The 144,179-nt window shown below is 46.3% G+C and overlaps 1 protein-coding gene across 1 annotated transcript; it reads left to right on the forward strand.

Annotated features, from left to right (window-relative positions):
* The first annotated feature begins 27,520 nt into the window (after positions 1-27,520).
* Positions 27,521-31,363, forward strand: LOC144148998 (uncharacterized). Its single transcript, XM_077680522.1, has one exon. The coding sequence runs from the start codon at positions 27,567-27,569 to the stop codon at positions 30,270-30,272; it is 2,706 nt and encodes a 901-aa protein (XP_077536648.1). The 5' UTR covers positions 27,521-27,566; the 3' UTR covers positions 30,273-31,363.
* The last annotated feature ends 112,816 nt before the right edge of the window (positions 31,364-144,179 follow it).

Raw genomic sequence — 144,179 nt, forward strand, 5'->3', positions numbered from 1 at the left:
AGTTAAGCAATTTTCATCAAGATGTTATACACAGTTTTAGATTCAGCTTCGTATCTGAGTAAGCAAAGAACGCCGAATGTACTCAAAGAAAACGAAATTCGCAGTACAAGGAATTCCTCCAAGCAAATATTCCCTTTTTATCTAAAAATAAGAAAAACGCTGTTCGCTAAACTTTTTTTAGTCGCATTCGTTGCCGTTTTCTCGACAATACTCCAGGCACTATATTAAAAAATTAGTTGGATCAGGCCTTCAGCGACTCCACAAACTTGTACCTGGCGAACTTATTTTGTCTCTCAGTTTAATCTAGTTGGTTGCTGCATGCTTTACATAAACAGAGTGTGGCTATCGCATTCTGTGTCTTGTCGAATGTTCAGCCATGCTAAAATGGACGCAGCAAAAGAGTCTGCAAGATTCATCCTAAGCGGCGAAACAAAAGTATGTGAACACAACGCCTTCATAGAGCTCTGGTAAACGCTCTGTAGGCGTAACAGCGAAAAGGTGTGTCATTCACCGTCTCCCCTGGTTCGCCATCAGCGTCTTCATCGCTTCCAGTTCAGGCGTGATTCCGGGCCCAACGTCGACCACGGTCGCTCCTTCCATCAGGTTGGGCAGAGCGCAGAGCTCGTTTGTCACTGTCAGACCCGCCGAACACCGGTGATTTTCCGGGCTTAACGCTGCGGAGATGGGCGCCGAAGTGAAATGCGTACACAATGCTGCTCCCTCACGTGCGCTCATCAAGCGAGCCTTGTTACCGTTTTACATCGCATTTTTCCTGACTCTGCACATTTGTGTGGCCGTTTCTGACGTTTTCTTTCCTTGCTGGCTTCGTCGATATTCTGTTACGAGAACATGGCAGATAGTCATCAGCTACGAGCCAGGAAGTTCCCCCCGTTGTTCTACTAGTTGAAACCGATCAATCTTCCATTCTGAAACTCTTGGCGACGCCCTAAAAAGTGCGCTGGCTCCGTTCACTTTACCTTTTTAAAGATACAAAAGATTGCGTAATACTTTTCGCATAGCTGACAGCAAACGTAAAAATGGTTACTTTCTTCTACTTGATTTTGTTAGGCCTGAGGTTTGGAAGACTTGAATTAGAGGCGGATGTAGACTGAACTATTGTACCGGCAAAATGGGGAGAGGGGCGAATACCTTGGAGCAAGCACTGCTGGAGGGGTGGGGGCAGTTTTGAGTGCCTTGTAGGTTTGGTAATCACTCTTTTCCAGACGCTCTAAAAGGCGGGTGGCAAGTGAGATCCAAACGCAGCCACCCACTCTTCATTTCCATGACCACTTTAAGGACGTCGAAATATCATGTGCAGGACCAGAGCAGGTCGCCTTGTTGCTTTTGTCGACAATGCATCGACCCGGCACTTGCTGCACTATGACACACTTGGCTAGGGGAATTTTTCCAGTCCGGACACTTCAGTCCGGCTTTTCCAGGGCAAAGTTCCCTTTGAAAGACCTTGTGCCGATGTATCCCTTTTCTCTGCGCTTTGCCATAAGGTTGTAGTGAAATCGGTTTTTGCTGTGGCTTTTCAAATGAAGTTTTGGAGATATTTGTTTCGCACTGAGAGTAGGCAACAATTGTGACAACGCTGCCGATAACATGAATGTTTGAGAGCGTATCAAAGAGAAGTAATTAGCTGAAAAGCTAGAATTGCTATCAAAGACGTCCCAAATTTGGTTTACTTGCACTAGGGGCAATAGTCTAAATAGTGTTGCATCATGGCGGCCATGAAAGCAGTCATAGTTGATTTCACCCAACCTGAAAACCGATTCTGTTCACTGACTAGCCACAATCACTATTAATTACTGATAGTGACTCTGGCTAGTCAGTAAGCGGAAGCGGTTTGGCCCGATTGGGTAAAAATCATGACCGACTGCTGCAATCGAGTACGGCAATCCTCGCTTGTGTCGTTCCACATGTGCAAGTGATCAGACTGTCTTGTTTTTTATCCAACCGGCGAAACCGCTTTCGCTCGCTAGTCACTATCAATAATTAACAGTGACTCTGGCTAGTCAGTTAACGAAAGCGGTTTTCCGGTTGGATGAAATCAACCATGACTGGTCCCTTGACGCAACAACATTTATACCATTGTGGGCAGTAGTTTCAGATGAATCAGTGTTATTGTTATCGACATTTCACTTTTTAAAACTTCCCGCCTGTGAAAACTTTGAAAAATGTTACTTACATTAAAACTTCCACGTTTGGTAAACATTTTCCCACGCTCTGATTTTCATTCTTACTTTTCATAGTTCGGGTTAAAATGAGCTAAATCTAAGACAAGATATGCTTATTACACGGCGACATTTTAAATTATTTTGGTTTTTAACGTCGCAATCGCGTCAAGGGTCGGAAGAAGTTCGCACTAAATCATGTATATCGTGGTAGCATCCTTTCCATCATACATTTCAGGAAAAGTGCGTACGCAGTTTCTTTCCTTATTAAGCTGGCCAGCAGTATTGGTATTTTACACAAATCTGACCTTGATTAAATTAAACACTGACAGCAAGGTCCACGAACAGTAATACGTGCAGCGTTCGCAATTTCATTTTTCGGCAATAGCAACGTTGATCCTTAACATAAACTGATATGTCAAACAACGCATTGTAGCAGAAGTTGGCACTGTTTTAAAAAATATCGGCGGCCATGGTAATTTTTTCCCCTTCTAAAGATATATCAGGAGTAAAAGGCGTTGCAACCCGGCCATGCGTACTCTCGAGAATTGAAGGATTGGATCTTGCACGAATTATGGACAGTGAAAATTGGACCACCAGTACAGCCCGTTGCGACGGCTGATGAGACAGCAGAGCTGTTTGCGCTCCTTTCGCCTACCTATATCTACCTCTAGTGTCACTAGTTAAGGTGGCATACTACCGCCACTGAGGCATGTAAGTCAGCAACGGCAGACATTTGGCTGTTTATCAATGTTGCGAGATTGCCACATCAATGGCCTCGCCGCTAACTTCGACCGCGTCGTTGGTTAACAACACTGCCGAACATACAGCAAAACGACATCTTCGGACACACATTTGCTGCTAAAATGCTACTACGCCCGTTTCTTCGATTGGCATTCGGATCGACGCGCAGCAGCAGAGCAGGAAGCACAAGCTCCCCGGCCTCCGTACAATCACGCTTGAACATAGTAGTCAGAAGTATACATTCGCCCTTTTTGGCTACTTCAATCCTAGTCACATTACCACAATTAGAGTGAAACAGTTAAATTTCCGAACTGAATGGTGTTGAAACTATCTTCTGGGCAGTCATTTGCCCGTTACTTGCAATGACGATACCAGCGGAATTTATATCTTGTAACCTTCCCAGTTTGGAATAAAAATTCTGGTATTTCGAGAATACCCACCATGAGTCAACACATTATTGGTTGTTTTCTACCCACCCCTGTTGCGACACTGAGACGAGGACCACAAGCGCATTCGTGTTTTTGAAGAGGGAATTTGTAAGGAAGACCTACGCACAGGCAGGTTTGTTGAGGCTTGCATGCATCGCGTTCAATAACAAAGCTCTTTTAAACTTAAGTATGTAAGCACAGAACGCATTTGGGTTGTTTTGTTTTCGTTGCAGAGCAAAGATGTTATCATCACTACAGCAAGTTATCTTAAGTGATGTACATATCTAAGATTGAAACGCGACACAAAGATTTATGTTGCAGAAAGCTTGAATGCTTTGCACTGACCCTCTATAATCAAACTGTCGACAGAGGGCGCATTTTTTCCGCGCGAGTGCAAAACATTTCTTGTGGCACTGTAAACTTCTCCAATATGCACTGAAAAAAACGGCTGTAGCTCGTTTTATTGAAGTTTTTCCTAAAACAATTATGTTACGTTTACCGAGTAGACGACTGTATCGTTTAGTAAATTTTATTCATTTTACATAACTATTTCGCACTAAAGTTTCAAATTATCGTCTACTGTCAGTACATATCTACAGCCGACATGGTTAAGAAAAACAGTTGCATTGGTTGTTTTATCAAAATTATGCATCAAAGAAGTATGCGAAAATTAGCTGCCACGGCGACTCTTTTATTACGGTGAGTTTCATTTTCTTCTCATAATAGTTAATTCACAGTAAAGAGTTTCGCAGGTCTTGCACCTTGACAAAGTGTAATGGCTTTTAATTTCTTTCCTAATTCCTTTTTCAGTCTTGCTTTCTACGACACAACTAGTTTCTACCACCTCGTGGCTTATAATGGTAGGTTTCCGCCCTCTTTTTTGCTGATGACCCGAACAAACACGTCTAGCGTGGTTCTTTCTGCCCAACTAAGTGTGCAGGCCAAATCCACCTTATCTCAATATATCATACAAGAGGGGAAAAAGCTTAGAAACAGTCGTCTTAGTGAACTATTCTGAGTTCGAAGTGTGCACAATTCACAGGAAGTTTTCCTGCACAGGTGCCTGGTAACACCGTTTATGTTACAACATAGTCGTCGTGTTTCCTCTAAACGTAAGTTTCGCAAACTATCCCTTTTAATAAGTTATAAGCCTGCATATGAAGTCTCGCAGCCCCTTTGCGTTGCTAGTGCGTAGGGGGATCTTTCGGGAGGGAAATTACGAAAGAGTACAGAACAAAACTGCATCAAAAAAAAATGAGCAAAGAATATCACAAAGCTGATATATTTTGATAAACTGCCGTAAGTTCTGCTGTGAAGAACGAGTGTAATGCATCTACCCTTCTTTGACTTCCCGTAGTTTATATCTTATTAGGCAGGGCATAAGTTTTCCACTTCGGCAACAAAACACAGTACTGCAACAGAATTAAGATTAAGTGGCGCCGAAAACCTTACTCTAAGAAAGTTAGGGCAGACAATGTTGTTAGCTACAAGGCTTCAGGTTCATTTGCATGCAACATGCCCGGTTAGAAAAAAAAAAGGATCGCGGAAACTCGCGTCTGTGATGGTTGCGTAAGGGTGTTCTCAGTAACTACATTAACCGCGTTGTAGTTTGGGTGCACCGTGCTACAAAATTTACTGGGCTTTAGCCGGAACGAAGACAAGATTAAAGACAGGAGCTTCCTACTATTTCAGCGACAGCGCCAACCGAAAGACATCTTTCGAGACTCACCTTTTTGGTATTTCACAACAGAAAAAGTATGTTAAAACTACAAAACAGAGGACATTTTGTATGCATGCGTGGAACGGAGTCTTCGTTTACGGCTGATTATATATTAAAATTAGGAATGTTAAGATTCGAGGTTGTGACTACTCGGTTTCAATGCAGGAATATTACACTTTGCACCACTGGCTTGTTCTTATGCACGGCGCAAAAGAGGTCCGTATCTTCCGCGTTGGTCGGAAAATGGAGTCCTGCGGGGTTTAACATTCAGCCGAATTCGCCAGAAACGAGTACGGTGGCACCATAGTTCACCACGTTGGCAAGCCACATAGTCGTGCCAGACAGGCCTTGCGCCGCCACAATGCTCCACCATGTTACATATCCTGGTCCGCGCGGCGCACTATTCCCAAACCTTTTCTTGTTAACCCCACTAGTGTGGAGTGGTGCTAGTTGCCGCTAAAGAGTGGTGCGAAGGGCCCCCGCGTAGCTGTTCGCCCCACACTAACCGCTCAATCATTAACGAAGACACAGGCACACTTAGAAAAAGTCAGAGTGTATCGGTGACTACCGGTATCGGTAGTTACCGATACCGGTACCAGTGAAATTATCAAGGACTACCAACAATGCTGCAGCGAAATGTCGGGGAAAAAATGTTCTAAAGCAGCCACACGGCGGCGACACAGATAAATGCTGGACAAATGCAAGCGCGTTGTGGCGAAGGTGATATCGAATGAAGTCTACACTTGGGCGAGAACCGAGCAGGAGACCCAAGGGAGGAGCATCGAACCTCACCAGAAATACGCACTCGCATGCGCACGCGCACACGCAAACGCGTCTGCACACACTAATTCAAACGTATTAGCCAATACTGCCGGGCTACGTGAGTCGTTGATCCTTGCCTTCGGCCATTTCTTTATGCGAAAACAACGTTATCGCGTGACATGCAGGATATCCGAGCTTGAAAAACATGAGAGAGAGAGAGAGAGAGAGAGAGAGAGAGAGAGAGAGAGAGAGAGAGAGAGAGAGAGAGAGAGAGAGCAACTATTGTTAATGGAAGACTTTACGTGAAATGGGCGAAATGGCCGTGGAACGTAGATGACTTGAAACACGAATGGGATCAGACGCACATATACCAGACTGCACGAAACGATGAAAGTTTTGCCCTCTAACTTCATGTGAACCTTACCTTTATTGTGTCTGTGTTTTACGTACACAATAAATGAAAACCAAGAGAAAAGGACGTTGACCAACCCCCTAGAACAGTTTGTGAAATAACCGCAACCTATACACTTTTATGTCTACCTAATCTATCTTTAGTTTTGAGAAGCTATACGTTGTTCTTTTGTTTAGTTTTTTTTTTTTGGCAGTTTACTTTTTGCTGTGGTTAGAGAAACTTGTATTCAAGCAACGTCGCTCTAATGAAACACTATGCATACCTCTTGCTCGGCTCCTATTTTCTCTGCTCACCTCCTTTTCCGGACTTCGAAAGCGAGAAGTTGCTTCCAGCTTTGAACATAGTTTGCAAACTATTGCGTCATTTTGGTCGGATTTATTCGCACACACGCTCGCCAGAACGTTAAGCCGACAATGATGAACGAACATCGCATTGTTCTAACTCCCTGCGGTTCCTTCTTTTCTTTATACGAACACACGAAAAGTAATGCATGTCGAGAGTTGCCTTAACTAAGTCTGATGATATCAAAAAGCAATCAATATTACGCAAGGTCTTTGCTAGGCAGCTCCACGAATAGAACTTTGAAACTTCAGAGAACATTTTTGGCCCTACGTAATTGTCGTTCCGCCCGTGCCTGTGATGGATGGGCCAAGAGTCTTAGCACGGTGCTTCTTGTATCGGTGATTGCTCGTGTACGCAAAATATATTTCGTTGTTTCCGGTACCTGTGCGCTTGATAAGCTGTTCGGTAAGCATGTGTTTCATTTTCGTAACCTCCTGCGTTGCCACGACGTATACACTCGTGCTCTTCGGGACGGAAGAATGGCTACAGTTTCCTAGCAACAAAAAAAAAGGATCGTAACGACAGAAAGTCGGTGCCTTACTGCTTCTTCCTGCCACACTATTTCAGCCCACGGGGAACTTGTATAATTACCTGAACGCTGATGCAAGAAAGAGTGATCGCTCATGCTCTCTTGGCAAGTTTAAAGAAAAAGAAACCTTTCCCAAAGGTTGCTTGGCTGTGTAAGGCAGAGAAATGGGGTGTTTGTCGAAGAACTTTTTGGCATAGTTTGAATAACAGCGAGCAATAACAAGGTATGAAGAACATGGCAGTACAAGACGCCATTAGCTTCACCCAGTCACAGCTGTCACTTTTGTATGGGGAACTACGGTGCAACACGTGCATGGCTCGTAACAGGGACCTAGGAGTTTGTTGCCGCAATAACGGCCGCAGTAGCAAGGGCTTTTAATTCAGTTCTCTCTCGAAACGCCGAAATCTTACTCATTCACGCCAAGAAGCTCGTAGCTTCATATTATACCCTTTGATAAGCCGTTTATGATTGCAAAAGCCAGCTTTTGGCGTAAGCTCCTTGTTTGCATTAAGGCGACACTTTAGTTATCTCGGCCTAAATGAAGGACTGCAAAAAATTGCTGGTGAAATGTCTTTAACTTCGAATACCGATAACCTTTTCTTTTCATTGTTTTCATTGTGGATACTAGCTTTTTGAATGAAATAATTTCAGTTATTGAATTCATTGAGGCGTGCCCCCCCAATCTTCTTATTTGCGTGCGTACATGTATGCCCACTTTTAGCCCAAGCATGTAAAATAAGGTCTTGTTGAATGTTTTCAAATTCTACAACTCTATGCCACACCCAGTTGCATCAAGAAGGGAAATCATAATCACAGTAATCCTTATATTCGTTTCATTGCATAAAAATCGAGACATAATCAGAAAAACACATTGTGCTCATGCAGACTTTTGTTTACAAGTTCCGTATACTCTTGTATAAGGCTCAGAAGTCGGAAGAAAGTTCGCTATTGGTTAGAGATTTTACTGATACCGCAATCAAGTACAGCCATAACTACAACAGCGACGACGACAACAACAACAACAACACCAACAACAAGAAATGCACTGTTGCACCCAGCCACATGCGCGTAGGTCTACACTGGACGTACGTATTTGGGCGGCCACTTTTCTGATCGAGGCGAACAGCAAAAACGCCCGTGTTTACGAGATTTCAGCGCACGTTAAAGATTCCCAGGTGGTCAAATATAATCCGGAACCCTCCACTACGGTGCGCCTCATTGCCTACGTTGCGTCGGCGCGTTAAACCCAACAATCAATCGACATACGTATTGGCGTCATTGGGGTGTCTGCTTGTAGGGGTAAATGGCATTAAAGGACGAGAAAATGAAACCGAAGAAACAAGTGCAAACGCAATGGATCATTCGAGAAGTATTTGATTGTCGGTGGTTTCGCCTTGAAATCACGCAGCAGACTGAAGTGCCCGAGGATTTTTTTTCAGTTGACATTTTTTTGCGGAGTGTGAGTTCCATCGCTACCGTGCGAAATGACACAAAACATTAACAGAATAATCTTTCAGCGGCGTGGAAGACTTTCTTAATGAGGCGAGATTGACTTCTCAACCTACGGTTCTTTTGGTACTTGGCTAGCTAATCTTGATTATGTTCATTTCATCTTCATGAGCACCTATATGGCATAGGTGGGTGCATGAAAACGGCGCTTTAAATCTAATATGATTCAAGCGTAACTCATTTCTTTACTTGGAAGATTAGCACGTTGGGCAAAATGACCTCCGCTTCAGGCAAAGTACTGAATGCACTTTAATTTAATGCTCTTACCTCACACTTCGTTTATCACGTTAAAGCAAACAATCTACGAGTTACTTTATCCGCACTCCCCACCCTCTGGATACAGATTGCAAAATATCTAAAATTCACCTAACAGAAACGTCAACCTCTTTACAAGTGCAAAATCACCCGCAGGAGGAAATTTTCATGTAAATTGTAGGCGCCCTGAGACACCCAAAACTATAGCCCTTAGAATAGTAAATTCTGTAAGAGTTCACCAACGAAAGAACAATTTTAGAGTGCTATTATTTTGCGTCGCAGTGCTTTCGAGAAACAAATCGTTCATTTTTTTCGGTCATTCGTCAGTGCATTATGCTTTTGTTTTTGTTTTATAACTGAAGTTTCTAGGTCAATGCAAGCTGGATAAATTGAAGGTATAATTATTGTCACGTAAGCGGGAACGTCACTACGTTTTACGTACTTCGATCAAGTGTATTTGATGAAAGTTGCACTCCGCCACCAGCTATATGGTACAAAACACGTCCAAGGATCAGACAAACGGGGATACGTACTAAGCCTACAGTCGGTGAATCTGATGCACCAGGGTTTGGTCTGACTGTATTTATCGTGAACAGCAGTCTTTTTCAGAAGCATTTAATCAAATTGTAGAGAACATTGCCGGTCAAGCCACAACGATCAAGGTGATTAAATGGTCGGTACGCTCTACGAATATGAAACAAAATAGCCGCGCGTTGCTTTAAGTAAAAAGCGAAATGCCGGCGATCGCTTTCAGTTCACGACGAGATATCGATATTCGCGTGCAGCTGGCGCTGTAAAAAAAAACACAAAGAAACACAGGGTGTTTTAGGACAGTATTGCGTATTGAATGTATCCTGCAACCCTTCCGATAAACCTGCATACCAAGGACGGCTATAAATCAGCTGGACATGTAGCATGCAGCTTCCTGTGTATTGTATCAGATCGGGATATCGCGCATGTGCGCCGATAGCCATTTTCACTTCATTTCCCAACTTTCCCTTCCCCTCGCTGCCCACGCAGCTATATAACCGACTGAATAAACGACCGGTTGGTCATCCCTTCCTCAGCCACTGGTAGCCTCGGACGTTAGTACGAACACTATACACATATGAGCACCCTTAAGCGTACCTCCACTACCGCTGTAGATGGAGAAAGGGAGACCCCATCAGTTTTCTAATGCGCATCCACGCGAACACAAGGAGCTTTTGTTGTGTCACTCACTTTCGCCTTACGCTTTGACGGTTAAGTGTGGGCGTCGCTCGGATAGCGAGCATTTTGTCTTGAACATAGAATAGCACCGTCAGTGCTCGCTCGGACTTGAGGAAACTTCCGCTCGCTCCGTCCATCTTCTTTCATGGGCACTGAAACAAAGTAGGCTGAAATATAAGAAATATAAGTGCCATATTTTATTTGAATTCGCTTCAATTAGCCCCCTTTTGATTGTCGAGTAATGAAAGTAGCCTTGACGATCGAACGAAAGCTCTGCGTTTCCCGAACGTTGTATCTTGCGCAGAAGGTCCCTTACAAGGTTTCTTGTTGTCCAGTACGTAACTAAGTGGCGTCACACCCTGTTATAAAGCAAGCTTAAACGGTACCTTGCACAATCACAGGCCACACAACCACCAGAAGTATGCTGCGTGCCGTGAGCCATGTTAAAGCTTACTAGAAATTGTGGCTGAGTGTAAGTTAAAGGACAGCTGTAACGTGGCGCATGCGCAATACAGATATGTACTTTTCTGCGCTCCCTAAACCGAAATCTTTCTTTGCTAGAAGCTGTTAATCAATCGTTACGCTATCAATTTTGGATGTAACTCAAGAAGCACACCGTAATTTTAGAACAAACAGAGGTGTTATCAACGCATCAAAAATCTTAGGGTAAAGCTGTCACCATCCCATTTGTTCTATTTTATTGTACGTAATTTCTTGCGAGAAACGTTAGTGTAACGTGCACAGTGCGGATGCGTCGCCTCAAACGTCGATAAATTGGTGTGAAATGCTTTCCGTAATTCATTATCCGCCTGTTTTTGGTATTCTGTAAGCTTTCCAGCCCGTTGCGTGTTTATTTTTTCTGAAACATATCATGGGATGAAAAGCCAATACGACAAAATAAATGTCACAAGAGGAGCATGGTAGCCTGAAAGTTGTTGCGTTTTTATAGAAAGAACAGGGTAATGGAATTGACAATTGAGGTGCTTGCTTCCCAAGGCCTTTTCACTTGCACACGCAAAGTAGCATACAGAAATAGCAAGCCAGAGGCTGTAAACCCTCAAGTGTAAGCTAGATAGAATTGGTTCTGCTGAAATAGTGGACCCCGCCCTCTTTGTCCCAGCACGTTTTTTTTTCTTAATTTGTCATGGCTGTCTAAAACACCAAACTATCAATTCGTCCCGCTGCACCCGACTCCCTTTATTCTGCCTGTAAAGCGTGCACCGCCTTGCTAGCCCCAATCGTGTGGAGAAGCCGAACGCCCGCATTCTGACAGACGCCAATCTGTAGCCACCGCTCTAAAAAAACATAAAAGTGGACGGATGATATTGCTAAAGTTTACGTTTTTTCTATAAAATAAGAAGGCATGGAATCACCACAAGAGTTGAAGGGGGACATTTCAGTTCCCTCCAAGTCGGAGAATTTTCTTTATTTATTTAAGAAGAATCCAGCCCAAGATTTTATTTAGGCTGAAAGCGAATAAGGGTTGCTAAGGTGCACATAAATATCTGCGTATTTAAGTGCACCTTATCCACTCAATCACCATTCAATCAACCAGTCTTCGGTGACTGTGAGGTCCTCACATGGTATACCCACGTAAGGAAGCGTGAAGTTTATGAAGCTTTTGCAATCAACAAAAAGGGAAAAGTGTGCGTTAGTGAGCTGTCACTACCACTTCTTAAAATGCAGACTGTGTTATTGTCCTTTTGGTCGACAACTTATTTACATGGGGTTAATGACAATGCTATCCCAAATGTTTAAGAAAAACTCAGCTCATCAAATGTCGTCATAATCAAACAAGCGCTGTCACAGCGCTTGAAAAGTACAAATATGTCGAAATGTCGCAGCAACCGGCACATATATCGTCTATAATAATGTTCACAGATTCGAAAGGATCACCTTTCACCTTCCTCTATCAGGTGAGGTAAAAGATGAAATTATGTGTTACAGAAAAAGTGCATTTGCTGCTGTAAAAATTCGGTATTATTATAAACTGAGAAACAAACACCCTACCTATATGTATCGAATCGAATGTTTTGTCGTGACATCCCGTAAATAAGAAATACCTTTTAAGTAGGAAATCTGGGTTGTCCGTAGAGGAACAAAAGTGGCTAGCAGAGCATCGTATACGGATAAAAAGAACTGCTTCCTGTACGACAACTAAAGAGCATAGTGATTTGGGGCTGAGGTAACTGACATCTATGTTCACAGAGGATGGTAAACGAAGGAGGCCCGCATAAGTGATTGACAAGGCGCGTCCTAGCCTTCAGACAGGGGGAGTTCAGCTTGTTTTGTCCTGCATTAAAAATGTCAGCAGATTATCTTCGGAAAGATGAACCTGTACTGAGAATTTGTTCATAACTAGCAGCTGTGCGATGAATTCGGATATTTTCGTTCATGAAAAAATAAAATCTTCATGACTACGTAGATAACCACACTGCTGAGGAGTAACTCGAGAAGCTTTCCTTCAACGGGTGTCCCTCGTTTTAGCAACAGACTTGGGCGACAGGCGCTGACGCGATAAACCCAGCCAAACTAACTCTATGGCGGCTGCAAACCATTAACTGGGCATCAGGACCACTCCAGTTGAAACAGAGAAGAAAAACCGTCTAGGCCAGCCCCCAAAGCTTTGGAGCCACAGAAACGATGCTTTTCTTTCTCTGTGAAACGAACATGTGTGCGGGACCGTGTAGACGCCGCTAGCAGCCATTCCTCCTTCTCTGCTCCCTATGCGTCGTATGTCTCGACCTCAATCTCGTCGTTACAATTTGTTTTCCCTTCCTACCCGAAGGCTGGGACCTCGTGAAGAAACGAAGTATATACTTTGTTTCTTGTAGCAGTCCCCGCTTGCAATAAGGAGTAAATGGGGAAAAGCTTAGCCGACTGATTTATGAAAGTAGTTAGCGTAAAATAAACACAGAGCCTCACATAGCCTCTAGTGAGAGCACAGACGTGGAGTCCAGAAGACTCGGACTTTGCATTCGCTGAACAGAAGAGTATGCCGTATAAACGGAAATTTTACCCGCATGCACATTCAAACAATTGATGAGAGAATAAACATTATTTCGCGACCCTTGTCGGAGCTATATGCTTAGGACTCACTGCGAGGGGTGTCTTAAGTTTTCACTGTATTTATATTTTTTATTTATTTGTTCATTCAAATACCTACATTTCCCGCAGAGGGCGTTAGAGTAGGGGGGTAAAAACACATTCGAGCAAACTTGACTGATGCTTTCGCATTAATTGTCCAAAAACCGACACCTGATTGCATCTCTCCCATCGTTTACCGTATCTCCCCCAAGCGCTCCATTTATCGCTGCCCCGACTGTCAAAGCCCTGCCACCGCTCCAATGAGGACTCCCTACGTCCTCAACGCACGGATACTTTCCCTTCATCCGCCACTGAGGAGAAAGGACTGACAAGTAAGGATTGCGCACTGACCAACGGGAGCAGAGAAACGTAACCCAGCGGGCCACCCAAGAAGCGGCAGAACGGGGCCTTTTGTACTGAGAACGCGTCTTAACTTCTATTTCGCTTGATGTCTTTATTTTCGGTTCAATAAACATTTTACTTACCGACCTAACGGGATTTAGGGGTTCCACGCTCCATTCACCTATCTCATTTTCGTCCATCGGCATTCTAATCTACTGTTAGGCGCCTACACAGCGTTCTAGTTTACTTCGTGAGTGCTAAGGTTAAACGTTTGGGCTTCGGGAAGGCGAACTGAAGCTTTCGCGTGGACTTGTGTGGATCAGTGTTGCGGAGTTACCATTCCGGAATTGGAATGACTCCGGATTCATTCCACCTTTTCGAGATGCCGGAATGGAATGGGAATGGAATGAGGACAACGCTTGGAGGAATGGAATGGGAATGGAATTAGGCTCCTTTTTCCCGGAATGGAATGGGAATGGAATGGTGATTTTCAGACGACGGTGTTACCATCGGTGGAGCCTTCTGGCTACTTAAGTAGTCTGTGGCGACGACTAGCTGTGTTGGTATATCTCAAAGGGAGCAGCGGCGACGAAAACGAGAACGCATACCAGGCATCTAATGAAACTGAATCCGCGCAGCCTGCCTCAGCGCGTTTGAAAATGAACTTGTGAGTCGCGCAAGTATAGTGCCTAGAAGTATATTTTAGGCACTATAGCGCAAGCGCGCATGGCCGGTGGCTCCGCTAGGTCTGCTCTTCGTGCTTCGGAAGGCTTTTTGAGGCATAGCTTTCTCTTTACAACACTCCGTGGCGCCAATGGCAGACCAGCGTCTCAATGGCAGGCGCACTGTGGCCAGGCCAGTGCGCCTGGCCACTGTGGCCAGGGAGAGGGAGATCTTCGAGGCCTTCCAAATCAAGAGGAAAGGGAGCGACTGTATCAGCGAACCATCCGTGGCACTGTTGGATAAGGAAATCGCGTACCTACGTGACTAGTTGTCTTCAAATTGTCACGCGGCGAAAGATAGTCGTTGTCATACTTACTAATCAGTAGCTATCACCTTTTTCTGTCAAAATTTTATTTCGTATTTTTTTCCTTCTCTTCCCCTAGTTTTTCATGTATATATTTTCTTGCGAATTAAATCGCTCAGTTGTTCGTCAGCGCTTGTGTCGTCTATTACTTGCTCCGTCCCGTCTTCCGCGCTGTTTTCAAACGTTATGGTGTAAATATTGCCCGTCAATGTTCATTGTGTGCCGACAGTAACAGTAAAATTACACGCATTCGCAATTTTCTGAACGTTCTCACAAACCTGTGCTTTTCCATGTGTGTCAATATATACGGCATCTTAAAACATCATGGGCGGAGATTTACCATAGGTTGTATTCACTGGCGAAGCACGCATGCAGGCAACCATGTTAGTGAGCCGTGACTGGTTACGTGCTGCTCCGCGGGATGGCGGTAATTGTCCGTGCTAAGCACATGATATGTGTTGGATGTTCCAAAATCTACCCCACCGAATGCAATCTAATGCCCCGACTCCAATGTCAGTGCGATTGATAACATCTCTGTTGGCCTCACCGCTGAGAATCTGGTTGAAACGGAGCAGACCACCCGCGCCTGCATTTTTTTTCTGCGGGGTGCAGGTGAAGCGGGAGTAGCTGCGCCATGCTCGTTGCCATTTCCAGTGTTGCCAAGCGCAGACATTGGCAGCTAAACTTTTCAGTAAATACCATCTATAACCAATAGAATAACTTCAGGCTTCGCGTTACGGAGAGCTTCCGGTGGTTGCGGCAATTTCGTTTTTTGAAACGTTTATTTTAAAAGCAGTTCTCGTCTTACGCCATTCGGTGAAAACTGTTCAGGGGGAGGCGAGGATAAGAGAACACGTTGGGGGTAGAGCGGGGTCCACGGACAACAGGGTTCGGTCCGTCAGGACAGAGAGCGAAGGCGACGAATGCGCGCAGTGTCTGTCCCGCCTCGCGACGCGTGCGATCAGTGAGGTGAAACCAGTCACGGTAGGATTGAGACCTGGGAGGCCTCACAGTTTGAGAGCTAAGCGATTCTCCACCAAGGAAATTCAAACAGTGGACCTAGATGTTATGTATGCTTTCCCAGGCGATAGAGAAGTTCGAGGTTTAATATTTATTCGAGAGTAGTAAAAAACACATAAAGACAACGAAGTGAGCATTAACTTTCGCCTTCATTCAAGGTAGGACTGTGTCACTTGCATCTTTTCTAGGCGGATGCAACGGTGTTATTCAGGTTAGTAAGCTTGACAGAAACGTTCTCAATACTGTTGCTAAGACGAAATCGAACTCTGGAGGCGACGTTTGGTACTTCATATGCATTAAGTGGCGAGGCATATACAATGCGAGAAATAAAAATCATCAACATCTGAATAACATCTGCTGGCTCATTTAAGACCACAGGATTTTTTAATACCTATGATTTTTTTTTCTGTGCAGTATAGTCGCCTCAGAATTTTACGAGCTTCCTTCCTTTTTAGAGTATTTCGCAGCCTGAAGATCTACTTTTTATAGCCTGTCTGCGTTTACACCCCTTGTGGCATGCGCAGGTTCAGTCTCGCATAGAGTTATATGTGCTTGCACGGTTCTTTTTTGTCGCGACTGTATCATGTCCGTGTGCTGACGCGCCAAATATGAACACCGCTCGCTCCGCAGCAACGCTTTACTTTACTCTTTCGAGATTGCAAGAAAACCAGCTGCGTACTGCTGTACGAGTCGTTGCTGCCTATCTAAGCTTCATATTTTGGAGTGACAAGTTTATGACCGAAAACTCCGTGGTCACGCAATAAATTATTTTTTTGTTTGTAATCCTCTCATCGTGGACCTCGTTTTTCTCTTACCTAGGGGCACGGGGTGCGCAGAGGCAATCTTTATTGCGTGGCTGTGTACGAGATACGCATATTTTCTGAAAGCGCGCGCAAAATAGTTTACATGGTGAATACAACTTTTTGACCAAGCCCGGGAGAAATGCCTCGGTTCTGGTGCAGAAGTCTTTACGACTGGCGCTACTCTATCTCGAGGCCATGAACGAAATTTACGACCACCCCTTGCATGTGCATCACACAATTCATGGCTTGCTGTATCGCGCTTCACCCCGAATGAGGAGTTTAAGAAGCGAAGTTTTCTCGGAGAATTCACGCCTTTGGAAGACGCCTTGAAGTATATCAAACGGCCCGTTCAACTTTCCTGGGTTGCGGGCATGGTTAGCCAAGCGCGGTAGTTGAAATTCAAATATTATTTTGGTCAGGTCACCGGAAAATGCTCGGTGTAGATAAGAGCGATACTTCACCGTTGCTTATCACTGGTGTATTCAATGTATGGAAAGGCAAGCAGCAAGAACTATACACCACCAGGGAAATCAGGCAAAATGGAATGCTAAAGCTGGAAAGCAAAACAGCATTTTAACTGAGCACAGTCTGCTACCGACATTGTTAAATTTCCTTCGGACTCACGCCACGCCACCAGTGAATTTGAACGGCGAAGCTGGTACAGGCTGCGTTATGGATGTCGTCGCCAGCCTTTATTAGTTTTAAAGAAACCCAACCATTGCCATTTTTGGTGCCGTCTTCTTCGAGCGTGATAAGACCCAAGAAGCTCAAAGGTCGTCTTACCACAGGTCGCCACGTGGCCCCATAATAAGAGGCACGTACAGTAATAAGGTGGCGGTTTTAGGTTTTCGTCTACGCTGACCACCATGCACGTACAGTAAGCATTCGCTATAAAGAAGTCGCTTTATTTAAAATATTGCTTTATTCGAAGTTCATCCGCTGCAGTGTTTCGAGAGCACGTCAGATCCGTTTTCAAGGGAGTATCACTTATGACGAAGTCACTTTCCTGTCTCAAAGACTTTGTTATAACGAGGGTTGACTGCATAAATAGGTCATGTTAAGGACACTATGAGGAGACGCAAGGCCTCTTGCTCTCTTAGAGGCCACCGGGCAACAAAAATCTGCAATGGCAAACGTGTCGCCGTAGCAAGAATCTACGGCACAACCACACAAGTGACGGCACGTGCACTACGACACGGGGGCGGTCACTTCATTTGTGACGTCAAGACCTATTCAGATGACGCTGCACCAATGCATGCTGTGGAGTCGAAGCCCGCAACGGCCGATTTGAAAATGGTGATCTCGACGGAGACTTACCGAAAAGAGCAGTGTTGAAAAACTTGCTCAGCACTGGTAATGCGTAGAGCGTTGCTCCCCGAGTGAACGGGTTTCCTGTAACCTGAGCAGCGGCAAGAATTCAAAACGGATGCGAAGTAATCTTTTTCTGCATTTTGGTAGCCTCAGGAATACTTTTTGGCCTGCAACACCAAGCGGTATTAAACTTAGCATAAAAATTGTATTTTCTGTTAAGATGTTGCAGTAAGACGACAGACACCAGCCAACAACATGTTACTGCGACTTGTGTGATATGCATCAGACTTGTTTTTGTCAAACTTTCGAGTGTACTAAAGCGAAAGCTTTCGTAGTTGGATCGAGGGCGTTCTGTCAAAAAACTAATGCATTTCTCTATAGACCGGTTGGTGGACCGGAAAGCTCTGATAAGATCTTTGGCCACACGGCGCGTGCGTGAAACCAGGCTTCCTTTGCGTCAAAAAGTTTAACTTGAAAATCCCGAAGAAGGAACAGTTCTAGGTAAGATAATACTAGAAACGATCATGAAGGAGTACAGAAGTATTCCTTTATTTCATAAACCACGTATCTGTATACATTTACGTAGTTCGTATGTATGTCTACATAACTGCGCGAAAAATCGTGGCATGGGTTCGTTGTTCGTTTGCGATTTGGGTCTTTGATAGTTTAACGTTCGATTGGACGCACTTCCAGCGAAGGCTGGACACACTTTCAGCTTACGCGCTTCTGTCAACTTTCTTTAAAAAAGATTGATAAGTTACTTTGTGCTAAGTACAATTTTATCATCACCGCTGTCAGTTACAAAGGAGGAGGCGGTGCTCTGGATACGTTAGCCTCCAAACACAAATGCGATTTCGCCAAATGTGCGGCCCATACCATGCACCAATTGGGTGTCGACAATGAACACAGACGCCCACGAGGCAACGCACGCACACTGGTCGTCCGCAATCGTCGGTGCATAAAAGCTCTGCAGGAGTGAACAGGCATTGGAATGTAAGCGGGTAAAGAGTGGAGAGAGGTCCTAAACGGTTTCAGGGACAGAGTCTTCTCAGTGGGCAATACGGGGAGAAGTGAGGCGAACAGAACCGCGGCCACGGTCTCCGAGATTAATTGAACGTTCAGGCAAGGCAGCTCGGAGTTTCCAGCTAGAATGAACTAAGTGCTGCTCTCCCTTAGAGAGAAAGCGGAAGACCAAGGGAGAAGCGAACACTGCATCAAGGACCGCTTCAACTCCTCCGACCTCTTTCACAAGTCGCGCGTGGTCGAGAAGCGTACGGGACGCTCCACTTTCCGCCTCTTAGCGCCCCTCCCGCTCCAAACCACTTGCTTCCCGCAAAGTTCTGACCAGCCGCAACCGTTGCAGCAATTAATTATCAATGGCCCAACTAACTTCGTGAATCCGGTGAGTGTCTTGCCGCTCTCATTTCCAGCAGTGCATTGAACAAACCCCTCCCCATCTTCCAGCGAGCTACCATCCTCTACCTCCTTCCTGTTTCTGTGCACACTGTGCCACACACCTTCCCGTTATCTGGATTCCGCTGCGGTAGTCAGTTCGATTTTCTTGCTGTTTTCCGACATTCTTGCAACTTCGGCGAAGCTGACCATACTCTCATTTAGACTTGTGTTTACGTCTGTTCCTTGGGCAGGCAGATTCTCAAACACTGCTTGCGTGAGTACAGAATGAATTCGTTTAGCTTTTCTGCTTCATCTCTGTCTTTGAACATCCGTTATAACTACGGTTGCGGGATTTCGGAGTTGGTTTTTTTAGGAAATTCAGAGGGTATTTTTAGGAGTTTATTTCTTGGCAGGGACTCGGCATTGTTGTAGTTTATCTCTCGTACATCTCCAATGCCCCGAAATCCGGTGTTAATTATCCTGTGGTCTCCATACTTTAAATTTTTGCAATAAACTGTACCTGTACACGAACACACCCAAGCACATGAGTATATTGTAGTTAAATAGAAGGTTTGAATACCCCCCAGTGTATAGACAAACATCATGACTCGAATTCAAAACATACGTTTGTACGTATTGCAGCTTTGTACACCATTTTCTGCCATACCATGTACGTTTATGGAAATAAGCAAAACAATCTTACAACATGTCATGACAGACGCGCAGTTGTAATCACTGCCCTTTGGATCGATGATTCTCAGCATTGAAACTTCTTGCTCCACTTTTGCTACGACTGTAGAAACAGGGATAGCGAAAAGCGTCAGTGGGTGGAAACTTAACGGTGGAAACTCCCCGAGATGTCAAGAGGTGAAGAATGCTAGTGATTCATAGCTCTGATATTTTGCAGTATCACTCGTCAGTGTGTTCATGTCATCAGTTTCAAGATACGATAACTTGAAAAAATAGCGCATAGGTCTCGAAACGATCAAGGTTCCCATTTAAATTCACAATATTAACACTGTTTCAAGACAGGACGGATGAGGAAATCCTTCTTTTATCAGCAGTCTTGACCGCTTGCCGCTATTATCTATGGGAGATAAATGCAAGCGGTCAGCGGACAGCATAATGCTGTCGGGCAGTCTAAAAGTACAAACTTCGACCACCAATTTTTAAACCGTGCCCTCTAAGTTCAGTACATATCAGATAACCTCGAATTGTCGAACGTATTACCGAGGTGTATTTTTCCGATTTATCTGAAAACAAGGAGCTCTGGCAATGCATTCTCGTAACCAACAGTTGTTTATTAATTGGTTTACTTTGTAGGAGCTTGCTCCGGCCATAGGTTCCAATTTGCATGGATTCTTTTCGATTTGCTCGAAGCTCTTCCGCCTTCCACAAGTCTGAACAAGTCGCTATTCGGTATTTAATGATCAGGGAAGTGTGGTGACCTGATATAGGATATCTCGCAATTTTATGCTAAGCATAACATCCCAAGCCGCCGTTGTGCAAGTCATTCCAAGGGACCGTGCAATGCTTCCAAGAAATGCTTTCACTCTTTCCTTCGCGTCTGGAAGCATTGTCAAAGCTATAGTTATCAGCAACACGGCATGGCACTGCGTGATTTGCTCGCCTCAGCAGAAGCATCAGCCTTTCGTTTCGACTTTCCTTAATGACTTCTTTTCTAAAGTGGCTATCCACTACGTCTATTGCTGCAATCGGAAGGAAGCAGCCAATAGCCACTACATGGCTGTATTGACGTAATTCGAGCTCCGAAAGAACGTCAAGACTCGGCAAAGAGAGAAAAAGCTTTTGATCAGGTTTCCATAATATCTGATGGGTATAGAGCACTAGTTTTTGGCTGAGGTACTTCATGACCCCCCTATTCGAAGTACAGGATATGTTTGTTCACTGCATTCTGAAAGCATTTATGATGGAGAAACAAATCGAAAAAAGTGGTGCATGGTTCCTTTAACAACGTTTTACTCCGTGTCACCGGCCAGTTTAGTGAAGAACGCGGCTGAAAGGACCCACTCCATCTGATTACGAACGTGCATACTGTAAGTGCATACTACAGTATACCACTCAACGCATGAATTTCCTAAGCTTACGAACGCGGTAATTGCAATAATAATTAACTGCTCTTAGAAGCACTGTGATAACCCGGACAACTATGACAACTTTATTCGAAAAATGACTGACACAGGATTATTTTCCGCGCCATAATGCGGGTTTCTTTGATGGGTTGTCGTCTCACTGTGTGTCCAAGTCGGTGCGCCGAGATGCCGTTGAAACGTAGTGCGGATATGCAAGAATTCATCACGCAGAAGTCACGTGGTACCACTTGACTGCAATTTACGGAAAGCTGCATTCCTAGTGTGCATGAAAATTATCTGCGGTGACACGTCCAATATGAGTCATCCGAACAGCCAATGAAAGGAAGGTGATACACTAAAGACTTCAAGGTGTAATGGGGTATTCACTGGCGCAGACTGTACTGCCGCAAAATTTGGAAGGGAAATGCAGGGTTAATGGCAAAAATAAGCCAAATACGTGTATTATTTGGTGCAGCGATATTTCATAGAAGAGTGTCGGTTTTGAAGGGTCTCGTTTTAAAGGTAAAAATGTCCATACCATACCTCCTCCTCCAACAACCTTACCGACAGACCTTCTCATGGGTGACCACCCTCCTCAAATAAACTCCACCACGGTAAAGCGGTTAAACGGGTGCCAACAGACCAAATTGGCTAAAAGATCCGCTAGACCAAACGGTAAGATAGATACCACGAGAACAGAAACGAGTTAAAGAGCGAGAAAATATTACTATCATTGAAAACCTGCGCCCTTCCCCGCAAGCTTACAAGCCCCACTTCGATGCCAGGAACTCGTCGCTTGACTCTGTATCTAGCACCTGGACATCCGCAAAGCGCGGCCTACCTTGGAGCATGCGCCCTTTTATTGCGACTGGTTGTATACATGTGGGCCTTAACATTGCTTGTGCGTGCGTGCGTGTGTGCGCGCTGAAGGGATTGTGCGGGCGGGCAAGCCTGTGGGAGCCTGGAAGGCGCCGACAAAAATGAGGACATGCGTGCTTATAAAGCTGCCCCGGGGTTAATCTTCCGCAACGGAAATGTTGGTGCGACGGAGGATGGTGTCATAAAAAATTAAACTTCAGCGTTCCGTGTGGGCTCTACAAAGCTTATCTTGCTTGCTCCACTCCATTAGGGGGTGGAGCTGGACGGAAGGTGAAAATGAAAGAATGCTGGGCGTTGGCTGAACGACAGTTCAAACAAGAACACTAAGCAGCGGTTTCAGCGATAAGAGCCTTCACGGAAGTGACTGTCGGCGAACGTGAGCTCCATAATGTCTTTATAAAACCGTTTACCCTCGAGCACCGCCATTAGGAAACTTCAAAACAGGTAAGAAAGTTTTTTCTGTTTGATATCAGGTAAGTGAAGGTGTGACAGGCTGCTTCTTGCGTGTCAGCCCTTCTTCTGCGACACTTCAATTAGTTTTCTTTTTAGGAAAGGCGTGTGATATATGAATTCATTCGGGCAAAGCACTGCAAGGTATTTATAGTAACTCCGTGCCGATGAGTGGAAAGGCAGCATAAAAAGTTTTGCCTGCTAAAAACCATTGCCGGAAATCTACGCTACGGACGTGGTTGGACTGCGAAGAAAAACTATTTCGTGACGCAAAGCGATGGACCTCGGCGCTACAGGAGCAAGGTAAGGAACAAAACAACAGTGTAATTTTCGACACAGTTGTTTGTAACTGCGTTGGTAGTTGTTGTAACAGACTGACTTTAACTACAGCTTGAATATACGCATTTGAAATAAAGGTGCAGAAGGTATAAATGGACCAAAATAAACGAAATAATCGTCAGTTTACCTTTCTAAAAGGTTAGGAAGGAAAATTGTCTGGGCATTGAGGCATGTTGGCGTGATTTGAATGCGAAAGCAATCGATCATAAAATACTTCCCTCTGCTGCATTGTGTTGGTGTCTTTTTGATTTATTTCCCTTTGTCTTTTGGTGCGAAATAATTCCGCAGGCAGACTGTACGCTGTTCCCGCGACAACGTCTACTGATTACAGTTATCCTCGGCTGGAACAATAGGATTGTAGGGTTTAACGCGCCGACGCAACGCTGGCGATGAGGCGCGCCGTAGTGGAGGGCTCCGGATTAATTTTGACCACCTGGGGATCTTTAACGGGCGCCGAAATCTCGAACACACGGGCGTTTTTGCTTTTCGCCTCCATCAGAAAAGCGGCCGCCGCGGCCGGGAATCGAACCCGCGACCTCGTGCTCAGCAGCGCAACGCCTTAGCCACTGAGCCACCGCGGCGGGTTCGGCTGGAACAAACCTGTTCTACGAAAATGCCGCCACATGCACCGGACCCGGTCACGGGCACGCATCAGACTTATTCGTGTTCCTTTTGGCACGACACGACACCGATGGTGACTATGGTCCCTTTTCGCGCTTGACGGGACAGCTGAGACTTTTGCCTTAAAAGGACACAGCAATACTTTTTGAAAATGTTATTGAAATCTTGAATTATTGCAGAACGTTGTCACCCAACACACCCTGATTATAGGATCGCAAGGCACTTTAGCCGAAACTTACTGCTCTAGGCCAATCAGATAACTTGTAAACTCGGCCAAAAGATTTTTCTGTCTTTCCTGTCTCGTGACATTTTTTGACGGCTCGAATTACGTCACTAAGGCCATGTAGCGACTGTTGGCCGGCTTTCCTTCAGTTGCAGCAAGGAACGCTTTTTGATAGCAAGTAAAAAAAAGCCAAAAGAACAAAGCAAAATGGAAGGCGTGTCTGGTGCGACGAGCAAATCGCGCAGCGCCGCTCAGTGCTGGCGATAACTATAGATTTCGCAGTGGTTCCAGGCGCCAAGGAAAGAGTGAAAGCGCTTATCGAAAGTGTTGCAGGATCCCTTTAACATATATGATTCAAGGTAGTAGGCGAATTGGTCCCTCATGCTCGCACGCCAGCGCCAACACACGTGGCGCACATACACAGATACGACGGTAATTTTTCGTTCGCGTTTCTTGCTTTCGAGCTTTTGTTGAGTTTTCCCGCCGACGAAAACAAATCACGTGCACGTCTGTCTATACGTTTATTGGTCGATACGGGCGTTTTCATGCGGGAATAAAGTGGGTGGGAGAAAGGGACACGGGGGCCCAAAGGCCGAAGTTGCCCGATTTCATTCCCCCACCCTGGTGTCACCAGTGTTCTTTATTGCTCTAGGCACGGCTTGAGTTGGAAAGGCACACCACTCGTGACCATGCCCGGCACTTTGTCTTGAGAGGAGGAAGAAGAAACACTACAGAAAGGACAATGGAGAAAGGCGAAGTGCAGCGAAAGGGGGAAAACGCTTTGGCTGCTTCGCGACTTGGGGGTATGTCGTGGAAAAATATTATTCTCGGCTGAAGCGGAAACGTATTTGTGCGTGTGCGTATACATCGACAAGTTGAGACCGGGTGTGAAACTGCGTAAAATTGAAACTGCGTGAAACCGGGATTTCATTTTGTTAAATCGGTTGCTTGAAAATCGCTAAAAATGGAAATCGCTAAAGTGCATGCATCGATCAGGAATGAGTACACTAGTATACCTTTATCTGATAAACCACGTATCGGTATATTTTTAGATCGTTCGTAGATGCGTTTGCTTAGTGCGCGAAAAATCGTCGCATGGGTTTGTTCTTCGTTTTGCATTTGGGCGTTTGAAGGTTTGGCGATCGATTGGATGGACTTTCCAGCGAAGGTTGCACGAAGGTGGCATTTTGCCCTCCGCTGTCCTGAGAAGAGAATGCGGCAAATAGAAGAAATAACACGGCGAAAACACCAAGATAGGTGTTCAAGAAAGCAGGCTGCATGTGGGGAGGCGTATTTCGATGTTCGGAAAATGGAAGAAGTTGCGCGGCGGGCGTTCGCAGCTTTACGTTTGCAATTGCATGCCCGCTGTTTGCTGACAGGATCGGGGGAAGCTGATTTAGTGAGGTCCCTGAATAAAAAATACCCCATCCGTACGTGGGACTACCGAAATTGACGGAGCCCAAGGGAAACAAGAAATAAAAGCTGGAAAGAGAAATAACTTTAAATTTGTGTCGGGTAAGAGAAGCAAAAAAGAGAAAAGCGTGGGGAAAACAAGTGTGGAATGTATGGTGTCGACGCTGGCTCCGCTATCAAACGACAACGTCCAAAGTCGTTCTCATCCTACTACCCCGGTTTTTGTGACGCCGGTCGCCTTTTGCTTCCCCCGACCCCAGCTGTCTTCGTCACACCACGCCAGGGTTCTCGAAAGCAAGAGAATGGGGGACACCGTCGAGACGAAAAGGTTGCTTCGCATGAATCACCGCTGGAATCGCGAAGGAAACATGCGTTTCTTTTCTCTAAAGTTTTGTTACAAAGTTATGCTTGGAGCTTTCACTTGAAGATCGTTCCAAATAACCCCTCGTCTTCCTCCTCTCCCCTGTCCGAGCATCCTCTGATTTCATTTTTTCTCTAAACTGTTAAACTTTTAGTCTTTTTTGTTGCCTTTTGGTCTTTTGTTCTTCTTTATTCGGTCATTTTGCTTAAATAAGGAAACACGACCCATTTTTTCATACTGATTACTTCCAACTTACTATACTCTCGATCAGCGTATAACTTTGTTACGACCGACTGGAAGGGGAGAGGAGAAGGGTGGGTCGATTTCACGAGTGGAAACATTTTGCTGCAAGAATTCCCAGGAGGACTTATTACAAGAGTCGACGGTGAGCTAATTGGCTCGAACTTGCGTTCCCGTGCGATGGAGCGAACGACGTAGGCCGAGAGCGAGGGGAAAATGTTATTCAAACAAAAAGAGACGCTGATTTTGTGGTATGAGTGAATAGCTTTAATGGTGTCGCATTCGCGAAGATACAGCTCAGCTACTTCAAGCTAAATATTTGTAGCTGGGACCGGAGCTGGTGGACATTTTGGTGAGGAGATGATTTTTTAATCAAAGCACTGTTGGAAGGTAGTGTTCGATTTGCGGTCACACGTGCCATGTTCCTTGCTTGAGGGTATCAGAAGTAACAAGAAAGCATGTCTGATCGTACACCAGACACGTGCGGTGTTTAGGGCTCTCCATTATATACGAATACACCTGATTCGATGATATTTCGGCTGGCTCTGCGTCAACAGGCAACCGATAATGTCAACCAATATGCCCAGGGGTAGGTACTTTCCTGTGCACTGAAAAAGCCAAACCTCTTACCAGTCACAAGGAAAGGCATACAGCCAATGGCATCAAGACATTGAAATTAATCTGGACGGCCACACGTTCTTGACATGCAAGCACATCGAAACCCTTCGGCTGACAACCTATTTGTATGCCAAGAATACCACCCTCGCGAACCACGTGAAGCGCTGAGAGGAAAAAGTTCCGGATATGATTCACCGCATCAGCAATAAAGAAGGCGCCTTCGACAAGCAGGATACAATCTAACTCGTGCAGACGTTTGTCCTCTCCCTGATAACATACAGAACCAATTTCACAGTACTTTCAGAGGCTGAAGTGGAAATAGTAGACGTTATCCTGCGAAAAGCCGACAAGCAGGTACTGGGATTACCCATTGTTACGAATGGGCCAGCACCGCAGTACTTCCCCGCATCACTCCTCGGTTGTGCGGCGAAGCCACTCGTGCGCCTTCGAAAACAGGCGCAATCATGTCGCCAACAAGTTGCGACAAAGCCTCGTCAGACGCTTCGCTCTCTGCGCATTCGGCGGCTGCCTACGGCGGCTGAACTTCGGCGGCTGCCTGCATGGCTGTCTCCACGCTCTTCAAGGACAGAGGCCCCGGTGATCGCAACGGAGTCCTCCTCTCTCCCCTCTCTCGGACTCAACGTGCCCGAGGCTATGAACAGCTTACGAACTCTGGAAAGAGTGTAGTGCGTGTTCCAGCGTGTTGGCGTTTGACCGTTACCGCTTTTGGGTATAAATAGAGCTCCCAAGCGTTGTAAACCATTCCTGTTAGAGCAGCGAATCGATGTTGTCGCTCTGCTCGAGTCCTGTATTGTAACCTCGCCCGTCGGGGCATTGTTCTTTGGCTTCGGCTCACCTCTCGCTATGAAGTAAACAGTTTACGTTAGCCTACGGCTTCTGGACTTCTTCACAGCTGCAACAGCGGCTGGCCGCTCGCATCATACACGCTACCACTCGTATGTCGGAGGCCACGGAGCTCGGATCGGGTGCCCCCGCCCGGTCGCAACAACTGGTTGGCAGCGGTCGGATAGCAACTTCGTAACACCTGAAGCCAGCGGTGCGAGACCATACACAACGGACGTCAAGGCGGCTTCGGACTTCGCAGAATTCACGGCGGTCAAGGGTGAGTGCGGGACTTTTCTTCACTGAGTTTTACCAGGCTTCTGAGGATAGCTGGTAGGGCGTGTGTTTTTGTCGCGTGGGTTATTCGCGCAAAACATTTTTGGAGCAGTGGTAAAGCAGTACTCTAGACCGGCCATGAATTTGAAGGCGTTGAAAAAACCGCAGTTGTTGGATCTTGCAACAGAGTTGCGCTTGGATGTTACGGACGCGCTGAGAAAGCCAGAGCTGATACAGGCTATACTCGCTGTCGGGGCTGACGATGAGGAGCTGTCGGAATGCATTGAGCTGATCAATGGCAGGGAGACCGCGAAACGTCAGGCCACCGAGGCAGAGGCTAACCGTCAGGCCACCGAGGCAGAGGCTAAACGTCAGGCTGCAGAGGCTGAGCGCCAGCGTGAGGAAAGCCAGGAGAAAAAGCGAGAACATGAGAAATTCCTACGGGAACACGAGGAAAGAATGCGAGAGCAGAAACTCAAACACGAGGAAAGAGAGCGAGTAGAGGAGCTCGAGAGGCAGAAACGACAGCAGGAACGCGAGGAAAAAGAACGACAGCACCAGGAAAAGATGCGATGGTACGACCTCGAGCTCGAGCGCCTTGAACAGGAAAGAAGGGAGCTCGAGGGAGAGAGACTGCAACGAGAGAACAAGCACCTAGGGCATGAAATTCAACTCGATCAGGATGAAGTGAAGCCCGAGTTAGAATTGTTGCTGGAGAAAGACCTCGTTGTCGAGGAAAGCACCGTGCCAGCGCTGCCAGTAGCAGACGCTCGGGAGCGCGAGTCGGAGGTGACGGTTGCAGCCGAGCAGAGCGGCAGGGTTGCTGAGAGAGATAACGACGGCGCATTAGCTCAGACTGTCGGCAGAGGCGGCAGAGGGCAGTGCGTGTCCACTGAGTGCGATAATGTGTCGGCGTTTGTTTTGGAGATCTCGGCGGAGTGTTCGGACGGTTCAAATTCGCGGGAGGCCTTAGGAACGGCTACCGGTCTGAACATGAACATTTCGCGAGATAGTGAGGTTTCGCTGGAGTGCGTAAGCCATGAGGCTACCGAAAGGCAACACGAGTCCGCTGAAACGGAAGTTGTTCCTTCGGACGGTAGTGCGGAAACGAGCGACGTGGTGGGAAAGCCTGCAGTCGAGGCAGAAAACGGTTTGCACGGTTCAGCTGGGAGTCATGACGATCTCGCCACTGAGCAAGCCGATTCCGTCCTGCCACCAGCTCAGGTAGCTGATCTCGAGCAACGGCCAGCCGAGCTCGTAGAGATTCAGGCGTCTGGGGCGGCTGGGCCGTCCTTTGAGACAGGGCAGCTTGGATCTAGTGTAGCCTTGACAGCCGCAACACAGAACGAAAACACCCTTCGGTGTTTGCTTGCTGAGGCTGTCGCCGAAAGCGCTAGGGACGACGAGGTAGTCACTGTTCGGAACTACCAGGTGTCTAATGAGCACGTCGTGCCCTTGCCACTCCCAGCTGATGCTCCCGAAGATAGGCCAGCATCGGCGGAGTTAGTTGAGGTTCCGGTGTCGCCTGTGGCTGAGCCGAAGTCGGGAACCGATCAGCCTAGAGGAGAGAACGTAAACACGTTTCGATGTTCGCTTGCCGAACGCGTTGGTAAAAAGGCGAGCAAGAAGGATAGTGGGAAAATTTCCGCACGTACTTGTGGCGCGTGTTTCAGTGCGGGCACGCCCAGAGGCAAGGCCATGAGCTCGCATCGCGCCAAGGGAACGCCGCCTCCTAGAAGGAGTGCGCGCCTTACGTTCGAACGCTGGAACATCTCGCTCGCTCCTCCGCGCGCTCGGCCTTTGTCGAAAACAACGGCCGGTGTCATTTCACGCGGTCGCAGCAGCGTTGAGGGAACGGCTGCTGACGTGAACGTGAACACTTCGCGAGATAGCGACGTTTCGCAGGAATGTGTAAACGATGAGCTTTCCGAGACGCTGCACGAATCCGCTGAAACGGAGGTTGTTCCTTCGGACGGTAGTGCGGAAACGAGCGATGTGGTGGCAAAGCCTGCAGCCGAGGCAGCGAACGGTTTCCACGGTTCATTTGGGAGAAATGACAATCTCGCCACTGAGCAAGCCGATTCCGTTGTGCCACCAGCTCAAGTAGCTGACCTCGAGCGTCGGCCAGCCGAGCTCGTAGAGATTCAGGTGTCGCGGGCGGCTGAGCCGTCTTTTGAGAATCAGACAGAGCAGCCTGGTTGTAGTGTAGTTCTGGCAGTGAGGAAGCAGAACGGGAACACGCTTCGGGCTTCGCGTGCTGAGGCTGCCGCCGTAAGCGCGAGGGACGACGAGGTAGTGACTGTACGAAGCTACCCGGTGTCTAAAGAGCTCGTCGTGCCCGTGTCACTCCCGGCTGATGCTCCCGATGATAGGCCAACATCGGCTGAGCTAGTTGAGGTTGCGGTGTCGACTGCGGCTGAGCCGAAGTCGGGAACCGACCAGCCTAGAGAAGAGAACGTAAACGCGTTCCGGCGTTTGCTTGCCGAACGCGTTCGTAAGAAGGCGAGCAACGAGGAGATAGCGAAAACTTCCGCGGGTACTTGCTGCGCGTGTTTCAGTGCAGGCACGCGAAGGGGCAAAGCCGTGAGCTCGCATCGCGCCAGAGGGACGCCGCCTCCAAAAAGGAGTGCGCGCCTCTCGTTTGAACGTTGGAAAATCTCGTTCGCTCCTCCGCGCGCTCGGCCTTTGTCGGACAAGACGACAGGTGTGATTTCACGCGGTCGCAGCAGTCTCTTTCAGAGAACTGGCGCACCTAAAGTGCGATACAAATTGTGGAAAGCTCGGAGCAATGATGAGAGCTCGAATCGCAGCTCTCAACGCGAGAAGTGGCTTGTAGACGCCTGACTTTCTCAAGTTCATTGTTTTTCCTGGAACAGGTTTCGCCCTTTACGATTGCAATTTTTTTGTGTGGGACATTTCCAATCACGCGAAATGTCAACTTTCAGGTTTGTTCACGTGTCTAAAGTACTGCTGGGCAAAAATATAACTAGAGTAGTTAGTTATTAGCGTATTTTATCGCAACTAAAAGCCTGGTAGATCTTCAGTGTTGATTTGTCTTCGCACTTGCCGGCGATGCGGTTGTGTCTTCATGTGTTGTTCTGTTGCTTGCCTGACCAAGCCAGAGACGTTCTTGGGGAGCCACTACTCGTCCAGTGACCCGCCGGTGAAGCTCCAGCACGGTGTCGTACAGCCAAGGCCTGGAGTCGAGCGTCTGCCGAACACTTCACTTCGACAGCATCCCTCCGGACAACGGTTGCAGACCCTTATCCATCGGGATCTCGGACCCCCGGCGGAGAAGCTGTTACGAATGGGCCAGCACCGCAGTACTTCCCCGCATCACTCCTCGGTTGTGCGGCGAAGCCACTCGTGCGCCTTCGAAAACAGGCGCAATCATGTCGGCAACAAGTTGCGACAAAGCCTCGTCAGACGCTTCGCTCTCTGCGCATTCGGCGGCTGCCTACGGCGGCTGAACTTCGGCGGCTGCCTGCATGGCTCGTCTCCACGCTCTTCAAGGACAGAGGCCCCGGTGATCGCAACGGAGTCCTCCTCTCTCCCCTCTCTCGGACTCAACGTGCCCGAGGCTATGAACAGCTTACGAACTCTGGAAAGAGTGTAGTGCGTGTTCCAGCGTGTTGGCGTTTGACCGTTACCGCTTTTGGGTATAAATAGAGCTCCCAAGCGTTGTAAACCATTCCTGTTAGAGCAGCGAATCGATGTTGTCGCTCTGCTCGAGTCCTGTATTGTAACCTCGCCCGTCGGGGCATTGTTCTTTGGCTTCGGCTCACCTCTCGCTATGAAGTAAACAGTTTACGTTAGCCTACGGCTTCTGGACTTCTTCACGGCTGCAACAGCGGCTGGCCGCTCGCATCATACACGCTACCACTCGTATGTCGGAGGCCACGGAGCTCGGATCGGGTGCCCCCGCCCGGTCGCAACACCATGAATACTGCCACGAACAGCGTGCTAAACCTCAGCCTTTACAACAGGGGCGAGGGAATGGTTGAGGTCCACCATGCCGGGTGTGAACTAATACTCGTCTTTTCGCCCGTGGTGGTTGCTCCTAGCTGGCCCTGGGCGCGAGAAAGCACAGATACTCTTTTTGACGTCAGGGAATGCATCGGCGTTCAAGCGTTTCCAAACATATGCAGCCAGACTATCATGAACTAAGCAGGCAAAATCAGTCAAGGATTTCGCAAAACTTTATTTCAATGACACCATGTCACCCTAAACTATTAAGGCCTCATAACCCCGACACTAGGGAACTGGAGCCACGCTCGTCACATCTCACCGGTATCGCAATGCAGAAGAAGTTTAAATCACCCAGGTCACACCCCACACGACCGCCTTACGAGCTTTGCCGACTCCCGAGCCGGCGTCCAGAAACTACCCCGGAGAAACTAAGGCCTCATAATCACAATCACGTGACCACCAGCCTAATCCGCACACCAGAGCAACAACAGCCTCCATGCCCCTGCTGGTGCCCTCAGCTGCCATGCCTCGGGGGGAAATCACTACCCAATTATATTGCCGGTTTAAACCTACAGGCAATAACTCATTATCATAGACGAGGTACGAGGACCTTCTCCCTTTCCACACCCAACTAAAGCGAAAGCTTTGTTAGTGGAACTGATTGCGTCCTGTCAAAAAACTAACAATAGGCAACCCCACAAACGGGGTTGTCTATCGAAAATCTCGGATGAGATCTCCGGACACAAGGCGCGTGCGTGAATCCGGGCTTCCATTGTGTTCAAACGGACACTTTAAAGTCGCGATGAAGAAACACTTCTAGATAAGACAGTACACGCATCGATCATGAAAGAGTACACTAGTATACTTTTATCACATTAACCAGGTATCGGTACACATTGAAATCGTTTGTACATTGAGCAACACCCTTGTCTATGACACTGAGTTCAAATTCAACAGGTTACCTCTCAAAACTGCGGACTCAAACTTGTCACAAAAAACGTTGAGGTCAAAATATCTGATCAAAACTTCAGAATGACAAAATAGTTTTCTTCTAATGTTTTTTGGCTGAGGCAATATAAGGCTATAAGAACGAAACCTGTGTTATAGACAAGGGTGTTGCCCTGTGTACATGCGTTTACTTAGGGCGGGAAAAACCGTCGCATGTGTTTGTTCTTCGTTTACGATTTGGGTGTTTCGAGGTTTGACGATTGAATGGACGCCCTTTCAGCGAAGGTTCGGACTCACTTTTGGCGCAGTTTTGATTTTAGCAAGGGTTAACGCTTCCATCACTTTTCGTTAAGAAGGGATGGTAAGTTTATTTTTTTTTTCGTAACAACAGGAAAATATTTTACGCAGACCTCAAACTAAGCTTTTCCGTCCCGTTCAATAAAATGTTTTCTTTCGTGCCCAATAATCTCCAGAGTGTATATTCTGCATCAAATAAGTCACACTCTAATGCATTTTTGGGAGGGTGGTTAGACCCCATGTCCAATCATTCCTACCGACATTGGGCGAAGGTCAACGCACTCCTCGCAGACCAGACCAGTTAATTGGAGGCCTTGGCCCAAACCAACAATAGACTAACATTCCAAGATGCCTTTTCTTGGTCAATAAAGTGTATTCTGTCTCTATGTTTTGAAACTTGAAGTGAGACTGGAGTATAGAACTTTTATTATTACCGGGTGAACGTGTGAACGACAATGCGGCGTATTCCGCTGTGTGTATTTGATGACAAAATAACATCGAAGAAGGTTTCATGAAATGGAACTACACCTGACGTACGAGGCGACCTAGAGGGATAGGCAAATTTGCGTGCATTACCGGCTTTATGAACTTGCAGCGCGTCAGTGTGAGCCGGTGGTGCTCGTTTTTGTTAGTGCGTGTGCGTATAACTCAATGCTTTGCGTCTGCGTTTCACGACATTGCTCTGTCCTGGGCCATCAAATCTTGTACGACAAAATAGAAAAAAAATCCGGAAGGTTTTGTGATGAAGAACTAGTTAAAAATAGTAAGATACGTTCACTGACATGAAAAAAATATGGCCAGGTTATTATACAACCATATAGTGCCGAGCAGAGCAGCTGCTTATCTGCTATACAGGGTATCGGCAGCTGTTTCAGTTCGTCCTGGAACCAGGCACCCGAGTATATCGAATACGGCATATCAATGGATTGTTGCGAAACAGCTTTTGAAATGCCTTCGGAGATCCATCCAAATCTTCCACCTTATTTGCTTTCCACGACCGTCTTTACGAATACCGGTGTAACATGCGACACTTCGGGCTTCTCGTCGAGTTTATTTGTGCATTCACAGTCGTTTTTATTTTGGCGCCCCCACGCCGCCCCGGCGCAGTGGCTACGGAGATGTGCAACTAATACCATGGACGGGGGTTCACTCCCGGCCAGGGCAGCAGCTTTTCAGATTGAGGTAAAACACAAAAACGTTCTTGTTTCAAAATTTCGATGCATGTTGAACATCCCCAAGTGGCATGGATGAATCCACCACTACGTCCTGCCTTCTAGCCAACGTAAGTGCAAATTCGGCGCGTTATGCGTTCGAAATGGCTTCTATTTTCCCATTCTATCACGGGCCCGCCTGCGCCCATATTTATGTGTTAATTTCGCGGATACATTGTTAATTTTCTCACAATGCTGCAGCCGCATAAGGCTTGAGGGGCAGTTCCCGGCAGTTGGCAGAATCAGAGCCTATCGCTTTGCCATTAATCCAAAACAGAAATGAAGAGGGTAGAAAAGCGGAAAAGTGAGGAAAAACGAATTGTCAGTCAGTCGAAAAGTTCAAACAGACATTTCTTAACTAGTCTTCGGCTGCCGAGGGAGAAAATATTACCGGGTAATTGATTAATTGTATGCGGAACACGCACACACAAAAAACCGAACGCGTTCCTCGTATCTTGTTCGGGTCGTAGGCAAAACAAAACGATCACGTTGACGTAGTTCCCTCACAGTAATGTATCGAATACAAACCTTTTTCATCCAGACATATTTTTAAGCTACAGTTTGTGTATAGAGCATTAAAAATTTTGGCATCCGAGATCAATTCTTGCCATTCTTTTGCCATGTTCCTCCCCTCCTAATAATAAAAAGAATAACCTGCGGAACAACACCCGCCGCAGCAACGCTATGGCAGGTTTGTCGCGAGTTAGAATAAATGAACAGGGTTTATAACATAAACATACTTTTTGTTTAAAAAACCAACTCGTTGAATGCAAAATTAAATACACCCACATATTGGTCCGCTTGAGGCCATTTGAAGGCTTGAAGATAGCACTTCGGCCAGTTCGTACCCCAGTGGTATCGCACGTCCACACGCGTGCAGAACGGAGCCATGAGCATACACCTTACGAAAATACTGTACAGCATGCCACTAGAACACGAGAGGGGCCACCGATCCTGCCATGCCCACCCCTAAAGCACAGGAACACCCCTTTGAAATCGCGAGTGGCTCACACTGCTTGACCACATGGCAGCAGGAGCAGAACACTAAGGAGCAGAGCCCACAAGAACCCCGCAGCGGATGACGGTATGGTCACAGCAGCAGCTCGAACTTCACTAAGTTGTTGATGAACACGATTTAAAGGGGTCCTGAAATGCCTTCCGCCGATGCATGGATGTACATGTAACCAAATAAAGCAATGTATTAGCAATCTCCTCCTGCAAGAATTTTGTTAAAGCGATGAGTATTAGCTGAGAAATCGTAAATCAAAAACCGCGAATTATCGTCGCGCCGTATTTCCTCCTCCTTTCAACTGTTTCTTCGCTGTTGGCCTCCCCTCCCATGATGCTCCGCTCCTCAGCGGTGACGTACTTCCGCTATTGCGCTCCCACAGACTGCCGTCTGCTACGGGCCAGCTCTTTCGGCTTTTTCATCTCTGTAGACACCATGGACACAGGCTGGAAAAGCGAACGAATGACCTGGCCGCATGTGTGCGGCCTGGCCTTGCCCTTTGGCGGTGTATACGTAGCTGCAGGGCTGCAGTTGGTATCGGCGGCGAACTCGCAGCCGCGTGGGGAGAATCGTGCGCTCGTTCCCTTTGGTGCACCGCGCACTGTTTATCCAAAAAGCGCGGTCTCAGATGTGGCCCCGTTGGTGCCGGGTGTTATTTTGCGGTGGTTGTAATTCCTACTACCGGCGGCATGTGAAAAAAGACATTTTCAACCGACACAGAACCCGTGCACAAAACGCGCCGGATCGGATCGCTTTATCAGCGGCGATGAACGTGAAGGCGAAGAGCAAACCAACGCTGCACTCGATCAGCGAGAACCCGTGTTCTGACAAGCTGCACCCATGTGTTGCATTCAACACTGACGGGAAAGCGTTTGTTTGCACTTGTTTGGATAGTCGTAAAATGTCCAAACACTCCGGCACTCCGCTAGCAGATCAGCCGGCGAGACATTTCGGAAAACATTTGACAGATGGCGCCGTATGCATTAGTGTGTCGCTACGCAAAACTGATGAGACGCTCTACTAAAACTCCCATCGCGGTGTCACGTAGCGGGACGCAAAAATTTAGCGTTTAGCGTATGCAAAGGCCACTACAGCGTGTACTAAAACTCTATTAGCAGCAAAATAGCGTGCGTATGTGAAACCGCTTGCGTTTACAAAGCTGCACGCCGAGCGCGTACGTTTCAAACCTAGTGACATCGTTTAAATACACTGGCAAGCACAGTGTAACGTAGTCAGATATCAACCGTATGCTCAGGCGACAAGCAAGAGCTTGTTTTATGTGGGGCGGAGATTGCGCATAAAGGCCCGTTCGCACTTGCGACGAAAGCGAGTGAGAGCGGCAGGAATTCCGTCGCTTTGTCGCGCGACGATCGTTTTTGTCGAATGGTCGGGACAAATTTTGGTTGCGCGACAGAATTCCCGTCGCTTTCGCTCGCTTTCGTCGCAAGCGGGAATGGAAAGTTCTGCCGCTGCCGTCTGCTACGCAGCTCGGAGGTAACCGCGCGATCTGCTCGGGCCGGATGAACGCGCACACTCCCGCACGGCAGCGCCCCAAGCGGCAGACGGCCGCGTACATCGCTCCCGGCGCCCGGCTGGAGCCCGCCCTCGGCACACTAGCCAGTGTATTTCAGGCACTATAATGGAGGAAAGATTTTTTGCTTCCGATGAACCTAGTTCTTTGCCCCTGTGTTTTTAAATACGTGAAGTGGCTAGACGTCGTCCTCACGCAGCTCTGTATCGTCGTAGCATCGCTGATTGTCCGAACGAAGCTTGCAGCTAAGCCAATGCAGCGACCGAAGCTGTGTGTGTGTGTGTGCATCGCCTCCTGTGTGTTGTGGACGCGTTCGTTTCGCGATGAAATGCGACATTGTACTTCTGCGGGTGGATAGTGCTTCCCATGGTCTGGATTATCTTTCTCGAACGACGTACCACTCAACCTCGCATGGGGTATGTGCAGTGTGCCTGGCTAAAAGCCTTCTCGCTTGCGCGCCAGAGTTGTGACTTGCGCTCGTCCCCGCAAACCGGGTGTGAGGTGAGTGCCCTATTTACGACGGGCAGGAGGAGGCAACTCATCGTCTGTCAATCGCGGTTCAGACTTGCAACACATGTTGTGACGTTGCGTTCGTTCGAAACGCATCTCTGGATTGTTTTGAAGTTGAATAAAATGTACGCGTCAAACCCGGGCATTCGGCTCAGGTCGTTCTCTGCGGTTGCACCAAAGAAGTGCCACGGGACTTTCTTTATGGTACGTACTCACGTAAGATAAAATCCACGTCGTGTTATGGCCGTGTTGCATTCAATACAAACGGTTAAGCGTTTGTTTACACTTGTTTCGTTTGTCGTAAAATGTCAAAGCACTCCGGCACTCCGCTGGCAGATCAGCCGGCGAGCCGACGCTGAGCAGACGACTCATCTCTTTGCCGGAAGTGCGTGAAAAAGCCGCCCAATAGCAGGATGTCTAGCTCATGACGAACATCTGGGAATCGATGATGTAGACATGTGAAGATGGCGGCGTCCAAAAACACGAAGGAAAGGGTGAGAAAAAAGCGACAAACTTTGCAACAAAAGTGTGAGCTTTCCGCTGCGCGTAAAAGAGTAATACTTGGCACAGGTGACGTTGGCGACCCAATCTAGCGATTGCGCTAGTTCATTTAGTGTGCTCAAAATGCCTTTCAGGGCCCCTTTAAACACGAACCAGCACAGGCTTTGCCTACAGGCTTCGCTCAAAGTTCGTAGGCGATGGCAGATATCTTGTGCAGAGCATACAGGCACCGGCTGCTTGAAGACCAGATTCACGGCCGCGACATGTCCGGCATGCTATTGCCCACAAACTACACCGATCCTACTTATTTTTCACCGCGTCAGCGTTGTCCAGTGCTTGACGCAAATGAGGAGGTTCCAGTGGGAGGGGAATGGCGCATCTTAATTGGGACGTAAGGGGAACTGTTTTTGCACAATCCAAGAGATAGTGGCTGACGGAAGAAGCGCTGTGGCCACATAAGCACGTGTTATTGGGCAGCAATTCAGCCCGATGGAAAGAATGGGGCAACTACGTCTAAAAGTTGGGCAGTCTTGCTTAATAATTGATTGTAGGGTTTAACGCGCCGACGCGACGAGGGTGATGAGGAGCGCCGGAGTGGGGTGCTTCCGGATTAATTTTGACCACCTGGGGATCTTAACGTGCGCCGAAATCTCGTACACACGGGCGTTTTCGTTTTTCGCCTCCGTCAGAAAAGCAGCTGCTGCGGTCGGGAATCGAGCCCGTGTCCTCGGGCTCAGCAGCACAACGTCTTAGCCACCGAACCACCGGGGCAAGGCAAGTGTTTGCGATGGAGGAAAGTAAGAAAGTGTGACTACAACATTTTGTACCCATCAAAACAAATCGGTGACTGCGTTGTCGGAGCTCCAGCTACACTGCCACTCCAGCCGACCTGCCCTCAAGAGCCGTGCTCTTACAATTCGCTACGAAGTACGCCCCTTTGCTTCTTCGCCGCTGGTTGCCGCACTTGTAGTTACGAAATCGGCGAAGTCGTTGCCCCACACCCTGGAGTGGTTGGGAACGTGAAAGAGGCAGACGCGAACAGATGGAGCCAGGGATCGATAGCTGGCTTTAATTTCATGAACACTTCCAGAGGGGTTGAAGGGATCTCCTAAAGGAAAAAGTAGGGAAGAAAATAGTCGTTCCTTGGTTATTCATTAGAGACATTAACGTGAAAATTTGTGCTACACAACATTAATTTCAATAAATTTTTCTATTTTGTTTCGCGAAAAGCCCTAGTAAAAAAAAAAGCAACAGATAACATAGCGTAGTTTGGTGCAAAATAGAGCGTATACGATCTGTTTCCGGACTGAAACTGGACATACTGAATGCATTCAAAACTACAAGTAGGCCATTTTGCGAAGATGGGCACAAATATAGACCAACTGTTTGTCCTATGACATGTCGGAATCAAAAAATAATCCCAAGTATTATTTTACTGCCGATGCTTAACAAACCGGAGAAAAAGCGCAATTGTTATAAGATGATTTGTGTAGAAATATTTATATCAGTAGCCGTAGCAACGGCGCTTACTGTCGCGGAGCAGCTTTATGCTCCCAGTTTAACCATAAAAATGGTGCTCAATAAAGCTGAAACTCGCACGACCTCGTGAGCAGCCTCGGGAATAATAGCATGCTCGTCTAAAAAGAACCATCGGTGCACATGAAAGCCTTTTTCAATCACTTAACAAATGACAGCCAAATGGTGTCAAATGACTTTCCAGGTTGCCGAAAAATGTCATTCCAACAAAACTTCTCCCATTGTTTTTCCAAACATCGGCAGTAAACCTGTGAACAAAGAGGAGTGGCAGAATAAAAAGTGGTTCATGCGTCTGTAATAAATATTGCGGGGCTCAAGTATCCGTAAACAGCAGTCTTCAAGACGTGGTGGTTTAATTTTATTATTACTTTCTTCTCGTGAAACATCAGGGTTACTACGTGGACCAAAAAGTCTACATATGCCATGGCCCTTAAAACAAACCGCAGTGCGAAGCTCCGAGTGTGAAAACAAGAGTAATGGGAAAAGGCACGCTTGAAGGCATCGCCGCTTGCAGTTCCGCGGAAGCTGCTGTGCCGAAGCACTGCGAATTCTGGGAATTCGGGTCAATACATGGCCTCAGTTTCCTCGAAATTCTCCAGCGAGGCCATGACAGAACCGAGTTTCCCTCATGCCCCGGTGAATCATATCTTTCTACTTTCGGACCGGGGTGCAGCACTGCGGTTTTTCTGCCTCCTACCTGAGGTTGCTTCGAAATAGGAAATATTTTGGCATGGGCTTACGAAGGCTTTTCGAAGGACTAAAATATTCGAAAACGGTTGCCACTGGATTATGGGTGTATTTTTATGCATAAAACTGTCAGTTTAATCAGAGGTAAAGGTGAAACGCAAGTTTCAAAGTGTGTATTCAAAGGGGAAAGACGCAAAATGGCTGACCAAACTAAAGGAACAAATTTATGAGATCGATGTATCGGTCAGATGCTGATTCGTTCAAATTGCGTGCAACGAAGGGTACAGGCATAGAATAGTGTGTTTGCTTGCATGGTTCGTTTGCCTGGTGCTTTGCGCTGTACGGTTTTCATAAAGTCACCGGTAAAATGCAATTACGGTAAATGAAGAATGCCAAACTCTAAAAAGTGCCTGAAAGATACGTGAAAATTCTACGTGGGAAGGGATATCAGTAACACACGTAAAATTCATACGATGTATATTAGAACATGATGCGTAATGCTTGCCTAAAAGACGTCCTTAAATTTTCGGTGAGTAGAAGGACAGTGCTAACTCTTTTACCTGTGTGACGATCCGCGCTAAAGAGAACGGCCAATGGTCAACATTACACTAACCTGGCCCCTCAGCGCACGCTGAGGGTCGACTGTACGTCGACTGTCGCATAGTCCTACAGTGTCGCACAGTTCCACTGTGTCGCACTGAATCGCACTGTCGATGAACGTGGACTGTGCAATTTTGTCACATAAAGAGCAGCACCTTTTAAGCCGAGTATACTACCGATCCCTGTTTGAGAGAAAGGTTTTTATGAATTATTCAGCGGTGGCCAACTTCGGTGTGCGTCCTATGCAGGTCAGTTTTTTGGTGGCTTTAGACTCAAGGGTTTTCTATCATGAAATATGATGCATACGTAGGTCCAAAAGACTAAGGAGTCAATACGTACGCACGTGCGATCGTTATAATGCATTGTCATTGTCATAACCTGCTGACCGCGTAAAGATTGGATTGTGGAAGCGTGAGTCCGCTCCCCAATGCAGATAGTAGAGAAATAAAATAGAACATAAGGAGAAACCACTGTTGTGGTATGGAGAGACAGCAGGATACCGTTCTTCGTGACGGCAGCCATATGTTACCCATCAGAATGGTAAGCCGGAGGAACCCGCCGGGGTGGCTCAATGCTTAAGGCGTTGCTCTGCGGAGCCTAAGGACTCGGGTTTGATTACTTGAAGCGGTGGCTGCTTTCCTGATGAAGGCGGAAAGCGAAAACGCCTATGTGAGGAGATTAGGACACACGGTCAAGATCCCCGGGTGGTCGAAATTAACACAGAGTCCTCCACTACGGCGCATGTCATAGCCCTGCAGGACTAGCTTCGGCGCGTCGAATCCCTTAATATGAATGGAAAGTAAAATCGTGGGGAATGACCACATGTAGCACGATGCTTACATAACTAGGCATCTGTTGCGTGCGCGTGTTTTGTGGTGTATGGGACACCAGCTCTCACCGTATTACTACGAAGATGATTACTTTTAGCCTCGTATGCATCCCCAGCATGTGTTCCCAGGGGTGCATTATGGGCGGCTTACGTCCGTATCGGGGACACGGCACTTGGGCAAGAATGGCTTCGGATGGTAGAGCAAGCGGGGAAAGCGTGTGGCGTAGGTGCTACAGTGGTCTGGGATGCTTCATAGCCACGCCACGACCCCGTGCACAGAGAATACACTTTGCTATACAGCCATTCGCCGATCACGCAAGACGCAATCGGTGTTGCCCAAAGAAGGAACCGAAGGGTATAGAAAGAGCAGCCCGGCACATCAAAGACAGCTTCGCTGGCATTCCACCTGCGCGTACAGAGTTGACCCTAATGTTTCTCAATGCTTTTGTTCTTTGTTCTAGGAATGTCTTCTGATGAACACCATTAAATTTTGGAGTCAATTGTGCGTGTGGTGCGTCTTAGGCGTTGAGCAAACTGCCCGAAACAATATCTGTTTTCTGTTCCTCTTTTGAGCCCCAAATAGCGTGACAAAGCGAGTGTTGTGGTGTGAACGGTCGAAGCGGAACCTCAAAACTCTGAGTCAGGAAAGGACTGTTACGATGTATCAGTATCACTTGATTAGCGCTCATACTCCTGTTGCCGTCCTCTACCTTAGTCTAGCAGTTTCTTTAGTATGTCTTATTTGTTCGAGATGGTGCAGAACAAACCCACAAGAGGAATCTTTCTTCTTAGAGCTGGCAGAGTAAATCTTACGCCAATGCACCTAGACGCAATTTCTGGACTCGGTGTAACAGAGGCTGAATCCGCGAGTATAGCGCCCACTGTTTCTTTTGTCCATTCGGGTCACTGCTCCTGGCGTCTTAAAAGCAAAGTTTCTCGCTGAATGCTTGCAAGTTAGGTGCGTCAAGACGCTGCTAAATACGATTAATACTGTCTCTGATCGCAAGCCTCCTAAAATGCAGCTTGAGCGCAGAAGAACGGAGTGTGCTCATCAATAAAATTATCAAACCAACCAACCAACCAACCAACCAACCAACCAACCAACCAACCAACCAACCAACCAACCAACCAACCAACCAACAAACAAACAAACAAACAAACAAACAAACAAACAAACAAACAAACAAACAAACAAACAAACAAACAAACAAACAAACAAACAAACAAACAAACAAACAAACAAACAAACAAACAAACAAACAAACAAACAAACAAACAAACAAACAAACAAACAAACAAACAAACAAACAAACAAACAAACAAACAAACAAACAAACAAACAAACAAACAAACAAACAAACAAACAAACAAACACACGTACGCACACACGCGCACACGCACACGCTCGCAAGCACACGAACACACACGCGCACACGCACGCACGAACTCACATCCGTCCGTGGAATATACCACGAGGAATCAAATTCTTTCCGTATGATACCCATGCTCGTCGTTTTTATCGTAAGGGTAGCATGCAAAAGTTTAAAGAACACTGCGTTCATTGAGCTATGGACGGGGACAATTCGTAATTACATTTGAGTCGTTTGCGAAGTTGAAAACGAGCATCGCAGGTTTTATTTATTTTAATTTATTTCAGTGCCTTCAATTTCAACTTTCAACTTTATTTTCACATTTTGTCCTGTTACAAGACAAAGTAGAAAAATGCTTGGACAGGAACAAAAAGCTACAGCAAAGTACCTTGACGGCGTTCCTGCTCATTTCTTGGCACCGAGGAAAACAAGCAAAGATTAAAAAGAGCATAAAATACACGTGGGCCACGTGTTGAACTGTCATATACATTCATAAAAACAGAAGAAACAAATTAGTTTAAAAATGTAGAGGAGCACATGTATGATAGAATAATCTTACCTAGTTCACATTTCCCATATGCCGAGAAGGTGTACATACTAGGAATGAGAAATAAAATTTTGTCACTAAATAAACACGTATTAACAACAAGGCATCAACGAAATTCTTTCACTAACATAGCTGGGGTAATTGAAGTCATGAACATTGAACAGGAGATACTACATACACATGCAATTTAAAAAAAAAGGCGTAATAATTGCCTGGAAGTCGTTACAGAAGGGAGTGGTTAGGTTGCAAATACAAAAACAATTGTACATGGAGAGATTATTTAATTTACACAAGGAATGCGGTTTAGATAAAGCCAACGATAATGCTTCCAGAAGTTATAGACCATTCCAACGAGGGCGCCGCCATCTTGCGTGCGCGGCGCCATCTCGTAGCTGGCCGATTCGCTGGCTCTGGCGTTAGCTCCGCGGCGCATGGGCGCCAGCGGCGGCTTGGTGAATTTTTCGTTGTAGCGCGTTGTACATTCTTTTCAGTAATATACTTTGAATTAGAAAGTTGTTGCATAGGACCAGTTTAAGCGATCTGGCTTAAATTGTTGGCTTTTTGGGCCGCGATGGAGCTGAAATTCGCCTCGAGGTAGCGTGGTCCGCGGTATGTAAACGATGCCGTGTCGAACATATGTTTGCAATACTTCGTCACAACTTGTTGTTTGCGTATCTGTGTCCGGAATCGCGTAAAGCGGGTATTTTTATCACTTTACTGCAAAAACGATGTTTATTAAGAGGATCTAACCGTGATACGCCTGGCGCCCATGGGCAACAAGCAGACGCGCGTGTCGACATCGGGGTAACGTACTTCTGGCTTCATATCCCTGCAGGGTTTAATACAGGTAGTTTTGGGTGGACTTAGTAAGTATTTAGCATATTACATAGTTTGTATTAAATATTATCGATATATCAACACCTCACCCTCTCTAGAATTTCAAGCTGCTCTGGAGTACAACACAAATAAAATGAACAACACAGCTCCTGGAGAGCGTCCGCCGTTGGGCAACTTATTATTAAGCGTCTTATTAAGCGTCCGCCGTTAGGCGACCAGACAAGCTTTCGCTTTTGCGTTGCTTTTATCTAGGTTTGATGTTGCCGACAAAGAGACATCATATTTGAGTAATTGACTGAAGTCTTGGCTGAAGTGAGCGAGTGAACAACTTTATTTTGCCCGAGTCGGAGATGGGGGAAGAATGGAGGTGGAATCCCCTTCAGCAGTCCCCTCCCCCTTTCGCTCAGATTGGCTGGGGAAAGGGACAACGTAGGGAGGTACTAGTAGTCACTTGAAAATAGCCAACGCCAGCCCACGTTTGGAGCCGGGTATGCCGCAATGTGATCGCAGCAGCAGTGGAGATGGAACTAATACCATCTGCGGCACAGGCAAGTTTCAGTTACCCATTTTAGTTTACAAAAAAGGTAGAATTTTCTGGAAATTACTCCAAGGTAGGAGTGTACAGAAAGAGCTCAGAAGGACAAAATTGCGAAAAATCTTGTGTGCTCTTAGGTGCGCAACTCACAAGATGCTAGTCTGGCTCATTTATTAGCAACATTTTATTAAAATAATGCGTAAATTAGTGGTAAACCCGCACGCGCGATGCCTACAAAGCGTAGTTAAGGCAAAGGGGCAGCCGCGCCAGGCCCGCCGTGATCGGCGCGCACACTCCAGAGAGGGGGAAAGGCGGTCCGCGCGCCGCGGCCGTTGAGTCCGAGAGTACGTTTCCCCCTCGCCCGATGCAACGGCGTATACACTGCTAGTGGCAATTTACAGTTTTCAGTATAGATTACGTAGTTCACTGATAAAGTAGAAGTGGTTGTTTGGGCCATGTAAGAAAAATTCCTAACACTCCATTTATAATAAGAAAGGCGCACTAGCTGTTTCCTTGTAAGGTGAATAATTTTGTATCCTTGCTATCACCATTGTCTGCGTTAGAATGGTTAAACGGAGAACGCAACCATTGCGCAGCGGTGTGGTTAGGAAAGCCTCGCAACGTACGGCGCTGCCCTATGCCGAAACCAATTCTTTTCTGCCTAGCTACGTTCGTTCGTGCATATGTTACAGTCACCCGTAGATTTTGGAGGCTGAAGCAGCACGCAATTTTTCACTGCGGGCGTCTGAACCACCTGCTGGTGCTCCCACCGTTCGCATCGTCGCTTTCTGGCGTCAGGTGTACACACGTAATATTTGTTCCCACCACTGCGTAAACTTCTAGAACGTGGTTTCTCTGGCTAAGTACCAAGGTTTCTCCGCGCGTTCCATCTATGCGAGAGACACAGATGGAAGACCGAGGAGACTCCCAGGTGGCTCAGGGTATAAACACAATGAGTTACATGTGCGGCTGGGGATCATTAGTTTGTACACTTTGGTAAAGGTGTTCAGAATCTTGGGGAGTGTTCCTGAAGTAGTACTCGGACTAGCTCTCTGGCAGCTATGTTCGTAATGTCGAAACAAGGGCCGAAACCAAGGCGATAAGACATGGTAAATGTCGATTAAGGGTGCGTTGCCACATGGTTTTGACAATTAAAGCGGATAGTTGGGCGAGTTGGTTGCTGCTGAGTCGGTGAAGATCGGTGAACGTGTCGGTGAAGATCATGTCCTGTAATGTGACCAGGCATTGTTTGTGCATCAATGGAAAAGTGCTAAGAGCAAGCGAAAACTTTGCGCAGTTTCATTTCGGCGGAATCATGTGCTTGTATTTTTTTTTCGAATCATGTATACCCAGGCAGCATGAGCATGTGCGGCCAATATTTGCCCAAAGAACATTGGCCAGCCCTTTTCCTTCCGGCCAAAGTGTTCGGCCCTTAGTCCAAAATGGTCCTTGGCCGTGTAAGGCCCGACCTTGGCTGTCATTCATTGGCAAATCTACTATGGCCGCTAATACCATTGGCTGACCGACCATTGGCCGAAGAAGTATGGCCTACTATTGGCCAAGCATATATGGCCTACCATTGGCCGAGCATGTATGGCCTACCATTGGCCGAGCATGTATGGCCTACCATTGGCCGAGCATGTATGGCCTACCATCGGCCAATGATGTATGGCCTACCATTGGCCTGATTCAGATTATTCTCTGCAGGCCAGAGGAAGCCCGCCCAAGGCTGCTGACATGCATGCCCTACAGCAGGCTGTTAACCGTGGATTAATATCGCAAATATATATTTAATGAATTTTAATTGCATCAAAAATGCTCAGAAAATGTAACTTTAAATACGTCCAAAATGCATTAGTAATGCACAGAAAATACTGCTTCAAATATACTGAAAATGTGTTACTAGTGTATAGAAAATAAAATCATGAATAGATTGAGAGATGCCTTGCAATGTGTCTTTGGGGGAATTGTTAACGTTCAACTAGAAAAGTTCATGTTGTGGTTTCGAAAAGTTTAATAGGCTGTAGTCTCAAGATATGCTTCATTGTGAAAATGTAAACCGGCCATGCTCTGATTGCGGGCCAGCAAATGACTGAAAAGAACAGCATGTATGAGCAAGATTGGCAGTTTGAAAGTTGTTTATTGTACACCTCAGCAAAGTGGGCAATTTCGCCATTACTAAGCAGCAGGAATGAATGCCTTTCAGCCACCTCTGCAGCCAGCGCAGATGCAGCGTTGTGCATCAGAGTCCTCGTAATTCGGATTCTCCACGCGGGAAATTTCACCAGCACCTGCAATGAAAAGAAAAGAAAACAGGGGAAAATATTAGAGAAACACTTCTTTTTCAGAGGCAAATAAATGTCAAATCAATCAGGCCTTTTCCCAAGCCGTACCAACGCTCCTCGTGAGCAAGGATTTTTTAGTTTCCCCTTCAAAGAAAAAAAACCGTCATGAAAACAATGCCCATTTGAAGGACGTAAGGCAATTTATGTAATGTTAAGCATAGTTTATATCGTCATGCGGCAGCGACATTGGATCTTCAATACCATTATAAAAAAATGGTGGTTGGGGGGGAGGCTTATGTATGGAGATTGTCTAAGGATGAAAATTAGCAAAAATTAGTACAAAAATGACACAGCTAACAACGTTACCAAACATGCAACAGAGTTCTTAGCGTTACGCTGCTTCTCTTTCCTAGGCGCTTGAGTTAACTTGAAATGGTGGCCATTCTAGTTTTTTAATAACCTTGGACAAAACTTGTCTGTCACCTCACAAGACGCTAATAAAATAAGATAAATAGTAATCTTATTAACGGTAATTATTGTTATGTGTTCCGTATTTCGGCGTCAACTTCTTCGGAGATTACGTGCTAAAAAATAGTGCGCAGCGAAACAGTTTAAAAATGCATGGGCAGGATTGTAGTAGAAAGCTTACATAAAAGTCATTAGATTGGCATAAGCACTCAACAATGCCTTCAAAAGAACGGCAAAGTAAGTTTATTTCGAAAAAGAAAGAAAACTTTCAAGCCGTCCTTAAAATTACAAGCTCTGATATGGTAGGCACCTAACCAAAGCGATTAAAACAAGCAAAGCAAGAAAAAGTGTATTTTTGCTTACACACATATCTAATTTTCTTGCTCTCCGTCGCACATAACCGGTAATTTTATAGGGAGCGACGCGGAAAATAATTGTAAATTCTCGCATCGTTTACATACAAAAAACAGATAAACACCTGTTAGCGTCAGAGACTATCAAGTAAAAAAGTAGTGGCTTCATAAATACTCGAGACACCTAAAAGGAACTCGTTTAAGTACACCCTTTAGACGCAAATGAGCAATTGCAGCTGCTAAACACACATAACTGCCAAGCAGCCCACGCGCATCCGCTCTAGACTTGCTGTTTTGCGGTGCCTTTGGCACATTTTTGAAATTCTCACTCGACCACGAGCGGCCTAAGGGCTCCTCGAAACGCGCACACGTGTTCGTGAATGCGCGTCACAATGAATACAACAAGGAGGGGAAAAGTTGCTACGAAACACAAAAGGGGAAGGGTGGAACGTCCTGAAGTTTCACGAAGTTTTGGGGGAGCGATCAAAGGAACAAAAAGAGACGAACCCGGACGGGGGACCCGTTCTGGGAACCGAGGGGTCTCGTGCGGGGAACTGGTGCCCCCCTCTCATCCCCCCTTCCTTCTCCATCCTTCCTTGGCTGGTTCTTGGTTCTGGGAACGGAAACTGATTGTAACTTAGCGGCGACTTTCATACAGTTTGTCTTAGATGTACAAATCATTTTAAATCCCTGGGCATGAAGCACTTCGTGTCGCTTACAGCCACTTGCACCGAAGATTACGTGTGTGGCTTTTAACACTTTTGGTCACTTCCAAACAGACGGCACAAACTCTTTCATGGCTTTAGTTGACAGAATGGCGACATGCGACGGACAAAAATCGCGAAGGCTACCCGGCTTCTCGCCGTGTGGCCCGGGCATGCGCATTAATCGAATGCATGTGTGCCACAAACCGGGTTCCTTCCCCGTACGGCGGCTGCTGTCAACATGCGCAGCTGTGAGCGGCTGCTGCGAACATAAAAAAAAAGTTGCGTCCCTGAATATCTGATTTGATTGTTTGTAGGGTGCGATACTTATGTTGTGCAGGCGGGGAACTTCTTCCTCTTTCACACTCTGTTAGTAGGGTTTAACGCGCCGACGGAAGGCTCCGGATTAATTTCGACCACCTGGGGGTCTTCAACATGCGTCGAAATCTCGTACACACGGGCGTTTTTGCTTTTGGTCTCCATCAGAAAAGCGGCCACCGCGGCCGGGAATCGAACCCGTGACCTCGTGCTCAGCATGAATACACTTCGCAAATTTCTCAAACGCGTAAACATGGACGGCGGACTTTCTGTGAACCGGCTGTGTTTAAAACGTTCCTGGCTGTTATGTGTTTACTGGAAGTGTTATTCCTAAATAAGCTCACAAAGGAATAACTCTATCTACAGAAAAACTCGTAGCAACAGTCCCCCGGCCACTCAGCAAGACCCGAGCTAAAAATTAGGCGCAAAAAGGGTAGCATTAAAATCCTTTTTTTACGTCTTCTTGCTGTCGTTAATTTTTGAGTACATTCCCTTGCGCGGAGTAGTTACGGTAGGAAATCGGTCTCGCAGGTAAAGGTAAGCTTAACAACCACGTGCGGATTTCAAAAAAGGCGTTAACACACTTTGATTGCAAGGCTGACATACATAGATTAATTGTTGTGCGACACCGTACGCGCAAATAGCTGGTGAATCGTCCTTACCTTGGCTAGACGGCAATCCTGATAAAAACGCCGCTGCAACGCGCCGTCCAAGCAGAGGCTTCGTCCGCACTAGAGTCCGTATATAGTGACACTAGTCCGCACGACGACCGCGCGTTGAGGAGTCCGAAAACTTGTAACACCACAAGACAGGCAATAGAAACGCAGCGAGGGCAGACAAAACGTGAAAGAGGGGTGCGCCGCTCCCCGCAGGTACCGGGCACAAAGGAGGAGGTAGTGAGCGGCAGTGAGAGGCGCCGAGCTGCTCGCCCTCGCAAGCATAGCCAGCGTTGTCCATCTAAGGCCGATATTTTTCAGGAAAAGAACATTTTCAAATCCTCCACAGAGATACCGTCGTAACAACGCTGGCAAAGTGCAAGTGTTTTAATACATATATATACTCGTTAAATTAGATGTTTTTGCTTTGCCGATTACGTTGGAACACCGCCGCTTACGTATTTGTACGCCGAGTTTCTCTCTAATACAGAGAGCTTATATGTATGCCTGCCTTCGACAACGCAGTAAGTGAAAGTATCTCCCTCAGTTTCTTTTATTATAAGTAAACATCGAGGAGAAATTCTCAGTGCGTTTATTCATTTGAGATGTATTTTATCCGGCACTTAAGATATGCTTTACGTGAATCTAACGCTTCAGCAACTGAAGCAGCGCCTCTAGTGTACTCGAAATGTATTTCGGCAAAGCTTTTATAATACATTTAAAATGTACTTTCAATGAATATTTTTCCTGCATTGAGAGTGTATCTCTACCATGTTCGTTCCACAAACGTACAATGCATTTGAAATATATTTCGAATATATTCGGAGTATATTTCTATGCTTCAGCACACTTTTAAAGTATACTCAGAGTGCTGCTCTAAATGTAGTTAGGTAAGCGTATTTTTTAAATATTTAAAGTGCATTTGGACCTAGATCGTTTGGCGGGAAGAAATACATTTTCAATATATTCTGAATGCCTTAAGCGCGCAGTCATGAGGTTCAGTACATACCTAATCTATTTGTAGGGTACTTAAAAGCACTGTGTTTTTTCCGCTTTTTTAATAATGTATTTTCAATATTTACTAAAAATTAAGAAAATGCAATTTTTAATGCACTTGAAATACATGTACAAATACAAGGCATATTTGAAGCGCACTTCAAGCATACTCGTAGGTATTTCAAACGTATTACTTTTCGCTAAGAGCCCTTATCCTCCCTCTCCTACACCTCCTCTTTCCTGAGTTACACTCAGCCTGACTTTTGAGCCGACAGTAGACTTTCGATTGATTGATTGTAGGGTATTTAACGCGCCGACGCAACGCAGGCGGTGAGGCGCGCCGTAGTGGAGGGCTCCGGATTAAATTTGACCACCTGGGGATCTTTAACGTGCGCCGAAATCTCGTACACACGGGCATTTTTGCTTTTCGCCCCATCAGAAAAGCGGCCGCCGTGGCCAGGAATCGAACCCATGACCTCGTGCTCAGCAGCGCAACGCCTTAGCCACTGAGCCATCGCAGCGGGTGACAGTAGACTGGCTGACCTCACTTGTTCATTAAAGATGTTTCTCTCTAAGTTTTTAAACAAGCATATAGTCCCGCACAGAACCTGCGCTTCTTTTTTCTATCTTTCGAGTGAGGGAAAATCCATAGAAGTAGCTCAAAAGCGTTTTAGTAACCACGAAGGTCCGCTAGGCCGGAAATGTTCGTGAAAAAATAGCAAGCGACCGGTGCAAGAGTAGAGCGCATGTGGGAGAAACCTGATGGGGGGGACGGAGGCGTAGGGGCAAACATTTTTGTGTTTAGTCAAGACGCGACCTCATGCCGGATCTTCCTTCAGCAGTGTCACCAGTAACCTCCACTGGTGTGTTGTTCAGTTTATACATGGCTTGTCGTTGACGATATTGAATATACTATTGAAGTACTTGGCCAACTGTTCGCCTCACAAGGAAATTGTACGGAAGTAATTCTTCGTAATGCTCTCGTAATAATTCATTTTGGAGACAGACTCATCACCTCGGCTGCGTAAAAGTGGCGGCACTCAAAATCCTGAAGAAAGCTTTCAAATGCGCTAGATTCGCTACTTTGAAAAAAAAAAGCTGTGATACATACGTTGCCTGTGTGAGAATATGTTTGTGGTAACGACATGGACAGGATTATTAAAGCGATAATTGAAAGCATGCTATGACGTTGTAGGGAAACAGCGGGTAACGTTCCTTTAAACCTCCATGTTATAACACGCATACGCGTTTCATCACACCCACGGAATACATTATTTCCAAATTCAGGACGCGCCCAGCACGTGATTTCGTACTATTAAGGTATTCACAATCGTCGTATGCATAGCTTGGATTCAACAACCTGCGTGCAACCTCGTAACGCTTGTATTATTCTTTGTGCATGTCAAGAGAGTTCTTATGCCCTGGGTGCCAGAAATATAGGGCTTCGCAACTTCCGTGGTTCCCACAACTTTTGATGAATAACTCACGTCGTTTCAGAGCATACGCGTTTCATATAAATATACATTAGAGCGTAAAACCTCAGCATAGCCTGTAGCTATCGTAAAATATATATTTCAAATCCTCGAAGGGTTCTTTTTTTGTCCAAATACTGAACTCTATAGGAAATATAACCGAAATGAAGCGTCAAGGATGTTCCACTCACCAATGACGAAACATCGTGTTTTTGGCAAAGTAGCTGGGTCACAAGACATTGTGGCACAGGGAAGTATGTAGTCATGCATAGCAAAGCTAAGGGGTATGTTGGTATTACGACGAAAATTTAATAATATTTATTAACACACCACATGTCTCAAATGAATCAGTAGCGACACGTGTATCACGGGCACTTAGCTGTATGCTAGGAGCATATGCATGTGCTTGGTAGGCTGGGAAAAAGAAAATTATTGACTTGTCTACATGCTCATTGCCTGTTTTTGGTTTTATTCACGGGTAACACCCCTAATGTAACCAGAGTGGCACGGTGCTTCCAAACACTACACGAATGCTACTTAGATCAATTGCAACAGCTGCCGTTTTTTTTTCGTTTAGTTTAAAAGAATGCCCTGACGTCGCCTTTGCGGCGCTAACTTAATATCCTCGTGTGATGTAAATGTAGCATTTAGGTATACCCTTTTGTTTAAGCCAGCTTCGGCGCGAAAAAAATGTTTGAAGTGTATTTTGCATCCCACACACTAACGTTTAAGTTAAAGCAAGTCTCATGTCAGCAGCCCTACCTGCTTTATCAGAGCTTATAAACTAAAGGAGAGATTTTTCTGCCTAAATGGCCTTCGTTAGCTGACTCACAGAAAGGGAGATTCGCCGTAGAGGACTTCCACCGCCAGGCCCTCGCAAAGCTACATACCATGCTACTGCATGCCATTGAGTCTCCGCGGACAAGCGGCTCGTTCTCCCGCACCATTGTATTTCCCGTCCACCGCGACCCCTCCTTCCAGAGGTCGTCACGTACATGCGTGTTTCCTTGTTCCTTTTGCATAAACCAAGTTGAAGTCTAGCGTGTGTTTCGTCTTTTCTTTCTTTCTTCGTCCCGTGCTTAGTTCGCTAGAAGTATGAGTTTGTTAGTCGCATGGTTTTGGTTTTAATCTTTGCGCTGCAGTACCTTTCTGGGGGATTGCCAGCCTCGCCGAGGCATGTCACTGTGGCTGCTTACACCTCCCAGGGTATCTTCTACTTCCTGGGTATGTGCTAGCTTGAGAGTCCGCACACAGTCTTCAGATTACGGGCGCGTATTTCTTGGGGTAGACCCTCCTGTTTTCTTAGCGCTATTTTATTTATTGATTACGTGAACATGTAAAAATTACGAAAATGACTGATTGGATCATTCGTTTTATAGAGCAATTGACAATATACCTTTTCTGGTTTGTTATATAGTGGGTATATACTGCTATATACTTGTTTGCTGGTCATACACCTTTGCACTGTACCAGACACTTGAGAGTAAACCTACAAGGTTGAAATCACCCGCGCATATTTTGGGGGGCTAACCCGATGATAGCTTGCGTAATAGAAAAAAATAGGGGTTGCTCCCAGGTTTTCTCAAGGGATCAGAACAATGTAATTGTTCAGACGGGCAAGGACCCTTGCATAGAGTGGTCGTTTCGCTTGTGATGATATCACTAGGCGTTCAATTTTACGAGCGTCATCTTAAACTGAGGTGTTGAGCCAAACAAATGACGACGCATAAAATAAATACACCCTCAAAGGCAGGGAAAACAGTCGCTACCGAAACGTCTTAACGAAACCATAATAGAATGAGAGGGAGAGGGAGAGTGCTGTCTGTAATGAATGTGGCAACTGTAACCTGGAAAATAGCCTGGTTTGCTATTCCAGATAGTTAAGGACCACGACAATCAAAATATTATGGCGGCGGGGATTACAATGATCCTCATGATTCCCTAGAGTCATTTATAGGTACCGGTACTCTCTTCCCCTCTTGCCTGAAACATGCCTATAGTGCTTTTTGGCTAGAACAATTTGTCCTCTTAGGAGCCATACCCGGAATACCTGTAGGTTGGACATGTCTTGCCTACATGCACTTCCTGCTCAGGCCCTTAGATAAGGTGAAGCCACGTTTTGCAACAACATATTGCCTCCCCTACCCCTCGGTTCTGAGAATGGCTTCAAAAAATAGAGACAGCCAAATAACCATACGGGTTCGCCGAGCAATATGGTTCGCATATAGAATTCTCCGGCCAGAACAGCCTTTGTCCAACTAAGAAACAAGTCCGATGACAAAATATTTCCCTGACCCCTACCGAAAAGAGATCACGAGTTTATTGAGGCCTATTTATTTTCTTGAACAAATCTTCGAAAGCCGAGAAAATTACAATCCGTTCAGCCAACGCACGCAGCACAGACGCCGCTTCTCGTGGTTCCGTGGGCGTCGTGATTCGATCGCGTAGAGCAATGTCCGGAACACATTGTGCGCGCGAGAAAGAGTAGCTCTGGACAGCTCTCCGCCACGTTTGACGCCGCTCATCGTTTTCCGATAAGAGCTGTGCTCTGTTCGGCTTAGCTCCACGGCGGAGTGCTTCACTATACGCGCGGAGTAGCCGTGAATGTTTAATGATCGCCAACTTCCGGCCTTCTATGTGCTCCGTTCCTCGCTCGGGACCAGGGAAAGTGCAGGGCGTACGTGCCCTCTTCTGTCAGTAAACAGGACAGAACAAGAAGCTTGCTGTTAATATTGTTCTGATCGAATTGTGTTTCGCTGATCTGTACACAAGTGGCCGTATCCTTTTGTGGCGCAGTTGTGAAACAGTGAACGAAATGGGGACTTTAAGTGCGCCGCTTGATGGTTTCTGGAACGTTCTTGATGCGCGCACGCTAAGCTATCATCGATTGTTCTTTTCTACATTCTGCGTGGAAGCTTTGTTCGCAACAGAAATAAAGGACTGTCGATAAAAGCAACGCGATCGAAATAAAAAACAAAGATCTCTATGGTGCTCCCTGGTGCGGTCCTTAGTCCCCTGTGATAGGTTAAGAGGCACTCCAAGAATGATTGAAGATTGTGATGCCAAGCTTCTGGGAACTGCTCAGGCAATAAAGAATGGAAGAACGACGAAAATGCTGGTGAAGTTGGGAACTTTGAAGCGTGTCAAGCATGTGAGTTGTAATTATTGCACTGCCTTTGTTGGAGGAGGACGCTGGAACGTGAAACAGAAGAAACGTTTTTGTTGAAGAGAATCTCCTGGAACAAAGGTGTGCACCCATAACACGTTTCAAAAAAAAAAAGAAAGAAAAGAAAACATAGCATCTGACATACCACATCACTCAGATGCGTGGTCGATTTCCTTGGTGTTTACAGAGAAGATATGAAGATATGTTTTGATAGCCGTACAGATCCCACCTTAATGCTTTCGGGAGTGCAGTTTCGAGCTCAGTTGGCGTTTAACACCCTTCCTTCTGATGTTTCGTGATCAAAACCTAAAACGGGATTAAAATCCCGAGGAAGTCAGGTACAGAATTCATATCTGCCACAGAGATTAGTAAATGTTAAAAGATATGCTATTTTAATGTTAGGCACTGGCTCCCCGTTAAAAGCCGTTATGACATGTACCAAGGCCCGTTTATGGTCTTAAGGAGGAAAAAAATTGCAGAACAGCTTTCACACAAGTTAAAGGGGGATCACAGACAGTGAGAAAGTCACATATGTTGTGCCATGTATTTGTTTGGTCCCCGCTCTTTGCTTTCAAATTAAGCTAGCACTGGGTGTTCCCCAAGTATACAAGTAATAGGGCTGTTCACCTGTCGTCTCCGCACCGACCGACAATAAGCAACTCACGCTAACGGTTTCACATTTTTTTCCGGCGGAAAAAATGGACTCTGAATGCGACCTGAACAGATAGCCCCCGGTGTCGGTGTCATGTTTAACCGAAAGTTGTTCTCCTCGCTTCATCTCGCTCGATGAAATCAGCAAGGGGCGGAAAGGATGACGTGGACGTAGCACTGTAAAGGATAGGGGGCGGTCCCCATTTGTCGAGGCGGTGAAGTGTGACAAAGAGGAGCCACTGGTGCCGCCTGACGGCGAGTGTGATAAGGAACGATTCGCAGAAGAGATAAAAGGCCTTCACCTTCGCCGCTGCGAATGACAGGTAGTCATCCGACGGATGTTCCATCGTCATTAACTGTTTGAGAACGGCTTTAGCGCGACCGTTAGGGTCCGGTGGCTAGCGGCTCTTCCGCTGCTCTAAGCCCTTCCAATCCCGCCCGCTCACGAGGACTCCTCCCTCTCAGTCGCCTCTCCTTTTCGTTCTCGCCTCACCTTTCTCCAATCGCAGTGGGGCGGAAATCGTGCCCCGGTCATTATGGAAACGACTCATGCGTCCCGCCGTGCCTTCGGGCAGAACGCGGCGCGGAGTCGTGTTTGCTGTGGGCCCTGATCAAAATCGCGTCTCGCTCTGAGCGGGAGCTGGCTTCATCGTTGTACACCCCTTGTTTGGAGCCACGAGGGAAGCGAGTGCAACTTTTGCCTAAGGTGGCTGGCTGCAACTGTTTCCAAGGGACAAACAATGGAGTGTTTTCACAGAACACTTGCGATGGCGTACGCGTGATGCCTTAATGGCCTGGTGTTTATAGCGCTCCTTGGAAAGCGTGGCAGGATACAGTGAAATTTTAGCAGGTAGAACGCGTTATGCTTCTTCCCCGAGTTGTTCGGGGAATGGTTTTGCACAGGGGCCACTCTTTTTTTGTAACAAGCAGTACTTGAACGATTTGTTGCTGTTTGTAACACACGTGTCTGATTCTGTGAGCGATAGAATATTCTGCGTGTACTCTCGTGTTTTCCTTTCTGCTTCCTCGGGAGTTGATCACTGCTAATTACTAGCCCGAAAGAGAGCACCCCTTACCAGTTATGGGATTACATTTTGAAAAATAAAGCAGATAAATTTGGTGCCCATGATGCGCTGTTTATGGGGCTCCAGTTTTTACAGACGTTGATTTTTACTGGGCAAGGTACAAGAGCCGTCTAAACATTGTTTGAAAGCGGCAACTGAATCGTAGTTTTATTCCGAATAAAGCAGACCTATTGTCTGTAAGCAATTAAAAAATTCTGAAAACTTCCGTATACTGACTCGATTGATGACGAATTTGACACCCCCTATATCAATATCCACAGAAGGAACAGTTTAAACGAATAAACATTGGTGTGCTGGTGTTCCCGAACCAATGTACAAGACGTGAATCCTCTAGCAGAACAGCAATAAAAAACGTAACCGAGAATATATGTTACAGAACAAGCGTAAATGAAATGAGAAAACAAGGCTTACTTCTATTCCTTTTCCGGAATCAGAAACAAAAAAACTGCCTCAGCCGGCCAACAAAGCTGCACGAAACGACTGTTACTGTTTTTTTTTGTATGTAGATTATAAACCCCGCAACTTGTTCGTTCATGTGCGCCATGCCTTACGCCCTAGTCGCTGCTTTTCTGACTGTCCGTTTTAGCGCCAGTTCGCTTTCTCTGGTTACCCCCGTAAAGTGGATAATTGAGCTACCTTCTTCAAAATAAAGCTCCTATTGATTGTTTCGATATATGTCTCTGTATTAAAGATTTGCTCACTTGTTCGCTTGTGTTCGGCATCCGCTGTGCAGTGCTTTTTTGCGGGTGGCATAGTTCCCTAGAAAAAAAAGAAATCTGGGGCCCAATCAAGTAAAAATTCTCGAGCCAGTCAACCCTATGAAATGAGATGACCATCAAAGCTTTTTAGCAGACTGCCTTGAGGCGACGCAGAATTTAGATGAAAGGTGCGAGCAAATTTTATTTCTCTTCAACATTGATGGCGGTCGTCTCCAAAAAGACACATATATACAGGCACGAACTTTTCATTTCGATTCTTGTCAACTTGAAAATGGTGCCAGTTTGAAATTACTTTACTCAAGATGCTCATCCAAGTGATGAGACGCGTAAGCTTCATGTTTAATTAATGTTTATGTCTTGCAAATGGTCCCTATTGCTAGCTAATCTATTAAAGATACTTGTATAAGTGGTGATACGTATTAGCTTGAGGTGCAAAAAATGTTTTGTACGATGTGTGGGCTTCGTGGGGAACGTGTGCTAATACCACTCATGCGTTATCCAGTGGGACGTTCGTTTGTCAATGCCTTATGCCACAGAACACCTTACTCTACAGACAGGTGACTTTTTTTCGCAGACAAGAAAAATACGCGGAACCCTAGCAATATAATTTTAGCTTAGAATATATATTATAGCGTGTCGATTACCGGAACTAACCTCACACCACCCGAGTAGAAATGGGGGAATGTATTGACCTAGGAAGCTTACAAGTTGAACACAGTGTGCTGGTGGTGAGTAGTGCGGGTGCGTCAAACAAATAGCTGCCGACTCTTTTCTTTGCGGGAGCATAATATGTCTAATGACCTCCGGGTCAACGCACTTCTTCACGACGACACCTAAGTCATAACGACGCGCCCATCATCATTACGCTGCGAGCCTGTGAACACTCCTTCGTGCTAGATAAACAATCGTACACGATGGGGAATCAGGTAGCTCTGGCTGTGTACATTCTTTTGTGCAATCGCCGTGAAGCTGTTGTGTCTATCTCTTGGAATAGATTGCATAAGCTATATATGTTGAAAGGGCAATGCGACTGACTACTTTTCCTTTTCTCCGCAGAGTGGACAAAATTGTGAGCAAGCACTGGATAATTGCCTACATCCTTCTTCACCTTCATCGCTACGGTCAGGATATTCGCATATTTTAAGTATATTTATTTACCTTCCATCCCGTTTCCCACCTGTTACTCCTTTTTTTCGTCTTTTTTGCTTCCCTATCAGCTGACACCATTGTTTAGCTACAAGGAAAGGGCCGCCCCTGAGGTACAGCGTTAACCAGCGGGTCTCGATCTTAACAGTATTACGCGCCCGAAAGTCTTCAATCTAATGTCACAAAGAAAGTGAAGAGACACTCGAGAAGAAAGTGAGGGAGTTGTACTTTCTCAGGGTAGTCGCAGGACTACAAGAGCTGCTATAAAGTAAACACGCAGAATCAGCAATGCAGCAGTGATCAATAACCTGCCCCATTAACCACGCAGATAACCATCACTAGCAACGAGCAATTGGACGCCGTTTTGCTCAGCAAACAAGCCCCACTACAAAACCAAGTACTAAACCAAGGACATCGCCATGGCCTACTGAGTCTTGGCCGCTGTCTAACTGGAATAGGTTGACATCTCTACTATGAATCATACCTTCTGTGCAGTAAATGGAAATAAAGTTTATCTGAGCTTATGTGCACCTCGAGACGCCCTTCTGCCTCCAATAGCTTCAATACAGATAAAACACCTCAACACATTTTGTGATTTTTAGTCGTCCAGCCAAAATAGATAAAACAGGAAAAGTTTAACAAATGAACTTGCTGACAGAAACCTTTTGCCTAACTTTGAACTGCCCCCTTACGAAACGGTAACTGATAATTGAAAAACTAAAGAAGACACCGATCGCAAGAGACAAAAAAACAATACACGTTGTGGACCACCGACCACGCCGACGCCCCATTCACAATTTTGAAGCCTTCTTCGGGAGTAATTTAAAAAGGATAATTACAGAAGCAGGAGTTACGGGAGTAGAAGTGTTCCCCTAACTGTCCTCTTTGCAGAACTATGCGAAGGCTGTTATGTGCCAAGTGAGAGTAAGTGAGAGAAGACAGAAAGGACGTTTAGGGAAATGAGGTATTACGCTATAGTGGTGTGTTGCTCTCGCTTTAGACTGGCAAAAGGGAATTGCATGCCAAGTTGGTTTGCAATGCCAAATTTGCATGCAAATTGCATACGAAAAATTTGGATGCTCCATCTGACACTATTTGTGGTTGTGGCTGGGGTCAACACGAGCGCATTGCAATGCTGGCGCCTCACCCTGTGAAAAGAGAATTTATTATAAACCACATATAAGGGTGCAGGGACTAGTCGTAACAGAGCTGCTTGGGTCAGAAATATTTGTTAGGTACTCATATAACACAGGAGGAGTATGTCCCGAAACGAGCGGCGTTTGCGCCTCCTTAAGCGCTCATGTTGCTCCAAAACGGCTGGATTACTCCGTTAAAGGGACATTGCAGTGAATTTGTCAAGCTCCCGTTTTTGCTTGGACTGCGTAGACTGTCTCAAATTAGCACACTTTTCATCGTTTATCCGGTTGACAAATCGGTAATTATTTTACAAAGCGCGAAAGAAGAAAAACTACCATGCGCGGTTTGCGGCGGCCGCACCAACTAAAGCTGTGACGTTAGGAGGAGCGGGCACCGTGATTGGACGATGCCCAAGGTGAGCAACCAAACAAGTTTCGGTTTCGGTTCTGTAAAACACAACTGGTGGCGTTGTTCGATGGGCATTCTCAATAACTCAGTAATCATCGTACCGCGCTTCTGCCATGCTGTCAGCTGTGAAAATGCATAAAGATAAGCCTCCCCGGACGGCTTGGAATCGTAGCATTCACTAGCCGAGGCCTACGCAGTGCATGGACGCCCTCCGCGTACCCGCAGACGCCCAAATGTCATGCGCTTTTCCCCCATATTTGGAGCTTGCCTCACTCATGCCTGTACCGTAAAAAGCATGTTCGCACCAGGCCAAGGGTCTGTTCATTCTGGCCTGTGCCCACTGCCCGCAAGCAGTCGGTGCTTATGGCAACAGCACGCCAACGAGAACTCGCTAGCGCGCCAGTGCCAGCCTGCGCGCGTTCTGTGAACTAGTTCGTGGAGCCATGAACATTGCGGCCCAAACAAAAGGTGAACTCAATGTAGAAAACATCGGCAAAAAACGAAAAAGTTAACTTAAAAAAAAAAAGCACGTACCCGCGGGGACTCGAACTCGTGACTTGCAAAACACTTGCGACAACACACATAGCGCCCCAGACAACTAGGCCACGAGACCTTTTTTTTTTTCTTTAATGCCGGTCTTCGACACAACACAGAAACACAAAACAAACTTATTGACATGAGCAACTCGAGCGACAAGCCACCAACCTATATGAAGGCTGATGTCTCTCTAAAATTCCCTAAGCATAGTCAAGGGTTCTATCCTTGACAGCCACTCAGGAGTGTATGCCTTGCGCTTCTGGACTTCTACGTACTGGGATATAGACTCACGAAAACATTGCCGCGTAGGGCGGGCGTCCACATCACCGTGGAGCCAGGCCATGCGCGAGCGCCATATGCTATGCAAGGCCACCAACATAACGAGGTCCAAGGGCGCCCCCTCCTCGTTTTCCACAGCTAGATAGCGTATGCCATGGGGGCTCAGCGGGAAATCTTTATGAAGGGTCCTCTGGAGGACATCCCACAAAAATACCGCAGCCCAACAATGCAGAAAAACGTGCACTATCGTTTCTGGTTGTTTACAAATTGAACACTGAGTTCCCCATGGCACAGATATCCCTCTATCCTGCATCCAGGTTTTAACAGACAAGGTGCCTGTGTGTAATTTGAAGAAAAAGGTTTTCCCACCAGAGTGAACCTCCCTTCTTTTGACGCGCTTTAGCACATTTTGGCCTGGCCCAGCACGGTAATTATACCTATACATAGGGACGGGGCTAGGCCACGAGACCGGCTCTGCCGACCTTGCTAATAAAAGGTATATATTGTACAACCCGTTTACACTTTTATTTAGTTTTGGCATTTCAAGCAGCTTAGGTGACTATTTGTTGTATTGCGCTCGTGCAGTAAGCGTACCCCGAGTTTCCACAATAGCTCACGTCTAGCAATTGCATTTCGTAGACGGAATAGCGTTCGCAGATGCGTAGTCGTGCTGCTGACGCTGTGGTTGTTCGCCCAGCGCAAAAAAAGTGCTTCCCGCACCCTAGTTTTACGTTGTACGGTAAAAATATCAGTTGATTTTATTTCCTTAGTACCTATATTGACTTCGCTCACTCCTCTCCCGCCTTCAAGAGGCCTTATATTTTCCTACTGGCGTACCAGTCAGCGAAGCGCCACATATGCGCTTGTGCAGCGCTTGTGTGAAGCGACCTTGACTTGGAGCTAGATACAGTGTACAAACTAACCAAGTAAAGAAAGGCACATTCTTCCATTCACAAACGTGTCCTGGCTTCGTTTCAACTGAGCGAACGAATTGCGACGACCCGTCGGCGGCCGGCGGACGAAACGCTGGGCCGACTGACTCTGTCTGAAGGCCGGGGAGCCGTGCAGTAGCGCAGCCAATTGCGAGCTCGGCACCTCCTGACGTCACACGAAAACGCCACAGAAAATGGGCGAGCGTAGAGAGAGGAGGACAGCATTTTCGAATTAATTTTTCTACTAAATAAAATCCCGTAAACGCGCCCAGAGTGGTCGAAACATGGCCTGGGGACTCCGGGCTACAATTTGCGCTAGTAATCCCGCAATGTTTACATATCACTTCAGTGTCCCTTTAAATGAAATGACAAAGTTTATATATATATGCCTGGTGATTTCGCGCGACAGCGAGTAGGTACATATTTGTTAGGGACTCATATAATACAGGAGGAGTATGTCACCAAACGAGCGGCGTTTGCGCCTCCTTAAGCGCTCATGATGCTCCGAGATGGCTGGATTGCTCCGCTAAATTATTGACAAAGCTTATATATATATCTATATATATATATATATATATATATGCCTGGTGATTTGGCGCGACAGCGAGTAGGTACTCTTGGTGCACAAAAGCGTCCCAACTTTTCCTGATCCCATGGCGTCCTTCGCGCACGCGCACAATTCCATTTTTTTTTTGTTCGGGGTAGTGTTTCGCGCACTTTCGCGACAGGTACAGTATTCGTTGAGTTGAGTCGTACACCGTTGCTGATCCATACGCATGCCACGCACAATAAGATGCTTTACCCGCAAGCCCACAACACCGCTGATCTCATGCACTACGGCTCGTGAAGGACTTTCTGATTCGTGAGGTTAAATTGGCCTTGGCACAAAGGTTTTGATTTCCTACACATATTGTTTACCATTCGCACGATCGGCGGGCGCTTTCAAACGGAACGAGTCGACGAAGCATCTGTTCCGCCAAAAATCTTGCCGACACAGTGGTGTGTGCAATAGCTGCAGTTTCAAGCGTGGTCGTACATTTGTGTCTTTGTCGTACTTTGAGCTCAGTCGGACATGCAGACTTGTGATTCATGACAGGCGCCGCCAGATGCCTTTGGGAACTCTGCACGGGGCGAACACGTGGTCGGCCGTCTCTGGCTGTCCGCAGAAAGTGCTGCACCAGCCGCGCGTGATGCGCCACTACGCTAGCCGGTCGCGGGTCGCCATAGCGCCTGCCTCTACCTTCCACTGTAGCCCCCGCAAGTTCGCTGGCGCGGAGGTTCCCGTTTGAACCCATGCCCATTTCACCCTTCCCGCTTGTTCCGTCCCGTTTCAACGCGGCGCAAAACGACCTTCCCGTTTCGCCCTTTCCCTCTTGGCCCGTTCCCGTTTGAACCCGTTCCCATTTCAACCTTCCCGTTTGTTCCTTCCCATTTCAACCCGGGGCGAAAGAACCTTCCCGTTTCGTGTTTTCCTATTTAGCCCGTTCCCGGAATAACGTACCCAGTTTATGAAACGTTATAAAAAAAACATTTTCACATTGTTTTTCATTTATTTTCGTTTGTTCACAGCCGCTGCGATAGCATGCTCAGTATATGCAGAGCCCTTTACTGCTTTTCAAACCTGGGCTTCACTTTTTGAATCTAGAGACGACGACATTTGGTTACAATTAGTCATACCAATTAACAAATCTTTTAAATATAACAAAGCCTAACAAATAAATTAACAATCACAAATTAATAAACAAGTCTTTTAAATTAAGAAACCGAAAAATGATAAAATAAAAAAGCCCAGAAAAGCGCCGCGGAAGCACAAATAAAAAATCGCAAAAACTTTGAAAGAAATCGTATTTGCCGGACTAACACATTTAATCGTTATAATAGCGCAAGTGTACATCAATGTCGAAAAGAAACAGATGAGAACTACTAAAGATAAAAGACGTATAAAAATAAAGTAACCCTATGTATCTGGATACATATGCCACATCTCGCTGTAAAAAATCGCAGTAATGAGAAGCGGCGAAAATTATAAACTTAGCTTTGCGTTTTATTGATTCTGTTTATTCCCGTAACTCTAGCGTACTCAATTTGCATAATAGGGCAAACCTTCAAAAACTCAAGCAGCGCAGGGTTGTCTCTAGCCTAAATTTTCTTTACTACAGAAACTTAAAATTGTCGCGGGAATACTACAAAGGCCCTTGGAATACTCCAAGGGCCTTTCACACGTTCAGCGAGAAGACATCATAGTAAGACTATTAGGCAGCCCATCAGCTGAATTACTATTCGAAAGTTCTCTTTGTTTCCTCGTGCAATTTCTTACTGGAATAAGTTAACTGAACGAACAGTGAACTCGGTATCGTTAGAAGAATTTCCCTTACGTATTGTAAATATGTGTTCTGGTTGAATCGTCGTATTTTAAATTGGAATACATTACGAATGCATATCCTTGTTCGGACCCCTTTGCGTGTATTACATAATTATGTCTTTTACTTATTTGTGTGGGGTGTTTTTAAACTACGCCAACCAATACTGATGTGTTTTTATGTTCACTCCTGCATGAGCCCGACCAGGCCGTGAAGTATCAGTAAATAAATAAAAATATCTGCCCATTACTCACGTAGGAAAGGCATTTGTAGCCAATTCTGAGATTTCTGCACATGTTTTTGCTTTTTTTTAAAGTCTCTCTTACGGACATTTTTGATCTGTAGATCTCTCGAACCCGAAGGCAAAGCTACGCTCCAAACAATGAGCATAAGAGCGGCTGATAAATAAATTTCAGGCGCACGTAAGAACACCAACTGCAGAAAAATCCAATGCGTGCATTCCTCAAGATATTGGGTATCTTTATGGTACACTTTCGCCACTACAAATTTTGTGTCAAGAGGGCAGTATCAGCCTAAGGCATTCGGAAACTTTTATCGGCCGGAAATATCGGTCGATTCCGGAAAATTTGGTGCATACAAGCTTTTAGTGCATGACCCGTTGCTTGTAAACACATTTTGGGGAACATTTTCGAAGAGGGTGACGCATATTTTCAGAAATTCAAATGGGTTGCAACGATGCAGGTTCAAATGACAAGGGCGCTTTGGGAGCGGGTTGAAACGGGAAGGGCGTTTTGGGAACGGGCTGAAACAGGAAGCGCCCAAACGGGAAGGTCGTTTCGGGAACGGGCGCACACGGGACGGGTCAAGCGGGAAGGGCGTTTCGGGAATGGGTTCAAACGGGAAGGGGTCAAACGGGAATGGGTTCTTTCGGGCTACACCCCGCTGGCGACCACCGGGGACATTCTCTTCTCCACCTATTCTTGTGTCGGCTGTGAGTTGTCAGTGCGAGCATGACGCCGAATGGTGCGGTGGGGAGCTTCTCCGATACCTCGATGGCAGACAGCTCGCGTATAGGTCCGCGTCTCGCAAACGTTGTCTGGTTTGTTTCAGGTAGATTACCAGGGCCGCATGGTGGCAGCCTGGGGTCTCGCTTTTTGCAATCAGGTCCCAGTTTCTGCCCTTCAGGTGCTGTCCTAGAGGACCAAGCCAGCAGCGCAGGAGTGTGGCGGTTGGTTGGTCGACCGCTTCTATAGGATGCGCAACGCCGTTCTTCAACCGAGCTGCCGGCTGGCAATGAACAGGCTTGGGACTGACAGTCCCCCAGTGCTTGTAGTGCTGTTCTCAGGCAGCGCGTCCAGTAGAGCTTGCCCAAACGAACCGGAAGAAACGTCTGTGGATTATCCTGATATGTTGTGAGTGAGGTAGTGGTACGCGGGATATGTGCTCCGCTTTCACACAATTTGCTACTATAACTACGTATACACGTTCGGGCATGAGCATGTTAGTTGTCGGAGCTTGTTTTACAGCTTTCTTAATCCTGTCCCTTATAGTATTTATGATAGCAAGAAAGACAGGTTGTGTCGTGAAATTTCTGGCTCATTCTTTCTGTCTCAATAGCAAGGTAAACACGTATTTTGTTATAGTTGTGGGTTTTAAATGTTCGGCAAGACCAAGAAATTCATTACAAACATTGTGCGTCCAAGTCGCTAACTACTCGTTGGCGAATACTTTGGAATTGCGGAGAGGGCTTTACGCCCACACTTTCTGGATGTTTATACACAATGGCGGAGATACAGACGTAAGAAGGCTTAGCGTAGAGTATTGTATCCGCCACGGAATTGGTTTATATCTTGTTCTTTTCCCCAAAAAATGTATATTACCGGAACTGCACACCTTCAGCATGATTTATGGCCTCGCTAGGCACGAAAAAATTAATGAGGCCGAGCTTGTAAACTTGCTACACAGGTACAAAGTTGAGGTTAGGTTGTTAGGAGCGAATCACAGTCTACAACAATGATCATTTACTATGCAGTCGGCAACAATAAATCTAATTAGTTATTGTATAATACTACTCGAACGCGCAGAACCACAATACTATTTGGTTCTTTTAAAGAACCTCAGGGTCAGCCTTCCTAACTAGAACGGGCGTAGTTCCTCTTCATTTCCATACGTCCGCGGTGAAGCCTTTGTGTTCTGTGCTCCAATACAATATGAACTCACGCTCACAAAGTCTCCATTCAGAAGGTTCTATGCTGTCTGCTTCCAAAGTTGCTCGTTCGCCATGCAGATCCAATTTACTATCGATGGGTAATTAAATCTCGGAGCCGAGACGCGTTTTTTTGGCTTCGCTCGTCTGTTTCCGATCGATCGATACACCGTTAGCCGGGCTCTGCGTTTTCTCAGCAGCTAGTAACCTCCAGTCATTTTCTCCATACTGTAGAGTGCCTGCATGTTACGCCCAGTGTGCATAACCGGCGAACCGAAAGAAGCGACTAGCGCTGTTGCTTGCCCAACATGGTAGTATATAACGATCCGCTATCAGTGAGCGGAATTTGCGTTTGCAGTAAATACATCACGGGTAATTGCATTATGCACAGAAGGAGAATAATCGAGTATTTTTTTCATCATAATCCCTGTTTCCAAAGCTGGCGCACCTCACTTGAACATCAATAAGATTCGTTGCGCTTCATTTGCAGAGCCAGGAGTGATTTTTGTTGTGGATGTTTTAACAGGCAAGGAGCGCGGGCATAATAAGAGGAAAGGAACGGAAAAAAGATCATTGCCCCTCAAGCACGTCCATCTCTTTGGCGACAGCCGGAGCGGCTCCAGCTTGACCTTGTCCAAGACTCCACGTACGTTAAGCAGACTTGTCGCAGGTTGGATGCAGTTTCTGTAAGACCACGGTTGTAGCTTTGGGGGCAATTTTACTGGTAAGAAGCATGGACCTGAGAGTCGCCGAAAGGATGTGCCATGGTCCGGCGTGTAGCCAGGCTGAAGTCCATGTACTTGAACGATTCGTCAGGAGGGCCTGTGTAAACACATCCGGGGCCTTGAGAATGCAGTGCGGTAGCTATTGAGTGAAGAAGAAGAGCTGGTCATTACTCCTGTCGTCTCTCTGAACATAAACGTTCAATCACGCCGTGAGTGAGGGCGAAGCCTGAATGAAAAAAAAGAGGAATGCTTCGAACTTTCTAAAAATGCGAAGGCGAACACCACTTCGACCTTCTGTTGATCTGCTGTTGAACTTTGTGTTACACTTTACAGCCGAACACGTAACCACTTTACCGGCCCCCTGGACAGCACCACCTGAAGCTCAATTCAATCACTCGCCATTGCCAAGAACCTTTTTTTCTCCCAGAGTTCTCCTCCAAACGTATTCCGGTACTGCTGTTACGCTTTCCCGCACGTGCCTCGGCTCGCGCCCCAATTTAGTGTGCCAGCGATTTTCTTTAGCGCACAATGCATTCAAAGAAACAGAAAGACGTAAGACCGTCGCCTTGAAATAGGACAATAAATTGAACCCTTCATAACCCATGTGCTGCAGTACCGGTGAATCTAAGCAAAGGTTCACTTTGGTTTGCCTTAGCGCGGCGTGGGCTCACGCGTGTGATATCTAAAGGGAACAGGGCCCTTGTCCATTCGTTCAGTTTCACTCAGCCGACTGAATAACTTGCGTGAGTGCTCAAGACGAGTGCTCGAAAAATAGATAGAAGTTTTAGAACAATATAAGAATTGAGTATCTTCGTTTTGCACCTTTCCCAAGAAGGGGAACGAGTAGCAATGTCTGGGTCCTTAGCCCTTGACTAATTCTAACCAATTCCAAACGTATCAATTTGTGGTTTGGGTAAATATTCGCCGAGACTTTTGGCCACGGGGTATAATAAATGCTTTGCTCGAAAGCGAGAAGTTGTAAGACGCTAGTTACGTGTTGGAATGAGCATTTTGTTTGAGCAATGCAATTTAGGCAATGTACGGACGCTTGGCCACTGAGGTCGATTAAGAGGACCGTTGCTTTGTGGTTACTGAAGCACATTGAGAACTAGTTCAAGTCTTTCATTGCATTTTTGTTGCTTAATGCGAGGTCAATGCATGCGCGCGATGTGGTGAGTGGCAGGACCCATAGCGTCCGTGAAAGTATCGTAACTTTAAAGAGTCGTGACGTGGCGGCAAAGTACATTACAGTAGACACAGCACCCATGAAAGTGTTTTGTTCTCCCGCATAGCATCGTTATGGTCCTTTTACATTTGCGCCGTTCCCTTTTTTAGCCCTGCGTATATACTGAGAGCGTCAGCATGGTTTCCTACTTCTGTAATTACAAAGCATAATTTACTCCTGCAGGCTCTCAAATTTCCTTTTAGGTAGAAGGTCACAACGCATTAACTAGGCCCACCTTCTGGCAGCTGCAGCTAAGGATAAGTGTGGTCTGGTGTTGCGAGATAGACTCGCAGTCCGTAGACACAGGGTTTCAATCATAAAAGTCATCGTTTTCATTTATTGAATTATTGACGCTGTCTGTCGGCTCTTTCTAGACCAACCTTTCGGTCCCACAGGCGCGGGAGGCTGGTTTTCACACATTGTGGCGTTTAAAGGGAAAGACAACCAATGTTTTGTGGAATATACCCTTTCCATGCCAATATAAGGGGCATCAGTTCAAACACTTTAAATCAAACGGTTTTACTGATACACCCCTAGAAAGTTTAAGGCAGGGGTAGTAAAACATTGAGATTAAGGCAGGGGTAGTAAAAATGAACACCGATGGTAAGTGACAAACAAGAAAGCAAGAGCAAGGTACAAACATGTATAACTGCGATTACTGCAGTAAATATTCAACAGAACACAATGTACGTTGCGTACAAGCGTTATTTAGGTTATTCCATTCCACAATTGTCCTAGGAAAAAGTAATATTTGAAAAAAAAAATTCCTGTGTTGCACCAGTGGGGGTATAGTCGGATATTCTGGGTCTGCGCAACCTCACAGTTCAGGCGAGCGGAAGCAATGCCATCATTGAAATATTCAGTTCGCGAGGTGGTGATCGGGGACAAGGTGTGGAGCAGCAATGGCGACTTGCTACACAACAGAAATGAAAATGGCGAGAATTCAACAGTATGATGGTGTTTTGAATTGTACGCAAATTGTTCTTATATGTAGTATAAGGTGAGACGCCAATGGCGACGGCAGTGTGGCACATGCATAGCCCGCGTGTCCGAAAGCATGGTGTTAATGCGCTCGGTGCAGAAGAACAAACACACTTATTTGCGTGTGCAGTTATTTGACGAGTGGCCGCTGTTTTTCCGGCAACCGCCGCCACCGGGGCGACCAGTGAAGCTGGGTAGCGCAAAGACTTCCTCCCACTGCTCACACGTGGTTATTTTTGGTTAGCGATCTCTCGGGCATCCCCACATAAGGTTCTAAAAGGTGCTGACAGGCAGTACAGTTAGGTGAAGCGTATAGGCCGGGGAGAATGAGGTGTAATTCAGCGGGATCGGGACATGTAAAAGACGCCATGTGTGTTCTTGACAGATGGTGAGTTGTGTGTGCGCAGGGAAGACACGGCGAGAGAGGCAGTAACGGGTGGTAATTTCATTGTACGTTGTTGTCCAGTGCCCAGTTGATCTGGCACCGTGGTAGGGGAACGATTGATTGATTGATTGTAGGGTTTAACGCGCCGACGCAACGCAGGTGATGAGGCACGCCGTAGTGGAGGTCTCCGGAGTAATTTTGACCACCTGGGGACCTTAACGTGTGCTGAAATCTCGTACACCCGAGCGTTTTTGCTTTTTGCCTCCATCAGAAAAGCGGCCGCCGCGGCAGGGAATCTAACCCACGTCCTCGTGCTCAGCAGTGCAACGCCTTAGCCACTGAGCCACAACGGCAGGCGGTAGGGGAACGAGATGGCCCCTGCTCGGATGGTGAATTTTCGAGCCATACTGTTGGCAACTTCATTCATCGCCAGGCCAGCGAGCGGCGGAGCCCAGATGATTTCTACAGGGGATGTTCATTGTTATAATTACAGAATTTTGAGTTTCAGATGGGAAATAAAGCCGGTAGCAAAATTTTGGACTGCCATTTTAGAATCTGTGATGCTTGTGCAGGGTGTCGGCTTTTGCGTTAGCACTAATGACACTGCTGTCTCTTCCACCTAGGCTGGGTTGGTGGTGCGGGTGGTACGCAACTTGCGCTGGACTTGACTGGAATGGCTATGGGAGGTGATTGGGGAATGGTTAACCTGGTTAGATTGAACAGTAAGGGGGAACGGACGGCGCCTTGAGGCCAGCCTTTTGAAGGGAGAGTAAGGGGGCTGGAAGGGGTATTGGCGATTTGTATAATAGCTATTCCGTTAGCAAAAAAGCCTCGGATTTAATTACATGTGCGTGATGCGGAGCCTTCGAGAATAGCCGTGTGTGAAACATTGTCAGAAGCTTTGATTAAATCTAATGCTAGTATAGCAGCCGCGTCATATTTATGCTGTGAAGTGATGACGTCGTGGGACAGTTGAAGAATCATCTCCTTTGGGGTTAGTTTAGGTCGGACACCAATCATTACGTGAAAAAGTGTGTTTGCATTGTAAATGCCTAATGAATCTGTTGTACATACCTTGAACTGTGAGCTGACAGAGGCATCGGGTATGGGCGATCGGTCGGAGGTGTTAAAGCGTGGGTGGTTTTCCTGGTTTGGGGACAAATGTGGTTTTTGCGCCTTGCCAGAAGTGCGATAAAGTGCTTTGAGTCCAATTTGGATAAAAGAAGTTCGTGGTGGCTGTATTAGAGTAAATATTGTTTGACGTGAAAGCAGATAACATTTCATGCCCTATTCTCGCCTGTTTCAGTCTTAGCTTTACGGTTGTCACCGGGTTAAAAAAAAAATTCGAGGGGGAACTTTTCTATGTCAGCGGTAGTAACAAATGCTGAAAAAAGTCCTCTAAGCACCTAAGTCTACTTCCGTGCTTGGAATGCAAAATCAGTACGGCTTAAACTGACGACACTAAGCGGACTTTTATGACCCAACAATTTTATATTTTTTATATATAACACGTGAACGCAGTCGCCTGAACTTAACGCCATAACATTAAGAATAAAGTTCTTTGTGATGGGAAGGTGGTTAAGTGGTAAAGTGCTTCTTTTAATCCCACGTACCAAGTTCTCACCACGTAGACAATGTTCTCTTTAAAACATTTTTCGTAGTATCCGCTGTGGACAATCAACTATGCCAGAGTTTTGGGAGTATAGAGAATGTGAGGCTTTCGAATTGAAAATGCGCCCTATCCGCAATAACAAATGGATCTTGAAAAGTTTTAGAGGGGAAGGGGGAATTCCGTCTGGGCTCATTGGTATGAACTGTACATAAATCAGAACTAGGTTAGACATATAGTTGTAGGAGTAGTCCTAAACTTTCACATACACAGGGAAGCCTTCCTTTCTATGTGTGTCTTGTTCCCGCTACGCAGGAAATTTATAAAGCAACTTCCTCTCCGTTGCTAAAAACAGGAATTGTGGAAATTTCAAAGTGCGTTGTGTTAAAGGCCACGCAATGAACACTTTCTGCAGGCTTGTTCAAACTCGGGTGAACTAGACATTTTTCGTTCACGAGTTGACGTATTTGAGAACACTCACCACTTTTGTTCGCAGGCACAGTGCGAGCTCCGGGCCAAGCTGCAGATTAGTCTGGGAACAATAAGTCTACAGGACACCTCCACCTATGTTGTGCAGAATTACCAGCGGAACCGCTGTTAGGAAGACCTCACGGTTTGAAATAACTTCGCACAGCGTCTAAGAAGCGCTCGACGCAAATACTTCCCCAGTTCGCCCCTGGTATGTCTTTGAACAAGGGTGCGGAACATCGCGAGAACAACAATGGCCCATTTCATTTAAAATATATTTACTCCTCTCATACGACTGTTTTGCATCGTGAGCTTTGTAAGTATGCGTTGTACAGAAAGCAAAAACTTTTCTCCCCCAACGTCTTACCTATTCCTGAAGTGCCGCGCTTTATAAGGAGAAAGGGGACAGATCCGCATGAGCGCTTGTAACACGCCTTTAGAATGGAAATATTCCAAAGGGAGAAATAAAACAAAATTCATGCATCTCCACGAAGTTAATCATGATGAGTGGGCGAAGCACTGGGGATTGTTCTTACAGTAAATCACCCGTGAGAGTGCTTACTGCTGCTAAAACGATTATCCAATCCAATCCAATCCAATGCAATCCAATCCAATCCAATCCAATGTCATTCCGGTCGGCATGCCTCACTTACAGGGGATCCCAGAGGTGACGAAGCTAGGTCAAACCGCATCTCCGCTGTTTGTGCAGGTTTGCACCACTTGTGTTTGCTGCGGCAAGTTATTTTTTTTTGAGCGCACGGCTTCCCGCCGCCTGAGCTCCACAATCTCTGTTCTTGCTCAAGTAGACCTTGTTATATGCCGCGCGTTCCCGAGTAGAGTTGAGCTCGGCTGTGAGTCTTCCTTTGACGCTGCTGGAAGCTGGTCCCGACTAGACTTGAGCCCTGGTGGGAGGCTACGCGGTGTTGATAGCCCGTGCCCTCTGCTGTTTACTGATGCGCACGGCTTTCGTGCTCACCCTCCTTGCCGTGAAGCAGCGCGTGTGTCTTTTTTCTTGCTATTTTTTTTTTTTGCTTACGCTGCCGGACCAAGCTCCAGCTTTAAACAGCGCCTCTGTTAAAACAAATAGCACAAAAGAAGCACCAGTATTTGGTGGCTCCACGAGATCGCGTGACGTATGACTTCATAGCGCTTTAGCTGAAACCGTTAGCTTGCTTTGTGTTCTTTCGATCCTACAGGGAATCGGGCGATTGAAGGTTCAATAGTCCACCGGTAGAAGCCGCCAGTTTGCCTGCTGCTCGTCATGTATTGGGGGAGCGCGCGAATCATCATCATCATCATCATCATCATGTATAGCGTTTCAGGCGAAGTTTTTCTGGTGTTCATCGGAGCTATCGGGTATCACGCGACTGGTGATTCCAGACTCGATAACATGCCAGGTGAAGAGCTCCATTAACACTGTGCTTGTTATAGCTCTCGAGGAATTGTGCGACTCTTGGCTCTATAGAAGGTGCTTCGCTGTCTGTTGTTGCGCCAGTGGCTGCGTCGGCTAAGCGTGGCTGACCTCGCAAATACGCCGACAGGGTTGTGCAACTGGTCGCGTACAATGCCACCAGATGAAATATTACTTGCGCGTTCAAGCCACGTAAGCGGGCCTAAAGGTGTCGGAAATTGTTTCATGTGTTTTCTTGGTGCATTCACGTAATGGTGCTGGTGAAGCAGACCTTTTCGATTTTCTTACTTCATTCTTACTTCTTTTATTGTGATTTCTTTGCTTTTTTGAATTTCTTTCGGTATACCTTTGTTACCGGATTTGGATATTTATTGGCGACCTTTCGGTTCGGCTGGCTGTACATTTTCTTTTCGAGCTATGATCCTCAACATTCACGCATTTTCTGCAAATGCAACGCATTGCGCGGTTCCCTTCGAATTCCCGGCGAAGTGTATTTGCTTATAAAAAAAGGCCCGGCCCGCACGTCAAGCAGCCCTTCTCAAGACCCACTATTCATCAGCGTCATCTCAGTGCTCGCTGTTCATTCGTTCAAATATTCGCTTAGGGCAAGACGGAAGGGAGCCTTCACTGCGAACCCCCCAAGTCTCAATGGCAAGTCGAATCAATTGTTTTTATTGCACATCCTACCACAGCACAGGCGGAGTTCCGACCAATGTGGGTTCAAGTGAGACACGCCTTCGCGGAAACCCGCGTTACGAATGCATAAGGTTCATTTCAAGATTCGGAATAGAGGTTCAGCTTCGCGCAACGGGGTGCCAGCCAGTTTCCGGAAACGTTAAGGCGATTCAAGTCCTCCATCCACTCGGGGGCAATTGCTCTTTGTGTAAAGGCTACTCTTTTCTTCATTTTAGCCTTTGCACCGGTGTCCTGCGCCCTCTCATCACCAAAACGCGTTCGGCGGACCGCCTGCGTCACGGAGCAATATTCTTATGATGTGACCGAGCTCCGAACGCTGATCCGAAATTCCGCGCAACGCAGCGTCGACCGGTCCGCGCTCGTGATCCTCGTCCAATTGAATATTCAATAATACATACGCGCGGTTTTCTCAGTCGACGCGTGTTAACCAAAGCAGAAAAAGTACTGCCCGCTTCCCATCTAAAAGAATGAGGGCGTCGGCACCCGGTTCCGTACGGCTGCAAGGCACGTACGCGCCAACCTCTTCATAAAGGAAGGTTGGCCATAAAGGAAAGGAAAATGAAGGACGGACCGGCTCTAAATTTCTTACACGCACGCCAATTTTGGCGCCTAGAATGGGAAACTATGCACACAAGCGGTCTGTATCTCCAACGGCAGGTGTAGGAAATGCAAATTTTGGGCTCATCAATGTTGCACATGCCGTGCAGTACACTGCAGGCAGTGTCATCCCCACATTCCATACGGGAATAGCCAGGTTTAACGGTTATGGGGAAGGGACGCGGGTGCAACTATTGTGACCTCTCGTTCTTCTCATGCGAAGAGGGGCGCTAATCTGCAGGAGGTGGTACACAACCCGTGCGAAGGGGTTCGAGCTTTAAACGAAACAGACAAGAAAGGTATACAGGACCTGACAGTTACGAATAAATTTTTACTCAAGAGAGCAGCGAACATTGCCGCGCATGCCGGAGCCTCATAGAAAACTAATATATCGCGCAAACACAGACAGACAAACAGACAGACAGACTGCACGCAGACATAGGTACATACATACATACATACATACATACATACATACATACATACATACATACATACATACATACATACATGCATACATACATACATACATACATACATTAATACATACACACATACATACATACATACATACATACATACCCTGATGAAAGCAAGTCTCTTTGCTGAAACGTTGGCAACAATCGTGCTTTTACCTTGTTCAAAGTTTTCTTTTCTTGTGTTTTTTACCATCTTCAAACGTTCAACTGCTCCCTAGATACATACTTACATACATACAGACAGGCAGACAGGACCAGACCGCACGCACGCAGGCAGGTAGGCCGGCAGGTACACAGACAGAACTATTTTGTCAGGGGCGGGGCAGCAGGGCCCCTTTTGGACGAAGGTCCGGTGCCGTCGGGCAAGCCGGTCAATTCTTGTACTTGGGGGTCCGTTAACGCAGGGAGGCTTCCCAGCGCTCCTCGCTGGTGACGGTGATGAGGAGGGATGGGGCCGGATCCTGAAGAATGGGATGCTATCGCATGCCCACATGTTGTGGAATAGCGATGCTTGCGGTTTTGTGGGGAGGCAGACCAAAGCGGGCATGTGACCATGTCAGCAAGGTCAAAAGTGGGGCTAGTTGGTTGTGAATACTTCTGAATCAAAACCAATTGTTTAGGTAGTTTCATTTTAACCTAAGGATTGTGTTTGGGCTAGTTGGCTATACATCATTTGAAGAAACACCGCTGTATCAGCTCGCTAGGCGCATTTTTGGTAACGCTACACCCAAAAATAGAAATTTCGACAAAACAGTCACTGCAGCCCTATTTGCAGTAACCGCCTGTGAAAAATCGCAGAATGAGCAAGTAATTTACCGGGGAGGACATTAAAGAGCTTAAATGGGTTGAAAACACTTCTGATGCATTGCGCAGGCTCTTAGAAACAAGGAAAGGCTCTACAATATTCGCTAGTCGAAACGCGATATAAATATCCCGAAGTAACCGCAAGCCTAACCGGCCCAGCCAGCGGGAGAAAATTTGGAAGAAAAGCACATTATTCACTAGACAGGAGTCAAAGATTATTGGCATAGCTAAGGAGGACCTTCCGCAGGATCGGACGTAAGTTTACGAAGTGGAAAAACTCAAGTGCAGCGCTACAGCAGAAATGCCGGTTCCATACCGGGCTAGGAATAGGACTACGGGCCGGATGACACCGGTAGCATCATAAAATTTTAATAACTCGCCAATTCTGGCGCAGAGAAAAGTATTACCACTTGCCCCCCCTGCCCGATCAAGGGATAACTAGTTATGTAATCGGTTTTTATGTAGAAAATAGGGAAATATAGTCTTTGCACCGCTGTAGTGGTCCTAATGTGTATCGGGCTTTAAAGCACAGGGTTGCCTAACTTTTCGCACCCTTGCTTTCGGGTCAACGTTGTTGGCGGTGCGCACGATAAACAGTTTTTCGGCTTATAATCGCGTTTAAAAGGCGAAGAAGGACTCTTATACAACTTAAGCGGCCTTTGTGCCCAGGTGAGCTTGAAGCTAGCCATTTTTTCGTAGCTTTACACTTTAGCATGGCAGTGGCTTACCTTTCTAACGGCGAGACGTCAGCGAATTTCATCAGTAAGCCAGCTTGTCAGCTTATTCGTTCACAACTGCGCGTATAAAAAGCAAAAATAACAAATGCTTCTTCAGGAGTGCGAGGCAACGTCGTCCGCGGGAAGCTTCTCTCGCTCGTTCACTGTTTTTTGTCTGGCTCTCTACGCCGAACGCATGCAGGTATGAAGTGCTGCCTGCTGAGGAGGTAACCATCATCGCGGATACCTTAAGGGCTATACTAGAATTATTCAACCATATTAGGAAGGCTCTTAGGGATATAAACAGCACTCCTCCACCAGAGAAGGATCTGGCCACCCTGGTGTAGTAGTTGGCCGCCACCTCCCATGACTAACCAACTCAACTCTCGGCCCCCAGTTCTCAGCAGCTGTAGAGTACCTGTCCACGGCGGCGGTCAGGACAGCGACACAGCTGTGGGTGCTAAGAAGCTCTGGGTCTGGACAGGGCGCCTTTGGAAATTGACCCTGGGAACGCTCAATGGACACACCTTTTCTAGTGAGGGAAGCTTAGGTGTACTACTAGAGGAGCTCTAGGGCATTAAATGGGATATGATAGGGCTAAGCGAAGTTTGAAGGACCGCAGAAGGCTTCATGGCGCTCACTAGCCGGCATATTCGGTGCTACAGTGGACCCCAAGAGAAGAAAGAACACGGGGTGGGATTTTTAATCCACGGAGAAATACCACAAAACGAGGAAGAGTTTTTCAGCATCAGCGAAATATACGCGGCTGTTGTGATCAAGCTAAACAAGCGGTACAGGTTAAAGGTAGTACAGTCCTATGCGCCAAAAACCAGCTGTGATGATGAGGCTGTAGATAGCTTCTACGAGGACGTCGAATCAGCAATGAAGAAGGCCACAACGCAGTTAACGATTGTGATGGGAGCCTTTAATGCAAAGGCCGGTAAGGAGCAAATGGGGAAGGTCAATGGGAAACTTCGGAATACAGAATCGAAACAGTCCACGCGATACCCTGGTAGGATTTCCAGAGAGAAATGACCTCAGGTTGATGAACCCATTCTTCTACACACGAAAGAATAGGAAATAGGTTAGGAAACTGAAAACGAAATGAAGTTTATTTTACGTGACAACCCGAGTATTCTGCAAAATGTAGAGGTGCGAAGTAAGATTCGGAGCAATGATCATAGGACGGTGAGTTGCGAGCTAAGTCTGAATATCAGAAAGAAGAAAACTCATGAAAACAAAGAAACCCCGCATGGAATCAGTCAGAGCCAGATTACAGGAGTTTAAAATAACTCTTTAAATAAATTCTCGCTTCTGAAGGAGCAGAACGAGCTCAGTGTAGACCACCTAACATTGTAGACCACAGTGTAGACCACCTAACTCCGGCACTGAGTGAATCAGCAGCAGCTGTGGGAGAGGCAACATCTAGGGAAAAAACTGGAAAACGAACTAAGAAAAAGAAGGAACTACTTCCCACACCTAACAACTTGAAAACATCAAGTACGGCTCATCGGATGGAATTAGCCGAGCTGTCTGAACTGATTACCAGGAGTAAAACAAACTGCATTCCTTCATATAACATGGCAGTGATCGCGGAAACGCTGCAAACAGGGGGAAAGATGAAAGCAACTAAGGGAAAGCTAGCCATCGGCAAAGATAGGATGTACGCCCTCAGAGATTACCAGGGTACCGTTACACACAGCTTGGAAGTGATAATAAATGTAGGAGAACAATTTTACACCAGGCTGCATGCCAGTGACGTTAGACCTGGGGAAACCTCTTATAGTACACTGTCAAATCGCGATGTCCCACTAGTAACTAAAGAGGAAGTTGGAAAGGCTCTCAGAGGGAGGAAAATAGAAGAAAGCTGCAGGTAATGACGGCATAATCGTAGATGGTTTGAAGGAGGGAGAGATATTGTACTGGAAAAAGTTGCGGTACTATTTTCGGTATCTATTTGAAGGCTCAAAAGTGCCCATAGCTTGGATAAACGCCAAAGTTATTCTGATTCATAAGAAAGGAGATCTCAAGGACCTCACGAAATACACACCTCTCAGCCTATCCTCGGTTGTTTACAAGCTTTTTACCAAAGTTATAGCTGGCCGCAGAGGTAACAGCCTGGATTACCAACAGCCCACAGAGCAGGCTTGGTTGTCGTCTGTCGACTGATATAAATATTCGCAGAGTACACTAAACCCCTTTACATTACATTTATATATTACGAGAAAGAGTTTGATTCCGTACTCACCGCAGCCGTTTTAGCAGCGCTAAAAGACCCGCCGCGGTGCCTCAGTGGCTGAGGCGTTGTGCTGCTGTGCACGAGGACGCGGGTTGGATTCATGGCCGTGGTGGCCAGTTATCTGATGTACGCGAAAATTTAAAACCCCCGTGTGTACGAGATTTTGGCGCACATTAATTATCACCAGGTGGTGAAAATTAATACGGAGCCCTCCACTAGGGCATCGCTCATTAGGTCATCGCCCTGGGTTGCGCCGGCGGGTTAAAACCTATAATCAATCAGGAGCACTAAAAAACCAGGGAATGGAGAAAACCTGCATGGGACTTATAGAAGACGTATATAAGGAATTCAGGGGCAGCATAAGCCTCCGCCAGCAAGGTGATAAATTTCAGATCGGAAAGGGAGTAAGACAGTGAGATACCATCTCTCCAAAAGCATTCACATCATGTCTTGAACGGGCATTTGGAAAAGTTGACTGGGAAAACATCATACTTAGAATAAATGGGGAATAGTCGAGCTATTTGAGGTTTGCGGACGACATAGTATTGCTGAGTCAGGATGCAGAACACATAAACAATGCATGAGGAACTACAATCAGAAAGCATGGCTATGGGGCTAAAAATAAATATGAATAAATCTAAAGTAATGATAAATAAGTATGCGAAAAAGGTCCTCTTCAGCATAGAAAACGAAACGCTAGAAAAAGTAAAATAATACAACTACCTTAAACCTTTTCTGATTTCTGATTTCTCTGATTACCTCGGAGAGATGGTTAGTGCTGACCCCAAGCACGACAGAGAAATCCGGTGCAGAATAGGCGTTGGATGGGGAGCACTCGGCAAGCACTCCCAATTAAGGAAAAGTAAGCTACCCCTGTCACTCGAAAGAAAAATCTACAACCAGTGCATACTGCCGCCGATGACATATGGAGCTGAAACTTCGCACTTTAATAAGCAACTAGAAAGCAAAATTCGGTCTGCTCAACGGGCCATGGAAGGATTAGCGTTGGGAATAACACTCAGTGACAGGAAACGAGCTATCTGGACCAGGAAACAAACTCAAGTTGACGATATCATAGTTGAAATAAAGAAAACTAAGTGGTTTGGGCTGGTGGTGTACAGAGACGAACCGAGAACCAGTGGACAATTAGGGTAACAGAGTTTATACCAACGCATGGGTTTAGAAGGAGGGTAACGACAATAACACGGGTATGCTTTGCTTGACAAACGCGCGCTGGGGACGCCGGGCGTCGTCGCGAGGCATGCACACACGAGCGCTAGGCATTTTCTTGGTTTTGTTAACGGCCAGGCGGTCACCACGGGGCCTGCGCTCACGTGCTCACCCTGGGGAGTTTCTTGGTATTTTTAACTGCGGGCACTAAAAATAAATGTCTGTTACACAGCTTCGCTCTTAAAAAACACCATAATTTGGCATAGGACCTTCATGGAATGCACCCGTAACTGTAAGCTGGCGCTCTTTCTTCGAGACATTTGGCACAGAACATTTACGCCAAGCAAAATGCGTGAAACTCTGGGATTCCTATTTGACGGTTCCTCTCCTGGGGATACTCATCCTCAAATCTTTTTGCATTGCGATGACTCCCGTTTCAGAAACGCCTATTTGCTACATGTTATCAGCAATGTGAACTATGGGAACTGTTATATGTTCAGTAAGGAAGGCGCCGGACCCCTTTCTCTTCCGTATAGCGAAACTGGTGGGCTCCAAGCTGCCTGAGGGCGGCTGTTTTGAATTTGAACATCTCGTGTCACTTCTTTGAAGGAAGTGACACGAGATGACGGGGGCGGAAACAACGCTTCGTTTGAAATGGGGGGCCCACTTCCCGACGCGATTCGAGTTAACTGTCCTCATTTTTCAAGCTCTTCAGTGCCATCCGGGACGCCCCAGTTAGGAACAGTGGGATTGCGGGTGGGGTGTCTAAATTGACATTAGTTTTTTGTGACGGCTCCTCCTTTTCTTCATAATAATAGGGAGTGCTCTAAGGGACTATTAAGTAGATTTGCCGACGATTCTCTTGATATTTTATTTCATTTCACCTCTGGGTATACCTCACAGTCAGTTGGTCAAGCATGTAGTCATCAATTTGTGCCGGTTGACGCGAAGAGCCATACATTGGAGTTGGTCGCCGAAAGAGCAGATTTAAAAATACGCCGATTCCCGTGGTTAGACTGGCATGGTGCCATTTAGTTGGTGCATGTCTTGGAAAGCAAAAACAACCACTGTAAATATTCATGCATAAACGGTGGCAATACGAAACACATACGCTGAAACAGGACAGATTATTGTCTCCATAAATGTGTTTCAAGCTGCAGGGGTGGCGTTGTGTCCTTCATCGGCTGGTATATGCGTGGCTGTGCAGCTGGTTTAGATGTGCCGAGCATATGTAGCGCCACTCCAAAGCACATCTTTATGACCACTAGGGAGGGGCGTCGTTATTTCAGGGCGTATCTTGTTTAATCCAGTCAATGTTTATGGTTACATACCTCGGTTGGTACGTGCAGATTAAGGTGGGTGAGGGCGGCAAAAGCAGTGGGTAAAGTTAACCGCCACCTGTGATCCACAATCATAGCTGTGAAAACCACAATGTGGAATTTGAAAAGGTAATATGAAATAGATTACCGTTTTGCGTTTTTAACTGCTGTTTCTTTTCAATAAAATAAACTTTTACCCTATTCTCTAGACGTACATTTGTCGTACCTTTAATCCCCGAGTGTTCCTACTTCATGTAGATTAAACAGAGAAGATTAGCAACATCGCAAGCCTACAGAATACCCAAACATGGGAAACTAAGTTGGTGTAGAGAAACACATAAGAGGCAAAAAACCTTTGTTAAGACTAACCTTTTTATTTCTACAAAAGCGTCTTCTTGTCCGTGTTCAAAGACAACGACATCACTTGCGTCCTCTTTCTGAGATAGTACTTCTGTGCTGGTAGTTGGGTCAACTCGTGTATTCTACGTTTAGACTATTTGCTTTGACATTCATGCTAGCACGCGACATTGTGCCCGTTAGTGAATTGCCCTGAATGACGTCAGCATGCGTTGTGGACAAGTGAAGTGAATGGAAAATGTATTACCAGCTATAAAAAGCACAGGAAGCAAAGGCCTGTACTTCTATAGCATGAAGATGAAGAGGACGCGGTGCTGTTCAAACCAAAAGGCGAACGACGTATTTTCCAACACTGACGTTTCTGCTCAAGTATGCGCAGGATTTTCACACTAAGTGTGCACTGCATACAACAGTTTCAGACTGTTTTGAGGGGTGGATATAAACTACTTGACACTTTCTTAGCATTACTACGAAGTGCACCCAGGCCTGTATCGATTCTTCTTCATAATAAATTCTCTTCTCACAAGTATTCGCACCAGACCTTGCGTGTGGCTCCAGTTAGCAATCTGTAACTGCCCAATACAGTTTGTGTTGGTGGTTCTGTCCGCGATCATCTTGCAAACTGCTTAGTGAACTGCAAAGTTCGTGTTCCATATTTGCCCATACTTGGCGAGTGCTCCATTCTCGGCCACTATGAGTGATGTGAATATTGTTTGCGCACAATATTTGAGTGTTTTGCACATCCATTTGGCCAATCGAATTTTTCGGATATCTTCCTTGTTGTCTTGGTTTGCAACCGATCCCTGCAGTTTTCCTAAACTACGTGCTGCACTTTTACATTACCAGCACATGAGCGTTATCCTGCTCTACTGAGTAAAAATGCGCTGGGGATTTTCCTGTACTGCCTGTTCACCCTACTGCGAAGGTTGTATGTTGTGAATCTGGAATCATATTTTTAAGTGCGAATGCACTTCTTAAGCGAGCCTGAATCGTCCGCCGCCGTCGTCCGCATAGCAACAGCTGCGGGTGCGCGCGCTCCTCGTCTTCCTCCTCGTCTTCCCTAGCAACGGGGGGAGATGGGCGCGCGCTACTCTCCTCCTCCTCTCTCCGCTCAGTGACTGCGGGTGTTGGGCGCCTCCTCTCCACTTCGGGCGGGAGAGCTCTCGCTCGCGTAGCGGGCGCTCCGCATTCCGACGCGTGAGGGCGCTCGTGTAGCCCTCGCCGTAACGGCGGGCGCTACTCTCCTCCTCTTCTCTCCGCTCAGTGACTGCGGGTGTTGGGCGCCTCCTCTCCACTCCAAGATCACGATATCCACCGTAATCGCGCAATCAACAACCGTGCATTCGCACTTACACACTCTCCCCCTCGGGGAAGTGCGAGGGAATTTTTTTACCAGTATTAGTCATAAACTTCACCTTTGTGTAGTGTTAGGCTCCAAAACCATCTTTTTGTGTATTTGTCAGTCTCATAAACACTCGTGTTCGCTGTTTTTCATGTCTACAATTATTTTCCCGACGTTCAACGGTCTTTGTTATGCACAAACAATGCAAGTGGCCAGATTTCTTATATTGCACAGAATTAGCCTGAAATATTTGCTTGATAAGAACCGTCGTTGATCATCGAGTAATTCTTTCTCGCATCCACTACGAAAACCAAAATGTATTTGATGTGGTAATGTAGTTTAATTAAAAGGCGTAGCTTTTCCAAAAAGAACGAAAGCATTAGATGGACTTGGCTGGGAAACGCCTAAAGAGCAGCTTAGGAGTACAGCTATGGGAGTATTTTATTTTAGAGAGCACACAAAAGGTGATAACAAGCAGTACAATCACCTTCTAATCGTGAAGCGCGTAGCGCAATCTGTCCTGCATGACCTAGTAGGGATTAAAACGGCTTTTAGTCCGCACAGAAAGCGCTGTGAATGGGCCACTTGCCAGACTACCCTTTCCTGGCTGATAACAGCGCCCATACATCGGCAGCCCCCGTCGACTGAACGAAACTATACTGTCGTCATTTGCTGTCCGGGTAAATCGGAGTTCCTCGTAAAATGCAACGCAAACATAACTATAACTCCCTTGGTATTTGCAGAACCAACCAGGGGACATCGGAACTTGTTACCATCACAAAAAAACAAAAACAACTGGAACATGACCAGCTAAATTTTGCGGAGAGTTTGCTCTTAAACAGGCGCGTGGTGCCATCCGAACGGATCTGACGTGAACTATCCGAGGTATTTGCTTTTGGAGCTGAACGTTTGGGAGAGCTCCCATTCAATCACTGAAGCCTAATGAAGATTAATGAAACTCGGCTTCATCAGGCATGCTGGGTTGTCACCAAGAATGCGTGGTGATGCCGGTCCGCCTAGTGTCGAGCAGCTTCTGTTTACTGTTACTTTTGATCTTGAACACTCTTTGCCTGTATTTTTATGCCCCTTTGCAGTGATTCCGAGCATTCTTTCGTTAATGTTAGGGTTGCGCCTGCGATAGCCGGGGTGTTAATTGAAAGTATCATTACGCTGTTTTAACAATTGGATTTTATTGCTTACCTTCGGCTGAAGAGACAGCTCCCAACTTTTTTTATGCACAATGTTTTTAGAAGAGCGCGTACTTTTACTGAAAGTAAAAAAAATAGCTAAGGCATGTAATCTCTTCCGTGAACCGAAAAGGGCAAAAGTTTTATGCTGAGGTACGCAGCATTGATTGCAAAACTTCGTCTCCAGAGAAGAAAACACACAAAAAGCAAGAAGCTTCAAATATAGGGTAAACGGCTTGCTCAAACTATTGGACCGGGGTGATCTCCCTTTACTCCTTCTAAAAGTCCAGCCGTTGGTGTAAGTTTGCAATAAATGTATATTGAGGTAGTTTGCAAAAACGCTCCATAGGGTCCGCTTTATGTGCGAGCGCCGGGACAAGCTGCAAAAAAAAAAAAAAGACAGCTACCACTCCAGCAAGCGCAGATGATGATGATAGCTCGTGAGTAAGGAAGCTGAATTGAGATGATGATAAACGCGCGCAATGTAGAAACAAAAACGAAGCATAAACGGGATATTGGCCGCTAACGTTGCTAAGCCTGTCGTTTTAAGAGGGCGCATGATAGGTTGCCGTACACAATATGATAAAACTGTGAATCCAAGTTCGCCTTTTCAGTTTAGGTACCGTAAACCCACTCAACACGGCATTTTCACACGCATCGTTTATTCCTTGAAGCATTTTATGTGACTTGAATTGTACTAATTGCGCTTCACAGAGTGGTTTATTTATATGCATAAAGATAGAAATGGTTGGCTCACTGCATTGTGTTTGATTTATTAATACAATGAAGAACGTTCAACGCCTTTGTGGATATAGGTTGGCCGTTACTCCGTCGCTGTTGTGTTAACACTCGGAATTCAGGGGTTGTAGAAACTGAACCGACGACTGAGGTGGAGCGTATTGTTCCCCACTCACTACGAAGTGCAACATAAAGTGTCTGCTGGCACGAGCTAATGCGTCGCTTTGACCAAACGAATCTTTTTTGTATGCATGGGAGCAACATAAGATTGAGCCGATAGGGTACCGCGTTGGGCTAGTCGGTGACAAGATATAGCCCCGAACAGCGCATATTTCTGCAGTAGGTAAAGGGATGCACGCAACATAAGTAGGGGTGTTCTTGGTTGACTTGTAACTAATACTTTTTATGGCACGTTGAGTAATAACTGACAGACATTCGCATAGAAAGAAACACATTAACAGCATGTGCAAAGCCAACGAGGCGAAGGTTGCTCGTAGGGCCAAAGCAGTATTTCGTTGGCGTAACTATCACTACATCTGCATTATCCTTCCTGACCTCCAAAGACGCGATTTTCCATTGAGAAATCATTATCGGTGGAATTTTAATACAATTATTCCTAACTATTTTTGTCCTCGCAGCTTCAACAATTCTCTCATTCTGTGGCTTCCGTTCCAAAGACTACGTCTGTTTTATTGAATTGAGGCCTAGGGATACCACAGAGCAGACACCACGGATATGCAGACCGTACACGTGGCTTCGACACAGTCGAATGACGTTAAAGGCATGTCCCTTGAACCTTTGGTTTGGGCATCAGAATCGCTGATTGATGTATCCTTTACCCCAAGTATCCTTTATCCGGTAAACGATAACTTTTTGAGAATCAGCTTATCTTTGCTTATGCTTTGTGGTACACTTGATATTTTCAAATCATTGCGTTCTTTACCTAGTTGCGGCAATGGGTTGGCGCCGAAAATATACGCTACAACAGCTCACTTGCAAATATTCTTAACATTGCGGAAGACATCATGGAAGTGGTGTGTAACCTCTGTCTTCGTCGTGGGTTGCGCTTTTCCCACGTTGCACTTAGTTTGGCTGTTGCAGGTTTAACAGCATAGCTGTTTAAGCTTATCGTTTGGCAATGGAGCGTCAGCAGAAAACTTTCATCATGGGCAAAGTGAGAGGGTGAAACTGCTAAGCTAGGGAGCGTGAAGGTGTGTGAAAGTAAAAAAGTGGCGAGGAGCAAGGAGTCCACGAGCAGGTGTTGGGAGTGCTTCGCCTCAATAGAGAAACGTGGTTAGGGAGGTCCCGGGAATCGAGCCCAGGACCTTTACGCCACGAAGCGGGCAGCCTAACCACTGGGCCACCCCAAAGAGCCGAGGGTAGGGGACTAAATGCGGCAGGGAAAAATAACACGTGCAGCCAAGCGAACAAAAAAATGATGCAGCTTGCGCTAGTGGAGCAAGGCTGGCGAAACAGCTGAGCTGGGGTTCTTGCTAGCCTCTTCTCCCATTGACAGCGGATCCCTAGAGAAAAGGAGCAGCCAGAATCAAGCAGCGAAAAGCCGTTTTGGACGGCACTGTGAAGCAAAGACCAATCAAGTATGTACAGAGTTTTATTCAGTAGAAATCGTCATCATTCATTTCGGCGCCGTCTTCCGACGGCACAGCCACGTAAGGTAAAAATCCTCTTGTAGCGCGTCCTGGCCTCGATAGACCTCCACTTTTTCGTCAGCTGGTTCAGTAGCCATCTGCACGTGTGGATTGTGAAGGGACCTTTACAGATTCGTCGCCATCATCTTCGGCGCGGTGGACCCGTGGCGCGCCGGTAGCTACACGACGGCAAGGACGAAGGTGCGAGGTCTTCACGCGGCGTAAGCCCACGCACAATCTGGATGACGCCGTGCGGTCGCCGCGAGGTACGCACTGACATGCGGTCGGTATTTTTTGCAAAAGTCACTTCACAAAGGTCGTGGCCCGCGCTTCGCACCCCGCACACCGGGCAGACGCCGTTGGCACGCTGGCGGAACGCTTACAAAGAAAAAAGGCCAGATAGGAATTTTCACAACTATTACAACCAAATGGGTTTATGTCTAGGCAAAAATAAATACATAAACCTAGCAGCGGAATTAGACGCCTATAGCATGCAAAACCCATTCCATCTCTTTTTCCCGGTCTGCCTAATCATGAGACCGGAAGGAAAATGCACACTTGGGTTTGGGAGATTCAACATATAATAATAAAAGAAAGAAAAAAGAATAACTTTAACCCCCAAATTAAGCACAACCGAGAACAATGAAAAGACCGGCGCCGTACGAAACAGAGAAGGGCAAACCACGGGAACAACGTGTCCCGTGCTCGGAATCTAAACTTGGTCCCTCGCGTTATTAAACTAGATTCTATGCGATTGCATTAGTGGCGTGACCTCTCGCGTACTGTTCTCCTCGCCAGTTTACGTGCGGTACGTTGTTCCAAAAGCGGAGAGCACACGTAGACACCGAGTTCGCGCTACAGGCGCTGAGTTCGCGTACGCGGTTTCCGCGGGATCTAGCGCGTGATAACGCGATCCACCCTTCGGAGAAATGCGAAAGCCTGCGGACAAACGATCTGTGCCTGCCAGTTACGGAGAACTTCCAGCGGCAATTTCTGAGGTCCCCGTGAGCTGCAACAGCCGGGTCTCCGACGAAGAAAGAAGGGCCGCCAGCTCAGTGTTTCAGTCTTGCAACATTAGTGCAAGCTAAGGAGGAGGAGGTAAAACGTTTATAGAGAAAGAAAAAAAAAACGGTGGGTGGCCTCCACAGTCGAGGGGGCCGCACGCCGCTGCTGCTGCTCGTGTAATCGGTTGGATGAGGCTGTTACTGCGGGTCCTAGCTGGTTAACGCGCGTTACCACTGATCTTGGATTAGGAAGGGAGTTGAACGGGATGTTGAGGGAGCAGAAAGGTGAGGTGTGCAGTGGTAGCAGGAACTGGACAGTCCGGACACTTATTCTCGAAGCTGCGCATTTTTTTCATTTAGCAACCAGACCTTAAAGGGGCAATGCACACAAAATACAAGTTTGTTTTATTCGAAAGAGCTAGTGCTTTATAGTGACCTTAACGCTTGTGCAGCAGCAAGCGATGCTTTATTCACTGAGAAATTAGACATTTTAAGACAGAACCTTCCATTCTCCCGCTACATCGTGCGTTTTCGTGACGTCGACAATGGCGTAGACAGAGCAGAGCCTTAAACCTAAAGGTAGCATGCTGACGAGGACTGCAACCATCTCACAGACGGCCGTTTGGTTATCTTGTTTGTCGCAAACTTTCTTAAAGTTACAGCGTTCGAACTTTACTTCTAGCGGACTTTTATACCTGCCGTGTTTTAAAGAAAGTTCAAACTCGTCGTTAACCTAAAACGTAAGCTGTGGCTCGACAAACATGGTCATGTCAGGGACCGTGCTGCTTATGTCAGTTGGTAAGTGTTTTTTCAGACAAGTCCAGCGAGTCAGACGGCCGTGCAAGGCACTGTCATCAGGCAAAGTGCCGCAATAACTGCGGTGGTGTTTACATGTTCATTCGTAACTTCAATTGCTCATCCCCAATCATTGTTATCTTAAAATCTAAAATACATGAGATTGTTGCTATTGATGCTCATCCCATATCATTGCTGCTATGAAAATAATGTGCACTAAATATAAGTGGCCTGCAAGCTTATAAGCCCTGCCTAATTTGCTTTTGTTTTTGCCGGCCTCAACCAATCGCACAGCCGGGCATATGATCTCATAAGTTCTGTTGCGGGAAGTGCACTAGTGGGTCGCATGGCCATTCTCTTTTTTTACTAATTTTATAGCTTATTTGAGCGAAGTTTACGTTAAAAGTGCGGTCAGTATGATTCTAATGGGGCAATCTTTCGAATGAACGAAGCGTGTTTTGTCTGCATGACCCCTTTAAGCGATACATACAGGCCGCGATCGGCGGTGCCCCGCACGGATAAGCGGATCAATTCAGCTACAGAAATTTTCTTTGGTCAGATGCCCACGCGGGTTTACAAGCGAATGTGTGAGATATGAGTGTATTATGTTTTTTTTTTGACGAGTGAGGCTTTTTGGCCCAAGGCTTATGAAGCCCGCACACATAATCACTGTGCGAATGAACGCAGTAGTCTACGAACCGGAAACCTTTATTCTCCGGCTCTTGATGGATTCGGGTTAATAGGCTGGAAATATTCTCTAAGCCTCTACAAGAACCTCAACACTGCAGTGTTGTTTAGTACATTCACACACACTTAAAAATGTTCAAATTTTTACAATTTTAAAAGCAATTTCAGCCCGAGCCTTGCTTTGTGATCCAGTTTCGTTTTTCTGAGGAGTTTTTGCAATTACCTGCATCGTAAGGATATTCATGGGTAGATAATACAGCCCCCAACACGAACAATTCAATGTCTTCCGTGTTCAGGAAAACGAATAAATCTGTCTTATTCATGCTACAAGTTATACGTATTTTAAAGCAAGATTTCACACGAAGTTTTAATCTTCGGTTTAATCACAAGACACCAAACAGCAGGAAAGAACAAGCAATCCGCAATGCAATATATCCTCCACAACAAAATGTATCTTGTTTTGAATAACAGCTCATTCCCTATGCCGCAGTGATCGGCAAAACATATGCATCAGCTAAATCAGAGTACCTCTATGACGAACTCTGGCTATATCCAATGCGGCAGATAAAGCTGTGTGGTCAGGTCTTCATCCTAACTTCCCTTCGCTCAACTTGTCCAGTTTATTCTTGTGTTTTCCATGCTCTCAGAGGAACTGCACGTTCATCTTACATTGTACGCTTTGTACTTGCCGAGTTCTGTCTAATGCTGAGTTCACCAAAAGTTCGGTGAATTAGGCGCTAGAGTACGAAACAAAAATATCAATGAGTAAGCCCTCCAATGCAGCACCTTTACACTGCTCCCGTAAGCGTTCAGGCGTAACAGCGAAGAGGTGTGTCATTCACTGTCTCCTGTCGTTCGCCATCAGCGTCTTCATCGGTTGCAGTTCAAGCGTGATCCCCCGCACACCGGCCCTCGTTGCCTCCTACGGGCCGCGCAGAGTGCACCGCTCATTTGTCAATGTCAGCCTCTCCAAACACCGGCGATTTTCCGGGCTGAATGCGGAGATGGCCGTGGAGGCGAACTCTTCGCACAATGCTGCTTCCTTGCGGGCTCTCACCGGGCGAGCATTGGAATTGTTTAGCTTGTAGATTACGTGATTTTGCAACGTGCACTCTAAGAGTTGTGCTTTGTTTCCAGGCAGCGTTGTTGCTTTAAGGGCGCAGGAGAGATAGCCATCAGCCTCGAGCCATCAAGCGTGCGCTGTTCTTCTGTTCAATGAGGCAGATCAATCTTTGATACTGAAACTTGCAGAACCGTGATAAACAGCGAACAACAAGCTCTTTTCCCGAAGTACTTCCGGGTGGTGCAAAAGGTAACAGCGTTTTAGTACTTTCTGTGGCAGTTGCGGTCGACTTTAACGCAAGCCTTCCAATTCAATGGGATTCAATCGCTTGCCCTGCACAGGCACAGAAGGCACCATTTTTATCACCTTCGCATTGCAGGCTAACAATGAGGGAAATATGGATGATCATAACGAAACGCAATTGTCCACGTTTTAAAAGTAATTGCTGCCAATCTAAAAAAATCTTTGGCTCTATCATTGTACTTTCCTCGTCCGCATGTTGGGCGCCAACAGAGTTTGGTGCATTTACAGTCAACTGTGGGTTTTGGCAGGAAGTTTAAAATAAATGGTAAGTTACTTTCAAATTTCCTTTGACGTGCAGTGATTTACGAAAAAATGGTAGTGTTTCGTAGCTAGGTTTCGTAGCTAGGTGTTTCGATATTTTTACTAGGTAAAAATATCGACCATTCCACTATGCAAAGTGGGACGTCCAGCAAAGCTGTATGAAAATATTAATCGAAGACATCATTAGAGAATGCAGACGCATTTACTTTTGTCTTCATTTGATAATGATAGTGACTACGGTTTTCCGATTACTTACTTAAATTTGACAGTACAGAATCTTCCCGCCCCCCCCCCCCCCAAAAAAAAACAGCGGCTGTCTGTTTCTCTCCTGCAGAAGCCCATGTAATGGCACCGGTTACGTATTCTGTGACACTTAAAAATTTACTGTAAGTAAAGTAATAGCTACAAGTCACTAAATGAAACCCGCCGTATTGTTGGAGTTGTCATACTGGCCGAGTGTCGAATACCTTGCTTTGTGATTTTTTTTCGATAAGCTAAAGGTTACAGCTATTTTGTGTTAAAATACACGTCCGGTAGATGCCCATGTACTGACAGTGGACAGAGATTTTGTAAGATTTAAAACTTCAGTGTGAACTAACTATTCAGGACAAGTATATGAAACCCGAAGTAATGACGGCGTCATTGTAGCTTACAATTGTCGTTTTCGAAATTTTTGCATAAAGCTAGAGCTGCAGAAGTTTTGTACTGATCATTCCCGATAAAGTTGGCTTTGCCGTGAGGCGTCTTTGCTCCTGCATACCAAAAATATACAAAACCCTGCCCATCTAAAGTTTAACTGTAAAAGTAATAGTGGGTCCCCATTGTCGAAAACAGCAAAAATTAGCTATCCTTCGGAGCATGAATTCCGCTAAACTTTTAACAGCTGCTGTTTCGCACAAGCTTCACCTAAACAAGTTTACTTACAGCAGGGATAGATATTAGATGCAGAGCACCTGATTCACTCGCCTTGTCCCTCCGGCGTCGTCGTCGTTGTTGTCGTCGGCGTTGTCCACCCCTCTGCCATTCTCCTCGCCGCGCGAGCTGCGCTCTCCGCCGCTCTCCGCCGCTCACCCCCTCTCCTCTCCGATAACGAACACTCTCTCGCGAGGGGCATTGGATTGGATTTGATTTGATTGGATTGGATTGGATTGGATTGGATTGGATTGGATTGGATTGGCTTGGCTTGGGTTGGGTTGGCTTGGCTTGGCTTGGCTTGGATTCGGTTGGATTGGATTTGGATTGGATTGAATTAAAGTGGATTGTGTTGGATTGCGTTGCGTCATAGCCGCGGCAGACGCGCTGGGGCCGGCGCATGTGCAGTACTCTCTCTTCCGCGGTTTCCTCTCCTTCGGGCGCGCTGCGCATATAACCGGTGTGCCGTTCTCCGGCGAAGCAACATCCACGCTTGGCTCAAACACCTAGAGTCCACACCGCTTTACAACTACGCCAACGTCGTCATCGACTGGGACCAGCTTACGCAGTCCCCTCAACGTTATGAGCGCTATAAAACGCGTTCCCTTCGCCGCTCCGCCTATGCGTCGCATCTACACAGGGGTTCCCGCGAGGGGAGGTGGGAGTTTTTTTCACTGTTTCTAAGTTACAAATAGCTGAGAAAAAATCTTTATGCTTGGTGTTGAGGATACGCAACAAATTTTCAGTTAGTGGTTAGGTGTAACTCCACCACAAGAACACTGCACCTTCCCTACCTTGTATTACGTGTGAGCCCTAATGCTGTCTAAAATAGTTGCAGAGAAAACTTGCAGATATCGTTCAGCTGTCAGCCTGGTTGAACATATTCATGAACCCGCCCATCGCTGTTCAGCGTGGTTCAGTGGAATTTCGGCACATTTCAGAAAAAACAGCATTGTTCGCTCTATGAACCATTTCGAGGGAACAACCGACAAGCGGCAAGGGCGCAGTATTCAAAATTAACTCTGAATTTCGTTCCTTTGAAAGTGCATGACCAGGGAAGCTTTTTAGCGCAAGAACCGAAGAAGGCATATAAGTTACGCGAAAGGCACGAGAAAATTTCAGTACTCTGAAGCGTTGAGGGTGTTCTTCCCAAAGAAGACATATACGTACGCGCACAAACGTTTATTTCGACTTTACTTATCTTTCAAAATGGTGAATTTAAAAAAACCTTCAGAGCCTGCACAGGAAGGCGATCACTCAGGTCATGCACCAACAAATACTTTTGAAGCTTGTTCATATGGAATTCTGGGATGACATGCCTCCTTATTCTTTATTTTTTGCCGGGGCGTGCGGTTTTAGAGAGGGAAAACGTAGCAAAACAATTTCTGTATCCTTCCCATGCTTACAGTGGTATTTCGCGACGAGTATCCCGAAAATAGCAACAAACCTCCACTTGACACAGCTGCAAACTATAAGCCGCTATTACGCGCAGCAAGAAAATGGTACACAGGGCGTCTCAGACAAGGACAGGTGCGGTCCTTTGGTGTAACGTGCCTCGTCCGCTTTTTTTTTGCTGCACTGACCATGACTTATGCATAGAGTAACAATCAGCTTGTGCCAATACATTGCTAAAATGGAAACAGTTTATGACATTGTGAGTAAAACGTTTGGGTAATCTTTACGAGATATGAAGGCTATTAGGGCCTGGTATCTCCTGGAAAAGAAGAAACAAGAAACTGTATTGCATGGTTCGCTGGATATCTACCAACCAATTTGCAACAATCTCCGTTGTGGCGCAGGCCAACAAGCCTACTGCAGCGAACAGGACAGAAATAACCTAGTCATAAACAAATATTGCACTCGTTGGATCCTTGTTATTGGCAAAAAGAATGCGGTGAATAGTACTCATGCCGCATTGCTGAGAACGGAGAAGAAAAACAAGCTCTAGCTCTGTGCAGAAAAGACATAACTTTAACTTGTTTAAAAGCTCCTGATTACTGACAACTTCAAAATGTGGTTCCGCGGTTGTCAAGTTTTCATGGTACATACTCGCCGCTAAAAGAAGAAATGATTTAGTTTTCGTAGAAGCCTGGGAACGATTTCGATTGTTTATTGTCGCGCAACCGGGGACGTTTCTCAGAATCTGTAAAAACTGGACTTACGGGGTTATTTATTTCCTGTGCCAGCTCCCGTTCCGGAAAATTAAGCGCAATTCGTAGAAAACACATCTTCCAGTAAAATATATTTGCATTTCCAGAGAAACTAGCTTTCATGTTTCAATAAACTCGCCACAGGTTTTGATTCCATGAACGAGACGACTGTCGCTAGGACATAGCTAAGAACTTTACATATATACATACATACATACATACATACATACATACATACATACATACATACATACATACATACATACATACATACATACATACATACATACATACATACATACATACATACATACATACATACATTATTCTTTATTTCGTAGACACTTTACCTGTACATTTCGGGCCCGCAGAAGAGCGAATCCCTTGTCGGCGCACCAGGGAAAACTAAGCATGCTCGCTCAGGGATAACAATACACGAGGCGACTCTTTTGCCACAAAGAAAACAAGAAATGCACACCATATGCATATTTCTACACAATGATACACATGCATTCATGACATTCACAAAACCCCGCCTTCGTAGTTCACACACAATTTGGTTGAGTTATGAACTATAGACTCAATGAGGCAATGATTTTAAGCTTGATCTCTTTCAGAAAGAAGCTAATAAAAAGAAACACACGCATAATACCGTAGTCGCCAACTCTATAAAGCCTGTGAAAGAGTTTAATAACGGTGTACTGAATGCTTTGTCTTTTCAGAAAGCATTTGCGCGAAATCAAAGGCAATAAAAGACTTTGATTCATTACGTTCAAATCTCCAGCCCACCACAGGGTGTTTTTATTCTCGGAAGGCGTAATATTACTGGCTTAGCACGCGCTACTTGCCCAGGTGGAGTCGCCATCGCTTCAGTACTGGGCTTGCGCTCATTATAGATGTTATTTCACAATGATCTTTCGACCATGAGTTCGCGCTTCAAAAGTGTTCTCTGACACCGGAAGTTTTATTTCGGAGGAACATTTCACGTCCTGGGAGCTGCCTATTAAGCTTACAATGTGGACCTGAATGCTCATTCCTGCTTTGCGTTGTTCTTCGCGGATTAGCTAGCTCTTGCGAAGAAATTGGCTTTTTCCTTCCCCTGTTAGCTTGATAAATTTTCTAATTTTGTTTCCTGATTGCCAAACGTAATTCGATAAAATAAGTACTACTTAGCTCAGTTCGAGAAAACACTGATGATGAGAAAAACACTGAAGAACTAGAGAGCTAAATTCCCATTGGTTTCGAACGCAGGCAAATCACCAAGACCATTTTTTGCTGTGACGCGTCATGTGCTCGGGAAACCATCAGCTTTGAACCAAAGGATGCGCAATCCGGGCATCCATGTTGGTGAAGCTACGTCATGTGGCTTCGAACATGCGGCAACCTCCAAAGTGCTGGTACATAACATGCTGTTACCTTTTGACGTTACCCTTTGAGAGCTAACGTCATTAACTGGCACACGCAGCCTGATCCGCCATGAGGTTGACGTTGCATGACACGTCGTTCTACGCTATACGTTACCTATCGTTTGGGCTGAGTATATAACTTACTTGGACAATCGACTCGGCGACATAACTAACCGAAAGTGTTGAGGCCTGGCCAGTGTGATAAGAACACGCGATTGTTGTTATTATTGTAGGTCACGTTTTGCGCACCATCTCTGTGTCTTTCAGGCTATTCATGTTTAGGTTAACTGCTCGCCTTAGATTAACGCATTTCATCTTAATGTGAAGTCTTACAACATCTACGCAATGTTAAGGTTAAGGCATCAGCTTTCGACAATTCCCTCCCTTCTGGATACATACGAAAATCCTTAATGTGTGTGCATTAAACTGATCTCTGGCATCCGCCGTGAAAGTTGTGGTCAAGACAAAGAAACCAGAAACCAAGGTGCGAATAATGCGCCGAATTTCGAAATTCGAGAGTTTCGAAATTTCGAAATTTCCGCATCACCAGTCGCGAAACTGCGACTGATAATAACAATATTAAACGAAAGAGATTATGCCGCATGGAATGAAGCTGCATTGGATGCAGACCATGGCATCTACACAAAATTAGAAAAGTTACGTTTAAGCCTTGCATACATCACATCCGGGTCCTTAGGCAAACTCGGGGAAGGGGGGGCGGGGGGCAACGCCTTTCGCTCGCATCGCCCTCGCCAATGCAGCCTTCGAGTTCGCGAGAAAGGCGGATCAATACACTGCGCCTCGTTCCACGAAATCCCGGGCCAGAAACAGAACAGGGCACAGTTTGTGTGCACAAGCCCCGGGGAAGTCAATTTTTCTCCTGTCAAATTAGCATCCTTCTCTTGAATTTCCCGCAGATAATTTTGTTGCGAACTTTCGAGCGAGTTTTGGGAAAAAGCGACTTCTTTTGAAGCATCGGGTCAGGACTCGGTGCACCACACAAACAAAAACATTGTACCCAATTCCGCCTCCTTTTGTGCCAGTTTTTCTTGTAATGAACATATGAAAAAAAAAAACGTGCGCAGTTCCAGCTTTGGGCGGCAGAAAAATATGTAAGCCATGTCTGTCAATCAGTCGCAGGGCTGTAAAAAATATAAGAGGATGGGTGCTTCAGAATAAAACTATTCTCAGTGACTTTTGCGTCAATACGTTGTAGCCATCGAATTACGGGGATTGAAACTCTTTTAGCGCTTCCACCGTTGACACAATCAAATTTGAATTTTTAGCGACAGTTTTCCCGCGACACTAAACTGATTCGTTCTCACGACGGCTGAGAGCACAGAAAGATGCCGGGAAAGAATGATACAGCAGGCTGAAAAAGCTGCATCAAAAAAGAGCGACAAATGTAACTGTGTCGCTTATTTCAATGCCAAAATCCGGATTTTTAAAAGCACGCCCAAGAAAACTTTTTTTACTCCAAAAACGAAGATTTGACTGAAAGTTGCTTGCGGTGAAAAACATTACTCTGTTTGGGGGTAAGTACACCTTCAACTACCTGCAAGGAAGATTGGTGATACTCCTTCGGTTGCATACAATAGTATTTTGGTTTCAGAATGGGCTGGTGATACGCATGGCATCATGTTTTTGCACCTAGTCATAATGAGATATCTTTGTTCTCGGATACGGCAGTTGAAGAAAATCGTTAGCTCGTCGAAATAGCTAATAGGTCTGCCAATTTTTTTATGTGGATGGCGTAAAGACACAAAGTAGCCGTTGGTATTTGAGCCCAGACCGCTGCCTGGTCGAGGATTAAACCAGACTGCAGGCCCGCATTGGTCTGACGGGTAACTGTCTTCCTTTTTGGGGGGCTCGGTCGGCGAGCGCACAGTAACAAGGAAATTGACTCCACGTCTGGCCAAGGAGGGTTCAGTCATTCGGCGAAAAATCAATCTCCGCAATTCGCTTCCAACACCTGAGCCTCTCTGGTTACCTATACGGAGGAATTGTAACTTCTTCACAGGGATGAAGAGGCTGCAGCGTGACATAATTACGAAATAAAAAAGGTGACCCGCAAGCACAAGGAGCTTTATAGCAAATAAAAACAGTCTGATGAAACCGACAGCGCATTTGATACTTGCGATACCGCAGAACCTTGACGATTTCCCCGCCGAAGTGAACAGGAACCATGTTAGCAAAATAGAGGGGTAACCACATGCAGCGACAACGACGAGCGACGAGCGACGCGAGAAATGTTACTAAATGGGAACAGCAAACAGGTAGTGTAGCCGACAGCGGCAAGCAAAAAAATGAGCAGTGGCTTAGCTCGGCTATGCCAGGATATAAGTAGCGTGAGCTAATGTTCAGCTAGTTATTCTTAGGTTTCCGGGTTGTATAGGATTAGCTGATTATCATGCCGAATAATTTGAGGCACTAAACAATGGGGACCAGAAAAAACACGTAGACACAAACAAGGCGCCTTGTCTGTGTCGCCGTGTTTCTTCTGGTCCTCGTTGTTTAGCGCCTCAAATTATTCAGTTTGTTCAACCAACTAGCCCTGGTCAGGCTTTTGTTGATTATCATGCTTACTGCGGCTCAAACGATTTCCAATGCAATCGAATGCAATCCAATCCAATCCAATCCAATCCACTTCAGTCCAGTCCGGTCAAGTCCAATCTACTCCAGTCACTGCTCCTCGCGCATGCGCAGCACGGCTCTCCAGGAGCCACGCGAAACGGCTATCAAGCGGCTCCGGCGCACTGTCAGACTTGGCTACTGCGCAACGGAGGCGCACCGCCGGTGCCAGTGCGTCTGTCGCAGCTATGACGTCACCCTTCTGGAATGCACAGAACTGCGAATATACAGACCCGATTCTCTACACACCGTACTCAAATTGGATTGGATTACCAATCGAATCCGATCCAATCCAATGCTCCTCGGGCTTGCGCAGCACGGCCCTTCAAGGTCTACGCGAAACTGCTCAACCTCGGCCAGTGTAACTTACGCTACAAAATTTGTACACAGGCCACCGGGAGCGGAGAGAGCGGCACGCGCCGTGCCGATACCATCGCTGGCTTTTTGCCGGCAAAAAGCAGCCCACAAGTGAGCGGCAGCGACGACCGACGACGACGGAGGGCATTGGCGGCAGTGTATTAAATTTTTCCCCTTGTCACTGTCACCCACACTACCTTTTTAGATGCAAACCATCTCTTAGTCGACCCTCCATCGTGCGTCGGCGTCCGGCGTCCGCACCTCTCCTCCTCGATCCCTCCGATAGCGAACACGCACCTCTCCTCCGATAGCGAATACGCCAGCTGTGATAACGCCGCTCTTCTCCTCGTTGCTTGGCTCGTCTCGTGCCGGATCAGGAAGACACCAGCAACACTGTCGCTCCAGGAGCCCAAACCAGCTGTGATAACGCCTATCTCCTCCTCGCCGCCGGGCTCATCGCGTGACGGCTTAGGAAGACACCGGCAACACTGTCACTCCAGGAGCCCTTAAAGGGGAAGCGTGCTCGTCTCGTGCCGGCCCAGGATGTCACCAGCGACACTGTCGCTCCAGGAGCCATCTCATGGTCGGAGCTATGTCCCTCCCTTGTTGTAGCGCCATCCACACCCCCACTGCGCATGCGCGTCTCTCCTCCATTCTCCTCTCCTCCAGCTGTATAAAAGCTGGTTCGTGCGCTGCGCGGTGTTCTATCGGCTCCTAGACACCGCCTGCGCCGGTTCTGCTCCTGTGTGGAACCTACGCGGAACCCCCATGCTTTGCATAACCACATAGTTCCCTTCGGGGAGATGGTGTAATTTTTTAGGGGCGAAGCTCCTTAAGGCGTGGGTGTGTCCATCCTCGACGTATGTATGTAGCCACCTCTAGTTTAGTTCTTGGATTGTTTACTAGATGGCGTGGCTACCTCTAGTTTAGTTCTTGGATTGTTTACTAGATGGCGGTACTTGTATATGATGAAAAGATGCGCTTGGATTGTTTACTAGATGGCGTGGCTACCTCTAGTTTAGTTCTTGGATTATTTACTAGATGGCGGGGAGCGTTGTAATAAAATCCGTTCGGTTCGCTGTTGGCGCGCGCTCGGAGTCGCCCGATGGATAAAGGCCGACCTCCATGCAGCGAAATGTAGGCGAAAAGGCGGCGAACGTCGCCCGGCGGCGGCCGCTCCGCCGCCGGCGTCGAAAATACGGCTGTTTGTCGGCGATCTACGCGAGCTAGATGTCGAACGCACGGCGGCGAACGTGACCGGAAGCGGCAAACTGCATTTTGAGGCCGCAGCCAATCACAGCCTCGTACTTCGTTGTACTTCCTGTCCTGTCTTCCATCGGCGGTGTTCGCCGGGTCACGTTGCATGGAGGTTGGGGTGGACGAAAACTGAGCGGCGCGTCAAACCACGGCGTCCGCCGCGAACAAATAAAAGTTGATTTGTATATATACACACACAGTGTTTCTCACGTCTTTCTTGATGATGTAGTGGGCGAACGTTCACTGAAGAGTCACGGTTCTACCGATGATTTCCCCTCAGGAGCTTCGCCCACTCATCATCATTCACCCCGTGGATATGCTGTGAATTTTTTTGTTGTGCCCATTGGGTTGCGTTTTTCGCGTCGCTTGTCGCCATCTTTTCATATGGTAACCCCTTAAAAAAGGTCGGTATACGGACACCCGCGAGATGAAATATGCCAGCCACATTGCAAGGAACGCTCGGTAAGAAAATCTCAACAGGTCTTCCAACATGGTCACCACTGGTGATATCCATAAATGAAGTGGAGAAATGAAAACATATTTATGAAAATATGATGCCGAGAAGAGGAAATGTAGCGCCACTACAATATCTTAAATGTAGCTCGCCGAAGTCACAGAAAAACGCAGTGTGTTTATGAGAAAATATTTCGTGACACCGTACAAAAACAGGATCAGGAGGCACGACGAAAAAGATACGAGAAAAAACAATCCGAAAACCCCGACGGAACCTTATTAATTTAAATATTGTTAGTTCATTAGCACCGAATTGCCGAACATGTTCTCTGAATAACATCATTATCCATTTTCGCTACCTTTTCGTCTTCTCTCTGTTAGTATTACTTTGAACAAATCGGAGTTCTTAAGGCCAAGCAAACACGGCATTTAGCGTGGAGACGTTTGGTTACTGCCTTAATTGGGACTGCTGCAATGGACGAGCTCACGTTACACAATTGAGCTCACTGCGTCTCTAACACACATCTCATAGTGAAAGGCCGTAACTCATTTACAAAGTCACCCGTCATCCTTCTTTCTTTGCATCTGTTCCTGCATGCGTTCGTTACTATTACTTGTGAAATACCCGTGATGGCATCGCCAAGCAAGCAGGACATTTAGAGCTTACAGGAGCGGTCATGCAGACAATATACAAGTTTTTTTATCCGAAATATTTAGTTTTATAGTGCCCAGGCACTTGCCCAGCAGCAAACGATGCTGTATTACCTGCAAAATAATTCAATATAGGTTACAACTTTGATTCTCTCGCCAAATTGTATGTTTTCATTACGTGAGCAATGAAGTAAAAGTGCCCGCATTCGAACGAACTTCCACTGCGTCATGATTGAAAATAGAGCACGACTTGGACAACGGCAGCAAAGAAGGACGACGCTTGTCTAGTCGTCCCGTCGTTTTTCTTTACTGTCGTTGTTGAAGTCGTGCTCTATTTTTCAATCTATTTTCCAAATTGCCCAACAGCTTTGTTTAATTGTTGGATTTACACAGCGTCATTCGGCTCTGCAGCCTTGCTTGCCGTCAGTCCTCTCAGATGGCGCTGCTATATTAATCCACGGACCGTTGTACGCCGTTGCTTTGTTTTTGACCGTATTTGCACCTGGCTTGTTTTTTGCTACTGTAAATAGTAATCGTTTCTTGAAACATGGGGTATGCTCGACAAACAGGGTCACGTAAGAGAACGTCGCGTACACCAATCTCAGTGCCGTGCAAAGCAGCGGAGTGCTGTGCAGCTAACATAAGCATAGTTGGCCCAATACCAACAGCTGTGCATCGATACTTCTATGCTTACGTGTATTCTCGCAAATTTCATTGTTTAGTGCAGCATTCTTACTTCTGTAAAATGAGTATGCATCGCATTTCAGCCCAAATAGTTTGTTCGGAAAGCTTATAAATCCCGCCTAATTTGCGTTTGCCTTTGCCGGCCTCAGCCAATCGCACAACAGGGCACATATGACATCATAGGTTCTGTAGCGGGAAGTGAGAGTGGGTCGCATGGTCACTCCATTTTTTTTTCAGAATTATATAGCTTATTAGAGCGAATTGTACGTTGAAAGTACTGTGAGTATGGTTCTAAAGAGGCAATCTTCCGAATGAACCTAACGTGTTTTGTCAGCATGGCCCCTTTAATGTTCCTCCGCAGGTATTTTTCATTCAGAATGCTATCATTCAGAATTCTTATAAACGAAGTGTAATATAAACACACCCGGAAAACAGCATCGAGAATACGCCTTAAAAATAGCAAACATGAGCAAACCGTGTAACGCCCCTCATTTACACGAAAATGCACAATTGACGGAAGTAGGAAATTTAATCGTTACAATAGCGGAAAGGAGGATATTTGGTCGAACAGAATCTTGAGAACCAAGAAGTACAAAAAATACAGAATGTAAAAATTACAAACATGAACTGGCCAAATCTGAAATATGCATCTTATACGCCTCCTCCAAAAAATGAAGACTCAATAAACGACATTCGCAAGAGGACGCTGGAAATGCGAAAAAATGATAACAGTAACGGGTCAACCCTGCAGAACGACTAGCGTGTGCGGAAGAATACATCATTTGCGAAGTAAAAGAACTTAATCACGCTATAATGGTGTAAAATTACATAGTTGGTGAGAAGAAACAAGAGAAAATTTTCAAAAATACAGGGAAGCTTTCACTCACGCGCAAGACTTGGAAGGCTAAGCTGTTCGAGGTGAGCATTGCCGGGCACCTAGTGAAGTTTCAGTATTATTGTTTACTCGCATAGTTGCGGTGCTAGTAATCGGAGTCATATGCATCGAAGAGGTCGTTGTCTCCTTCGCGGCGGGTGGTGGATGCAAAGTCAACCTCAGCATTGTAGACTTCCATCCGCTCTTCGTAATCGACTCGAGTCAGCGGTGGCAGGATGTGCCAGTCGTCTCGGGGAGGATGGGCATACTCGTAGCCATGTCTGCGATTATACATAATGGCTCCTAGAGAATGCTGCTGCCGCGGTGACCTCCCCCAAGTGGGGTGTTCTTTCATAGATAGCATTGACGCTGGAGTTTCGTTTTATTTTCCGGCGCCTGGTTTCGATCCCATGACCCTGCGGGCGGAACGCAAGGTACATGGTGCTCTACCCACTGCGCCACAAAACGACACAGAATCAAAGGCTACGAACGCGCCTTATATCCTTGACTCATTCAAACTACGTCGTCAGCGGCGTGCGTTGGCGACTCAGCGGCGTGCTAGCGGCGTGATAGCTGCGTGGTGTACACGTGATAGCACCAACCCCCCAAACACTAAACGTTACCATACAACCACCCCCTATAAAGCGGGTTGGCGCGGGCTCCACTCCAGTCAATTCCTGCGCTCTCTTCTCTTGCGTTCGTCGGCGGTCGCAGTTGATAAGCGATGGAAGCAAGACCTTCAACTAGTACCGCGACGCAATCCAACATCAGCGTCGCGGAACCACTACAAGACATCGTACCATCATCTTCGTCGACGTCGGCAGAAGACAAGGCGGCGAGGCGGCGCGCTGCCGACGCCGAACGCAAGCGTCGTAAGCGTGCCGCCGACGCCGACCTTCGTGAACGAGAAGCCGCGGCCAAGCGTCAACGTCGAGCAGCGGATCCAGGCCTTCGTCAGGAAGAAGCAGCGTCTGCTCGTCAGCGTGGGGCCACGGACCCTTCGATTCGTGCGCAACACGCGGCTGCGACACGTCAGCGTCGGGCCGCCAACTACCATCAACAACTACCACCACCACCACCACCAACTCTACGCCACGTAAACGACCCCAATGCTCTGCATTTACTCGTGTCTCTCGCTCGGGGGCATGCGACGGAGGATTTTTTTTTCTATATGCGAGTAGCACTTGACGACAGCAGCCGGGGACTCGGCGGTCGCCGCGAGGCAAGCGCTCACGATCGGTCGCCAGTTTCTGGCTTCTGGGGGTTTTTACGTGCTTTTTTTTTTTTTTGCTAAAGCCACCGCGCGTGCCGAGCACACTCGGAGGTTGTTGCGAGGCACGAGCTTGCGAACACTCGGCCTTTTATTGGTGTTTTTTCCTCCAGCCGCGCACTTGCGGCCAGTAACAACAGCTCCGTTGCTAACACAATAAAACAATCAAACGTATTTGGCTACTCATCCCCAAATATGACTAAACAGATCAGAATTTATACCACTGGCGTTAAAATACTACAAATTAGTAGAACGCTCTCTGAATTCACGCATTTTTTGTTGTACCATCCCCATTTTTGACGAATGCTTGTCTTCCTTTTAGTACTCCAGCTTTACGTTCAGGAAATTTCTTTTCTGGGAATTTCTTTTTATAGGCCCCAGGACACTCCCGCCTTTACTCCGAATCCTTAGTTTTTCTCTGCATTATTACGCCAACTCGCGATGGCGGAAAACTATCTAGGATTGCGTAGTTGCCTTACCTTGACCACGCTGCTGTCAGTGCTAGTCGCCGGATTTATTATCGTACTGACGTGATTTTCTTATCTCCTGTGAGCGAATATAAAAGTCTTTATTAGTCATTAGTCATCAAAAGCGTCGTTTGCCCAAGGTCGCGTTTTTTTTATTCCGTGCAGTTTCTGTGCCATATTCTATTCTCTTGAGTCTTTTTATTCGTCGCTTGCTGAACATGATATAAGGTATAATGCCTTATATCTTGTTATAAGATATAACAAGATATAATGCCGCCAGATAGGCAATCAAGAGGCAGGTGCTGGAATCAAATTGCGGAGATCGATATGTCCGCTTCCTTTCTCCTAATGATTTAGGCTCTTGTGCGGCAGACGGGGCTCTGATTTCAGCGGCTGTGTAGAAGTCGCATTACGGCAGAAACACGGCAAGAAATCCCCATCAATGATTTGGTTTGATCCGAGAAAAGTCAGTAACAACTGGTGGAATAAAACTGATACTTTGTGCTTTTATGCGTAACGCAAGAAATTCTCATAGAATGGGCTTTGCACTGGAGACTGCGCACCTTCCTATATTCAAACTTCTAGGAGAAAAAATAGCGGTTTGGGAACTTCGGCTCAGAGGCCTGCTCAGCATTCACCAAGAAGTTCAAAAAATGCGTGAAAGATAAGCTTGTCATTCTACGCTACATTTAGCTACTTGTTGATTGTACTCGACAGTCGCAATAACTAGAATAACGCACTTGCAAGCGCTGCATGCCGGTTTGCTTTGCTCCTTGGTATAGACGATCTCGTTGATTGAATTAGACTGGCATATCTGCGCATTTATTTCGAGCTACACTATTACACATTTTGGTAAGGGTGTCTACGCTTGATCAAATTTTGTTGAAAATGCAATCTGTATATTCTAGAGTGCTTGCACAGTTCAGAATTCAGCTGACCTCCGTGTGCTCGGTATATGTGATGCCTTTTAAAAGGACGTGTATTGCCTTGATCGAAGATAGTTCTGCATCATTGAGATGGCTAGTGGGCTGGATTTAGTTCCTGTTGTGAGCCCTACTGTTTCTGATTCCGTAGGTAATATCCCGATGTTACCTAAAGCCGGGCTCGTTGACAGTTCGTAGGCCGTACTTGAATAGCTCAGAAGCAAGCGACACCGTGCAAATATATTTTTTCGATACCGGTGGCTTGTGCTTAGTTACTTAGGCCGTGGTTGCTTTATGGACGGGCTGTGTGTGTCGCCAAGCAGGATCTTGGGTTAAGCAGAGTCTGCTGGTCATCTGAAGGCGAGAACTCAATTTTTAGCGTAAATAGATAACGGGTCTGAGTGGTACGTTGACCACCGCCATATTTGTTATCACGCATGATGTCAAGCGGTGATTGGGTTGGTGCTAAAAAGGCAAAAATAATTTGATTGATTGATTGTAGGGTTTAACACGCCGACGCAACGCAGGCGATGAGTCGCGCCGTAGTGGAGGGCTCCGGATTAATTTTGACCACCTGGGGATCTTAACGTGCGCCGAAATCGCATACACACGAGCGTTTTTGCGTTTCGCCTCCATCAGAAAAGCGGGCGCCGCAACCGTGTCTGAGGTTGTACGACAAGGATTCGGACAAGTTTGTAATCTAGAGTATGAACTTTTTTATGGTGTTTGAGTCATCTTGAAGCAAGCCTCGCTACATCTCAGTAGGAAAGTCAAGACAGCACTGTTGACGTTTCGTATGAGTAAATGGCTGCGCCGCTGATGTTTGGAATAATTCTGTTAAATATGTGGGTTGTGGCATTTAACTCTAGCCGGAACGGCCTAGCGATTGTAGCGATGCGTTTGCGGCTGATAGAGATGCCCACTAGGCGCATCCCACCTTTGGAAGATAGGTGTCCTGATATTGTCCTTTGGATAGGTGTCTTTTGATAGGTGACCTTTGATAGGTGTCCTTTGGAAGATTGGTGTCCTGAAGATACGTGTCCTGAAGTTCATAGTTGTCCTGACATGAACTTCTGTCATACTGTTGCTTGCCTCTTAACAGCAGCACAGCGTTTTGCACATTGCCGATTTTGCACTGACAATAGAATAGCCGAGCTGCTGCAGCTTTGCCGCGAAGCTGCACTAGGTAGCATCGCATGTTTATGGCGTTTTGTGGCCGTGTTTAAAACTAACCATGCTGACAAGAATGCCGGAGCGGGAAATCTAGGGCAGCCATCTTTGTCTTCCTGCGGAAGGATAAGGTGCTACACGGATGTCATAAGAATTACCCATTTTATGTACGGAATGAGAAGTGTGGGCAAGTTAAAGACAATGTGGAGACGCAGGATGGAAAAGCAAAACTAACATAATTTTTGGAGGCTGAGAGCGATTCAGCCCCTACGTACGGTGAGCATCAAGAGGCTCAATAAAATTAAGCATAAATATATTTTTACAATAGTAACATCCACATAGGGCGGTATTGTTTTTACAAGTACATATCAAGGGTTTGCCAACTTTTTCTTTTGAATGGCGCTCCGTGTGAGATGCTCAATAAGTACGTTTTTGGGGGTGTTTTGTAGCACGCGGTGAGTTTTTCAAAAATTTGGAACAAACCCGAAACGGAAGCGTTTCACTCTGGCACATTTACAAATTGGTCCGCCTTATGTTGAACCAGTCCTGGTTTTAGACTCCTGTAGGATTTTAATGATATTAAAATATTTTGAAAATAGCGTCTCGAAAATGCGAACACCATAGCACTTCATTGCTGCTATGCGTCCAACGTGATCACCAAATTATTGCAAATATCAAGACTTTTTTCACACTACTCTAGTTACCTACCTATCTATTAAAGTTCAAGCGTTAGCTCACACTAACTATACATTCGGTACGCTCATGGTGTCAAAGCGCCGTCAATGTAGTAGGTGTGTTTATAGATGAACTTATATTCTGGCGCCAAAAGCAGTCAAGGCCACGTATCCTATATTTATTCTGGCAAGAGGCAAGCAGCCCAAGGACGAGGACTATAAAGGGTGGGGGGAGAGGCACAGAACCATCAGCTTGCATCCTGAGCTTGCACCCAGCAGCGAAACCCTAGTTGTCAGCACTTCAGCTTGGATAAGGAACAGTGCATGCGCTACTCGCCAGCCTTCCAAAATGGTGACAGCTCGGCAAAAATTGTCATCGTGGCAATAAAGATAGCGACAGCACCAACGCAACGAGCGTCACTCCTCTGAACAAAAGCACAAGCTCGGTATTTGCTATCGATGTTAAGCGGACGTACAAACAATCGCTCCCGGACGACGACTTCGACGGTGAGGCCCAGTTGGAGCCCTTGCCGAGAGGACCGTCGAATGGTGTAATAAAATATTCGCAGCGTTAGCTCCCACCGCTATTGGCTGTTTTGAATCTTGTACGCAGGGTTTTCACCGTACCCCATAGGGATAGACACGACGCTGCGAGGAAATGATTTTCGCTGACGCGCATGCCTCAGACATTGTTGTCACCCGGTGCCGAATTTCTCCGCCCTTGCCGTAGACATCCTTTGCAGGCTGCGCACGCTAAAAGCCCGCTCTTCCGCCAAAAAACATCGCTACCGCTTCAAGCGGGACGTGACAAATACATTTTCTGCAACAGCGGCAGTAGTGGGAACCTGCATGGTTTTCGCTTCTTTTCCTTCTGCCTTTTCTTCCGTTCAGCGCTTGTTCTCTCGAAGCGCGTCGGAGAGCAAACAATGCGATTTGTTCTGAAAGGCTTCCGAGCGAAAACCGAATCACGCTGTGCTACAAATGCGGGAACGCATTTACGAATAGGCTCCTCCAGGTCGGTAGTCAAACTAGTTTCCAGCGTTTTCACAACGAGACATTGGGCTTGGTCGCTGGGTATGTCACGTTGGGGCTGACGCAAAATCTTAGCCGTGCAGAAAATGTTTCCGTTCGAGGCAATGCAGTGGAGAAAATGGGATGAGGGCGCTTTGCGTTGCTGTTGTACGTGTAAGGCTTGTAGGTGCACAGACGGATGATAAGAGAGGAACGTTTTGCCGGAGAGGCACAAAATATCGGTGGGCATTGGTAGGCTAACACTGAATGCGCGTATGAAAAAGGATCAGCCGGATTATTTTCGAAATGCTCTTTAAAGTGTTCGTTTTTCGTCTGTCGAAAGCTAGAAATCGTCGCATCATCACCTTCGCGTTCCAGGCAAAATTGATCCACAATGTACAAGTTTCTACCCAGGAAACCTGCAAGGTGGTGCGCAGTGAAAACGAAATGGCATCACCATTATTACAAATTTCACGTGTCAAGCGTCCCGCTTGGCTGGTGCACCAATAATAAAAGCGAGTGTGGTCGTGGTACATATAGAAGCAAGCATGCTACACCACATATGAGGGGCAAAAAGTGTTTGATTTCAAAATGCTTAAAATTGAAAAATCTGGGGCAATTCATGCTCCGAAGGTTGGCGGACCCCATCAGCGTGTTGCATGATTTATTACAGTGAAACTACACTAAGTGCTATGTGGCAGACAGTGTGTGGGTTTTGACGCTCGTTCTAAATGAAAATCGCGGGAAGGCTTTGGCCGATACACCTCTGCTGGTATGTGGACTATTTTAGTCGGACTATTGCGCAATACTCCACGGGCTATTGTAGTTGAGGTATAAGTTTAGTTGCGGAGGGTGCAGAAATAGAGAATTAGATGAATGGGAATTCGCGTCGTCAGGCATAACGATAAAATTTAACTAATTTTCCTCGGGCATCATAACCATATGCGAGGAGCTCGATTGAAGTGGCACCCCTGCCTGCAGTGCGCAGGGGCAGGGAAAAAAATAAAATTGCGTGAACAGACCTGCTGCAAAGACGAATGCAGGAACATGAGCCATGCGTGGATATCAGTAGTACGTGCTGCGCGCCACATGGTTCAATCATCCGCATTCGTTTTCGCACAGGTGTCCTGTATGCCCTCGCCGCCAAAATTATAAGTGCCAGCAAATTGAAGCACTAATTTGACTCGATTTAAACTATGCGCCTACATTTAATCTTGTTTTTTTTTTAGCTCTAGACTTTGTGATTTTCTTTTTTTTTTTTAATGAGAGTATGTTCTGAACGTGGCATTCGTGTCACCGAGCAGCCACATATTATATTTAGGCAAATTTTTTTGCTGATGACGCAGTTGCTGTATTGAATATCAGCATAAGAATTTACTCCACTACTCGCAACAATCCTCAATTTGGACCTAAATATATTGACGTAGTCCCTTCCCGTTAACTAGTAGCAAGAACTGTCGCACAAAGCGCGAAAATATGTCCTGGAGGACGTCTATGACTTTGCGAAAAGAGGCATTTAAGGAAAATGTTTCCGTTCAAATGTAGTTTTCAATTTGAGATATATTCTATGCATATAGACGAATGCTAGTGAGTCCTTATATCTCCATGTACACCTTTAAGTAAAATTTTTAAATAACAACGAGGCATACCTTTGCAGAAACATGGGAATAAAGGCTCTCACGCGCACGTAATAACGCACAGTGTGCGCTATTTCCTCTAGGCAAAGTAGTAGCCAAGGCAGCCAACGCACCATCGAGGCTCAAGCCCACCACGATGGGACATGCCTTGTTACGAAAACAGCGACGCACTAACCCCGACGAACAGCTTTTGATTAGGTAGCCGCAATCTCGTGTAAACAACGTCGCTCCTTTTGGGCAGAGCACGACGTTGATCCAGAAGAAAGCGCAGTTAACCGTCCGCTTCCCCCCTCTTTTGTGACGTCGTAATCTGTATGATGGTCTGCTTGAAGAACTAGAATATACAGAGCTAAGAAAAAAGATGCATGCAACAAAAATAAGAAGGTTTTTCCATCTCGAAGATAAAAAAACTTAACAAAGCAGTAACGATGTGAACGTAATGATGGATATCAAGCGTGAGGTCGGTGCCCTTTTTCAAAACAAACTTATCATGATGGCTTTGTCTTATCTTCTTTTTTCCTGTTTGCATTTACTTTCTGCTGAAACGCTCCGTTACATCGATGAATCAACGCCGCAAAAAAGCTCCAGCTGCAATTCCAATATTCGATTTTAAAGGACGCCCCACAGCAGGTATTCAATTAAAAAATGGCAGCGGTCAAAAATCCAAGCTCCAATCTTTTTATGAGGTCCATGTGCAATTGCGCCAGCGCATACGAGACCTTTCTGAAAAGACAACTGTAAAAGCGGGCATAGTAGTGGCCGTGGCTAGGTGCCACTTGGCCGCACTAAACCGATGAAGGGCTGCCACCGATATACAACAGATAAGGTCTTCAGCAGCTGCGATATACTTCGCAGAAACAAAGAAAGCGTTGAATAAGAGAGCAAAGAAAACTGTCGGAGAAGTTCGGCAGCATATCAACAGATGTAGTCAGGGAAGCGTCTAGCAGAGAAAAGAAAAAAAAAGCTCTCCCACGTACGCATGCAGCCTCGTTAGGCGCCGATACGAAAGCACGACAGGATAACTCCTCGTTAATGTCGAGTCGATGAACGCCAGTAACGTCAAGCACTATTTTTTCTTTTGATGGTTGTTATCAAGCAGCACGCAAACACACGGTTTCAATCCCTTCTTGTGAACTTGGGCAGGGGATGCTATCTTATGTTCTTTTCTCAGTGGGGTCGTTACCCTGTTTGGCCTTGAGGTGCTTGGATTTTGTTTTATTTTTAGGAAAAGTACAAGAAGAATTGATCGGAGGTCAGTGAATTGCACGCACGAATACCTGTTGATGGCAGTGACCGTGGTACGATTTTGAAGCGAATCAATATTTCAAGCACACGCACCTACAGTTCAGTTTTTTTGGGGGGCAAGCGCGCACAGCCCGCTGATTTTCGTCTTGTGGAGAGGCTACCGTTTTATGTCAAGTTTCCTGTGAGTGTTAACAAGTATAGCTTTTCCCGGTATATATGACTGCAGTCAACCCGTTTAGGGGAAGCCCCCAAGGAAGAGAAAGCTTCAACTAAAAAAATTCACATCCAGATAAAATGCAGGTCTTACAACTACAGTAGAACCTCGTTATAACGAAGCACTATCGAGACAGCGAATTAGTTCGTTATAACCGATATTTGTTATAACCGGATAGGTAGAAATTGCGTATAACAAATCGGCAATATTTGATACAAAATACGGCAATACTTGACACAAAAATACTCGATACAAAAAACTGCATTTTCTGAGGCTTTGAACACACTATAGTTAAGGTAACCCTTACCTTTCTCCTTGTTGCTTTTCGAGCTGAATGAATCAGAACACGAGTACGTGAAATTACAACAGAGCAGAGTTTACTTGACAAAACAGGACTTCGTCCTTAATTATTTGATGGAGGATGTGATCTTCTTCTGGTAGATACTCACAGCAATGAGCAGGATCAAGTTTTCCACAGTGTGGACGAACAAAACGGCTTTTACGATTCTGCAGTTTAGGACTACGGGGGTTTTTTCAAATTAGCATCTCAGCCTCCTGGTGAAATATTTCTTCGTTATATCCGACATCGCGCGGCTTTCACGCTTTCGGTTTCGTTATAACAGAATAAGTGTCATTGAAATAAACCGTGACCAACCAAAGCCTGTATTTAGTTCGCTATAGCCGATAATTCCCTACATGAGAGTTCGTTATAGCGAGGTCGGCGAGGTGGGCGTAATTTTCCATTTTCACCATGCAATGCACATGCATTACACGTATGCTCAGGTACGGTCTTTATTGCAGACGAGAATGAGAGTTCGTTATAACGAGGCTAAACTCTACAAAAAAACCACGCCGCAGTGGCGCTGCGGCCAAGGCTTTGTGCTGGTGAGTCCAAGAACCCCACTTCGATGGCGGTCGCGTTGGCCGAATTTAAGATAAAGTCGAAAAGCAAAAACGCCCGTGTGTCAAGATTTAGGTGGACGTTAAAAATCCCCAGGCAGTCTAAATCAATCTGGAGTCCTCCACTACGGTGCGCATCACAGCCCAGGCGTAGCTTCATCACGTTACACCCCCTTCCCCAATTCGGACTACAAAATAAAGCTATTAGTCTGATCAAATACTTTTCAGTGGAACAAAATTTTGCTCTGGGCAAAAATTCAGCTAAGAATGAGTTTATTTCGACTGCAATGTTTTGAGATACCTCTATAGCATTTTTGTAACCATACGTCTGAACTGCAGGTAGATGTCACATATCCCCTTCGCACATACAGTAATCCTTCGTTAACTCGAAGTGGTAAAATCCGCTGAAAATTTTGAGATAAGTGAAATGCCTAAAATTAGTGGCGACGTCCCTGAGTTAAGAGGTACTGCTGTTAGAAAAGCTCCACTGCACGGGGAAGCTGTCGTGCCAAAGGCGAAAAAATTCGCAGGAAAACGAAATTCATTATTTCGGAAGAAAGAACTACGTCACTCTCGCCCATTTCGCGTTCGCCTCTAGTTCCAGAAAATCGTTCTCGAGGTGCTCAATTTTTTGCCGCCATCGCTACGTTCTACCTTGTTGCAAGCAAGAGTAGCATGTTTGTTGTTTCTGCGGCTTTAGGCACTTCTCGGAGCCCCTCGTCGTCCGCATCATCATCTGCGTCGTCCACATCTATGTGAAGGATGCTGACGTCAGATAGAAATCCAGAAACGGGGACGTCAGCCTCGTAGAGCGCGCACTTCGCGTAAATTTGCTGTTCATGATCGCATTAGGCGAGTAGTGGGAACTGAGCGCTCGAACGGAGGCCTTATCAGCTGCCTGCACCGGACTTTACTTTGTGTTCTCTCTGTCAGCACTTCGAGATATCCGTGGTCTTCCGAAAAAACTCTCGGAAATAAAGCAGAGCAATTAAATTGCGCTTATGGGAGGTAAATGTATGGCGAGAAAAATTTTCCACTTAACTGGTATTACGAGGTATCCGAGCTCGAGCTAACGAGGGATTACTGTATCACTATATCCCTGCAGAACAACAGAACACTGCCCGTATTTTAGATGAAACGCATCTGATCCTCGCCCCTCTGCACTTCCTGCGTCTGTCCGGCGTTGTCCGCACAGCTGCGCCTCTCCTCCTCTCCTCTTTCCGATAGCGAACACTCTCTCCCAAACAGCTGCGGGTTGGCGCAGCGCGCTCTCACTCCGTTGCTAGGCGCCGGTGGGTGGCGCTGCGCTCGGCGCTAGGCGCGCTGCGCATGTGCAGTACTCTCTCTCTCTCCGCGCTCTCCTCGCCTTCGGGCGCTGGGAATATAAAGCGGCATGCTGCGCTCCGACGGTCTCAGTCGACGGTTGTCCGCGTTACGCTTGCACTCTCTCGCAGTACTCGACGTCGAGCCCCTAACTGTGCACTTTACGGGCCACAAGGCACTCATTCTCGCCAGCAATAAAGACCGTACCTTAGCATACGTGTACTGCATGGGCATTGCATGGTGAAAATGGAAAATTACGCCCACCTCCCCTTCGCGTAAAAATCCTTGTTATAAGCGTAATAATACGATGGAAAACGCCAATGGAACCCCCCATGATATGCGTTGCATCACACCAGGGTTCCCGCAAGGGGAGGTGGGTGTAATTTTTTTTCGAATTGCCAACGTTCTTGGCGATTGTAGGACGTTCTCATGCGGCAGGGGAAGCTCTGAGAGACTCGTGAGACCCACAAAACCGCTTCCAACTTCAGCGGTGTTCTTTTTCCCCTCTCGGATTGCAATAACTGCTTCTTTAACGGAGCTTCTACGGTTGGGTGCTTACCAGCATGCCCTGCTCCTTTCAGCGCCTAACGGTCACTGATTGTCGCCTGGAAGGTGTCATTAAATAAGACTGCCAGTCACGTGCACAAGCATTAATAATTGGCAAGCTGTGTTTTATGGAAGCAACATCAGTCAGTGGTCACCTGAAACACTCAAGGATCACGCTACTTCTATACTTAACTCCGTTGAGGGAAAAAGACATCAACCATCGTGCAACCCCTCAGATCCGAAATGTCACTTCCAGTAATTCCCACGTAACGGTCTCCGGGCTGCATCCTAAAGCGGCGTTTTAGTGTACTGGTCAAACCATTGCGAAACTATGAGGTTCAGGGGGCACCCCTCAGCTTTCATCAGTGACATCCCTAAAAAAAGGCACGCTTTTTAAATGCAGATCATTTCTTTAACTCACATGTAGCGTCCGCCATCCGTCCGCAACAGCTCAGCGCGCAGGTGCGCCCTCTCCCCCACTCCTCCTCTCCCGCATCACGCTACCCTCCTCGCTCTCAACAACAGGTCCGCACCCCTCCCCCTACACTATATAAAAAAATAATACTTACCGGCGCCTGGTTTCGATCCCACGACCCTGCGGGCGGAACGCAAGGTACATGGTGCTCTACCCACTGCGCCACAAAGCCGACACAGAATAAAAGGCTACAAACGCGCCTTATATCCTGGACTCATTCAAACTACGTCAAGAAGCTGCTGATACAACGCATTCACTACCTGTGGGCGGAACGCGAGGTACATGGTGCTCTTCCCACTGCGCCACAAAACCGACACAGAATGAAATGCTACGAACGCGCCTTATGTCCTTCACTCATTCAAACTACGTCAAGAAGCTGCTGATACAACGCATTCACTACCACCAACTCCCCAAACACTAAACGTTAACGCAATACACCCACCCCCTATGCGACGCATTTACTCGAGTCCCCCTGGCGGGGAGATGGGCCTTTTTCCATAGCTGAACTTCGCTGCACTGTGGTCACTGAACGTCTCCCCACCTTGCGAGTTGTTGGATACAGAACCTCCTCTACGAGGTCCGTGCACGTGCGCAGTGATGATATACGTTGAAGTCGTTGTATTTGAAAAATCGCCTATATATATATATATATATATATATATATATATATATATATATATATATATATTTACATGTGAGAAATAAGGGCACGGTTTGATATCCGAATAAATGACACTCCAGAGCGTTGTTAGGTTGCCATCAGTTAACACAACACGTGTTACACATCTTGCTTTAATAATAGCTCTGGCGCTTTCATAGCCTGATGTCACTTCTGCTGCAATGTTCCCTTCTCCAAATTTTTACTATTTTGTTGTGCGGGCTACTCGTATAATGAATAGGTAAATAAATCATGACACAGCTTGGTTAGTAAACACGTTTTGGAGGCCCAGTTTTACAATCTCCTTTCGCTGTATTGTGACTGTTGGCGCTATATTTGCGGTTTCTGCATGCTTTGCGCTGTTCCATACAATATGCAAAATGATAAACTAAAGAGCTTGGTACGGTAACACGTCGATATCGATATCCAAGAATGTCGATCGATATCGATAACCAGGATATATCGATAACCAGGAATGTCTTCAAAACGCATTCCAACTCTTCTGATGATTTTTCTCTCTTACTACAGCGATAATTTTGCGCATTTTTGTGAATGGCTGTTCTGACACGTCCCTACTTGTTAGTCCGGTGGTGCGCACTTCCTAGGGCACCAAGGGCGAGATTGGCAATGACCTACTTCCATATGCGGCCTCTTGTTCTGGCGCCAGCTTTAAGCTCCGTTCATTAAATTGTCTTTTACGTTGTACTTCTCCACAAGTGCTTGCGCCTCTAAAGCGGCGCTCGGTATACAGCGAAAGGATTAGAAAAATTTGACGGGAAGAACGAATCTTCAGAGCGCAGGCATCCTAAGCCGGCTACGTCAACACGAATAGTGTAGAACTGCGAGTTGGGCATAGGTGTATTCTTTCCTTTGTTTTCTTTCTTTCCTTTCATGTGTCCTTTCTTGTCCGAGTTTCGTTTCCGCTGTACCCCTCATGAACGAATAGTGTACCTCCATTCCTTTTGTTAGCCTACAAATGCGGAATTGGCGAAGGTAAAGCACTTATCCTTTCTATTAGTGTGGCGTTAGGACAGCTAATAGTGTTAGCATTGCTGATAGTGTTTGCCAAAAAGCAACAAAAAACAAAAAAAAAAAAAAGCAAACAACCAAACGCACCAAGACGTCACAGAGTTCGGCTATTAATGCAAAATCTGGAAATTCAGGTATTGATGGACAAATCTTGAAACCATCATTCATGGAAAGAAACTCGAAAACCAAAATATAAAATATTAAAAACGGAAGTAACAAATATTAAACAAGAACAAAACCTAAGAAAAAGGAAGTAATGCAATTGCACATCTACCTTATTCAGTGCCTTCACGTGATGGTTTAAAAACGTAAATAACTGAAAACGAATTCCCAAATGACAAAGGTGTTAAATGTCACCGCCCCAATGAGCAAAAACAGGTCAAACAGAAAAACTGAATGTAGGTTCACTCAACGTGAAACCTGTCGTCATTGCGAGGTAGTGGTTCGCCAGTGTTTGCTTGATCTTTCTGAAGTTTAACCGCGGGACTCGCTTTCCTTCGCTGTTGTTGAGCCTTGACTGCTTCCTGGCTACCCTGAGGATTTCCTCTTCGTTGACGCTTGTCTTCTGCTTTACGTATCCGCAAAGACAAATCGGCCCTCCAGCGTCGCCGTCTTTCGCGACCAAGCGCCCGCTGTCGCTCGAGCCTGGCCAACTCTTCTGAGTACATGGAGGCAAAGACTGGCTTTTTGTTCGGAGAGTCTACTAGGCGAGGCTTGGATGCGTGACGCCCACCGGCATTGGACGGACGACACAGAGGGCACATAAAGTTCCCTGCATTTAAAATCTCTGCGTATGTTGACATGTTCCTTCAAGGTGACCAAGGAAACATAGAATTGACGCGGTATAAGAATACTTATTTGCTAGCAGAAAGTTTCCAGAATTTTTGTAGCTTTTTATTCCCCAAACAGTGACCTCCTAGTGTAAATCGGGGTAGGATGCGCTGCATTGGTACACGTTGTAATCCTATGGGGTGGTATACGTTACGTGTACAGAAGTGGCAACTTGGGCGTGTTGGATTGACAATATAGCACTCGCGTGTGTCTCGCTTTACTTGTGTCTCGTCTTTGCTGCGCTGTATTTTCTGTTAATAATGGGCCCTGAGTTACTGTTATGATTCGGCGAAGAGTTATGACTAAGTAATTGCTACACTCTTTCATTGCGACTACGATCTACGACATGTGGCTCGATGCGCGCACACAGGGCCTCATGATGCGCTCACGATGCCCCTTCTGTTGCGTAACGTTGTCTACGTTACATGAAAGAGACTTGAAATATGTTTGCCCAGTTCGCGCGTACCGAAAGTAATGAAATTTAAATTTTTAATAAGCTATATTACAGGATTTTCTATTTCAATCTGCTTTATGGTAAGGACTAGTTTCACATCAACAGAGGGAAATTGTTGATACGCATGAATGTTTCTAGCGAAGTAATTTGCCGTAGCCGGATTTACTTTACATAGAACCCGCCAATATAATAGCGGAATCGAAAATTGGGCGAGTTGGTGATACATTCTGGGAATAAGCGCGAGAACGACGACACGTAAAAGCGCGCCGCCCTGTGTGTCCCTTTCTACGTGTCGTATTTTTAACGCTTATTTTCAGAATAATAGCTGCTAACCTCTGCTTGTCCAATGTCGAATCTCATTCGGAATAAGCGTGAACGTAAAAACTGTATTGTCTCACTCAAAAGCAATTTGCGTGTTCCGCACTGAAAAAAAAGAACTGAATTGTACAAAAAATTACACCAGAACAGGTACTTACAAAAATACAACAATGAAAAGAAAACCTTTAAGAGACCTCGTTTGCTGAGCCCTCAGACACAAGAACCGTAACGGATTTAAATTGCGGAAGGCTACCTGAAACCGCACTCTCCCGGCGTGATAAAATGCGGTGCGTCTGAACGGGAGAAACTACAAAACATTCCTATTATCTGCGGACTGCTCGCCTGAAAGGCCGAAATTCAGTAACAAATGACAGCGTAAAAAACTTCAATAATCTTAGTGCAGAACAAAGAGCGAACTGGGGCGTCAGTGTACTGCAGAAAATAGCAACTGCAGAAACCAGGTTTAGACATTTTATTTGCTTCTGTGTGAGAGAATATCGGCACAAACTATACGGTGAATCTTAGAGGCATGCACGTTTTATCTGCTTAGTATAAACAAGTCAGGATCAGCCACCGAAGAGAAAGTTCTGGTGCTGACACGAGCAGCGTCCCAATGTGTCACATTCTTGCCGTCGTGGCATTGAGTGGTGCTATTCAAACCCGCAACGAAACTGATTGCTCTACCTTAGGGTTCTAAGCGTAGTACTCTTGGCCTCTTGCTCCTCGCCAAGACGACGTGCACCATCGGTCTCTGTTGCACGGCTGAACAGATAAGTGTAGAGATGCAGTGAGGGCTGGATTACGGTAGTAAAAAGAAGCAAAAACATTAACTTTCTGTAGCTAACCCCCTTTTTCGCAGTAGCAACTTTCAATGCTTCTCGTTTTGAAAAGGCACAAAATATTCTGGGTAGAAAGCTCTGGCCGAGAGCATATTAGAGAAATTTGGAGCATACTTAGCAAGCAACGTCATTAGGGTACGCGGTCAGGAAGCACAAAAATGCTGGCGGCGTACTTGTGCAAACACTGACGCAGGAACCCCAGGATGCGAATATCTTGTCGGATTAATCAATGATGTAGAATAAAGTTTCCAGATTTGAAGGGGAAAGTATGATCTTATGTCCGGAAGTTACGCCGATAAAATCGCCTATGATGCAGAGCTTCCAAAATGTTTGTTGCTCTTTATACCTTAAAGTATGACTTGCGCTGAACCTTAAATTTGAGTGGCGCTGCATGTAGTTTATTTTTCACCTTGAAAAGGAAACAAATTAGGTCTTCACACCAATGCATTTTTTATCAGTGTCCAGTTATTGGGCAGTCATGGGTATTTAAAAAAAAACTGACCTGCTTGATGGCTGTGAAACAAAGTTTGTTGAGCGATAGCCCCGTTTCACGCCGAGAGCACGCAGTGAATGCGCGCACAAATGCATTGCAAGTCAAAACACAGACGCTGCTCGGAGCAGTAGGCTCAGTATGGGTCAACGCCCAGTGCACTTGATGCAGTCAGCGCGTCCTCGTACCGTTTCCTGATGACACGCTCTCTTGCTCCCACTAACCCCTACTAACTTCACACTCACTGCACTTTAAGCTGCAGGTACCGGCCATCATCTTTAAACCTCAAAGCGCAAAGTTAAGTCTGCATACCCGCATCCGAGAATCCCTCAGTAGCGCAAGCACGTAACCAAAAATATCTGGGGTAAAAGTTTGCCAACATGCCTTTGATGGTATATCGCGTTCTTAGCCTCGATGATGACTCTTTGCGATCCACATTGACAACAACAAGAAAGGTTTGGTCCCTTCTCCGCTAAGGCAGAAGAATTGACGAATTACTTCCACTAAGGCCGCTCTGGTGGTCTTACTCGCGGTTTTCTTTATGTGTACAATTAACGAGCTAGTCATTCCTTATTCAAGGTAAATAGTTGAAAAGCCGAGGTTTCGGTTCAGACAGTCTTGGTGCCACAGGTAGCCCAAGATGTTTACCCGCTTGTCAAGTGCTCCTAACAAGTCCTGGGCACTGAAGTCACTGCCCTGCGGTTAAAGTGTGGGCTTCTTCGCCTGAGGTCTCGGACGACAAGGCGTACGACCGGCTTGCTGGCAATCTTGTTGAGTGCATGGCGTCTAACTTGAACATACGGGATGACCGAGGTTTCCTGGGTTGTCTTGTGAGGACACTTCTCCGCAGCCTTCGAGCAAAATTCTCTCTGTAACTTTGTCGGTAAGTTTTTAGTTTTGACGCACAAGTGTATTATTTGAAGTCAGTGGCGTAGCCAATGGCTCCCCTGTAAGCCTTTCAAGGAGTTTCTACGAGAACTTTCCTAAGAACTCCGGAGAAGTATCCTCAGCAGGCAAGGGAGAAAACTGGGGTCATACCGTACGTTTGGCGCGTAGGACTCGCACTCAAGAAGATTGCTAGCAAGTGGGGGGGGGGGGTGTAGCCTGTTTTCTGCTCTGAGCCATCTCAACCGCGGGCGCACGCTTGTGAACTCCGAGGATCCAAAACCATGGGCATGCGTCAAGAAGCACAATACATCCTACTGCGACTGCGTTGACGGCGTCGTTTACATGATTCCACTGTCCGGCGGACGCTCTTACACAGTGAAATCGACAGTTGGGCTAGTTAATCTTAATACATTATTAAGCAGTGCTAGAGACAGGAAGCCAGAGGCACGATGTATGCTAAAGACAGGACGTAGCGCCGTCGTGTCTGTCTCCTCATGTTACGTCCTCTATCTAGCACTACTCAGTCATGCTCCTACACAGAGCAGGTAGGTTGCGGTCTGAATGATCGCCCTAGGGAGCAGGCGTGCAATGTCAGGCCGTCGACATGTAGCACGCTGTAATCGCATTGCGCTTCCCGTGGCTGCACGCAACTATTCTATGACTTCGCTGCCCTCGCGTGGTATATTGGAGGGAGGGAACGTGAAATGTACGAAGCTTTCGAACTCAACAAGACCGGAAATGCTTGCATCAGAAAACCACCTGTAATTCCTCTTGAGAGGGAAATTGTGTGCATATCGTGTTTTTTGGCGCTGTGTTGCCACACGGTGGACGACAAATTGTTTCTACAGTGCTCGTTTACTTGTGCTTATAGTGTTTTGAACCTATTCCTTCCTGTCCTTACCTGCAAGCGCACCTTTCCAGCTCCTCTTAATGCTGTAAGAAATGGTTACGCTTCTGTTATTAAATGAAATGCTAAGTATTTTAGCACGGTAAATATACAGGCCGAGAGATTTCTTTGTGTGTAGTTAGACATCGAAGTGTAACGAGGGGCTTAAGGAAAATTGAGGGGAAACGCCTTAATACACTGAATACACCTTTTCAGGTATGTGCGATTTGTTTTGCTGCTACAGACAGCGATATTCCGTTCTCAGGTAGCCACAAGCCCTGCACTTCTGGTGTGCTACAGGATACTCAATAAACGTGTTGATGTGTTGCGCACCACCCCTCAACCAACATAAAAGGTTGCAAACCACTTTTAATAATGAAACGAATCAGTCGAGTTAAAAAACATTTTACAGCAAAGAAAAAAATCACGGCTCTTGCAAAACATCAGCATGGCTGACGTCGAACCAAGGCAGTTCGTGCTAAAACCAGCGGTTTTACACCTACGTTACTGACGCAGAACAATGGAGTTGTTTTAGTACTTGCCCAAAATAACAGAAGGAGGATTTTAAGCGACCCCGCAGTTGGCGCAAGGTGCGCACAGGAAATGACGAGCTTGTACCTATCTAAACACGAAATGTCGCCGAGACGCTCGCTCACTGGGCTATTTAATGCATCGCATTTAGCAGTGAGCCGTGAAAGTATTAAAAAAATTATGGTTGATTTCTGTGTCATAGGAATCGGTAAAACACGAAAGTGAAATGTTCAGCGAAATCTCCAGCTGAGCATAATTTGCGGGTCGGCTGCTGTTTTTTGGGTGTGCTTGGCGAGCGACGTCCTGCTGGCGGGTTGCTTCTGCTAAAGTGTACTGGCGTCATTTCCGCACTGGATATGACGTCAGTGAAGGTTTGCCGTATCCCGGCATAAAACACTTTCGTGTTAAAATATAAAACCCGAAAACGTACAACCCTAAGTTGGTTCTAAAGGTTGCTTCTCCGCAAGAAGAGGCTGTGTGCAGGGATGCATCGTTTACAGGATATGAAGTCATTCAATTATTTGTGTACACCGAAATAAAACACTCTCGTGTTAAAAAATTGCTCAAGCGCAAACAAGAGCAAGGCTTCTGAGTTCAGCCATAAATTTGTTTCAGCCAAACGGGTGCAAAAGGAGGCAGCCGCTTGCCGTAACTCGATCATCACGGCAATGTATTTCAACAAGAACGACTACAATTCTGTTGCCCCTAGCGTCAGTTTGGAATTCATTGGAAGCGGTTGGATCAAGATGGCATAGAACGAGCAAAGTTATGAGCATAAACAAAACAATCTCCTTTCAAATTGGCGTCCACAGCCGGAGTCCCTGAGAAATTATCAGAAAGTCGAGGAGGCAAGTCTTGGTGGAGAGGAGGGTACTTGGCTGCAGACATGAAATGGGAGAAATTGTTCGCGGTTGGCAAAGAGCTCGGTCTGGCTGAAAAGAAGCCGAGGGAGTTGGTCTAGAAAGAGGCGAATGCCGCGAGACAGAAAAGGGCCTTAGCGAGAGATGCCGAGCGTCGGATGCTCGAGCTCGAATATGACGTTCTCAACCGCATGATATGGCGCGCGGAGAAGAAAATGTCCAAGCAGGCATTTGCAGAGCTACATCTAGAAATCACAGAACTAGAGTGTCACCTCGCCGAAAAAAATTCCGCAGAGGAGAGCCGACGCACGTGAGGGATAGGGCACGCTGGTCGCAGCCGGCAAGGAAAGCCCGTGAAAAATAGAAGAAAAAGATTTTCAGCCGCCGCACGCGGAGGTTAAAGCCTAGTAAGAAGTTCAAGATCGTGAACGAGATGAGCGTTACACGGAGTTAAATAAGCCCCGTGCTGACCAGCCGCCTGGAGAGGAGCGTATTAGGAAAATGCCAGCCGAGAGCAAGGTGCCGCTAATAGGTACATTGTACAAGTTTCATAGTCACACAGGGATCTGTGATGCACCAGTGACTGAAGATGAGGGGCCTGCTCCCCCGTGTACGCGTAGAGAAAAGACCAAATGGCGAACGGCTAAAATAGATGGCCAGGGGTAAGGCCGCGATCAAGGCGCGACAGGTGGCAACGCTGCTGACGCGTGCCTCTTTGGAAAGCTCGGAAAAGTTCTAGAACACTCGGTCACGAGAGAAAGGGCTCAGGTAACATTCAGAGGTTGTTGGCTGTGAAAAATCTATTAGACGACGTTTCCCGCCGTAAGCCCTGCAGAAATAAAACAAAGAGCTGTTCGCAGATACAAACAGATCCCGAAGCGAAAGGTGCCGAATGGAAACTCAGTAGGAAGGTTAAAATGAATGCTATCCCATCTCTATGAAAACACGGGATTGACTTTGCCAGGAACATGACCAAAACAGACAAATTACATGGTAGATCGAATAATTGCAGAAAATTATTTCCTGTGGTAGTATTTTGCAAAGTTGTACAATGTTAAGGGCAAATGCAGTAGTATAGTGAAATAGTGGCGCATTCTGGGAAACTATGAATGAAAAGATGGCTGAGAAAGTTAGAAGCTTAGACCTCACTCTTTGAAAATACGAAATTGTAAACGTTCACATTGGTTGGGCATTGTAATGCGTTATTTTTGTAATGGCCTGGTGGTTTGTTTGTTACACGCTGTTTCAAACACTCAGCGAGCTTTTGGCATTGCTAAGTAGTTGAATTTTACTTTCGGTTTCTGTGCCTCTTGTGCTACCTAGTGTTTGCGAAGTACTACGCCAGGTTTAGCTATTAATTTGTCATTTACTGTTTGTGAGTATTGGCTTCGGGTTTATGTCTTGAGGGCTGTGTTGGTGATATAAATGAAGCCGAAGCATCGGAAACATTATGAGGATGCGGGGCCATTCATTTATTAAAACGAAAGTGTTTTACTTCCAGATACACCAAGATTTCCCTGACGTCAAATCCGTCACGAAAACGACGCCAGTACAATGAAGCAAGTGGCCTGTAAAGGGTGAACCCCTGCACAGAGGGTCTTCTGGCGGGGAAGCAACGTTTAGCACTAAAGAGTGCGTTATACTTACAGTTGTTCGTTTTCGGGTTCTTTTATTTGAATCCGAAAGTGTTTTATGCCGGGATACACCAAGATTTCACTGACGTCATATCCGTCATGGAAATGACGCCAGTAAACCTTTGCCGAAGCGCCCCGTCAGCAGGACGTCCTCTCCAAGCACACCCACAAGACAGTCGCCTACCCGCAAATCAAGCTCAGCTGCAGACTTCCCTGCACATTTCCCTTTCGTGTTTTAGGAATTCCTATGATAGAGTAATCAACCACAGCCTTTTTTATAAAGTGCCGGTAATTCTGATACATCACCACAAAAAGAGTGCGGCGATTTTTACCCGCAATTCGCTACCCATAAATAGGCTCTATCGTAAGAGGTTCAATCATTAGGGTAACCTAGAAACTGTACCATCCCTTTTTAAGGAAAGTTGAGGGAAGCGAGAAAGCTTTATCCAATCCAAGGGAAGTGCGTCCGATCGATCTTCAAACCATCTAAGATCCAAACCGGAAACAAAGAGGGAACCCACGCCACGATCTTTCGCGCACCAAGTAAACGCATCTACGAATGGTCCAAATGTATAGCGATACGTGGTTTATGAGATAAAGGTTTCTATCTAGAACCGTTATTTTTTCGCGATTATCAAGTACCGTTTTGATACCTTGAAAGCCTGGTACCACACGCACGCCATGTGGCGAGAGATCTTATCAGAGCTTTTCCGTAGACCAATCGGTCTACGCGGAATGATTTGATTGATTGTAGGGTTTAACGCGCCGACGCAACGCAGGCGATGAGGCGCGCCGTAGTGGAGGGCTCCGGATTAATTTAGACCACCTGGGGATCTTTAACGTGCGCCGAAATCTCGTACACACGGGCGTTTTTGCTTTTCGCCTCCATCAGAGAAGCGGCCGCCGCGGCCGGGAATCGAACCCGCGACCTCGTGCTCAGCAGCGCAACGCCTTAGCCACTGAGCCACCGCGGCGGGTCTACGCGGAATGAATCAGCTTTTTGAGAGGGCGCCATCAGTCACACTTAGAAAGCTTTCGCTTTAGAAACACGCACCGATACTGCTGTAACCGTGATAATGTCGATATAAAGCCTTTATGGTGCTCTAACTGTGGTTGTTTTTCGCAATGAATTCACGCAGCCTCCAGTTATCTGAGTAGAAAACGCGTATATTGAGCCCACCTTTGAAGTGGCAGCAGTAGGGGTAAGGAGCTCACCTGCGTGAGTATTGTGACATGTCAGGGCAAGCACAACGCATCTGACTTGAAAAAAAATCCCTACTTACGTAATACCATTTCAAGTGTTCGTAACAGGATCAAAAGTTTACCTGCGAAGCCTTGATCTAATCCTCGGGACACCACATTAGATACAAGAATATTACCTGAGAAGGCCTTAAAAAAGCTTTTGAAGTTCAGAACGGACGGTTATTTCAACGGTTCAAAGGTGCGGCATTTTTATAGCTACCAGGATTTTCCCTGCCAGATGTCATCCTATGAAAGTTACATCTTACTCAAGAGTCAAGCTGGTGTGCAATAACGGAGTGGTCACAAGCTTTTGCCAACTAAGGCTGTTTTGTTCACGGTGAAAGTGCCTGGAATGTTACAGCAGTATGTAATGCCTGTGCTCAAACTACCATAGGATTAGCGCTTTTACCTAGACAAACCTTACGCAAGCCTCACCGACGCGGCGTCTGGTAATTTGTCCCCTAACTCGTTCAAGCACACTAACCCAAAGAAACTTCCGGCCAAGTAGCTAACAACATTTCCCTAGTTTAGTTAGATTAGGGTCCTCTCTGCGACTTAGCCGTAAGAATGCGCTGCTGCGTTCTCTTTACACAGACCGAGGGCGGGTACTCTGCCTAATAAAATCAAAGCTATAAAATGCCCGGGCGACATAGTTGCGTTAAGATGTTGCTTGAATGAAGCCCATGAAGTTTTCGCTGTGTTTAGCGACTGCTAAGGTCATTTTTAGACAATTTCTTTTTCTTTTCGCCGCATGCTGTTTCTGTCTTTTCATTATTTCGAGTGAAGAGATTTATTGTAAGCACGGGGAATTTAAACGAACCTTCCTCGGAATCTTCTGTGGGGATCTTCTTTTCGAGGCGCATTACATAATAAAGAGGCTTGTTCAGGAGGCCCGGATTATGTGGGGCAATAAAAGGACTGAACTCGCAACTCGTGCTGGAGAACTTTCTCGGGATCTTCGCAAGTTTCAGCTCTTGGTGGTTATTACACAGAAAGATGTCCCCAAAGTTGCACGCACTTCTTTAGAACATTGTGATGAGTGCCTTTGGTGTAAGCACTCAGTCGAGAATCAGAAATCCCCTCGGACCAAGTCAGGAGGTCCTCAAAAGTGACAAAAAATTCTTTCAACAGCGAAGCTGTTTAGCAAATCGTAATTTTTCGTTTCTCCAGCAAAAAATACTAAGAAATTGCCGAGTACGAGCACGTGAGCGCTGGCCTCGCGGCAATCGCCCGGAAGTTCACAAAACTAAGAAAGTGCCTAGCGCTCTTGTGTGCGTTCCTTTCGACAACCGTCCGGCGTTCATTGCGGACGTTTGCAAGCTAAGCATACCAACGTAGGGAGTTTGGCCAAGATTGCGGCGATCACCCGGCAGTTAAAAAAACCAAGGAAATACCGAGCACTCGTGTATGCCTGCCTCGTGGCGACCGCGTAGCGTCCCCGGCGCACGGTTGTCAAGCCAAGCATATCCATTTAGGGAGATTGGCCAAGATTGCCTAGTAAAAAACCTTTAAGGTTCGCTGTAATCGTGGCAGAAATTACTCGGAACGAGAAAGACACGTGCTAGCGTATGACCGTCCAAGGGGATTTCAATGATTATCACTTCCAAAAAAAAAAAAGGAATAAGCTGACACTTAAAGCAATCATGATGGAGTTTATGTAGTTTCGGCAGCGAAGGAGAAGCAAACCGGCTGCAATCGTGGGCTGAAATCTTCGTGATGGTTGTGAAGATGGGACACAGCTTCGCTACTTTCAAGTCTTCCGCGTTAGTGTTAACTTCCTTCATTTTTTACGTTCGCAAAGGAGTCAAATGATATTTCTTTCTCCTGGGTGCCTACAGTTGAGTGTTTGTCTAGCAAATATCAGTACAAGTATTATCAGCCAGGCGTCCCAATGTAATTTCGTTGTCGGCGACCAGCGATAAAATTTCGTCACAATAATTTTTTTTTTAAATTCTGCCACCGCAAAATGCCACCCTACGCCCAACTCGTTATTTTTCTAACCGAGCAACATCTGTCGTCTCCACCATCATACGACTAAAATGCCGAATTTTTAACCCTAAATACCAATGTACAAATATGTTATGCAGACTAGGACAACATAACGAAAGTATTTTAATAAAAATTCCCCCGCATTTCCCCGAGGGGGAGAATGTGAAAGTGCGAATGCACGGTTGTCGGCCCGCTTGCGGCGCTTGCGCTCGGCCCCCGCAGCCCACCGCCTCGCCGCCTTCTCTTCCATCTCTTCCATCGGGTTTGTAGTATCACGTGTACACCACGCAGTTATCAAGCCGCTATAACGCCGCTGAGTCGCCAACGCACGCCGCTGACGACGTAGTTTGAATGCGTTAAAGATATAAGGCGCGTTACTGACAATATCAGCGTCGCGTCCGTGGCTTATTCGGTAGAGCGTCGGGCTGCGGCCCGCAAAGTCCTCGGATCGAAACCTGGCGCCGGACGCTGTTTCTTCTTTAAAGAGCGCTGCGGACGCCGCCGACGCCGGCGGTGGATGGTTTGGGGTCGCTTATAAAGTGATTCACACTTAAAAAACATTCGTTATCTCAATGGGCTAGAAATTTGGCTTCATCGCGGCCGAGACATGACTCACGAAGCGACCCAGGCATTGCCTGACAAATTGCCGACGGACGCCCCTTTCGTCGCCGGATGGCCCACTAAGTGGCAACGCATGGCACATGAAATTGCCGACGGATCCGCCTTAAAACATAGGTGAGGTAATATTAAAATTAATGCCACGTTTTTGAAGAAAACTCCTAGTGAACAAAGTAAAGTTCTTAGTTGAAAAAAAAAATTGTGTAAATTTGGTTTCGGGTCAAAATCGAACGAGGGGTTTAATAACTGTAGGGTTAGCACGCTTCTTCAACAGCGCAGGGGATCCACTACTCCAGCCGACTGAACGGAAACATAAAGATGAAGTTGTGACCTTCAACATAAAAACGCCAATTCATGTACGAAAGCCTACTGTAGTACCGTAAGCACTGTAAACATAACAGCAGTAACTAAACGAATAAGAAAGTACGTTTGCCCAAAATGTTCGCATTGCTTGGCACCCACAGCGGCATTCACTGAAACTTTTGATCATTCATCGCTGTTCCATCCGGTGGCAAACAAGCACTGCGAACGCGGGAAAAGAAAAATGTGCAAACGGAAAAGGATGATGATAATGTTTAGGACCCGTTCGAAATTGGGCACTAAAGATTGCATTCGCTATACTGTAGGGAGGGAAAGATGTCCTCGTTATGTTTATTAACGTGACCAGTGCGTGGTTCGAGCTAGAGTCTCAACGGGTGTACGTATGGACATTACAATATGCGGTCTCCAAAACGTACATAAATCCGAATATTCCCTGCGGTGGTGTAATAAATGAGGCCGCTCAATATAGATTAAGCGTTCGGGATTTTACGAATGAGGCACGAGTCGGTACCCCGCTGTAGCGAAGGCACTTTTAATGAAAAGCGCTTATGTCATTGTTAAGAATTCAACCAATAAATAACCGTGGTTTTCTGGGTAGCAGTAGTGACGAAATATATATCATTTCTCTTTACTCTATTAGGATAGAAGGGAATGAAGACAACGGGACCGCCAACGGTTTTGTGACCGAGCTGACTTCCTGCTCATTCCCGACTGCACGTCCTGCTTAACCGGGTACTGAAGACTGCGTTGCACTTTATATGGTGCCCGTTTCCCGTACCACAACTCGACCCCTCATTAAGTGCGTTACAACTACAATCTAAGAAAGCCTTCCGGTTTGTTTTAAACAGGCGAAAGTAACAGACTTGTGTGCTAAAGGTTCAGGTGAGGTCGGACCTACTGCTAATTTATTGGTGAGGTGTGGAAGAAGTGAGGTCAGTGGTGCTGAACACATGGTCAGGTGAGTTTTCTAACTTGATCTTAACCATAATGCTCAGAGTGCGGTCGAGCCGAGCTTTAGAAAAAATGAACACGAAGTCATAGCTGCGGAGGCGTTTTACGTCCGGTTAGGAAACTAGCTTTCTAACCCAGCACTCCCACAAATTCTTATCAGAGAAGCTGTATTCCAATGCGACTTTATCGCAGTAGGTAGGTTAGCAAAATGAAAATGAAGATATGAGCTAGATTTCTGCTTCAGATCTCTGCTTCTGTGATCAACGTGACCTTGTCCGTTCCCTGATGTTCCGTAGTTATATCGATAAACACGTTGTATCTCAGGATACCACAAGGACTTTGCAACGCCACTGGAAGAGACGGGGATCATTTTGAGTTGCTGTGTGTGTTTCGGGGGGGGGGGGGGGTGCAAATATATGATGCTTTATCTGGTGTCACCCTTGGAGTGGCGTAACAGGAAGTTATAGTACCGGGAAATAACGACCGGAAGGAATGCCACTTTTTCTCATGGCATCCATCACACTTACGCTTAAGTTGCAACCACGACCGGTAAATCACCGCAGAGACGTGGAGTGCGGTAAACGGTCGTGTGGAAATAGTGGATCCTCCTTCGTCGATCAAAATTAACCAGCAGATAATTTGTTATGAGCGTGGTCTCTTCCCCTGGGCACCTATTGAGGCAAACGGCCCATGGCTTCTGTACTCAGTGCCTTGGCAGCCGCCTTTTGGATGCCGTCAGGAAATTGAGACACTATTTTGCTTAAAACAATTTTCTGCAAAATGGTCCAGAGTATCCCCACCTTGTTATTTTTTGCTTCCCGAAAGAGTTACCTGTGTTCCATATTCACCCCTTCCCAAAAGTATAGTACATTACTGGTCGAGATATGGTTGCAGGAAAGTTATATTTACATCGGAAACCTCCGCACAAGTGTGTTACCCACGGGCATGCATGTTCACAGACCAAAAAAGCTACGAAAGGAGCGCAAACTTTAGAAAGTGCTTTCACAATTCCAGTTATCCTTCAATCAGCCGTAAAAGAAAGTCGCTTTTCTCCTCGCCTAGGTAAAGCTCATTTTCCTTCCTTAAAAAGCAATTTCGCCAACTGGATGCAAGAAGGCAATCATGTTTTCGTTTGTTGTGATCTTTTTAATAAGTTTCAGAACGGAGCAAAATTTTGCCTCCCAAGAAGGTATTGCGAACGCCGTCCGGGCAATTTGTAGCGCTGCAATAGAAGTTTCAGAGCGCAAGATTGATCGGCTTCGACGAGGAGAACAACGACGCAAACTTGCTGGCTCGTAGCTGATGACTATCTGCCGTGCTCTCACACCAGCAAATCTAGCGGGGAAAGAATATAAAGCAGCACTAGCACAAATTGCAGAATCACGTAGTCTACTAGGTGAAACGGTAACAAGGCTCGCCCTATGAGCACGGGCGTGGAAGCAGCATTGTGTGCGAAGTTCGCCTCCGCGGCCATCTCCGCATTCAGCAGGGAAAATCACCGGTGTTCGGCGAGGCTGACATTGACAAACGAGCCCTGCGCCCTGCCCAGCCTGAAGGAAGCAACCGCGGCCGGTGTGTACGCGGGATCACGCCTGAACTGGAACCGATGAAGACAGCGATGTCGAGCGAAAGGAGACAGTGAATGACACACCTCTTCGCTGTTCCGCTGATACAGCCCTTACCGGAGCTGCGTGGGGCCGTTGTATTCCCCGTGCTTTTGTTTTGAGGCTTAGTATGTATCATTTACTTGCTGTCTACGCAGAACCCTTATCACTGGATGAACTTGGGGTAGAGCACGGAAGAATGAGATGTGGAAGCAGTTTCCACGGCCAGCACAAAGTAACCTTTAAAATAAAAATTCAATATGAGAGAACTCGCCGGAGGAAATTTGAACAATTATAGTTGAAGTCGGGTTTCTTTCCATTAGGGAAACCTTATGGTCCAAAAGACAAGCAGGCCCTTCTTGTAGACCATTCAGGGGAGGCCATAAACTCGACGGAGGGATATATGACGAAAATCACGTGTTAAGACTGCATTTGGACATCCGTGGGTAAACGCGTTCAAAGTGTATGGGTGTGGCCTTCGTCGTACAGTGGAAAATTGACAGATGAGGAGTGCAGCTGTCCAAAATATCTGTAGGTCCAACGAAACATAGCGAGTGATTTATTGCCCTTACACTCTGTGGTGGATGAGGAGCAAATCTGGTTGGAGTCGAAGGAGTGCAAGAACCGTAATTTGCGATTGAGCGTACTTTCTAGCCCATAATCAGAACGAAATTTGGGAGGACTAGAGTTTTATTCTAGCCGACAAACATGAGGCTGTTCGTCTAGCTCTTCCGCCGTAGGCATCTCACTGTATGTGTATATGTGTAGCATACTAATCCAACTAGTTCGAACGAGCAGTTTTGTTGCAATCCTTTATTATTAGGGAAAGGCCATGCGAGCCAATTACGTGAAGTGGGTGGCGAGGCAGGGAGTGCTAGCCGAGTTGCAGAAATGGTGGGTCCATGAAGGGCGTAGAAGATATAACTGAAATCAGTAAAACCAGGTCAGGGTTGGGATCACATGTGTAAATCAACTACTGTGACCGGACCCGACCCCGGTTTACACCAATCTTGAGAGAACACTGTCTACGCCGAACATTCCACGGGCTCTGAAAAAAATTGGGGTATTCGAAGGGCAAGTCGTCTTGAGAGGCATTGGCAGAATTGGGTCGGCGAGTACGGGCGGCACAAAGAAAACGCAGCGAGTACCAGATTAAGGCGTAGAGGGTGGTGAACACTGACATTTCACGGTAGGCGCCGTAAGGAGATGAAGATCTGGTCGGGTGAATCCATTTTCTCGTGATGTGGGGCGTGAGGGTTACGTTGGCGATAGTTTTGTTCCCGAAGATTTCCGGAAAGCGAGGAATCGAGGAATACAGAGCCAAGTAGCCAGCGGCAGTAATGGAAGCAAGACGAACATTTCGGGCCGGGCGTGCGTGTCCAAGTTAAAGGCGAAGATCAAGAAAGGGGAGCAACGCGTGGTCGCCGAAAGAAGGGGTACTAACAAGACACTCCCTTGCTGCATCTTGCGTAGCCTGGTTTGCCCCATCCGAGTCCATGTGACCCGGCACCCGTGCCAAACAGGAAGTGGTCGCATTAGGAGCCAAAATGATGATCATGTGTTCCATTTTCTGCACAACTTTCTGATCAATGATAGGCTTGCGGAGTTCTTGAAGTGCCTGTTGGGAGTCCGCAAGAATCCGAATGCGTGGAGGAGGCGGGGTTGTCACAGTGTAAGCCAAGTGATCCATTGCGCTGAGCCTACACTAACGTAGGGGGGCCTAGTGGTGAGCGTTACGAGTGACAGTGCCATAGAGGTTTATACTCATATATACCAGAGTCCTTCAATGCTGGCGCCACTGTCTTGGCGAGCCGCGCTTCTGCGATTGTTCCGTCATGTACCGGGCAGGCACGTTCCACTCGTCCTTGGCATGGCGCATGAAGAGGCTGGAACTTTGTTTCGGGATGCAAAAAAGCAACAATACTACTGCAGAAGATTTATCACATTTGTTTTGTTCTTATAAAATTGAAGCTGTAAGAATATTCATTTGTCAGGAGCTGCCTAAAAGCTTTATGCAAGGTGAACAGAAAAAAAGATGTTACCCTTTTTGTTAATTTTGGCTTCAAGAAAAAAAAACATGCCTTTTGGCTAGCCAAGCCAAGTAGGCGAGGAGCGTCGCTAGCTGTAATGGCGGTGCCCACGACGGCCTGTAGTGGCAGTGGCACATTTCCCTCTAGTGATATATTAGTATGAAACCCTCTGGACAGACCGGTCTAGGTCAAATCAAGCCGGGCGGCGTCAGGATTGTCCGGAAGGCGCCTAGGCCATTGGGAAAGGGGAGAAGGGCTGGCGTTCGTGTAAACGTCAGCTTCATGTGGCAGTCTCGTCGGGAGGACGCGTTGAAAAGTTTTCTCACGGACAGCAGGTCAGCAACGGGTAATACCGGTTTGTATCTGGGCCACCGTGACCGGCCAGACAGACCATGGGGCCGAAAATGTCCGAAGAATACGTAAGTCCCAGGCAGGGCGCGGAGACACCTGTGGCGTTAATGTCCACCGAATGTCATCTTTCCGAGGGCTTCCGCTAGCAGTTCTTCAAAGGGAGGAATGGTAGCAGCGCGTTCAAGAACATCGATGCGGGTATGACTGGGGAGTCCTGTGATGGTGCTGAGCCAGGCCCGACAAAGAACCGCTAAGTGTTTCTTGTGGGTCGACTATTGGTCGCGGCCGGAGCACCAAAAGTGAGACGGCTGACAGTTACCGCCCGACAGAGCGTGAGACACGCCGATTGATGAGCACCACCAAATTTGTTCGAGAGGCGAGAGATTTATTGCAGCACTGGCTATTTTTCCGCAGTTGACGTATCCACAACCGAGCGATGTTGTGGGTGGCGAGCGAGGCGAATGCCAAGCAGGCGAATGCGACAACATTGAGAGGGAATGGGTGTGTCGCCGATGTAGACGGCATGAAGCATGTTGGTGGGTGGTTGGTACGGACAGTGAACCCGTGAACCAGGAAAAATTCTGTCTTCGGAGGCGCTAGTTTTAGGCAAAGAGTTGGTAAAATAGTGGAGGCGAATTATTATATACAGCAAGGGAGGGTCAAGAAATACGCTCGCTCTGAAAACCCGCCTTATAGCCGTTATTACCCATGGTTGTATGTGCGACAAAATGAAACGAGGTTGCGACGAACTTTTGGGAAACGAGCAGCATTAGCAACCTTTTGCTCTTTCCTTTTCTTCAATTGGTAACTAAGCGGTCTGCGTTGCTTTTTCTTCACAATGGACAGAAAACGGTTCTCTTGTTTACTCTCCATTAAACACAAATACGTTTCGCAGGCTCGCATAACAGTACTATTACAACACTCAGGGGCGAGGTCGTTTTTTCTATTGCTTCTATTCACTGGCGAGGCGCGCATGCAGCAACCGTGTGAGTACGCCTTCACTGTTTACGCCAGGCTCCGCTGGATGGCGGTACTTGTCCGTGCTAAGCACATGATTGTATTGCACTGTACCTCACCGAACGCAAGGTATTGCCTCGAGTCCAATGTGAGTGCGATTAATAGCATCTTTGTTGACCCCACCATTGAGAATCGAGTTGAAACGGAGCATGCGACGCATGCCGGTGTTTTTTTTTCTTCGGCGTGCGGCCGCAGTCGCCCGAGCCGCGCCATGCCAGTGGCGCATCGATGTCTGTGGCCGTTTGCAGTGTCGTCAGGCGAAGAAATTGAGAGCTAAACATTGCAACGAATGCCACCTATACTTCAGTCAATCTGGCGTTTGCCGGCTGTTGTTCGTAGTGTGCTTTGGACCAGGGCTACAAAGCAACTAGAGCTTGCAAGCAGCAGGAAACTTGGGCTGGGCAGCTGACAGTGGGCAAAATCCTCCTTTACCGGAAATGCGAGGCCAATGGTAAAATATACAAACTGGCGAAAAAAGCCGGTATCACGAAGTTTTTCATGTAATAGGATTCGGCAGAAATGACCAAGCTTGGCCCTTCCTTCATCCTTCTAGGGGATGCATCGCGGAAGAGACGCATCGGAAACAACTGGGCGCCTTCAAACGGAATTACACGAATATTCTGCATCCCTAACCCTCCTTTTTGTGCACGCGTAAATAAGCTGAGCTAATGGCTCCTGAAAACAATTCTCTTTCTACATTGTCTAGTCGTCAACGAGCCTTCCGTGCTCCGGCTCGGGGACTTTCGCATTGACGCCAAGCTAATATAATCGAATGAGTATTTTTAAAAGTGCGGAGCCGCCACCAGTCCCACATGTCATACCCAGCTTCCCCCTGTCGCGGTAGACAAAATACCTTCAAAGGCTCTTTTAAGCGACTCAGAGAGAGAGAGAGAGAGAGAGAGAGAGAGAGAGAGAGAGAGAATGCAGTTTAATGATACTTACGAGGTCTGTCCAGCCTAACATGGTACTTCAGGGGAATAATAAGACAAATGAAAACAAAATGACACCTTCTACAGGTCCGGAGACAGTGTTCAGTAGTTCGGGGGAAAAATTAAAAAAAAATTGGTAAAAACCTCAGGAGAAATGTTCAAACACACTGGGGAAATGTTCGCTTTCGATTTGAGCAGAGTTCAGATACCGCGGAGCGACCACACGCGATCATGAGTTTAGTAGGTCGGGGTAAAAATAAAAGAAGTGGTAAAACCCACTGGAGAAATGATCGCTGGGAAAAGCGCAGTCTCGCCTATGACGAAGTAGTCAGTCAGTCAGCTTATGACTCCTGTCCTCAATCAACTCGTGGTGATGCTCAAAACTGGGGCTTCAGTCCTCAACTCTGATTGGCTCGAGTTGGGCGAGGAAATATTCGAAGAGAAGGGGAAGTTAGAGGAGGGGGGACTGACCACTGGTCGGCTGAGAGACCTGTTACAGTGTACGTTACAGATGTATGTTATAGTCACAAATTGAAAGCGACACTAAAGTCGATGCAAAAGACACTCTGTTCTATAATGACGGGAAAAAACTAGCAACTGTTCACAGTAAAGTCTAGAAAATACTCCCGTGAGATTAAACAGCTCACGTGTTCTGGCGCAGTCGATGAAGTCGATGCTGCTATATTCCCAGTTTTCGGCGGCCTCTTGGTAGTAGACACGGGGTACACAACCGTGCCCACTCGAAGCCGGCGATTTAATGCCCGGTCAACGAACAGAGGTTAGGCACGGCTGGCACTGCAGCCTGGCAGGACTGTTGGGCGTGCGCAACTACGTCCTCGGAAGCATAGAGTAGCTTACAATATACACTAGAAAGGAATCTGGCGCTAGTGTCTATGCGGCTCACATCAAGGTCGTCTGTGTCGTCATGGACCGCCATTATACATTGCGCTCGCCTGAGTTTCATCATTGGCTTGGATTGAAACGTTTTAGTGACCGCAAATTTAAACAAAGTACCACAAAACCGCGAAAAATAGCGTGCAATTATGTAAGTGGAAAATAAAAACAGGCTGTTTCCAGAGTTTCCTATGTTTCCAAACTCTATGCTCGGCATAGCACGGCTACCCCATCTTGCGGGCAGCCCTCAGAACAACGGCTCCTCCAATTACCCTTTGCTACGATGATGATGAGGATAGTTATTATGATGATGATGGCGATGATTCCCTCAAAGTTTTGAGCACGTACCCACAAGGGGATTGATCAGGGCTAACTCACTTGCTGAAATTCGTGAGCACCTTAAATTACTAGATACAGACGCCGTAAAATGAAACTTGGTTATGATTAAAACCCTAATAACCCATTAGTTAGTACACTTCAGAAATTCAAGCGACCTGAAGCAGAAACGAAAGCTTGAATACAATTATATATATGAATATATATATATATATATATATATATATATATATATATATATATATATATAGCGAATCAGAATAGGAAATGAGGGGCTCGTTGAAAATAACACAGAAATAAGGGTTGGCAGTCGACTACCAACCTTTATTTCTATATATATATACAGATAGGTCAGCAGTCTACGACGCCAAAGGAGGCATAGGGGTGTGGTTAGGCTCTTTTCTTTTTTACTACGGTTAATGAGGTGAACATTATTTTTTTTTTAAATACACAGAAGAAAGAAAGAAAAACACGCGCCCAGAGTGGGGACCGAACCCACGCCTTTCGATTACATGTCGAATGCCTTACCAATTCGGCTACCTGGGCGACTGTGTTCTCCTTCACTTTCTGGGCTATTTATATTTACTAGAAGTGTATCTGACACTTGAGGGTGGTAGCCAGCGCCACTCTGACTACACGGGGAGAAGGGGACCTTCTTTTCAACCCCCGGGGCGTGACTCCAACGTCTACAGCCTGTCATGAGCAGGTAACTGGCGGGAAGCCCTCTTATGCTACCTAGGCATCAAGGCTGCCAGAACCGAGACCCTCGCTAGGCTTTCGCAGAATAACATAGTAAGGAAATGAGGGGCTCGTTGGGGAAATACAGATAGGTCAGCAGTCTACGACGCCAAAGGAGGCATAGGGGTGTGGTTAGGCTCTTTTCTTTTTTTACTACGGTTAATGAGGTGAACATTATTTTTTTTTAAATACACAGAAGAAAGAAAGAAAAACACGCGCCCAGAGTGGGGACCGAACCCACGCCTTTCGATTACATGTCGAATGCCTTACCAATTCGGTTACCTGGGCGACTGTGTTCTCCTTCACTTTCTGGGCTATTTATATTTACTAGAAGTGTATCTGACACTTGAGGGTGGTAGCCAGCGCCACTCTGACTACACGGGGAGAAGGGGACCTTCTTTTCAACCCCCGGGGCGTGACTCCAACGTCTACAGCCTGTCATGAGTAGGTAACTGGCGGGAAGCCCTCTTATGCTACCTATATATATATATATATATATATATATATATATATATATATATATATATATATATATATATATATATATATATTGTCACGTACCCACAAGCATCTGAATGAACTTTTAATTTGTGACATCCCACCCGAGGCGACGACGACGACGAACGAGCGCTACCGGGAACGCATCATCATCAGTGTCTTGCTCTGGCAGCTCGAGTGCTTCGCGGTCAAGAGCGTTCTTCTCCGCTGCTCCTTCTACTATAGCGTTTTAGTAAAGCTTACCAACACCCCCAACGCGTATTTGCTGTACGCGACAATATATATATATATATATATATATATATATATATATATATATATATATATATATATATATATATATATATATAGTAAAAAAATGGGTATAGCTTCTAACAAAACTGTTTATTGGTCGACGTTTCGATCGGCTGCCGATCTTGAGAAAGATCGGCATCCGATCGAAACGTCGACCAATAAACAGTTTTGTTAGAAGCTATACCCATTTGTTTACTATTTGCTACGGCAACCAAAGACAGCCCTTCTCGCAATCTATATATATATATATATATATATGGCATGCTGGCGATGGGGCCGAAGGCGTGGTGAACACAAAGTAAGAAACCTCGGTAACAGCAACAGCGGAGGGTTTATTTCGACGTTTCGACTTCGAGACAAGTCTTCTACAGGAATGATGGCTTCGGTCGTTTCGGAAGAGAGCATATATGTCGAAAGTGGAAAGCGGGTTTACGAATGGCCAACGATACCACACACAAACATACGTGAACAACACAAACACGAAGCGGGAATCTTCCTTATTGGAAGAATGAACAAAAAATGATCAACGAAGACAGAGACGCCAAGATAGTTGGAGGGAAAAAAAAAGGCAGAAAGGGAGATGAAAGAGCACTGAACAGGAATTCGAGTGGTGGCGGAATTGCGCTAATAAGTTGAACCGATAAAGGCAACCCCAAACGCTCAATTGGCTCCTTCAAAAGCAGCTGTCTAGCTGCCGAGAAGCGGCGACAAGTGAGAAAAAAATGCCCGATTTTTTCAGGGACATGGCATCGCACACATAGTCCCGTACGTGCAAGCCCTGTTGTAAACAGATAGAAATTTTGCTTCAGAATCCTGCAACGCAGCTCGGTGAAGGTCACTTCGCATTGCCGAGAATCACAAAAATGGACATTCCAGCCGAAATTTAAATGTTGACACTCTTCAAACGATAGGAGTGCATCTGCACGAGTAGCGTCTAAATACCAATATCGTCTTGATCCTAAAGATGCAAAAAGAGCCTGATTAGGTATGCCGAAAAGAACGGGAGCTGCGCCAGCGATATTAGCTAAATGGTCCGCTAGCTGGTTACCCCTGAGGTCCGTATGGCCAAGGATCCACGCCAAACGCACCTACGTCACGTGCCTTGGAACAAAAAACCATAGAGTAACTCTATGCAAAAAAGAACAATGTGCCGTGCAATGAATAGATAGATAGATAGTTTTGTTCACCACGCATAAAATTAAAGCTAGAAGCTAGCAGGAGGAGCAAAAACTCTTTTCAAGACAACAGTCAGTGTAAGTTCTACTCCTTTTCATTCAACTTAACAATTTGAGGCTTTCATATTTTCCAAAATTTTAACAATTGAAGGTTGCAGGCTTACAAAGGTTGATTTTCCTTGCACTTAAACTCAACATTAAATGCACATCGGTAGGTCTGTACATGCTTTATGCCAGATTGACTTCTATCTATCACCCGAGACAAACTATGTCACTGCGATCGCTAATCAGCTACACTGTCAGCTTTCAGATTTTTAAATTAAAATTCTGGATTGGATGGGAATAATACACGTCTAAAATGAGATCCCAGTACGCATTCCCGTCGCGTGTGTTGTATGGTTCCAGGTCAAGGTGGGCGTTGTGAATGCGTTGTGGCTTTCTACTTAGAAAACGCGGACAACTGGTACATGCAGCTGAATTTACAGTGATTTCAACATTGCTTGGCACGTAAAGAGGGTCGACATTACGGTAGTACGACAGGGTAAAATGAATATTGGCATGACGACATGCCAACTCGGGTGGATTAGCCAGAAACGACTACAGCTGCCATCAGAACCAATTGTCTGTTTAACCAAATCGCATTTGGCTGCAACTTCACATACCCACCCATAATTCTCACAAACCCATTGGAAGATGCAGAAGCCCAGCAATCACACCACAGTGGAACTCTCTTGGCTATACCCATCACACGGCAAGATGCCAACACGATACTCTACCGAGCACGTAAACAAGCTACAGCCTTGCATTCGTCTGGCTCGCAGAATTGACATGAATGGCTTCACAGGCTCGATCCAGAGCAAAAGTTCTAGCTCGCTTACACTCCTCGGCTTCGCAAAAGTCAACAGACATTGCTACACCGGCTGCGTCTTGGAGTAGCATTGACCTGAAAGTATCTCCAAACAATCGGACATGAGGACTGCCCGGACTGCCTTCTGTGTGGTTGTCCTGAAACTATCGAACATTTGCTTAGCTCTTGTCCAAAGTACTCTAGTGAGCGAAAGATCACTGAGGCAGCATTAATACTACACTTGGACACTCGCACTCTGTCCGAACAAACGATTTTGGGCCTGTGGGGGTTTACTTTTGGCTTGACCGTTAAGGCTTTTTCGTGGGTGTTCTCGTTAGTTGTTTTTTTTTCGGTTTTCGGGACTGGCTTATCAATTCAGAAGGCAAATAGGAAATCGGCGAAAGATTTCTCCCCAGATGTCAACTACGAAGTGAACGGAAATAAGTGCACGAAACGAAACTTAGAGACGTGAAACAATGATTTCATCTTCTCTCTGCTGTCCCTGCGGGGTAAGCCTGTGGGCTGGGAACATGAAACAAAGCCTAGCCGTTAAAGCCCTGCTTATATTTTTTAGTGACTCCTCTGTGGATTCTCGGCTTTAGGTTGCTGCAAAATTTGACTGCAGAATAACGTTTCATTATTTTTGTGGAGGATAATTATATGGTGAAAAGTGGACTGTAATAATCCGATTCAGCGTCCCATCGTATGCGAGGCGTTTATTGGTTGTACTGCTTGTCCATAGTTCATTTGTCGATTTCACTGTCATTCCTCATACCTTCCATATTCATTGCGTTCTCTTTTCGTTCCCAGTTCTATTCCCCCAATGGGAAATAGCAGGCCCAAGTACAGTTCCTCAGGCCAGCCTCTTCTCCCTTTCAATAAACATTTACTCTCTCTCTCTCTCAAAAGGTGACAATGACAATGACCGCTGTTAGAAGCCATGGCCAATTCCCTTACTCTCATAACAAACCAAATTCTGACATACCGACAGAGTGGGACTGGCGACTGATGTTGAAAGGTGCTGTCAAAATTCACAGTGAATTCACCAGTTCCTATTGGATGTGATGTGAACATACCCCCTTGAAGGAACACTCTGTGGCATTCTTTTTATTTATTTATTGCACAATTTTGCCACAGGGCATCAAAGTAACAGAGGGATAAAAAAAGGAAAGTGAGGGGATGCAAGCGGCTTCATGACCTACAGAATAGCGTATAGGCCAGTCTCGGCAAGAAATTCCAACAGCTGCTTGTAGAGAAAACCATGCGTGCAATGGGACATTAGTGCTTTTGCATTCCAAACCCATAAGAAATGCTTCGGTGTCCCCGAACGTTTTCTCCTGTCACGTACACAACATATAGGTGTGTACACGTTAACAGATTTAAGAGAAACAAATTTTTGTTCATTGACATACACTTACAGGGCAAAGTGTAGGTAACCTGTGGCATCACTACTAGTAACAGTGCTATGTGCACATACAAGTTTACCCCAGGGTACTATTTTTGGGGAAAATCACAGGCCTATATGCTGTGGTGTATGGCTGACAATCAAACCATTCAAACTGATGGCTTATGTTTCATCACTTTTGTGGCAAATAATTTCAATGCAGAAGCTGTTTTAGCTTATCAATGAACATAACTGTAGCGTTTTTCAAATAGGTACTTCTCTGACAGAATCTCTTATGATGAAAACACTTGACAATTAGCTCAGTTGTGGAAGATGAAGCTATTTCAGTGACATCTGAATTCAGTATGGGGAGGCGGCTTCGTGTTTATATCTGTCGCACAGTGATGTCAACAGTAGAAGCTTTCTACTGATGTTTTGTCCACAGGAAAGCCGGAATGGGATGTGCAGTATATACACTGCACGCAAACCAAGGATATTTTCCTGCTAGTGCTACCTCCTTTGTATGCCTTATTTGATCTAGGCAAGCTAAAAAAGTACGCAGTGGAACAGCAGATAACCTGTTACATTCTTTACCACAGATCAACAAAAATTTAAGCAAAGGGGAAAAAATATACTGCACTTGTTTAGGAGAACCAAATGTATGTATGGCTATTCAAGACTTCATTCGGCTTTATGTTTAAGTGACACACAAGAACTAAGACCACAAATGTGACAATTAGCGACCATAGATAGCGGGCTTGTAGTGTTGTGATTGGCCTGCGGGGGAAACGTGCATGGGTGATTACCAGATTGAGGGCACCAAATGACATTGACTGCGGATTACCAACAACAAATGTTTTAACTCCTTTGTCGTGAGCCAGTAAATGCTATTCTCTTTTTTTGGTTTAGTTCCAGTTCGGGTTCGGCATGCTGGAAAACGTTTGGGTTGGGTTCTGTGAAAGCAGTGTTTACTGCTGTACGGTCAGACCCAATCCTCCTGTGTTCACAATGGCCTGCAACACAAGAAGAGCTACTCGCCGACGGGATCCTGGCATCTCCTAATGGTGCGAGAAAAATTGTTCTTCTGTAATTCATGCTATGCACGACTACGCCACAGCTGGGCATCGCTACTGTGCATGCACTCTTCACCGCACACAACAGCATTATTTTTGCCCGAAAATGTGGCAGTCGACCGAGCTGTACGTGGCGAGTTGCCCCCAGTGTCAACGCAAACAATGCCCCACGACTGCTCAGCCGGGAAGACTCCATTCTGCGAATCCCCCTCCCCCTTTACCAGTTTAAAAACCGGGCATAGATTTGATGGTCCCTTAACCTCGGTCAAAGAATGGGAACCATTGGATGATCGTGAGCATCGACTACCTTTCACGCCATAGTGAGACAGCTGAATTGTCATCTGCAACAGCTGCCAAAGTGACTAACTTCATTCTCAGTCGCCGTATACTTCATCATGGCCCATTTCATGTCCTCATCAGTGACCGTGGGCGCCAGTTCACTGCTGACGTCGTTAAAGAGCTACTTCATCTGTCCGATTCTCAATTCTGCCATTCCGTGCCATATCACAAACAAACAAACAGTCTCACTGAGCACACCATCCGGACACTCACTAACATGAATGCCATGCCTGTTCCTTCTGACCACAACTGGGATGACATCTTGCCGTTTATTACTCATGCTTACCACACTGCCAAGCATGAGACAATGGGTTATAGCCCATTCTACCCAGTTGACACACGTGTTCCCCCAATTACCTGAACACCATCTTCCCTTTCTTTCACGACGAGGCCAGCCTATCAAACACCCTCTGCGTTGCTGAAGAAGCTCGGAAACTCACTAGTCTCCACATACTGCCGTCACAAGACCGCTCGAAACTCCGCTACAACAGCTGACATCAGGAAATTCGTACTCGCGGGGAGACCTGGTTTTGCTATGGACACCTCAGCGACAGCATGGACTGTGCAAAAAACTGCTGTCAAATTAAGTCAGCCCATTCGTGGTCCTTGACCGACTTAGTTGTCTGAACTATGTCATGTTCAGCTTACTGCTTGAGGACAGCGTAGTCGCAGAACTCAAGTGGCTCGCGTACCTTGCTTGAAATACTTTGAACCACGTGACGCTCACTGACTTGCAGAGAGGGCTGCATCTTTGATGGGGGAAATGTCATGGCCTCCAGGGCCTTGCGACATTCGCCGCCTTAAATTTTGACACCAGCGAGAAAGGTGTCACGTTACAATACTGAGGAGGAAGACGATAAATCTGGCTGGTAGCCCAGTCCGCCATCTTGGCTCGCCACCCCTTTGTAAATAAATCAGTTTTTCACTGTAATGATATCGTGGTGGCTAAGCAGGCTTTGACAAGTGGTCTTGGGCAAGCAAGAATGATCCAGCTTCGCACCAAGCACTAGCCGAGGCCGCATTCCACTCTTAACAGTTATGCTGAAAACGATAATTGTTTCACCTCGAACAGCAGGGTACAACAGTGGGTGTGAGGGCCATCCTCAACATATCACTCACCGAGTTTAAACAATAAATACGGCATAAAGCTGCATTATCGCAATTGACCATGAAACTGCCAAGTGCAATCAGCAGTGTTTGATTGACAAACCAAACCAGAGCTTTATATTTATGAGCGACGGTATAGCTATTGCTGTTACATCAGCATAGCTATTGCTGTTACATCTGTCAGAAGTGCATTGTGCCACCACCACTCATATCACATGGAAAGTTGACAACTAAAAATTCAAGCCTGCTTTTACCAGGTTGTCGGCACTACTTACACACTTGCAACGCTCAATAATGTCCAGGTGGCAACCGAGGAGGAAACCACTTTTGCCGAAAAATGTTTCTCAGTAGGAGTGTGTTAAGACCTGACGGCCAGAAGGCAGCCGAGCAATCATGATCCTAGTGAAAGGAGTCATGAGGACAAAACACAAATTCGATTCATTCGAGAGATTGCCTCGTTAGAATCATAATGCCACCACTGTTAACGCACACTTCGCTTAAATAAGCTACATAATTAGGAAAAAACGGAATGGCCAAGCGACTCACTAGCTCATTTCCCGCAACAGAACCTATGATGTCATATGAGCCCAGCTGTGTGATTGGCCGAGGACGGAAAAAGCAAACGCAAATTAGGCACGGCTTATACGCTTTCCGAACGAACTATTTGCGCTTAAGTGTAATGCATATTCATTTTACAGCAGTAAGAATGGTGCGGTAAACAATGGAAGTTACGAAAACACACGTAAGCATAGAAGTACCGATGCGCACTGCTGTTGGTACTGCGCGCACTATGCTTGTTTTATGTGCACAGCACTCTGCCGCTTTGAAGTTGTCTTACAGGACACTGGCCGATTGGCGTAAGCGGCGTTGTCTTACTTGACCCTGTTTGTCGAGGATACCCCAGGTTTCACGAGACGATCACTTTATACAGTAACAAAAACAAGCCAGGTGCAAATACACTCAAAAAACTGATTTAAAACGTACTAAGTAAACAGGGAAAAACATATGCTAGCGCCGATTAGCCTAGCCAAAGCCAGCGCATATCGAGACACGAATTGTCGGATCAGCTGTTCGTGGCTAGGATGAGGTAAATGCGCCGAATGTCTGGCGCTTTACGTTTGCATTTATTTATCCCGATCGTAGATGTGGCGACGACGTTTCTCGCTTCCGACGGCGCGTTTCGACGAGCGGCGTGCAGCACCACCGCTGACCACCCGTTTCAATTTGGCGCCGCGGCGTCCTGGAAGCAGACGACGCGCCTCCGTTGCTATAGCGACGGGGCGCATGCGCAGAGAGCAGTGGAAGTGCGATCAAGTGCGAAACATCCCCCTCGCGAGGGGCACGATCAAATGCAGAGCATTTCTGGGGGCGCACGACGTTAAGTAGTTTCCGTTACGTTA

The sequence above is a fragment of the Haemaphysalis longicornis genome, unplaced genomic scaffold (genome assembly GCF_048455015.1).
Source record: "Haemaphysalis longicornis isolate Haplotype H1 unplaced genomic scaffold, Haemaphysalis longicornis Haplotype H1 scaffold_8, whole genome shotgun sequence".
NCBI lineage: Eukaryota > Metazoa > Arthropoda > Arachnida > Ixodida > Ixodidae > Haemaphysalis > Haemaphysalis longicornis.

Bases quoted from the DNA above. Each gene is read 5' to 3' on its own strand.
- LOC144148998 (XM_077680522.1), top strand. From the start codon at position 27,567: ATGAATTTGAAGGCGTTGAAAAAACCGCAGTTGTTGGATCTTGCAACA.